General features: G+C 39.4%; 2 protein-coding genes across 2 annotated transcripts; one reads left to right on the top strand and one right to left on the bottom strand.

The window, feature by feature from the left end:
- Positions 1-41,334: 41,334 nt before the first annotated feature.
- On the bottom strand, positions 41,335-56,813 carry DDX24 (DEAD-box helicase 24). Its single transcript, XM_059819424.1, has 8 exons — positions 55,976-56,813; positions 52,522-52,899; positions 50,698-50,851; positions 49,794-50,309; positions 47,557-47,632; positions 46,777-46,965; positions 44,178-44,311; positions 41,335-42,422 (listed from the first exon to the last, which is right to left on the bottom strand). Exons 1-8 carry the CDS (start codon positions 56,700-56,702, stop codon positions 42,191-42,193), a joined length of 2,406 nt encoding a protein of 801 aa, XP_059675407.1. The 5' UTR covers positions 56,703-56,813; the 3' UTR covers positions 41,335-42,190.
- Positions 56,814-69,278: 12,465 nt separating this feature from the next.
- Positions 69,279-141,418, top strand: PPP4R4 (protein phosphatase 4 regulatory subunit 4). Its single transcript, XM_059819452.1, has 25 exons — positions 69,279-69,336; positions 69,833-69,906; positions 91,822-91,924; positions 101,244-101,391; positions 102,080-102,153; positions 104,045-104,151; positions 107,144-107,251; positions 111,708-111,829; positions 114,419-114,541; positions 117,243-117,412; positions 118,489-118,608; positions 120,452-120,529; positions 121,989-122,072; positions 123,383-123,565; positions 124,593-124,698; positions 125,494-125,641; positions 129,950-130,094; positions 131,004-131,045; positions 131,137-131,211; positions 134,004-134,079; positions 134,487-134,567; positions 134,909-135,002; positions 135,452-135,522; positions 136,319-136,454; positions 141,337-141,418. The coding sequence occupies exons 3-25, from the start codon at positions 91,874-91,876 to the stop codon at positions 141,359-141,361; spliced, it is 2,367 nt and encodes a 788-aa protein (XP_059675435.1). The 5' UTR covers positions 69,279-69,336; positions 69,833-69,906; positions 91,822-91,873; the 3' UTR covers positions 141,362-141,418.
- The last annotated feature ends 2,761 nt before the right edge of the window (positions 141,419-144,179 follow it).

Raw genomic sequence — 144,179 nt, 5'->3', positions numbered from 1 at the left:
TGAGACAAGTTGAGACATCTTAAGCTACTCACACTATGTATAAGTGTAGGTGGGGCTGTGCAAAGTGTCAAAGATATTTTTATTGAAATGCTGCAAAGACTGAGTCATTTCTTGGTTGGCATGTTCTATTTTTCATGAAAATGGTTTTGCTTTCTCTGCTGCAACTGTACATCATGTCTAACACATTAGTTGTGGTCACAGTTATATAACATGGATTAATCTCTGATTAATCTCTGATATTTTCTGTTGTTCAGTACCTAAAAATCAGTCAGGCTGGGGGTCAGTTTAAACAGACACCATAGGCTGACTCTGACAGTGGTGGTTCAGGAGCATTTGCAAGAAACTTGTGGCAGGATAAATTGTTCCCCTCAGAGACGCCCTGCCAGCTCATAAAGACTGGTTTAAAACTTCAAAACTTGGCACTTTGCAACCTTTCCAAATATTTTTCTGATTAGTTACTTCTCAACAGTCCCGTTTTCACGCAATGCTGAACCCAGATTTGAATCTTGCTGAATGCTTTATCTCCATGACATTTTGAAGTAATGAGTCCAAGAGCCCCAAATAGCACACTTCTGTGCTATTGCTGTCAAACTTCTGACAGTCGCTTGCTCTGTACAAGCAGAGACCCACATGTGGCTTTGAACACCCGGAGCAAGGACCTCCATCCCCAATGGATGCTGGTGCTGTGTGCCAGGAACTAGGGGAAAGCAAGGCTGGACTCACCAGCCTAGCTTTTGACACCTTGAGTCACATGGAAATGGCATCGGGGCATGCTGCGAACACTGAGTTAAGTTGCAGAGGAAACTGTGGCTAGCTTTAAAATGTAGTCAAAGAAAAAAAATCCCAAAGACCATCCACGCATCACAACTTCACTTTTGCAGGCAGCAGCTCTTGATGAACTTGCCAGCACACTCACCAGGGCAGCCTGTGCAGCACATGGCACCAACAGAGCTTTAGACACATTCGTGTCTGGCAAGACCCAAAACACTCCTATCTCAAAGAAGTGATTGATAGTGTAAATTTTCACCAGTGTTACGAAATGCCTCTGGCTGTTGGTTCACTGCTCAGGATGTGAATAGGAAAGGAGTGTTTCATAGTCATTTTATTAATAAATAAATCCTTTTTTAAAAGGGGAAAAAAAAGGAAAGATTTAACAGAAACCACTGGAATAATTGGAGGGTGCTGTCCTCATCACTGATCTTTGTAACCACAATCCATACCACATGTTTGGCCTCAGGATCAATTTGTTTCTGCTCTACATCACATCTGTATAACAAAGCATGGGAACCAATATTCGTTAGTGGTATGCTCAGTTATATTGGTTCAGTACCAGAGAAGCTGATGGAGTCACACTGGAGTAAGTGAGGACAAAGTGATCAGTCAAAACCCACTAAGGTCTCATAACATGCTGGAAATAACACACATAAACATGCAAAGAAAGAATAGATCAATCAGGCATTACCAAACTTTTCTTTCCCTAGAGTAATTATACTTTATTATTTATGACAAACTATTATCGTCTCTTCTGATCCTCCTGTCATGCAAAACACACACATGAATAAGCACTCACTCTCTCTTTGCATGTATATGTGCACAAGTACAGATATCTTACTGGAAATCTGCTGTACTTGGGTGAAGAAGGTGAAGTCCTTTACCTGACATATCCATTACAGGTACAAATTAGTGCAGCAAGAGAGTAGATGGGGAAAATATTGCAGATGGTGTGGGCTTTCTCCAGCTTTCTTCTGATAAAAAAAGTCCTTCATATAGCCAAAATTCTACTTCCAGTTGCTTTCCATCAGTCTTTAAGTTCTTCACTGTATGCTGCAAAATTGACAGACAAGGCCAGGGAATGCAGTCTTTTGCATTTATTTATGTAAAGAACAAGCAGACCTTTAGCTACTAGAAATCAATATATCCCTGTTTATTTTTGTGGAACTTTACTTACTTGTTTCCAAAGAAGGTGCAGCTCAGGCTGAGGAGCACAAGAAGCACTTCAGGAAGAGGCATGTACGTTCCATCAAGAGATTTTTAAAATTGTGTCCCAGGTCTGTGAAATAATGTGACATGCAAATGGCATACACTGACTTGCCATATGAAGTTCTCATGACACATTAACACTTTTCCTTTTTGAGATCCAGAGTGATATCCTCTGTCTGGTAAGAAACAAACAATAAGACTTCAGGCTGTTTGGAGATGAGTGAAAAGCTCTTTGCTGATCCCATATGGCTCAGGGTAATTTGCTGACAACCACAGTTGCAAATAGACCTGGAAAGGACCTGATGATGTATTTGTGCCCAGAGTCCACCACTCTGAGCACAGCATCAATGAAATATACAAAATAGGTGTACATTATGAAGATGGTTAGGCTGAATTGGAGCAAGCAGAAGAAAGAGCTTGTCTTAGGAAGTATATGTCTTTACCATCATGGGTGGACAGGTCAGAGTTCTGTACTGGATAAGCATCCTCAGAAAAAAATCATCATAAAGATTAGCAGCATAGTATGCATATTAGTAGAGAACCAAAAGAAATTACGTAAAAGTAAAGCTACAATTACATATAACTAAAATGACATAACCCAGATATAAGCATGGGACTCCGCACCTCTTTTGCTTATTTCATAGAGGAAAAACACACATTGCTGTGCAAATCAAACAAAATACTGCTGAGAGAACTGACGTTTGGAGGAAGATTAAAAAAAGATAAGATTTTTATATCTCTGCATACACTGCAGTAGATAGACACACATGCACACACAGATGCAAAGAGAGGGCTAGGAACTACGTGTAAAAAAGGACAGCAGCCAGCAAGTCGAGCAGCTTCTGAAAAATCAAAGAAATCTAACCCTAAAGAAACCTAAAGAAACCCTAAAGAAATCTTTGCAGCATTTGTATTTTGGAGGTATCCTGGGAACTGATTATATTGAATTTTTTGCAGTTGATTTTGAAGTTTCAGGCTGAAATTTTCCCTGAGGTGTTACATGTGGCAAGGGAGGGACATTTGCCCAGATAAGGGTGTTAACATGACTTGGCAGATCTCTGCATAGTGGCATGCAGAAGAAACATTTGCTAGGGCAAGCCTCGAGGCCCGTGATCACCTGCCGCACCATCTCTGCCTGGACACAGCCAAGGCTGCTAGGGGAACAGGGGCTGTGGCCGTGGCCGGGAACACAGCTCCCCACAGCTCCTCCCCTGCTCAGCGGAGATCGGCAGGAGATTTGCATCCATCTTGAAATTTATATTGCTCCACTTCATTGTTTGGTATAATTAAAACAAAGGAGGTTGGATTGTGTTGATGCAGGCAGAGGCTGTTAAACTTTTCTCCCCCAGTTCCGCTCCCTCCCTTTGCAGGAGAAGTCATCAAAACACATGTGGCTTAGTGCATGAAGCACTGTGTGTTGGAAAGACATCTACTGCACTCCCAACTCATCATGAGGGGCTGGGGGTTCCCACCAGTCTCACATGAGGTATTTGCTGCAGCAGAACAGCAAAAGAAATGTTTTGCTGACCCAGCTGGGTGAACACAGGCAGGTGACTTTATTTCAAACCCCACCATACCCTTGAATTTCAAAGAAGAAACCTTTATTGGGGCCATGCTGGTTGGAGATTTTCAAAAGCAGCAGTGTTTCTAAAGAATTTAGGACAAAAAGGTAGAATGACTGAGTAGTAACTTTTCTGTACATGTAAAATAGCTCTATCTGTAAACTTAGTGCTGTGCATTTAAGGGTGGCATCCCAGAAAATAAAAACAAACTGGATGATGTCAGTAGGCACTGATTGAATTTAAATCTGTCTTGCAACATAGGGAAGGGAGATTGTAGAAGGCAGTGGGATGATTCATCATTGCAAAATCAGGATTTATAGCAGCTAATATGGAGTCAATAAAAAGACAGAACAACACCATGCATAATATGACACATATGTGCACAACTGTGCACCAGTGCACAACTGGTTGACTGAGCCCCAGAAAAGCCTAGAACAGATCTGGGAAACTGAGTATGTGCAGCTGCTGCTCATGCGTGAGTCCATTTAATCCATCCCTCAACTGTAATGTGCCCACCACTGTGGTATCTATTTACGTGCCGCAGAGCTCTGTCTGACACATACCTGCATTGACCTGCTTTATCTAAATTGCTGCCCAAACTTACTTGCCTAGCTGCCTTGCCCATCGGCCTTCTCAAAATGGAGCAAAAGATCTGAGGGGCACAGTCCTTCCCACGTGTGTTGGCAGCATTTCTTTCCAATAGAGTATCCCTTCAAAAGAATCAGCAACATACCAGACATGCCCATTAGTTTTGCACATTTCAAGACCGTTCTCTTGCATCTTGCCCTCAAAGACCTCCACCCCCAGTAATAAAAGACTCTAGACTTGCAAAATTTATAACCATAAACAAATCAAATGCATAAGATCACTTAAGACACTTTGAACGGGACTAATCCTGGAACAGAAGCCTCATTTTTTATCCTGTATCTGCCAGGCTTATTCTGTGCCCAGTGGAAAATTAGTAGCTGGGACCATATCTCATTTTCCCATTTGCAAAATCTATGAGAGCAGGTACTTTCTCCAAGATTTATAAAATTTCAAATCTTTGGAGTTAAACATTTAACATTAAACATGTTAAACTTAAAAGAGAAGTGCAATATAAAGGCTGTCATGTTGGTAATTTCTGGGTTGAATCTTCTTGTTGGAAAACCCGCCTGCCTCTTGAATGCCTTTCTCCATTGTGCAGTATGACGCAATGTATTTGCTGCCTGGCCCCTGAATGCAGTACTGAAGTATAATCTTTGCACCAACTTGTCAAGAAGGTGGACAGGTCTGTTTTATGTTCCCTCAGTCTGTATTTAGTCCACTTTGTCCTCATAAGGAGCCCTGCCCATAGAGATATATATATTTATAAAAACACCCATTCATTTTGTACGCAGAACATTTCAAAGTACAGTCATCTCTGTAAACACTCAGACCAAAACCACTTTGGCATTGAAAGTGCTGATGCGAGAGCAATGAAAGAGGCGCTTTTCTTTGTCGCAAGACAACCCTTTGTCTCACCTTTGCTATCATGCACTACCGAGCAGAGCTGTGTGATTGTATGCCACGACAATGCATCACATACCATTACTATTATCAGGGTTAAGAAATGTATTTGGAAAAAAATCTCATCACTGCAAGCTGATATTTCTCATACAAGGTCTGATTCCAGAAGCAAATTCTTGATCTGTTTGTAAACATGCAGTGTAGTCTTTCTTCAAAAAGCAAAATCTAATAAAATACATCAGATTTCTTGTTACATTTCTATTTAATTTAATAATGAACCTAAAAGAAATGTTGGAATACCAAAAATTACTGAAATGAACTTGCTTCATAAAACAAAATTTTCCAAGTAGTCTTAATTGCTTTTGAAACCAATCAAGCTTTATAAAAATCAGAATATTAAACTTCCCCTGTCATCAATTCATAAATCTTTGAAGAACTTTTCAAACCATCACGGCATTCAGTATGCTGATGACAAATCTACTAGAGACAAGGCGATGCATCCTGCCCTCAGCTCTTCCAATCTACCTGATTATAACACCAATGAATACAACTGATCCCCTTTCAATTTACATCAGTATCATTGAGCTTATGACTTGGCCAAAGAATTAAATAATTGTGTCTCAACAGAAAATCAGTAACTAGAAATATTATCAAAAGAAACCTGATGAAAGTTGTTGCCAAACCAGTCTTTGCTGGCAAATAAGTAATGCTATTTTTTTAAAAAAATGTCAGTTAAGTAATTTCCTGGCTGATGCAAATACCTTGTCCCACATTGGTGGTCTTACCTGCCAGCAGAGAGAGTTTAAGTCTGGAATGAAGATAACCAAGGCGAACTACAATTGTGCCCTGCATGGCCTAGGTGATAGATAGCATCATCAGTACTAACATATGGTCAGTCCCTTCCTCTGGTCCCCAGGGGAAGGGAGGAGAAACAGTCACCTCCAACCCTCTCTGAGACATGAGAAATGGGTCTTGCTCTCCTTACTGTCATAGTGTGGGTATAAGGCCAGAAAGATTGGTGGTCCTGCATGACATTCAGCTTTTTCTGCATATCCTTGGGTGACTCTCTTCTTTAACAGCTTTACACAGAGAAGGTCAGCTATGAATTGTTTTCTAAGGGCAAAATGCTTGCTGAAACCAAAGACCATTTCACCATGTACAGGCAAGTGAACACGGACTAAGAAATTAATGATTTGGGTGATGCTTTCATTGATTTGATTGACTGTTGTGTATTTTCCCAGGGAAGAGGAAGACAAAGGTGTCACTCATGTCCCCATCATCTGTGAGGTCAGACAAATCTCTGCCTGTTCATGTGTATGTCAGAGAATCTCAGGGAACAGCATTCTCTCCTTAAATCAAAGCAAACTCTTAAATAAACTGCTGCCCTCTCAGTGCACAGTGTGTGTGTCAGCCAAGCTCACCCCAGATGTTTCCAGCTATTTATCTGTTGTCATTTGGATCCAAGTTTGGGCCTCAAGAGAAGTAAGTGCATGGCACTCTGTTCTTCAGGAAAATTACCTTAGTACGGTGTATCGACAGCTGAGGTGAGGCAGTGTCATGAGTGCAGGAAGCCAAGCATACAGTAGATTCAAAGTGTCTGTTTGAATTTGAGCTGAGCCACATTTTTATATGGGGACTTCCCGCAAAGATAATCATACATCAAAAAATTATGCATCTTTTTATACATACAGCAACCCAAAAGCAGTTATTCGTTCTGAGAAAAAGGTAATGAATCGGGAATGCAACCAAAGAACACAAGCATACTGTGTTAAGGAAATAAATCTTAGTTCCAAGTCTTCAACAATAGCATCTGTAGTTATGAACAACTCCTGTTTGGTTCATGACATGTTTCACACCCTACCTCAGGTACTCCCTCCTCTCTGCAGAAAGCAGAACGTGCCTCGGCACCGGCCCAGCTCCTTTGCCTGGATTCATCCCAGGTAACTGTAGGCACTGAGCAATGCTCCACAGTGTCATCACCTTACATCCCCCTGAATCATGAGAGAGAGGCGGTACCTCCCTGGGCACTGCAGAGTGTGGGTAGACTGCACTGACCTCTCAGGATGTTTATTTTTGTTTATCAGCTTCAGAGTTGATTAATCTTCCAACTTTGGCACCTCTTTGAAATGCCTAGAGATAATCAGGATGCCCTCAGTTAAAAACGCCACACAAGGTTAGGTCTTTCTGGAGGTTAGACCCGTATCTAGCAAGTTTGTCCCACACCAGCCAGTGTGTGACAACTTACTTTTCATTTAAATCAATGTGCACCGAAACCAGCATAAAGACAGCACTGAGTGAGGCTTGGCTACAGTCTGAGCATTTCCCAGCTTGATCCAGCCATCTCCATGGATGTCAGAGACTCCGAGGGCTGCTCAGACCCATATGGTAGTGTCCCACCAGCCTCACTGGTCATAATGGTGCAAGTACAGCCCAGCCCACCACTGTCCCCTTTGCTGCTGCTTAGCTGCACCCCTGGTTGAAGGGTCTCTTCCCACTTTATGCTTCCTGGGAGCTGTGGCGGGATGGGACCCTGGCTCATGATGGCTCCTAGCATGGCCTGAGGAAGTCTTATGGTTTATTTTGACAAAATGGGAACTTCTTAAAACTCTCACACTCCTATTCTGGTTTGGGGTCACCACATAAAGTGTATGCCTGTGCTGCAAGGGTGGAGGGGTGGAACTTGAGATTTTGGCCAGCTTTAGGACAAAGAGTTATTGTACTCCAACTTGGCTTTATGCAAGTGCAAAGGGATTTGCTGTGTGCCTTTACCGACTTGCAAAGCCAGTTCTGTTGGTGGGCCCCAGCAAGATGCTGGAAAGCAGTGCAAACACGCTCCAGAAGACTCCACTTCTAAAGAAAGAGGTCAAAGTCAATTGTGTCACAGCAGAGCTTATTGCCAAGAGGCAAGAAATTAAAGCGAGGATGGAAGCTGCGTCCCAGTGGAGAGCAGAGCTGGCCACCAAGCGCAACAAGATGTAAGCATCCTTCTCACTCTGTGCTAGGAGGGAGAGCCCTGGCGTCAGGAGCTGGGGGGAGCCCTCACCCCCCCCTCCTCTTTATCTAGTGAGGATATATCCAGCTGTAGCCCTATATGTAGTACCGAATTTCTGCTTCATCCCTCAGTGACCCTCTTCTGGCTGATCACGGGGAGTGTTTGCACATTCACACATGTTGCAATCAGGAGGAAATTTAAGGAGCAGGCATAGTCCATTGGAGCAAGGGGAGAGCTGCAAATGATAGTTTTTCTCCAAGGGAGAGCAGTGTGCTTGCTGTCTCTCTCCCTTTCTCACAAATGCACATCCTGCATGCAGTGGCAGGAATGACTTTTGTATGTTGCTGTGACCTGTGAGTCAGTGCTGCAGCCTGCATAGACTGAAGCCTAGGTCTTTGCTTGTGCTGTAAAATCCTTTGGGTTAGGTTCAGCAATGACACAGGGGCCAGTTATTACATGAGCGTCTTCCCCCATGCTCCATTCCCAGTGTGGACACTTCAATCATTTGAGACTTGATCTGCTGGAAGCTTATAAATCTACCCAGGACACTGGATAATCCGGCAGTTTACCAAGTCCCTGAGTGGGGTGCCTCATCCACCTATTAAATGCACCATTTAATTCCTTTTGTGCCAGAACAGGAATCAAGATCTTCAGTTTGATAAGTTTTTTTAAGACTAATGGTGTGAAGAGGAAACAAGCAATCCAAACTACCAAGCAGAAGTAGAGTTGAATGAAATTACAGAAGGAGAGAAAAATAAACTGGTAGCAGAGCTTGAAAAATTGTGAGTCAGGTAAGGGCTAAGCTATCCCTGCCACAATATCAGACTGTGTAACACAGGGCTGCCTCTGTCTGCACACGGTTTCATCCAACTTCATGTATCTCTGTTGTTCCAATTATTCACTCAATAAAACAAATCAGCACAACAGTACAGTATTGGTAATAGGAGCAAGGTACTAAAAGAGACCCATTGCATTTTTAAGTCTTGTCCCCTGCTGTTGTTAGTAAACATTATGTACCATCTTAATTCAGAATATAACAAGACCCATCAAAAATGAGCAAGGAAATCTGGGCTAAACACAGTAAGGGGCTGCAAGAACTGCTGAGCTGGGCAATGTAAATCCTAATTTATAGCCAAAGGGGACTCGAGATTTGGGACCTCAGGTTCCTTCTGCAGTCAGTGGGGATTAACCCCTGTTACCTAGCCTGGTTGTCAATAAAGAAGCTATGTAAAAATGTGGGTAGTGGAGCACTGCCTCCCCTCCTCTAGTCATGTTTAAAATACAGTGGCTCTTGATGAATATTGCTAGGGGCTTGGACCTGACAGCCTGCTGCAACCCCTCCGTGAGGACCCCTCCAGGTTTAACCCCCAGGACATCAGCTGGTGATTAGCCACTTCTGGTGGGACTCAGATGTGGGCAAAAGCATGAAGCTGCTCAGCCTGAGCATTGCTGGGTGCATGGGGACACAGAGTTTGCAGCTCCCAGGAGACTCTCAATGCCTATGGGACAGTGCTAAGAGATTTAGGCACCTCCAGCATTAGAGGGCTTTCAAGAGGCTGTAGCTTGCAATGATAGTATGCAAAGGGATGGTGTCCAATATGGCTCTAGCCCCAGGTCCCGTTACACCCAGTGATATATCGTTCAAGACCTCTCTCCTCTGATTACAAACTTTCTTCTAATTGACTCATGGGCCTTTATTTCTTTCGCTGCCAACTCTGTCCTTTAGCTTAACTGGCTCTTTGTTCTCCCTGGTGTTATGCCCTTGGTTTATTTATAGAAAGCACTCGTTTCCACTCTGGGATACTTTCTCGCTAGCATTAAGCCAGCCAAGTTCCCCTTGTCTCAGACAGGCTCTTGGTTCCCCTGCTCTGCTCAGATCTCCCTGCCTGCACCTGTCTGGTCTGTCTGCCTTTCGTGAACACTGCACACAGTATTTGGGAGTACATCTCATCAATGTCTAGTGCCACAGGACGTTAATACTTGCTATTATTAAGTACTACGATTATTACCATTCCTATTATTTCAGGAGGCCACTGGGAGGCTGAACTGTCAGAAGTGCCAGATTTCCCCCTTAAAGGATAGTTGTTTTTATATACTCCTCCAACCTAATTGAAATCCTCTTTGTGTGGCATAGCACAATTAAAAGCTCCTTTGACACCAAAGGATCCCTTTAACAGCATATTTCACTCCCACTCTTTGAACTAACTCTTCTAAAATAGTCATCTCGTGTACTTCTTCATTTTCTTTGCAGGCAGCAAAAGCTAGAGAGGCAGGTTGTTAAATACGAAGTATATGAAGATTTCCTACTGAAAACCAGTGACAAACTGCCTGACAGTAAGTGTTACTCTAAGGCACATGCTGGCTCTTTTACAGTAATAACAGCAACTGTTGTTGCGTCCCTTTGCTCTTGAGCTGTGGTCCAGTAAATGCAGTCACCAGCAATCAGCTGTGCAGAGAGGTGTGCTGGCGGTATAGCTGGCAGCTGATAGCAGGAACAGCAGGGAAGGAGTCAGACCCACTTTCCTGGGGCTGAGCCTGTGTGCCTGGTCAGCACTGTCAAGCTGCAGGTAGAGGACAAGGGAGCCAGCTTCCTTCTATAATAGCTGCAGCGCAGTTTGACCATGGTATCTGCATAGCCTTATGGCTGGAAACTAAGAGCACACATTTCTCCAGCTGATACCAGCACATGGGACAGAAATCTTCAAGTTACCAATACAACTGTGCTTGGGAAGAAGGCAAGTCAGGACTGCATATTGCAGCTTAGCAGCATCACAGCAATTAATTGATGATGTTGTCCGTTCAGGAATTGGGTTAGGCCTAGATGACATGAAGTTGCTGAAAGGATTCACAAAGCATGTTTCATTTCTGCCTTGCTGAGCTTGTCTGCTATTGAAAGTGGGGTCTAAAGGATGCCTCTTGCACAGGGAGCTCTTAGACCTGCAGACTCCAGCTGTGTACCGGAGTCAGAAGGGCTGCTGTGCCTGAGGAAGAGGGCAATGATGCTTCGATGGCTCCACCACACTATCACTGCAAGCACAGACTGGACTGAAAGTGGCTATAAGCACCCTGAGCCTCCTGACCCCCTTGCTTCCCATCTCCATCGTTGGCTGTTAGCTCTGTTGTGCTCTGGCTCCACACAAACTGTACGCTCGGGTAGACCCAACCTGAAGAAACCTACCTGGACAAATTGCAGCCTATTGGCCTTGCTTAGCACTTTTCTCAGACCACAGAGGCACATCCTCAGCCCCTAGGACTCAGGTTTTGACCATGGTTGGATTCTCTCCCTCCAGGTGACTATGGACCTTGCCCTAAAATGGCTCCAGAGCTCATGCTTGCATGGGAGCAGTGTGGATGGGAGACAGCTCTGAACTTCTGCTTCCACCCTTTTGTGAGTGACACAGTCTGTTTTTCTCCACTTATTTATTAAAGGATTAGAGTTGCAGCAGAAGAGGGTCCAGACTGTTTTATAGCTCAATGGTTTTCAGCAAATTGGTTGTGACCCCTGTAGCCCCATGCAAGGCAACCAAGAGGGTTGTGATATGTTGAAACATTTATTACACTATAAAATGAATACAGTCCTGCTCCCTGAACTCCCCCCCATGTCTAAGGTCAACTATACTCTGTCAGCTTCTCCAAACAAGCAAGTCAGTCCAACAAGCTTTGCTACTTTTTTCTCTTGCTTTTATAACAAATATACTGAGGTCAAGGGAATATTTGTGTTAGAATGAGGGGGCCACCACCCAGTGGAGGCTGTTAAACATAGCTCCAGCTTGCAGAAGGTTCATTTGGTGTAGATAAACCCATTTGTGTTTTAACACTGTATTTAAACACTTCGGTGATTTTTCTTTTAAGCAAATTCACTGATGTGTTGTTTACATACAGGTAAAGGACCTGTCTATCATTACCAAAGTCTCTAATCCTGCTGAGTTACACATACCTTACAGAAGATGCATTAAATGCACTTTCTTAAATGCATCTTAAATCCTACCTGAGTCCTTTCAAGCATTCCAGGTCTTTGGGTTTTCAGTCCAGTCTCAGTCTGAAGTGATAATTCTGCACCAAAAGGTTTATCAGCAAGAGATATTTAACACCTAGTCAGGTGTTAAGCCTATAAATAGTTTATCTCTTGGCAACATTTAGACCTTGAGCCATGAAAAGTCACTGGCTTGCTTTCACTATGAGGTCAAGTCTGTTTGAAGGAATAGCCTGTTTAAAGGACACAGAAGTCCCCATGCAGACTTCAAAAAAACCAAACTACCAAAACAAAACAAAAAAACCCCAAAAACCCACAAAACCCAACCCAAAACTCAAAACAAACAGGTTTTCTTAAAAACTCATTTCACTCATTGGTGTGAAGTCTCACACTGGATTAATTTCCTTGTTGGGTCACTACAGACTCTGACTGTATTAATTCTCTATTCACGGAGCAACACCTTATTTGGTGAAGAGTTTTCCTCCTTTCCATCCTCATCACTATGTTTTCCAGAAATTAGATTACCTGGGATTAGAAGTTTAAAGCCCTCAGTAGTAAAGGTATAAAGTCCAATACATTTCCCTGACAAAACCTTGAAATGAAATCACTTTGGTTGCCTTGTTTTCTTACCTTTCCATATTCTCTGTGTAAAACAGGGTTGTTTCCTTTTGTCAGGCATCCACCAGCACAGGCACTTTACATAATCTTCTCACACCTCAGACTAGCTGATGCTTTGGACTCAGCAGATTTAGCAGCGGTCTCCACTGTTCAGGCAAGGGTGGCAAAGGAGGCACAGTGTGTTTTTTTCCTAAGGAGTCTGTTTCAAGCCTCTTCAAAGTTGCAGTGAAAGAACCTGAAAATGTGGAACTCCCACATTTAAAAACTGGCAAGCACAAAGAACTCCCAATTTCAATTTCATTAATTCATGATTGTTGAGATGACCTCCAGATGCAGTAGAGGGGAGCAAGCTGAGTGCTGAGATATGAGTACTCCTAACTAGTCATCTTGAATCAATTCCCACTGCTAGACACACTCCCCAGCAACGAGATTAGGCTGTTATGCAGAGGTCCTGGTCCTTCATGGATTTTGTAAGGTGCAGGCACTTCCTCAGAGGTCCATGAGCAGTCAGAATAACATACCCTGCAGGAAGAAATCTGTACATCAGCAGGATTTGGCACCTATCATGCAAAGAAAGGACAATAAGGTGTATGTGATAGATGGTAGGTGGCACCTATATCCACTTTGTAGTCCATTTTGCTTGTGCCCTTCTACTGATTATTTGGAATACGGTGGGGACCCCATGGTGAGAGTTATCATCAGGAAGCAGGAGACTCTCTCAGCTACAAACCAGAACTTGATAAAGAATTTAGTCATCCTGTCAGAGGACTACAAAAAAGCCAGCATGACCTTGAAACCTTGCTATGGGAACATGATACCACAAAAATTGTAATGTTATTAGGCATGTTATTTATGGTTTATAGGGCGGTATTTAGGTCAACAGAGTCACACTACCTAAAAATGAAATTCTTTGTGGTGCTGAATGCCATCTTCTTGCAAGAAATCCTTAAGGCCCAGACTCACATATAACAGCTAAAGAGGGGAAGATTTCTCCAGTTATTGCTGACCATAAATATAAAATATATTCGTCTCATTTGAACAGGCTAGAAAAAAATCACTGTTGTCAAATGAGTGGTGTCAGTGGCCACCGCACAGCTTGGATTCCCTCCCTGTTGGAAGTCTCCCATGGATATCAAGTGGGTTCCTGGAGGGGACCCAAGTGCAATCCAGGCCACGGCGATACACAGACGTGGTGACTGAAGCCTAATTTTGAGCCATGTTTACGCAATGTTGCTACTGAAGCCGATTTCTATAGTTAAAAGATGACTTCTGATATTTTTGGTTAAATCAATCATCCTTATTCATTATTTTACTTGGGATAAATTGAGAAACCGTGCCTTTACTGGGAAGAGGAAGCAGTCCCACAAAAGCCTGTCTCCTCAGATAATTGCCCTGGATCTGATACTCCAGGCCAGGTCCCAAGGACGCTCAAGTGGCACCCACTGGGCTTTGGCTGTGCACCCGCAGCACTCCTCCTGGTGCCGACCTTTCAGCTCAGCAATGGCCGAGTGCTGACACCAGAGCTGCTCGAAGTTTACCTCGGCGTTGGCGGTAAGAGAAGAAGGTGGCCCTGCCAGCAAAGGAAGAGCTGCACAGCCCCTTGCAGAGTCTTGGTGCTTGTGGACCAGCCTAGCCCACAGTTGTCCCAGTCCAGCCCTAGAAGCAGGCTTGGTAAATTTGCAAAGACACTTGTAGTCACTTGGAAAGCCATTTGGTAACTGGAAGCCATCACACCTGGCCACCTCTCTGCAAGTGAGAAGCACAACAGAGGGTGAGCTTTCTGCTTTCTTCATCCAGATGCTGATGAGCGAGCTTTCCCCGCTTCAGATGATGGGCAACAGCTCATGGAAAAAACCAAAGAGCTGGAGCTACACATCACCCGGGACAAAGGTGAGTGGGTTGCACAGAGGCCAGCTGGAGTCACAGGGAGGAAATGCGGACATGGGACAAAAGCAGCAGCAGCATTGGGAAGCTCCCAAAAGAAAAAGAGCATCTCCCGGAGGGATTTGTACTGGGCTGGACCCCTGCTCTCTCACCGTGGGAGGAGTGGCCTTTTCTGGGAACTTGGCAATCCTAGACTGGCTACGGGGGGCAGAAACTCCCGCGGGGCTTTTGTGCCAGGGCAGAGCCAGGAACAAGGCAGGCTGCTGTCAGCCACCCCATCATATGCAGCTCTGGCAGGAGGCAGGATTGCTATCAAGCCTGGACACGAGGCAGGTAAGTAACAAACATGCTTTGAGTATGGCACATGTGTGGCACTCCTCCGTGAGAAGCACGCACATCCCCATGGTCAACTAAACTCCCAGTGACTCACCCTGCTCACCAAAGCACTCTGACAAATGCAGTAGCACCCAGACTAGCAGCATTACCAAGATCAGGAGTATTGCAGCAGCGGGCAGTGTCTTGCACAAACAGGGGGGAACAAGGAGATCCAAACTGCCCCTCAGCTCTCCCAGCGAGTTAGGAAGAGACTGAGAAAAAAAGTCACATAACGCCATGCTTCAGTTTCCCCACAAAGAACAATATTTCTCACCTCTCACATTTTCTCTGAACGTTAATAGATACATTAAACACCTGAAATACTGGCGGGAAAGGTGCTAAAAAGGGCTATATATCAGCAGCAGCATATGCACCTATGCATGTGTGATATGCACATTGCACAAAGCATTGCTAGTCTCATCTTGCTGCCAGTCTGTAACACTAACGGTGGTGGATTAAGCTCCTTTTAGGTGATCTGACAACAGATAGGCTATAAAGCCAGGACAGGGAGACTTGTACTTCTCGGCCGAGATATGTCACAACATGTTCTTCAAAGCTGATCTTTTCAGGATTCAGCCCCTGGGAATGTAAACCTGGGGAGCAGAGTATCGTTGGAGAAATCCACAGACCATGCAGTCTGCTAGGATAAATAAATCCACTTGGAGACTGCCTAAGTTTAGCTATATATGGACATTTCTAGAAAGTGAGAACTGCACTGTTTTTTCCATCAATATTTCAAGGGCTTTCTCCAGTCTCTCCCAAAGCCCTGTATTAAAGTGGTTTAGCAGAATAATCCTGTCTCAACAGAGAGACAACAGAGACACAGAGAAGTGCTTGGTCAGAGGACGAGCCAGGGAATGGGCCAAGAATAGCGTCCAAAGACAGTTCCCAAGCTGTTACAGCTTTGGGTCTAACTCTGAACCTTGCCTCAGCTCTCTCAAACTTCAGTTGAAATCCTGGCCCTATTGAGACACGACAAATTATTTTTTACCTTGCAAAAATAAAGAGGAAGGAGGAAATCAGTTCAATTTATGGTCTCAAAACCCAGATTGTGGACCTAGTCTGCATCTATACGCGTTTTATAGCAAGGGTAGGAAATCCTGAAGGTAGGATATGTTAATAACCATAAATAATCCCAGTACTGGCCAAGACTAGTTAATGGGGTACAGAAACAGACTCCTTTTTTCACTTTTTCTCATCCACTGTGCCTGTATTCCTGGCTACAGTGTGTGCCTGCAAGGGGCAGCACAGCCCCATGATGAGACTACAGTGAGGGCACAGGCTGAGAAGAGCGGAGTTGTAGACTCAAATCCTGTAGGTTAGGAGGGCCCTTGAGGCAATTAATGGTTTACTGCACTTCTGAAAAAATTTGTATCATACACTTAGTGACACAGCCTGATGAAAGTTGCAGTCTCGTTTTGGAGACCAGACTCAGTGCAAGATGCTACAAAAAAGGCACAAAACAAGCTACCGGTGGGCAGTAGTAGAACAATACAGTGTGGTGAGAAAAAGTGGCAAGGATCCACATGGCACTATTTTAGATTAATGTACTGCTGCTTCAACAGATTAAAATTGTGAACCTCAGCATCATACTAGCTGGTTTTCCTTAACTAATTCTTCTTCTAATGCTCTTTTTCATTTGTTTTCCCTGCATATCCAAGCTTGGTGTAAATAGATGTAGCTGCTGCAAAATGGAAACACACTGGTAATAAAAAACATTGACATTACACTGGTCATGCTGGAAATGAGCAGGATCGGTCTATATATTGGTGCACTCTGATTCAGGGCATCCACTTTGAAATTAGTGCAGAACCCCTCGTTTTAGTTCTTTCTTCTTTGGGACAAAGAAGGGGTTACAAAATGGACAGAGTATTGCATACCGGAGCACCGTGGGAACGGTGATGGGGGGTGCTACTGGAATGACTCCCAATGCCAAAATCATATCATGATACTTCAGAGCCTTTTTGGTGTGAGGCCAGTGGGGTTCAGAGGCGTTTGGCCTCTTGCTCTCCCTGCGCTAGCTCCTCACTCTATCCAGCTCACATTACCCATGGGGTTTACACTAGTCCCTCGAAATTACCCCTGAACCTGGAGTTGAACAAGGCTGTGCTGAATCCAGCCCTCACCCCCCTCCCCTCAGTGCACACAGCTCCCTCCTCAGTGCATTATTCAAGGGTTGAGACCACCCTGCAGCTCTGAGAGCACCAGTAGCCAAAAGAGCAGAGTGGGGTGAAATTCTCTTTCACTTATTCCCCTTCCTACACTCCCTCCCTGATGGCAATCCAGCCCTGGGGGGCTCCTCAGCTCTGGGGTGGAAGAGGTAGAGGAGGGCATCAGAAGTAGGGGCTCTCCAGGACCAGATGAAGTGAGCAGGAATGGAGGAGCAAGAAAGGGCAGGATGCGAACCCAGCATCGCAGATCCCATGATACCATGGCAGTACTTCGGTACCGGTCAGTAGCACACACGCAGCACTGTGTTATCACAGCATCCGTCACTCTGCATGAGAGGTGATTCATTACCTATAAAACACAGGGGCTCTACTGACTTATGCCTGGTGAACATCTTGCACAAGATTTCCAATGTCATAACAGCATGTTCCATTCACAGCTCTCCTGCAGGCTGCCAAGTCTTTATACTAGAGCAAGCCTGCTGGAAAACACTACCAAATCAGAAAGGAAGCATCTGACACTGCTTTGCACCAGGCTGCAGTGAAACAAGCTCTTGACTTCTTCCTCACACCAGTCTAAACAGGAGAGCTGGTTGCTAAAGTTTTGTTTCCTAAGAAACAAATCAGACTGGATTAGACACTCCTAAGTGACTCACCAGCTGATGAAGCTAGAGGCACTCATTGCATGCAGCATCAAATTCTCAAACTCCTTGTCTTTTGTCTCAGTCCACAGGTAGCATCAGTTTTAATAGCTCTGGCATCAAACCACTCCTTAAGACCAGCCCTCCTTGAGTCACCAGGAATTATCCAGCTAATAAAAGCCCTGTGGGACAGCAGCTGAGTGTTGTTCATGACCCGTGCTTATTGCCAAACTCAACAAGGAGTGGTACCAGAGACAAGGATGCTAACCTTTAGTACAGGTAGGCAAGTGGTGGTAAGAGCTAGCACTGGTGCCTCGGCTGGCAGGTGTGGAGCTGGGCCCAGAGCCCAGGAATGCAGATTCACACATGCTCTCCAAAATGTCCCACCACTGTGCTGCAGATCCTGCTCCCTTCTCGCCTTGTGAATCCCAAGCTCCATCCCGGGCAGCTGCCAAAGCAGGGCGTGGTGCTGCCTCCACCTTGCTCTTGCCCAGGTGCTGCCATGAGGTGTAATTTGGACCTCTCAACCTGAGGACAGAGAAAGAGCCTCAAATTCATTTCTAATCACCATGCCATTGAAAAGAGATGAACACTGTGTCCCTGTGCTGCAGCGCTTTAAAAAAAAACAGTGACTACTGCTCTGTTCTGGGGCAGGCTGCATGTAGGGATGGGTGCCAGTGGCCCTGGGTCCTCAGTGGAAACACCACCTCCCTTCTATCCCAAATCAGCTGCCCAAGCTATGGGAAGGTAAGGGAGATCACACGAACTCTTGCCTTAATGTCCCTAGCAGCAATCTTTAGGTAATGCTTTACAGTGAGCGTGGGGGTTTTGAGCAAGGGAACTAAGTAGCCAGCTCTGGGATTGGGTCCCACTTCACAGGCCTGGTTTTTTTGGCTAAATAGTGCTAAATAGCTGACCTGGGACACTGGGGACTTCAACCTGCATTTCTCAGTTCCCAGTGGTGCATTCCTCTCACAGGAGGCACCATATTGTCACATGCATTTGAAAACTCCTCTCAACCTGAAAAGCTGCTAGCAGGGAGCGGCATAATACCATTGCCCAAAACAGCATAATCCCACCTTCATATCAATGTGACTGTCCCTGAAAGTCACATGGATATGGGGACCCATTGTGCCAAGCACCTGGGTAGGCACTTGCTGATGAAAGGCTTGTCTCTGGTCCCCCCATACTCTCCAGTGAGAGCGCGATAGTGATGGCTTTTCATCCAAAGCACAGGATACTGGGCTGGATAGGACTGGGCTGCTCACTGGACTGCCCTGGGTGACATTTTGTATGAAAATTGCCTTCTGATCACAAGGAGGATAAGTGAAATACCTTTTTTCCAGCTGGTACCACAGCCCCATGTCCAGTCAGTCCCTTGGAAAACAAATAGTAAATGCTTCTTCTTTCAGAGAAGTGTGATATAGCAGTTCACTGACTAAGTCCCCCCAGATTTTGCTAAGTTCCACATTTCAGATTTTTTAATGACTTTCTGATAGTATAGTTACTACTTATAGTGCTGCTGTATAGTTAATGACCCGGAATGAACCAGTACCCCTGTGGGTTGTAGAGATATACAAAAAATCCAAAACAAAACCACCAAAACCACCCCACCTGCGCTCATTTGGTGAAGGATATGGATTTTCCTTTGGTGTTGAAGGCTCAATTCAATAGTATTTGGAAGCTGATATTGTTTGGTAAACAGGAATTATCAAAGCTCAGTTCACAGCTTAGAAACCTTTAAAAGACATCCCCTTTATAACAAACTACTCTACAACCAAACCAGGACAAGGTCAGAACAACAACCGACAGCAAACTAAGTTGTACAGTAAGATAAAGAAGAAAATAAGAATGTGTTTAAAGACCTGAGGAAGGCAAGTGTATTTGTTGCTGATGTGTTAAGAGAAATGATTGAAGAACAGTTTATGCCTGTGAAAACATGACCCAGTAACTCCGTCCAGGTCAGTCAGCTGAGGAGCAGCGTGCTCTGCCGACAGAAGGGACAACCAGCACCCCAGAGCTCTGCAAGGTTTCATTTATCATGGGTAGTATCATGGGTAGCTTATGGGATCAGCTTCACTGGGACTTAAAAAGCAGGATTTAGAGGTGACTGGGTACACCCTACTCATTCTGGCTGCCTCTGCCCATCTTCTGGCGCCCTTTCTTTTCTCCGAGCATCAGGGCCCAAGACTGCTGCAGGGGTCTCACCTCCCATGTTTATCACTGTGGGTAAAACCAGCTTTGTGCAGATGAAAGGATAAAGCATCCGTCACATGGAGAAGGCTGTCATGCACCAGTTCTGGAGTGAATCTCGTTAACGGAACCACTGCTAATAGGCACTGCTAACGCTGAAACTGCTTCAGAATGAAAACAAGACTTCCCAAAACCGTGGGTTTTGATAGAAAATGTAACTGCCCTTTGAGATACTACAACAGATATGTAAATACCTGAAAAATGAAAGTCACAGGGTCTTTAGACTAGAGTTGCACGTTGCTCCCTGTATACTTCAGCTTTCCTCGAGGCCAGGATCGCCCCCTCTCCCCCCAGGGAGCGAGGCCAGGGCCTCCCAGGGCGAGGAAGCTGAGGGGTCATCTCGGGATCCCAACCTTAAGACAAGATTGACAGCTGCAAATGTAAAATGCGACTTTTAAGAGGCATTACAGCTCCTGTTTTGACTGCAGTCTTTCACGGTTTTGGAAATTATGTCAGAATTTTCCACTGAATGAAACATTTCCATTTCAGCAACAATTTCTCTCGCTTCCCCTCTCCTACCAAAATGTTTCAAAGGTTTTCAACTAAAACTGTAAACTGCTGCATTTTTGTTTCCTTATTCTTTTCTTTAGGCTTTTCTTATTAGTTTTCTATAAGAAAACCAAAAGTTTGGAGTTGCTGTGGTCTTTGTTTCCATGACAGGGCTAGGAGAGAAGAATGGTGTCCACACTGGACTTGATTGCTCTGGCATAAATCAAAAGCCCTGACAATTACATGGACAAAACTCAGAAACGTCTCATTCTTCCTCTTTGTGCCTTTGTTTAGCCTGTGCAGAGTGCAAAATGCAATCAAATTGCACTGGCTCCAAGCAAGGCAGCAGCAACCAAGCACTGCTATTCCTCACCTGCAGTTCCCCACCATCTTCTAGTTCCCATGGAGATTTCTGCCTTCAGCTCCTCGTCGTTGCCCGCTGCATGGACATGCCATTGATCCTAGCCCAGCTCATCTGCATTGAAGAGGGATGACCAGACTTTGCTCCCCTTCCCCACCAGGCATCCCCCAGCGGGAGAGGTGGTTCTGCAGCTATACCCACCATGGAAAACCCCTCCCAGAAAGGACATACAGCAGGTGCATTTGCCACTGGAGCAATTCAAAGGAGATTCAGCACAACTGAAAAGAAGACTCACTACCCGATTTATCATTGGCCACAGTCAGTTTAGAGCCACAGTTTTTCTCCAGCAGCCAGCCATAATCTGTAGAGAGAAAGCAAATGTGACCCTACTGAGGCTTTTGGTTGTTTACTGGGCAAGAGGAAGGGAGGAAAGAGGAAAGAGAGATGGGGAGAGCAGGACCATCCGGATCCTGAACTTATAACTGGCCTCTCTACAGGGAACAAACAGCTTTGCTGGGAACTCATAAAAGACCTTGCTCAGCATCAAAATTTCACATCTCAGGCAATAGAAGAAAGCAGTAACCAAACCTTGGGCAGCTCAGTTTAGCTGACTGATTATGCCACCTTTTGATCTTCTTTCCCCAAAACACCATTGTGCAAGCAACCGCTCATTTTCTACTTTCTACACGAAGGGGCTGTTTCTCTTTTAATGGATTATTGGCAGAAGCTGGTAGACCTGAAATCTCCAGACTGCTTTATGATGTGGAAAGACAAAAGTTAAAAGAAGAATCGGACTTTTCCAGGCTCTGGCAAAGCTGTTTGTTTTCAGTGTGGGCCTCAGGAGAGTGGCAAAGTTATTTGTAGAAAGCTTGGTGCCATTGCTACTGAGCCTATTTCCAGAATTACCCACATTTTACAATGAACAGTAGCTATGTTCCAAGTCGATACACAGGAATCAATACACTTCTGAATTGGAGAAGTGTTTAACAATGCTATTAAGAAACCACTGTTTGAATGCTGGCTTTACCAGTTCAGTGAAATGGGGATTTAATTGGGCATCAATACCATTCCGGCTGGGTTACATCTGGATGTATGCTTTGAACTGTCTCTTTCCCCAAAAAGTCAAGAGGACTGTCATAGCCGAAGATGTGGTCTTCCCTAAGAACACTAGCTTGCCTGGTTCAGTTTAGGATATATTGGTGACTTGTAATACATTGGGATAAAAATGCATGATGCAGAAACACAAAGCAGGCATGTTACTTATAAAGTGCTTCTTAAATCACATAGGTATCCATCTTTCAACAGAATGTGCTTATCGCCTTATACAGTGGAAGTAATGCTGAATTAAATCTGCTGATTTAGAGAACTAATTGACTCTGGTCATATTTAAACTCTATTGCATAAACTGAATAACAACTGCAAGTTAAAAAAATCTTATCTTCCAAAATATTAAGTGGTCACAGCCTTTGGCAGCAACGAAGCAACAGCACAAAAGAAAGAAGTGTAAAAGGCTATTAACGGTACTAAAGCTAATCCACCCTTCTGAAAATCTGCAGAAGCTTCGCAGTTGAGACACTTGCAGTAACCAGACTGCTAGTAACAGTAAGTTTACACCACTGCCTCGAAAGCCTGCCTTCCTTAGTAAAACTGGCCGCAGGAAGAGGACTCCTCCATACAGGTGATGGCATTGCCAGCTTCCAAGGTGCCCAGAATAGCTAGGTGGAGATGTGCCTTTCGGATACCCTAGAGAAGAGCAGTGAGATGATGAGAACAGCAAATACCATGGTTCTAAGGACTATTCCTAAAGGACTAGAAAGCCTGGATAGGAACATCAGTTAACCTCAGATCAGCCAAATTCAGGTAGAACAAAATAATGCATTTACTGGCAATAGAGGCAATGTTCTAATCGGTAAATCTTTACTGAAGCTGAGGCAGTTTGACAGGTCGCAGCTGCAGCACAGGATCTCTTGACACCCGTGCTGGTACTGATGGACCCCGATGTGCCAGCGGATCTGCCGCAGTGTGGGGATTTCGGGAGCCTCCTGCAGCTGCTTGGAGCACCAACAGATGCTCTTAGCAGTGGAAATACAAGTGTATCAGTTCCAGCCAGCCACGCCACAGACTGCAGAGGTTTCAGTTTGCTGGAAATTCAGAAAAATGTTGGTTTCCACCCAATTTGGATCAAACCCAGGTTTTTTTTTAAAATGAAAAATTTCCCATGACCTTTCACTTTTTGGTTGGCTCTGCTTACTACCTGCACTCATAGTGCTTCATGCAGGGACCCTATCCTGGAGAGAGGTCAAAGGCATACAGTAATATATAGAATACCAAGCCCAAGAGGGGCTCCAAGACAGAGACAAATACAGATTTGCCTCAAACCAAGCAATTCAAATCTTGTTTTATACTGTTGAAACTTAATCTGAAGCTCATTCAGTATTAGAGCAATGGGGTCAAACACTTGAAGTTTTATATTCTTTAAGCAAGACTGATTTTGTTAAATGAATATAAAAAGCCATCAAGAATATTAAAATCCTAAACAAGATTTTGAATAGCGTCTATCAATTTAATTACTTAATGGAAAAGGCAGCAAGAAGACTGAGTTTTATTTTTACACTAATAAAAAGGCATCAACTGGTAGGATAGCAATCTGATGAAGCTGTATCTATTTCCAAAACTATCTGCTTAAAAAAAAGTTTGTATTGATGAAGCAAGACCATCATGCTCAAGAGAGATTTTTCCCATCACATACCGTGTTCTGCATAGAACAGCCATATCCCTTCCACCCGAAACATTCTTCAGGGACAAGGGAAAGAGAAGGAAAGGAAAGGAATGGGAAGAGAATAGGATAAAAATCAATCTCTCACAAAGTACACCAGATGCTGAGAACTTTGTGTTTCAAAGATTATTCCAATCTCTAATTTCTGGGATCAGTATGAGACCTCTGTGGAGGACCGATTAACTCACATCTGCCTGTGGCCAGTTGTTGGGTTTTTTTGCGATATTCCTTCTCAACAGCTGCTTCTGACTTCTGTCAGAGATGGAAGCTGGTCTACTGCTGCAATCCTCAATGGCAATTCCTATATTTCACACATCAGCCTATTGCCAAACAGCTGTATGCCCTCAGCAGCTACAGAATTGGTACGTGTGTATCTCATTAAAACAGGATACTTATCTCATCAACATTATAGGATTAAACACGCGCAGTCGTAGTTCAGTTCAGTTTCCTAGTTGAAGAAGCGTCTTTGTGTTACTTGACTGTCACTCAGTGAATGTCTTGCTCTCAGTGTTAGAGAGAATGAATTCTGGATAGTGTTTGTTGTTACGGATTGAATTAAATCCAGCCTACTTTTGAGTCACACTCTTACTCCTTCACAGGAACCTGAGGAGGAATTGTAAACTTTAAGCAGGGCTTCTGCCCTATGAACTGGGAAAATTACTGAAAACATTGACCACTGACAGCAAAAAAGTACTGACTGACTTACTCTCAGGCAACAGAAGTACATAAAACTGAGTGTATAAAAGCACTGACTGTATAAAAGCTTATGAAGCTCAAGAGTGAAAATTAAGACCAAGTCTCTGGTAGATTCCTCTTAAATTTAATATCCCCCATATTTGTAACAGTCAGGACTTGAATCTAGCAGATTCACATATTTCTGCAACCTTGCTGCGTCTCAGTCATCCCACAAAAGGGTTCTTGCAACTCATGAACAGGCTGTCAAGGACTGTGGTGTGAGACTAAGTGAAGAAGTGGGAATCCCTAAATCATTGTTTGCTGAAAAATGGGAGGATTTATCAGGTGCAAGCAGATGCTGTACTTGCTCTATTTGTTTCATGTTTTTTATAGCCTGGCTTCCGGATTGGGTTTCTTTTACCATCAGTGTTTTGAGCAAGAGCAAGAAACTAAAGCCAAGAGAGGGCAGCAGCTGTGGGCAGCATCCCCTGCTGTCTTTCATGGCAGTGCCCAAAGCCCCAGAGGGACATGGGGACTTGGCTGGAAAGCCCATCCTTATGGCTTTTTCTTGGTTTGTACTTTTGCAGATATCCACCCCCAAGATGTGCTTGGCAAACAGCTCCATTGCATGCGCCCAATCTCTCATGGCCTTACTGCTGCCCCATGCAAGATCTGCATGCAGCTAACCAGCGTAAATGGAGATCTGGTCTCAGCCTGTGTGACCACCGCAATTAGGAGTCCACAGAGTGTGAGTACCAATGAGTGAAGCATCTGAGTGAGATTTCCCTAAAAGAGAAACCCACAAGAGGTGTCTGCTGAGCCTATTAACCAACAAAAGTCTGGAGAGTTAAAATATCCTTGTTTCAGGAAGGAGGCACATGGGGAAAACAATCCAGAGCTGCTGTGTCTGGACAGCTTTGGAACAGTAACAGGGGTTTGTTCATCTGATTACAAAACACCAGTCCTCGCTCACAAGACTCCCATCTGTCCTTTTGCTTCACACCACCGTTTCGGCTAGAAGTTTTCCAGCTTTCTTTGCTCTGCCTCACTAGGGTAGACTTAAAGGACAACGGTGGTCATCTTCATCTCTGGGACTGAACACACATATATCAACATAAGTGCACAAGAACAAAATGGATGCAAAATGTTGAGGATTTAGGTGAGGCTAAACTCTAGTCTGCTTCATGTTCTTTCTTGCTGAGATAAATGAGTTACCAAAAAAGAGTAAGTTTGGGCAAGTAAAAGGAGCACTGCAAATACCCAACGCTCGTAATTTCACCCACGAAACACAAAGAGGAATGTTTACAGCTATATAAGCTTGGCCTGTGACACCTCTTGCCGAGGCTCACAACGCAGAGCGCATTACCCTGACGGCTCACAGTTACTCTGGTCACAGTCTCCTCTGTTTCCCACCCGGGTGCTTTCACAGAATCACAGAATCACAGAATCACAGAATCACAGAATCACTAAGGTTGGAAAAGACCTGTAAGATCATCAAGTCCAACCAAAAAAAAAACAAACAAAAAACAAACAAACAAACAAAAACAAAACAAAACAAAAAAAAAACACCCAAAAAACCCAAACAAACCACACCACACAACAACAACAAACCACACCACACGAAAAACCAACCCACCCAACACCACACAGCTCCATGCCCATTAAGCTACATCCCACAATGCCACATCCACACGCTCCTTGAATACCTCCAGGGAGGGTGACTCTACCACCTCCCTGGGCAGCCTATTCCAATGTTTCACTACTCTCTCAGTAAAGAACTTTTTCCTAATATCCAGTCTGAACCTCCCCTGGCGCAACTTGAGGCCATTTCCTCTAGTCCTGTCACTAGTCACTTGGGAGAAGAGACCAACACCCACCTCTCTGCAACCCCCTTTCAGGTAGTTATAGAGAGCGATAAGGTCTCCCCTCAGCCTCCTCTTCTCCAGACTGAACAACCCCAGTTCCCTCAGCTGCTCCTCACAGGACTTGTGCTCCAGACCCCTCACCAGCTTTGTCACCCTTCTCTGGACACGCTCCAGCACCTCAATGTCCTTCTTGTAGTGAGGGGCCCAAAACTGAACACAGTATTCGAGGTGCGGCCTCACCAGTGCCGAGTACAGAGGCACGATCACCTCCCTGCTCCTGCTGGCCACACCATTTCTGATACAGGCCAGGATGCCGTTGGCCTTCTTGGCAGCTTTCGCTGCAGAGGCCCCGGTGGGGCCGCCGGGGGCGGGGGGGGCGCCCCCGGCTCAGCCTTCCTCCTGCTTGGCAAATGCGTCGGTGCCATCTAGCGACCGTTCTGCCTCACTACCAAAACGTCCCACTTGGAGCAGCCCACTGGTGTCATAAAGACATTCTGGAAAGTAATTAGTTGGCTAATTGCTAATAACCTTAGCTGGGTAAAGATGGACCTGAGATGGAAGACGCACAAACTCTATCGCATCCACAGGCACACAGTCATCGAGTCATTAAACACCAGGGAAAGATGAACACAGGTAAGTTATTCTTTCTGCCCGCCTCTTTTCCTGTTACCTGTGAAAAAGAAAGTACTGCAGTTTTCTCCTCTGGGAACTACGCAATGAAATTCAACTCAGAAGGCGTTCAAAACTCCCTCAATGTCTTTTTAAGTGCTTCAAAGCACTTGGATGTTTCCCTCTGGAGAGAAAACACAAAGATGTGTTAAAATGGAGTTGTTACTCCAGAGGTAAATCAAGCATGAAGTGCCTTAACATTGTGTTTGCCTTCTGTCTAATTAATAAGCCCCTACTTAATCACAGCTTTTGTAAGCCTCTATTCAGAGAGGTCTGCAAGAGCAAGATGGTCTCTGCTTATCAGAGACCACAAAACCCTTACTCTCATATTTGCAGCAAACTTAAGATCTTCAGTACAAGACACCAATGTGATCAGAAGAGAGAGAAGAAAAAAAGGCATCTTTGTTGTTGTTGATTCCTGCTGTAGCAGAGGATGTTGTAAGGGTCATCTAGATGTTTTCACCTAGAAAGTCACTGTACTCCACAACACAGAGGAAGGCAAAAAACCCCCATCAAATAACACACCAATTCCAGTTAGCCTGAATTTTACTGTATTTAAGAAACACACCAGATTCTTGAAATTTTTTTCCAAGCCAGTGCAAATAATAGAGTGTTTTATCTGACATTGCATCTGTACGGCTTCAGGAGACACAAAAAGCATTAAAGATTACATATCTTCAAGAGAAAAGTCCTTCCCCGATGTTTGCAGAAGATTAGTACATGCTCAAATACGGGGCCTGCTGTCTCCTGGAGGAGACAGGATACTGACCTAGGCGGGCCTTCCATCTGGCCAGACAAGCTGTCCTTGAGCTCTGCCTAACGTATGCAGAACATGAGAGTCACTTGCTAAGTAAAACTCCTGGAAACAGCACTGACATTTTGATGGGAACCTAAAAAGCGTATCAAAGCCACTACATGCAACAGCCTGAAACAACTTTAATGCCACGTGATGCTTTTACTATGGCTGAAAAAGCCACCAGACAGCACAGCGAGGCTGCTGTGTTTAAGGACAGAGCAGCTGAACACGTCTTTGAGGCGGAGAGTAACATGCAACAGAGGAGCTGAAGATGAGTGTCCTGATGCGCCTCCAGGCGATGCTGCAGCTGTTTTAGGTGCAGAAATCAGCAAGACTCCAGGAAACCTTCGTACTACAACTGTGGCCAGTGGAGCGCGATACAGAGCTGAAACAAACGTGACTGTCCCAGAAAAGCCCCTCCTCTCTCTGCTGTCAATGTTTTGGTCTGCCCCATGTATCAGAAATAGTGTGGCCAGCAGGACTAGGAAAGTGATTGTACTTTTGTACTCGGCACTGGTGAGGCCGCACCTCGAATACTGTGTTCAGTTTTGGGCCCCTCACTACAAGAAGGACATTGAGGTGCTGGAGTGTGTCCAGAGAAGGGCGACGAAGCTGGTGAGGGGTCTGGAGCACAAGTCTGATGGGGAGCAGCTGAGAGAACTGGGGTTGTTTAGCCTGGAGAAGAGGAGGCTGAGGAGAGACCGTATCGCTCTCTACAATTACCTGAAAGGGGGTTGCAGAGAGGTGGGTGTTGGTCTCTTCTCCCAAGTGACGAATGACAGGACAAAAGGAAATTGCTGCAAGTTGCGCCAGGGGAGGTTTAGATTGGATATTAGGAAAAACACCTTCACTGAAAGGGTTGTCAGACATTGGAACAGGCTGCCCAGGGAAGTGGTTGAGTCACCATTCCTGGAGGTATTTAAAAGAGGTGTAGATGCGGTGCTTATGGACATGGTTTAGTGGTGAAGTTGGCAGGGTTAGGTTAATGGTTGAACTTGATGATATTAAAGGTCTTTTCCAACCTAAACGATTCTATGATTCTATGATTCTAAGTCTTGCTCCAGTTCTGATCCTCTTCCCCACAGGTTAGGTGGAGGTGGGTGCTGACAGAGGCCAGCAGCAGCCGGCGCTGAGGCCAGCTCAGACACACAGCTATCGCCAGTGCAAGGGTGACGGGAACAGCAGTCAGCATCTTGCTCCTCTCAGCAACAAGGTGTGCTGGCTGAACAGGGGAGGAAATATGGCAGGTTTCAGCAATATAAACAGCTATCGCATTAATGCTGGATTAACAGGAAGAAAGGCCAAGCTTAGGGCCTCTCTTATCTCCCCTTCACGTGCTCCTATGTGCTTGGGAAAAGGTCCATTGAAGAGGCTCTTTCCAGAGATGAGCTGACAGGCAGGTACAGAGGATTCTGCTTGGAAGAGGAAGACACTGAAGGGAAATGCATCACCCGGACTAGGAATCCCATAGCTTTAATGGCTTAAATTCAAATAGCACTGTCCTATTGTGAATCTTTTTTAAAAAATCATATTAACAACAGGCATTTTAACAGCTTAGATGTTTGCTCCATTATTCACAATGTAAATCATCAGGAATGTAGTTACTATGCGTATTTATCATCTTTTAGGAGCCCTCCTTGTCTTCTTGATCACTGCAATGCAATTACACCTGGCAAGAGTTGGTTTTAGTGCAATAGCTGAATAAATAAATATGGGGAAAGCTGCAAATGTAAAAAGAAGAGAGTGATTGATAGGGATTTTTATTCAGCCATGGTAAGAATCAACAAGAGAGAGAGTAACAACTCATGCTCTATTATTGTAATAATGCCTAGAGAAGTGGGGCAGAAAGGTGGCGTGGTAACTACAGCCAGTGGTGAACGACTTTTAGGTGTAAGATGCTGAAGCAGAACTGAGAAGAGAGCAAGGCCCTTCCTTTCATCTTACTGTATTTCATTTCCCTCTTGCAAGGAGCAGGTAGGATTCCACAAGGAGAATAACCACTGCTTGTGCAGCAGCATCACTCTGGTTAAGTTTTGTACATGGGACAAAAGAGCATCTCCATAAGAGACCTCTGCGTGAAACTAATACTGGAGTTAATTGCTGCACCAGCTTATCCCTCAATGTATCCACTGCTGCAATGTGCCGTGCACTTTATAATCCAACAGCGAAGTGAATTTGTTTACTTAAAATTCAGTGCTGGCAAGGGAAAAAGGTACTATCAGATTTGCTAGGATGGATAAAGCCAATGGCTAAAGCAGAGAGAAGACCTGTTTACTTCTCACAACAGCAGAAGCCTTTTGAATTTGAAGGTTTTCTTCCAGAACCTGAGCAAAGTCTTTGAATAATCGTGACATTTTTGTGCAAGGGGCACACAAACACAATGCCTGGTACTCACCATTCACCAGATAAAGCCAGAATCTTTTAATGTTTTAATTGGGAAAGATGCCTGTCTATCCCCCAAACACAATGCAGCCTGCCGAACTCCCAGGGTTTTAAAATGACAAATGATTTGACACCCAAATGGGCTCAGGCTTACGGGACTTGGACAATCTTTCGCTCGGTGCTTGTTAAGCAACCAGCACAGAGAAGCCCAGTCTGCACCTGGCAGTTCTGGCTGTGTTAATAGTATTGGATCAGTAAGTAATGAGAGCTGTCAGGAATTGGCAAGCACCACTTGTAAAGCTGTCACTCAACTTCAGTTCCCTCTCCCCCCCACCCCGGCAACACTCTAAGGTATTTAATCGATTTTTCTAAATGAGTGTTTACTTTTCACATTAACTTATCTGAAAAGTTATGCTGATAGCTTGAAAACAAAGCAGAGAGGGAGAACATGTAGTTGTAGCAATTGCAAGGTCACAGAAAATTTTTTTCTTGGACTCCCTCCTCCCTAACTCCACTCCTCTGCTTTGGCTGTTTGGTAGGGAAAAGCACATTTAACAGCCCTGCGTGTACCTGTGCATTAGTCCTCTGTTGGGGAAATGACGCCATATATTCAAGAGTCTGACTTCCTTTTCAGAGCATACAAAATGGTCATAAATATAAGTACGCTAAAGAGCAGGAATGTTTATTTATGGCATTGCTTGCCCAGCAATGGAACCAGTGCCTCACGGCTGTTTGTTCTTGCACCGTAACCCAGCTGTGGGAAGCTGTAATTCATTGTGAACTGAATTCTGGTTTCACCCTCTGTATATGAGGAACAGTTTAATTAAAATGCAACAAAGACAGCTTCCATTGACATACAGTAGATAAACCTTCCTCAATCAGACCAATGCTTTACAAGAGGTGGTTTTCCCAGTCTAGGTTTTTGGTTTGTTGTTTGGGTTTTTTTAAAATAATAAGGCATTGCAGTATAATGAAGAATAACGGAAAATGCAAACATTTTCTTCATTGCAGGCAGAAAGCTGCTCCTGGCTATTGGTAACACCCAGACTTCTGTGCACAGAAAAGTGCTGGGATAAATGATGGTACCCTTTTCTAACAAAACAATTCCTGATAAATGTTTCTCAATGTTTATTTTTGTGCTGTCATCGATCGTATTTTAAATAGGAGAAAACAATATGGAAAGACGAAAAGCACACAATTCTTGATGTGAACTGTCGCTGGGCAGAACAAGGGGGCGATGCAGCTTCCCAGGTAGCCTGGCTGGCTGTGGATCCCGGGTGGAATTAGCGTGTGGATGCAGACTGCAGACAATTACAATTAGCCAGACAAGGCTTTGAAGAGGGTCTAGGTTTGGCAGGACAAAAAACTGCAAATTGGTCTAAAATAAGGGAGTGTCAACAGAAGCCTGAGGAACACCCCTCAGCTCTTCTCTCTAGATTATTTAAACAAGTCAGAATGTTTGGAGGAGGAATAGGCCCAGAAGCACAAGCTAATAGACCTCTACCGGTCTCCACTTTTGCGGATCAAACAGCTCTGTATATTAAAAAATCCTTTTCTAAACATGTCGCTGACTGGCCAGGGAAGTCAATGGATGAGGTAGTGCATTTGGCTATGCTTGTATACAATGGTCGAGATGAGGAAAGGGTTAAAGAAAAGAGACCTCAGAGGAAAGAGAACATAAGTGTGTTTGTAAGTGTGCTGAGGGAACGTTTGGAGGAAGTAGAGGGAGAGGCCAGGGAAGAACCAGAGGAGGTAGGTGGAATCAAAGTGAATGTGATTTCCATCTGGGAGCTAATGACAGTTGCCTTTACTGGGGGGAATGGGGGCACTGGAAACGGGAATGTGCCATGAGGCCGAGAGGGCCCCGGGGACCTGGCTTTGGGAGAAATCAGATGAGTATTGCAGAAGAGCAACGATGGGAGGAGGGAGACTCAGACAAATCTCAGGGCATGTATGGGTTTTGGAGTACTAAACTGAATAATAAGGGTCAAATTGTAGGAATAGAAAACAAGGAAATACCACTCCCAGTGGACACAGGAGCCACTATATCACTTTAGAATTTCAAGCCTAAGGGGCAACTCTCAACCAATACAGTATTGGCTCAAGGAGTCGCGAGAAAAAAGGAACAATTGCTTAGCCAGCCAATGTTGCTACGGATAGGTGGCCAGGGGGTGTGGGGAAGATTTGTGATCGAAGAAGAATCACCTATGTGTTTGTTGGGATGAGACCTATTACAATGCCTAAATGCCCAGATCTGCCTGTCCCCAGAAAGGATAGAACTTATAGTAGCAAGGGTCTGTCTCACTGCCAAAAACTTGCTCAAAATTCCTGGTGTTCCATCTGAACTTATTAAAGTATCTTCAAAATTGTGGAGCTCCTCCGGAATGGATGTGAGTTTATTGAAATCAGCGTGATCTGTCTCCATAAAAACAAAGGGAGGAAAGCCCATAGCAATCAAGTGGTATCAAATTCTCAGGGAAGCAGAAAAAAGTGTTCAGAAACAAATCAATCAGTATCCGAAAAAAGGGGGTTTATGATAATGCAGTTCCCCGTATAACACCCCTATTTTACTTGTAAGCAAAAATAGGTTAGACAAAGAAGGAGAGCCAGAAAATCAGTTTGTACAGGATCTCAGAGCAATAAATCAACATGTGATCGTACCTCATCTGGTGGTTCCGGACCCGTCAACAATATTATTACAAATTCCACCACCTTGGGCAAAATACTTCACTGTTATCGATTTAACAGCTGCATTTTTTAGTATTCCTGTAGCAGAAGACAGCCAGCATCTGTTTGCATTTATGTGGAAAGGCCAACAACTAACGCAGACCTGCTTGCCCCAAGGGTTCACTGGATCTCCTACGATACTCTCCCATTTGCTTAAAGATGACTTGGAAGATACTATATTACCTGGAGATTCTATACTTGTACAATATGTAGATGATTTGTTACTTGCCAGTAAGACATAGGAAGATTGCTTGAAAGATACTCTTTGTCTACGTACTGCTTTAGCAGAAAAAGGTCATTCTGCATCTCTTTCTAAGCTTCAGCTGTGTCAGCAGAAAGTAAAATATTTAGTATTTATATTAAAAGGACAGAGATTAGTAGACCCAGAACAGGTCCAGGCTATTATAGAAATACCTCGACTGGTAACAAAGAAACAATTGTGAAGATTTTTAGGCACAGTAGGATACTGCAGACCCTGGGTATTGGGGCTAGGTGAGTTAAGTAAGCCATTGACAGAAGCTACCAAGGCAGAGGAAGTGGAGCCTACACGTTGGGGTCCAGAGAGAGAAAAGGCTTTCTAAGCTATAAAAGAAGCTTTAGCTTCTGCTCCGGCACTGGGATTGATGGATTACTCCAAGCGCTTTGAACTACTTGTGCACGAGAACAAAGGAGTAGCCAGCAGAGTCCTTACTCAACAGCTGGGTCCACACCAAAGCCCCGTGGCTTGTTACTCAACTCAGCTGGATCCTGTAGTAGCAGGGAGTAATTCTCATGTTAAAGCCACAGCAGCAACAGCGACTATCATAGAAAGAAGACGACCATTAGTCCTGGGTCACCCAACAACCGTGTATGTCCCACATGAAGTAGAACTGATTCTTAAGCAACATGCTACACAAGCATTGTTCCCATAAAGAGTACATTGCTATGAACTAATGATTTTAAATGCAGATAATATTACTTTAAACAGATGTAATATTTTGAATACAGCAACTTTACTGCCTATTCCCTCCGATGGTGAGCCGTATCATGATTGTGCTAAGGTAGTGGTTCACTCCAGCTGCCTATGGGAAGATCTGCAGGATCAGCCTCTAGAGAACTTGGATCTAACCTTTTTCACTGATGGATCTCCATACTATGTCAATGGAAAATTACACACAAGCTATGCAGTGGTGAGAAACTTAGAGGTACTTGAAGTAGAACTTCTACAACCCTCAGTGAGTGCCCAAGGGGCTGAATTAACTGCATTAGCAAGAGCAGCCTGGTGGGGATGTAATCAGTGGGTAACTATTTATACTGATTATAAATACACTTTTGGAGCGTGTCATGCAATGGGTATGCTATGGGAAGAACACGGGTGCCTTACCTTGGTGGGAAAGAATATTTCTAATGGAACTGAAATCTGAATGCTGTTGGAAGCTATTAAGCTTCCAAGGGAAATCGCTTAGTACACTGTCCAGCTCATACCAAAGGATCCAGCAAAACTGAAAGAAATAATGAATTGGCAGATAAAGCAGCTAAAGCTGCTGCCTGCCAACCTATACATGAGTGTACTGCCATAACAGCTCCCTCTGCTGATGATTGGCCAGAGATCAATAATCCTGCCAAAATATATGCAGAGGGTACTCGCGAAGAACGAGCTTGATGGGAAAGTTGGGAGGCTGTGAAAGAAGAAACTGGAATTTGGACTATTGCAGGAAAACCCATTTTACCAAGAAAATATTTAATTACTTTGTCTAGGTGGTTTCATGATAAAATACATGGAGGGATGACAGCAATTCCAGAATACATATGGCAGTAAAAGGATTCTGAGTTCTTGCGCCACAGGTTGGAAGTTTTCCAAAGCAAAATGCAAATAGGAGGTTGGAGGATGACCACGAGCATGCTTCCGATTCCGAAGACTGCGAATTGATTATGCTGACATGCCTCCTGTGAGTGGATTTGAGCACCTGCTGGTAATGGTGGATCAACTCAGGATGGGTAGAAGCTTTTCCCACCAGGAAAGCTGATACTGTGGGAGTGGTCAAAGCACTCTTGTGGGAAATCATTCCCAGATATGAAATATCTGAAATCACAGACTCTGATAGGGGTTCTCATTTTTCAGTGGGAATACTAAACAATATCTGTAAAAGTTTAGGAATGCAGCAACAACTACATGTTCCACATCATCTGCAGTCATCAGGACAGGTGGAAAGAACGAACAGGACTCCCAAAAATAAAACTGCTTGAACTTGTAGTCAAGTAGGTTTGAAATGGCCTGAAGTTTTAGGAATAGTGCTATGGGATATTAGAAATACCCCTCGCCAACCTCTAGATTGGTCACCAGCAGAAATAGTGTTTGGCAGACACTTAGCTATACCTGGAACCTTTGTCCCCGCTAGGACCAGCCTCTTAGATGGAGATGAACAAGCTACTAAATTTGTATTGGGGATACAAAAACATCTACAAGAAAATAGGGCACAAGCCAGATGGCTTCAACCGGTACCAGCTGGAATGTAAGTACTTGATAGCCAGTCTGGAGATGCAGTAATAATAGAAGTTCACTCTTGCAAAACAAAGTTAGTCCCTAAATGGGAGGAGCCGTATACTGTGTTATTAACTTCTTACTTTGCTGTAAAGGTTGCAGAAAAGAATAACTGGATTCACCACTCTCATGTTAAATGACTGCCCAGAGAATATCAGTTAGATGGACCACCATCAATCCCTCAGGACTCCGTCAATCCTACCTTGGAGACTTGAAACTGGGACCATTCAAGCTTACAAAGGCTGAATGAAATCCCAGAACCATGTCGTTTTTGTTTTCCTTCTAGAACAACCTGGACCAGGGAGTCACCTGCTGCTTGACCAAGTGGACCATCAGAGACCATAAGTCAAGGCCAGTGTCCCGTTTGGTGTATCCACCATCCTTATAAATTGGCAATCACTCCATGCTCAGTTCCAAGAGGGAAAGGTTTGAGATTGCATCAGCATGGTTGGCTTTGGTTACCCTGCAATAATTGTGGCCCACGTCATCCTGGGTGGTGTATTAATAACTGTTGTAAAGGTCATTGGGAAAACCATCATCGAGGTTGGAGCTGGGGGAATATAACCAGGAGAGGTACAGCTGGACGCATAAACTGGTATGCAGGTGGCACCAACCACCCAGTGAAGAAGAGTTAGCCACAAGACTCAATGTTTTATTATTAGATTCTCTTCTATACCTCTTAAGATATTAGTAGAGTGGTTACCCGAGTTCTGGTATTAACCCTTCTTTGTATAGATGTTTTGGTTTTTTCTTTTGTACATTTGATTGAAAACAACAGGCAAACCATTGCCAAAACGGGCTCAACCATGCACTGACAACCCCATTCTGTGAGAGTTATTCCCAAATCTGTGTTAGTACAATACCTTTCTTTATTGCTTTTACTAACACCCCCCACTCTTAGTTATAAGGAACACAATTCCTTTGTGTTGTTGGCCCGTCATGTGGCCAACCTAACTCACCAGATTGCTGGGTATGCACCTATACCCCATTAACTCCCAGAACAGGTATGCAGCTTACCATGATTCCTTTGACCTAAGTTGAATTGGAAGCAACAGAGAACTATACTTATAATAACCCCTCCAATTCGCCTATCTGGAATAAGACTCTCTTAACTCAGACCAAACATCAGGATAGGCAATATACAACTGCCATACTAACATAAGGAACTTTCTGTTTTACTTGTAACCAATCTAACCAAGATGCCTACCCAGCAGGAAACAGCTCATGCCTCATAACCCAGTGGAGAGATGGTTACTGGTCTAAGAACACCCACACTTTCTGTAAAGGTCAAACCCCATTTTTTGAAACTGTAAGCTTCGGGCCACGGAGGAATAATTGTAGTAACATCTCAACGTATGACACCAGAATGATCTACAGGTGGTGGAAAGGTAAAGGACAAGGTAGTCTAAACGGAACTCGGGTATCTGAGGACAAAGACAGTATCGACCTTCCGTTGGGAAGATGTGGGATTTTAATCTTACATACCAGTGTACTCACATGTAGACATTATGCCTCATTTTGGGCCCTACAAGGCCATTATTTTGTCTGTGACCAAAAAGCTTATAAAATACTACCGGCCAATTGGGCCAATTGGGCAGGCAGTTGTTACATAGCCTGTGAGGTGTCCAATTTACACATTACTTCTAAATGACCTCAGGGAACAATTAGGAACATCAGAGAAACTTTCCTCATTGAAACTCGAGAACAAACTCTTCAAAGACTAGAAAAGGCACTAGATAGCACATGGAGAAATCTACTAACAGAGGGAAAACTAATAGGATGTTCCATTCGAGGAATAATTCTGTTAGTGACTGGCCTGGCCATTGCTTGTGTAGACCGATATACCATCAGACTACAAATGGTCTCAGAAAAGGTTGTTTCAGTGATCTAGGAACAGCCATTGAATCCCTCAGCGAAGAGATGCAGCAAGTAAGAATCTTTTCCCTGCAAAATAGGTTAGTCTTAGATTATCTCCTGGCATTTCAAGAAGGTGTGTTGCATTAATTGGATCTCAGTGTTGTATCTGTGTAAATGACAGTTCCCATGACGTATGTCAAAAGGTGACTGAGGCAGAAACACGTGCCTGCAAAGGAGCCCAAAGTGCATACAACCCCCCCTGAAAGTGACTGGTTACAAAACTTGTTCTCTGGATGGGGATTATCACCATGGTTCAGTAGTTTATTTAGTTAATTGCTAAGAAGTCTTTTACCCGTGGTTATTATGCTTCTGACAGCCTGCTGTGTTTTTCCTTGTGTTTGGAATTGTTTACAGAATATACTTACGAAATCTATACAATGGTATCGAAGAGTCCTCATACAAGACCAACTATAGATGGGCAGGGATGCCTGAAAAAAACCAAAGGGAGGACTGTTATAGAAGAAATCTGATTAACTATATTCTTCTCCCTGAATGGCCTTGTTTAGCATTAGTAGCTTAGCACTAGTAGCTAAAGTAGTTGAAGTCTTAGGCTGCAAGAGCTGACTGAGAGTAAAATTTTGATAAAACTAATGCTGCTAACACAGAACTAGCTGAATCCAGCAGATGTGAGCGGAATGAAGAAGACAAAGACCAAGGAAACAATTCCAAGAGAATGAAGTAACTTCATAAGGCCAGCCCAGTAACAGTGAAAACCAGTAAGAAATCAAGAGACCACCAACCAGAATTAAGTGATTGGACTTGGGGACCAGATGATGGGTGGTATGGGTGTAATTGAGGGGCGTGATATGAGGTACGGGTCCCTCTCAGGGACAGCTGGAGCTGTAACCTGAGAACTAATAAAAGAGGAATTGGAAACCTTCACTCGGACTTTACATTAATCAGCGGGTTCCTACGGTTGGACCCTGTTATGGTGGCTGGAGTGCATAAATCCGTAACACCTGTCAGTACTAAAATTGCTTTTACTGGTGTAGGTATTCCCATGAGGAAAGGAAAATAAACTCTACTCCTATGAAAGCATCCACACTACTGCTTAGACTGGTATAATTAAATCAATAATTAAAGAACATCAGACCTCTAATTAGTCCAGTGGTACCAAAGCCTGTGTACTTTGCAATGCCCTTTCTCCTTTTCCAACCCAGGATTTGGGTCTGTCTTCTGTAACTGCAGCCCTCACCTACAGAAACGTGGCAATTTGTGCCTTCTAAAGTTGGTTGCTCTGGAAACAGGCTACAATTTCTTCCAGCTTCACAGCAAGAGCTGCTGAACTCCAAGACAAACAAGCGTAGCAGGTCTGTTCAATTGCTTCCCCAGGCCAATGAACTTGCCTCAGGAGTCACAGATTATTTTCCTCTTTCTTATCCACTCTGTGAGGCCAACCTCATGAGGAGCTTTTGATTGACTTGAGAAAACACTGAAGCCCTGAAGTACCTTTCACAAAAGGAAGCTGGAATAGGAAATCTCACATGGGCCAGAAAAATACCAGACATCTGCCTGAGTATCAGAAGGGGGGCTGGAAGCGATCTATAGAGGGTTACAGAATCAGGACCATTTCCTAAAAGACAGCCCTTCTGTCTGGTGCCTCCCATCTTCTCCCCAATCCTATGACTTCTGACAACATCCTACTTTTCTGCAAGGACTACTGGATATTACTTACATACTGTTGCTTGATACATTATCAGTCTGTTACTAGTCACTCAACTCATGACCTTCTGAGCTCCTTCCTTCACCAAGCCATTCGTCAAACAATCTGGAATCACTCAGGCACCTAAAACGCACCCTGCTAGCATAGGACAAAGCAGTGGGTGTTTTAGCACTCAAGAAAGTACAGTGTTTCTTACCAGATTTTTGCCCTGGGATCAGGCAGTATGAGGTGAGATCATCAGAAAGTGTCCTTTTCCTTCCTTCTTTCCCCCTTATGGACCTGTACACACAGACTGACTGTGGTAAGCGTGCAGTACCCGGCCCTTTCTCAGGTGCAAATTATCTCCCCTATGCCACATAGCCAGCCGGATGCCGGGGCTGCTGGCATATGGCAAGGCAGCACTCCAGCTTCTGCTTTGCTAACTTGCTGTTTTATTAACATACAGGGGAGGAGAGAAAGTAAAGGCTAGGGGAATGTCAGGAAACTTTGCTGTCCAACATGAGAGAACCTGTCCAAACTATCTCCTCCGCAGATGTCTTAAACTACAGGGATGACTCCTTCTCTTGATAGGCGTATGACAGTTCAGGAACTCTGTGGCAAGGATGAGGTCAATTGGCCCCACACATTCACAAAATAAAAATGAAGGCTCAGAAGCTATTAGGATTTCAGTTTTCTGTTATGGAGTACTGGTTGCTCTGTATCAGCTTGGCCCCTACCAACACTGCTGAACTCATGCTTTTATTAATCTACTTGGAAGTTGCTGTTACAGCCAAAATAGACTTAATTAGTCCTTTAATTAATGGGTATTTTAGCAGACATAAGCTGCCACAAAATATAAGATTACTTGTTTGAGGCCTTAGTGTAACTGCTGTGCCAGTAGAGCATTACAGAAACCGCTCGTACTACATATTTCATTAAATACTAAAATTAAATTGCCCATACGCACTTGATGTAAAACTGTTCAAGTCTAATTTGCACAAGTGATACACATGCAAATAATCAGAGCTGGAGAAAACATCCTTTGCCTTCCTCTCTTCCTGCAGTAACCTAGTTCACATTGGAGGAAGGCAGCTAAGTGGTAATATTTTCCAGTTAGTTTAATAATTTGTTTAAATTAGCTAAAGCAAGTACAAGGTTTTTCCTCCAGGTAGAAGGCTCGGGGTATCCTGGTAAGATAAGGACAAGGCAAAGCAGGCAATCACAACAGACCTTTCAGAGTGCTAGACAGGTATTCTTTTTAAGATACTGAGATATTTTTAGGGTCCAGGTTCAGCTTGAGCTCCTGTGGGGGTGCAGCATCAGTAGATTAAGCATTGAGAGCTCATGCTGAGCACATCAGAGGCTGCAGGAGAACAACAGCAGCAGAGCATGCCACAGGCAAGCAGGAAGAAGGCAAGGAGGAGGGAAGAAGTGTCATGCTCCATCTTGGGGACACTTAGCAAGACAGTGGGGTGGGAGTGTGAGAACTAGGTTGTTAAACACAGGGAAACAGAAGCAGCTGAAAAACCTCACAGCAATGATGGAAAGGAAATAACAATACTCTCAGTCCCCCAATTCAGTTCTCCTCATGATCATGTGGAATTAGAAATTGCCAACTGTCCTACCTCATGCAGATTTTCAGACGAGGAGATGCAGAGCTCTAGTGTCAGGATCCAGCCTTGATTTTGCTGATGAATTGCAAGCAGAAATATATCACAAGATGCAGAAAAGGCCCACCTAGTCTTCAATCCTTTCAGGGATGCAAAACCAATGCAAGTTTCCTGTCCATAACGCAAGACCGTGATTAAAAAGGCACAGAAAAGGAGTGAGGCCATGCTTGCCTTTGCTCAGTTCCTTTTTTCAGCTTTCCTTACAAGGAATTTTCTTTAAATTCTTATTTTTCAGTTGACACATTAACTCCAAAGATGTGTCATCTTCTCACATAGGTGAGGAAACAGAATCTTACCATCTCTTCCTCCCCAAAACATCCCCCCTCTGCTCCAAAGGGCATGAGACAAACAGTGCGTTGCAAAGAAAGCTTCATAGATAATTGATAAGCTCTGTATGCTTATGATTAAATTGTCACAGCTCTTCTTCAGTAATGCAATGAAGCAAGCGAAAAGCCCTCCAGAGATGGGGGAGTAGGGGGGGCCTTCAATTATTTACACATAGATGAAAGAGTAAAGAGTTTGCTATTCTCACACAACCTGTAAGTGGTTGGAGGGAGCACTCAACTCCATAGGCAAATTTCTCTTTGACTATCTGAGTAAACTGATACCTCCTATCACAGCAGTGACACTGGTTCTATACTGTATGAGACACAAAACGTCAGCCCAATCTAGAGCTGGCAGGTGAAGGTTCCCTGTGCTCCCACCAATACAGATCCCACTGCTACGTCTTACCTTTTAGGTGCTTTTCCCCTCTCCTTGCATTTTAAGTGCAAAGGGCATCAGCTATTAAGGAATTTAGAAATCTCAAGTGACTGAAAACAGACACAGGCTTTGGGTTTTATAGAGATATAATTTAACAAAAATTCAAAATATATTTTTCTGATATATTTTAAAAATAGTTTTAAAAATTATTTACCCAGGTCAGGTTAAAATGATTTAAAAGTGTAATTATCAGGAAGAACTCTTCAAAAGTGACATTTCACAACATCATCATCTTTTCCATTAAAGCATAGGTCATGGTTCTAACATGTTTTCAACACAGAATTAACTCCAAATATTAATTAAGAAAACATTGAGTAGCAACACTTATTCCTCAAAACTCTACACATCTCTGAAGGTCAGTCCTGGCCCATTGTCACCTTGAATTTTTTTACACATTCTAAAACATATTAATACTGGACTAAAGGAATTAGACCCAGTGGAGAATAGAACAGAGAAATATTATCAGAGGAGAAAGAAAATTGGGAGAGATTTCCATAACCAGACTTGTAAACCTGCTGGTAACACTACCTATATTTGCTGCCTTTCTCACTGAACTGGCTGCAGTAAAAGCCAAACCACCCGTTACCACCAACTCAGATTCTATACAGCCTACCTTCCCCTGTCCTTTGAGGACATTAAAATTCAAACCAAGTTTTGTCATTAGAGTATGCCTACAGTGAATTTTACCCAGTAACTTTTACCCGTCTCACAAAAGGAATAATAAACAGAACTATTTTGAAACTAATAAACTTCTATTAATACGGAGAGTAAGAAAAAATAAGTAAGAAGGTAAGGAAACAAGATCCAAGACAAGATCCAACAGTAACTAACAGCATGTTAGCAGAGCCCTTTAAATCAACATTTTGCTTTGTGACTGCACAACCAAGACACAGGCAACGTCCTCTGATACTACGTGTCTTCTAGCTGAGTTCCCCCTTAAGCACTGACAGCCTTGATAAGGATTGTCCTTGCTTCCGTCGCACTGAGTGATCTTGCTCAGTTATCTAATTTAATTTCATTGATTTCTTCTTCTTAGCTTGTTGTTTGGACACGGTACCCAGAGCAGATTCTGAAATACCCACTGATGTCTGAGGCAGGAGTAGTTTTCCAGACTGCGTTGGGTACTTGGTTTTCATAAGGACTTTAAACAGTGGCTGGGACAACATATGTTTTAGTTGTTTTTTCATCCCCTTCAGCATCTTTTGCTTCTGGCTTTCTTCTTGCTCACTAGATTTTCTTCCTTGGGGCAGAAATCAAAGATACAGAATGTTACAACACGAGAAGAACTTGCATTGGCCTCTTTCACCAGGCTTTTGTAGTGCTAGGGGCAGATGCTAATCTCATCTTTCTCTCTCTAACAAGGTCACTCACCTCCCATACAGTCTTCCAGTCATCTGTGACACTTTCAGATCATCCAGGCTGTCCACAAGATAACAAGATCAAGAAGAATCCTGACTACTGAGTAACTATACCCCAGGGATCATTCTGCTAAATCATTCAGTTAGCTCTCAACCCAGAACAGACTTGGGAACAAAAGGAAAGGGAGCCCAGAAAATAAGGTATTAACCCAGGGCTTCTAGCTCAGGCAGAAGCTTCTTTTGTGTATTTCATTACTTTCTACATGCTGCAGGAAGCCCTCTCCGCCTTACACAAAAAAAACATGTGAGGTGCTCAGATTTAATAACATAGGAGAAAGAAGGGCATAGAAAAGATGGGAGATGGTCAATATGGTCAGAGGCCTGAACCGCAGAGAATAAATGAAATCAAGGTTGCTGTAATGCAAATTGAAAGGACATTACTAAATCCTCTGTAACAGTGGAAGAGGCATTTCTTTTATGGGAGGAATGACTGAGATTTTAACTGGTCTCCAACAAGCTACAGAAGACTCGGAGACTGAATACATTTTAAAGCATGAATCTGGCAAGATTCTGGGTGGCAATTACAAAGCACTTCACTTGAGAGCCACAACTTACTTGGACTGGATGTGCTGTTTTGAAACTCATTTCAAAGCACAGCATACTCAGATTATGTCAAAACAAGACAGCACAGTGCTAATTATTTGAGAGCGCTCCTGAATAGTTTGGACAGAGACAATTAGTGCTTGCTTACAAAGTGGTTAAGAACAAGCTAGTCCAGCCATGAATAAAGGAAAGAAAAAAATTAATCTGAACATGCTTCAAAATTAAGACATCTGCACATTTAGCAGCTAACAGGTTAGAGACAGCTTAAGCTGAAGTGACCCAGGCAGCACCCCTATTCAGCAAGCCTTCAAAGAACTGGTATGAAATCATACCTTCGGCTCCTAAAATTTGAACACAATGCGGCATTTTACAGTGCATCTAAGCTGTGCAAAGCTTCATGGCATTGAACTAATAGGCACCTGTAGTTGCACAGCCCTACACATTCTCTCAGTAACAGCCTACAGAACATTTAATTTTAAAAATATAAGAAACTGTTTACTTCTAACACACCACCAAAAACCTCAGCAACTTGAATGTAAGTATTGGCCATTTAACCCACACAACTCAACCTACATAAGGCTCACAAAATTTTTGATGTTTGCTAGTATTTCCTGGGTGTTCCCCCGCAGAACTGTCAGGCTCCTGTCCTGCTGCCTGTCTACAGCAGGGTGGGAGAGATAAGCAGAAGTGGAGCTTTTTCTTTGACACAGAGGGGGCAAGACTCAAGTAGGGTAATCTAACAGCCCAGTACGTCCTAAAATGTTTGCCAGAAGCTAAACAGTTCTTGTCCTATGACATGTGGACTTGTCTGCGACTTGCCAGAATTGTCACACCTCACTCCCTCAGCTCCAGCACTATCTACCGCACGATCATCCTGAAAACACCAGCAACACCATGTACTAAGTAATGACAATCCTTTCCTTTCCCTTCTGCCCTGCAGGTTTTAAGAGTTCCTCTGCCATGGTGGGGCTTCTTCTGGACACCAGTGCTATGGGACCAACTGAGCATATTCATAAACAAGTATTTCTACTTGCCCATAAACATGTCATCATCAGGATCAATCTCAAGAGCCTCTGCAGCTTGCTGGAGCCAGGAGTTGTGCTGCTTTGCCCGACTGTTGAAAAATTCTGTCTTCTCAATCTGCCGTGCCAAATTCATCCGCTCCTGCAACAGAAGTACATTTCAGACATTACGATCAGTTTTAAATGCGGGGCACTTTAGCAGAATCAGTGTTTGAGAGCATACATTACAATGCAATGGAGGCGCAGAGACACTTTTGTTCCCTATTGCTGTCCCAGCAGATGCTGCACGTAATAAAGACATGTCATCACTTCCTAAAGTGTTTTCGTTCTTCAGATCCATGATAGCATCTGACTTCTGAAACATCTCAACTATTAAACATGCCTGAATGTTAACTCCTCATTCTTTAAACGAATCATGACAAACACATCAGAGACATCAAGGACAAATCATGATTCAGATACCAATCATTTCCAAGTTACATATTTACATAGTACAGCTGGATCTTAAAGTTACCAGTTTCAGCAATAAGGGACAGCTGTTAGCTTCATCCCACTCTGAAGAAGTAAGCTCCTGCATACGATATGGAAGAAGCTACTCATGTTTTCAGAAATGCACCTGATCTTGTTTAGGCACAGGACAAAATGTGCTGTCCTTCTTCCCAGCTGCACACAGGTGGAACAAAGGTGTCTAGCAAACCTAACCTGACCTGCAGTCTTCCAGCTGGGTCAAGCTGTCTTAAATAATTCATTAAAGAAAGAAAATCTGCACCCACAGTAAATAATAATCAAGTCAACAGCAAGTTCTGCTGTTTGTCATGTGCCTGCGGTTGCACAAAACAAACCCTGTGCAGGACACCCTGGCCACCCCAACAGAACAGTCTGGTGCTACACAGTAACAGCACCAGCCAGAACTGCCAGGATAATTAAAACGCAGAGAAAGAGAGGAAATTAAATTACAGCTGACTAATAACACAAGTCAGACACTTCTCCTTAGATCATTACAAGAAATTTTAAATAGTTTTTCCATCTTTGTAAAACTTGAGTCCTCTTTTGGTCTCTCCTCTACCCTGGTTCACCAATTCTATTCCTCTCAATAGGCTCTTCCTGAACTTGAATGAAGGCATGCAGAACCAGGGAAGGAGGTGCCAAAGGGACAGACATAAAGAACCAGCAGCAGTATTAGTCCCAACTACAATGGCTTTGTGATTAAGCCTAGGGTAAAGCGTAGATGAGACCTGACCATGTGAAGGGCCTAGGAGGCTGGAGTCCTGTAATTACAATTACAAAGATGACTTCTTCTGGGAGAGGAGTCCTATTATGGATAGGAGAGATCGTGAGATGGTGGCAGGAAAATTTAAGTGAGGAAACAATATTTATTTGCCCATTAATTGATAGAGGATTGTAAGAGCCAAGAGCTACTTATCAAGAAACACAGAAGGGACCTCTGAAGAAACACTCTAAAAACAACAGATTTCTTTTAGTAACCAGAAACATTTGGCAGGTGGAGAAGGGCGGAGGGGAAAGATGGAAAAAAAGAATTAAAAAAATAAAATTCTCTTTGTTACCACCAAGAACAGAAAACTGATTCTGTGCAAGCATTTATTTGATTTTCTTCCTCTTTCAGAAGGCTCCATCTGCTAAAAGATTCATGCTAAATACCCCCTTTGCAGCAAGCCTGGGCTTTGAAACTTGCTGACATTACTCGCAAAGCGAGGATACCGCTGTCGCCACAGGGGTAGACCCTGGGCTCAGTCCGGGCCAACTGGATAAGCATGAACCACAATACTTTAAGGAAGATATCTGTTGCATTATCTGAGTGCTTGCATTTTTCTCCCATTCTCAGTGACTGTGCAATATTCAGACACTCCAACCCCAGGTGGATTCCTTTCAAATGCAGTATTTAAATACGTCCCATTTTACATGGCTGATGTCACCCAAACTGTTAAGAGAATGCTGAGACATGAAATGGCCCTTTATTCGAGAAGTCAAAAATCTGCCTAGATGCTTTCTAAAATACACTGTTTGGGAAATCCTAACCATTGGCTATCTTCTGAGTTAGTGAATGACTGAATTCTCCTTAAAACAGGCAATAACCTAGAAAAAGTAAACATACCTGGTTTGACAGGGTTCAGTGGCAGTTGTGGCCTCACAGTATAGGGAACTTTCAGAAAAGCAGAGAACTCATTACTTCAACTGAGAAGAGGCAGATGAAGACCACTGAAGATCCCTGGACCTGCTACTGTTCTCTAGACTGTTCTTAACACAAGAGGCTTTAACCAACGTACTTAACAGAGCCATCCCAGCGCCCCAGCCACAAAATATACTCACTTCCCTAAACCGTTTTTGGAATCTAGTCATGAAAAGCTCTACATAACAAAGTGCAAGAAAAGTGTAAGTGATGTTTTTATTTGAACACCCTTCTTGGGCCAGTTATTGAGGAGAAATCACAAATATTGCTTAAAAAAAGATAGTGTGATTAACTCAATTTTCAAATCCACGTCCTGAAGAGTAAATTTCATCTGAAATGTGGAAAGAATGTGATGGGTAATGCAGTAATATAAGTAAGCAAGCAACTACTCAGGCTGCAAAGAGATTGTGTTTCTTTACCTTGATAGAAGTCATGTACTTGGTTTCAACTGGGAAAAATGGCAGCTCTTCACTCTTCTCCAACGTTTTATAAATTTTTCTAAAATTGATCAAGTCATCAGGGCCAATCAGCAATAGGCTAAGGCCTTCGTTGGCAGCTCGGGCTGTTCTGCCACTTCTGTGTACATACAACTCAGAAGTACGAGGGACCTGCAAATATTCAGAAAAACCATGAAGCTGGCCATGGAAAGCTAGCAGCCACCTGTCATGCTTTAGCCAAGAGGTTGCCAGAAAATATTTTTTTAAATACACATGGTACAGCTGTAACACAGCTGAAGATAAAAGTAAAAGATGGATGTCTGGAGACACTTTTTGTTCTCTGGTCCAGTATTCTTCCTTGCATAATCTTTTCTGAGTCTCTCCTAACTTCTGAACCTCTGTCATTTCATTTGCAAAGCAGGAAAAAGAGAAGCAGAGAAGAGTTATAGGGCTGAGTCATGTGACAACTTTGGATATTAAAGTTAAGCAACAAGTAAGGATAATTGTATCTGTTATGTCATTTCTCGTCTATAATCACACATTCATGAAGTGCTACCTACCACAGTCAGTCACTACAGCAATGAGATCCTTAAGTACAAAGCACTACAGGACAGTTAAATCAATAATGATTAAATCTCTGTACTCGGGACTATATTACACACAGGACCAAGAATCACAGCTTTATTGCGTTCAGGGTTTGGATCAGCAAAAGCTTATTTCAAAACCAGAACAGTAAAAGCAAAAACATTAAAAATATTTAACCTGGTAGTGGATGACATGCTGCACGTTGGGAATATCAAGACCACGAGCTGCAACATCTGTTGTCAGGAGGACACAGCTGAGAAAATGGTAATATTTAATGAACATGAAATTGAAGAGTAAACCATCTGCCAAGGAACATAAAATACAGTGACCTAGAACTCTACCACAGCAATTTAAGGAACAGATTTGTACTATATCATCTGCTGGAAATATGCTATTTGTTTGCCCTTACAGAAAACGATAGCCAAGAGGCAGTCTTGAAACTTGACTGCCAGAGGCAGTCTTGAAACAGCAATTCTTAAAGAAAAAAATGCAAATGTTACCTTCAGCAGGTCTATTCTGTTTCCAATAAAGAAACTCACTACCTTGCTGGATCCTGTTTTCCTATGCTTTTGTTCTCTCCCAGTTCACAGGAACCTTAGTGCAAATCACTATTCAATGACCTAATCCAACCACCTGGCAGGGGGGTATGCTCCCCTTCATTACATTTCTCAGTGCTCTGCTCAGGCTGGGTTTAAAAATATCTTTAGCTTGATATGACCATACCATTAACAACACAGTTGATCTTTTGGCAGGACAGAAAGGTTATTACAAGTTTCACCAGTTGACAAAAATACATTATTAACAGTATAGATTTAATTAACAGCTTTTTGAGGCTGAAATATCTTCTACCAAGTTGCACTCAAATGAGTTCTCTCAGTAAACTGAAAGCTAGAAATATAAAAGGGAGGGATTCTGTTCTGACAAATAGTATTTCTCCTTACCCCTAGAAATGATGAACTACTCAAAAAAGTAATTCTTTTATATAAACAGTCTATTACAGAGACAAAAGACTCCATAGGGTATGGAACAATTCTTTTTAAATAAATCTCCCAGCAACTGAAATTATTTACTTGTAGGTAACAGGAATTTTTAAAAATTTTATGGCATCTGACTGCATACACAGTTCAAAGGAGAAACAAACAGAAAGTTCTATGGTTTGCAATCTGCAGAAGGCTGTGACAGATCTCCTAGATTTCCTTTGGCCTTGAAAATCTGCAGTCTCTGAAAATGCCCCTTCTGGCCTAGGCCAATGCTATCGATACTACATTTTGCCAAGAGATACTGCAGATCTATCACGGCAATTCAACCTCTGTTCTCCCTGCCTGAGTCTTATTATCAAGGTAAAAATTCCCACGCAGTCAGACAGCATGCAGCACTTCACAGCAGGACTAAAACGTGAGGCTTCTGGAGTACACAAGTACTGAGATCACCAACCCCTCCCAAAGGCCATCCCAAAGCCAGCAGGAAACAGTAATTCTTACAATGGCAGGACAGGCCTAGCTGGGTAAATCTGACTGCCCACTGCTGCTGAAGGTCACAACTGCCCCTTCTCTTGCATTGCTCTAGGATACCTTGACCTTCAGGAAGCTAATTCATCTAACTAAACCAACAAAACCCTAACCCAGCAAAAAGTGGTTAGTTTTCTGATGGCTTAGTGAGATGAACCAATTTACAGAAGGATCAAATGAGCTGCAGAGCCAGGGCACAGGGGCAGAGAGGTGTGCAGGATGGTTATAAAAGCATATGGCTGAAAACAAGGCAAGTGACACCTCCTTCAGCAGCAATGAGCTGCCAGACCACAGAATAATTCAGCTTCCAAGGGACCTCAGGAGGTCTCTAGTCCAACCTCCTCCTCAAAGCAGGATTAGCTATAAGGTTGGACCAGGTCACTCAGGGCTTTATCCAACTGAGCCACGAAAAGCTCCAAGAACGAGCAGCCTGTTCCAATGCCTGACTGTCCTCACAGAGGAAAAAGCTCTTTCTCACACCCGGCCTGAATCTCTCGTTTCAACTTCCACCTCTTACACTTCATCCCCCTACCACGCACCACTGTGAACAGCCTGGCTCCATCTTCTTGGTTAACCTTCTTTTAAGACATCGGAAGGCTCCCATTAGGTCCCCACAAAGTCTTTTTCCCAGGTGGTGTCAACCCAGTGGGCTCAGCCTCTCCCCTTGCAGGGAAGTGCTGCTTGACCATCTTGGTGGCCTTCCACTGAACTTGCTCCAGTTTGTGACCTCAACCATCCTGTGAAACCTCATCCTTAATCATTAATAACCTGGACTCGTGAACAGGGAACTTGCATCCCCAGCTAACTCCCCCAACCTGCTCCTACTCTAACAGAGCTGTTTCCTGTCCCCACTACCCTTTACACAATTTCTTTTCCTCTCTACTAGGAAGTAGAAAATCAACTCACCTCTCTCGCGCAGCAAACCTTTCCAGGTTTTTCAGCCTTTGCTTTTGGTGCATGTTGGCATGCAAAGGAAGAGGATCACAATTTAAGATTGTGAGGAGAGAACTGAGGCGTTTTACACAGTCTATGCTGTTTGCAAAGACCATGGTTCTTCCTGGATACTGGAGAAGGAAGTAATAGAGATAATAGTCCTTCTCATTTGTATTACAGTGGATTCTGGTTTCTGTGAGAGTCTCAACAGTAGCCTCTTTCCTTGTTAAGTCTATCACTTTGGGTTTGCCCTTTATTCCTACTTTTTCCATTAACAATTCTAGTTTCGTCTTCTTGTCCATCTTTTTAGCATTCTTTTTCTGTAAAACTCTTGTGGGAGTCTGATGGACTAAAGTCAAAGTGGCAGAAAAAACAAAAGTCTGTCGTTGAGGGTTATACTGTGAATCATTTAAGATTTCCAGCAACTGAGACAGCTCTAAGAAGTGACCTTTCTCAACCATTCGGTCTGCTTCATCAATCACAAGGCACCTGTCAAATAGGAAACACACAGTAAAAATACACTTGTACAGATAAATACAAATCTGATACACTTCAAAAGAACTTTTCCTGCTGAACACATAAGGGAAGTTCTGCATGTAAACCGCAAATGAACACCAGGTATGCTGGGGTAGCTACAGCAGCCTTCCACATTTCTTTTTGAAAAATCAGGTTTCTAAAGGAAAAATAAGGTTTTTGCTACTGGCTTTACTTGACATTTCATTCCATCAATATAACCACTGTGCATTTCAATAAAACACTCTTGAAAAGAAATAAGTGATCTTACACAGTCTAAATTATTTAATCAGTTAGTAAACACAATCAGTATGCAATGTTGCCCAGTTCAGCATCCAGCAGTTAGTCTAAAAGGCACCTTTACCTGAGCTGCCGAAGATTTGAAAGATGTGGGTGTCTCTCTTTAACTAACTCCCACAGACGGCCTGGGGTTGCAATTACAATTTCTGGCTTTCGATTCAGCACACGTTCTTGCTTCTGTGAAGCCATGCCTCCAACTAGAATTGCAGTCTTAATGCCTAAAACATATAAATAATTGTTTTTATCTCACTAATTTATCAGTGAATGTCTTTACATACATCCACTCAAAGAAGTATTTTCAAAAGTCTATACTGCAACTTTCAGCAAACATTTTGGTCAGGGAACTTCAGGGGTTTTATACAACATTGAACATGCAGCAATGCCCTCAATTTTACAGAAAAATCCTCATTACAGTTAGATGCCAAAAATAAAGTAGTCTTTCTTTTAGTCTTCCAATAGCAGGAAGAATCACGTAGGTCCTCCATAGTTGTTAGCTTTGTTTACCTGTACTTCAGAATCTCATGTTTTGTCAATTACATCTGCATGAACATGAATAACCACCAGGCCCCTCCAAGAATAAGACTGAGAAATGCTTGTCTTGCTAATAACTGCCTATTTGCTATGAGCAATCCTAACAAGAATACTCCCAATTAATGATTCTTTGGACTGCACAGTAGTGCAGAGACCCTAAGTTAGCTTTAAGCAATTTGCTCAGGTATTAAAAGGAGTTTACCTTTGGAAGCACAGACTCCACACACGGCTTATTTCACCCTACTTCTTCAAAGAATATGCTGGCCCATGACAAACTCAATGCTACTGTGCAAGATTCCTCTAGTATCCAAGCTATCACAGATCTCTCTTCCCTACTACTTGTGGAACCCCATGATTCCAGGTGGGGATTTTTTTCAAAGTGAGTTTGAGACAATAAAGCAAGCCCACATCAAAACATATTTTATTTCCTGCTGCAGCAACTATACATCACTTGGGCATCAGATTTTCACACACAAATAGCACTACTCCTATCAGAACTGTAGTGACATAAATTGATTATTTCAGGCTAGGAGTTAAAACTAGCCTTGTAATCAGCTGTAGGCTGATGAGCACAGCAGGATGTATAGACACCAAAGGAAGATGTGCTTAAAAGCAGTTCACTGCGCTACACATCCTCTTCAATAAATAAACAATTACTACTATTGGAGAAGTGGGGAGTTGTTTCCCAACTCTCCCCATCTTGAACAGTTTCACATCCTCAATCATTCACTTAATAGATGTCCTGACCTCTGGTTTGGAAGAGAAAGGAACAGGATGGAATTGCTTTCATCAGGCATGTTACCCAGTAATATGCTGTGGCCTGACTGCTGTAAGAAGTCAGACAATCCAGCAATGCCTTCTACCCTTAAAATTTATGGCCGTAATTTGTTTTTTTGATAGATAGAGCAAAATGATATACATAGGTATATCTATATCTATGTTATCTATATAGATTGATATATCTGTCAAAAAAGGAAATTATGAAATATACATATATAAAAATATATATAATTAAATGATTTTTTATATATAACCTACATCATCCAAACCCAGGACAAAGTTAGCTGTGGCTGCATATCTAGTACTGATTCAGTGTTGCTAAAGCACAAGACAATAGCTATTTGAAGGAAGAAACATTTTAAAACAAAATATCCCACATTAACTGTTTACTTCCACATGCATCTCACTGAAGAATCTTAATGCATTTCTCAAGTATTAGTGACTATGAACCCTAACCCTTCAAAAGCCATCCCAATTTTATGATGCAGAAGAAACCGTGGCACACATTCTGGTTCAACACTAATGTCAAGATCCAAACCCAGCGTAATCTGGGACATGGCCCGTGGGACCGACGTACCTGTAAACTTTGCAACTGCGTCAATGTGGTGTTTTACTTGTACAGCTAATTCTCTTGTGGGCGTAAGGACCAGTCCTAAAAGAGGTCTCTTTTTATGGGAGCCAACAGTATGTGTCTCTTCACCGGAATCAAATTCAAAATTTTCCAGCACCTTCACACAGCCTGTTGTGAAAGATGCATCATCTTCATCTCCACTATCTTCAAACTGCTGATGGGTTAGTTTTTCTGCTTCATCCTCATTTTCCCATCTTGTTTCATCATGATGCTGATGGGACTCTTTAGAAACACTGTCATTTCCGACTGTTGAGCTATTTGATTTTTGCCATTGCAGCACAGAGTGAATCATTGGAATTGCAAATGCAAGCGTTTTGCCACTTCCTAAAAAAACAAACAAGAATAATAATACAGACGGACAAGTAATTTATTTGAAAAGATGAGAAAAGCAACAGCCAATCACACACTGTTCTTAAAACATACAGTTGTAACAGACACAAACTCTTTATCTTTAGAGGACCAGAAACTTGCAGCAATAGCATCTTTTCTCCTGTTTCCTTTATACATCTCCTTGAAGTCACTAATAGCATACTTTCTGGGGAACAGGTATTTTTCCAATCTCTAGCAGGTCAGGCAGATTCATTTGTTCTGAAAGTGGTTTTTAAAAGCTGCAGCCAAGATATTTTTAAAGAACTGCATGCCCGTAAGGAGAATACCATGCCCTAATTGACAGTTCTGATCAATGTTCTCCAAATAAAGGAATAGCAAACGAGGCCAAGGACAAACTCGAATATACTTGAAGGATTCGCTTCCATCTTCAATTTACAGTACTGTGTTTACAACTTTCTAAGAAACTGTATTTTGAAATACTCCACTGTCTAATTTCCTGGTCTATCACCAGCTCACATTTTTATAATCAAAACACAGAAATCTGGTTTAAAACAGATAATCCGCTTTGGAGAGAAGGGGGTTGTCAAATACAAAAATGCTCCCCTAACTTTAATTTCAGTGGTTCACTGTACCAAACTGCAAGTCACATCCCTGCCACATATTCCCTTCTGAACTATCCGTCACTAATAAAGATGTTAGGAGAAGCCTGGTAGCACATCCACCCCAGTTAAGGTTCTTATAAATATCAGTTAATTGATCACAAAAGCAGCATCCAGAGCACAAGACACTATTACACCATTCCTGTAATAGGCCACTGCTGGGAAGCAGTCCTCTGGAAATCTCATCTCAATCCCTTGAGCACCGTTTGTCCATATCACAAACCCATAATGGTTTGCCAAATTCAGCAACACAGAATTTTCTCTGTTTAGGGGAGAACCTTAATATTAGTTAATAAACAGCTAAGCCCAGTATCCTGACCACTAGTGCTGTAAAGTCTCCTATCCACTTTGCCACCTTTCTGCATATCTGGGAGGTCTCTTCTGACTTCTGCACTTGAAGCAGAAAATGTTTATAATCTGCATTTGCAGAGCACTTATACAATAAGATTCTGTATTACCAGAACATCTGTTTTTAAGGTGAAGAACACTGCTGATCTTGAATTAAATGTAATGCAATTTGTCTGGTGCAAACGTCAGTACTACACACAGCTAGATTATGGCTGTGATAATCAGGACTATTCTGCAGGCTTTAGGTTCACCCACAAAGTAAAATAATCACCTCACAGGGCATGTTATGTTCACAACACACAGACCACATACCATAGCCAGGCCTGCAAAACCAGGAGAAAAGTGTATCTTGGTACCCCCAGATACTACAGCTCAAGCTAATTCATGCTCTTTTGAATGGTTTTAGATTGTAAGATTTTACAGACATAAAATTTGGTTCCTTAACCAAAAATTTCACTAGTTCTACGTGGTAATGAACAGGACTGGTTAGATCCACTGCGAAACAACAAGCCCTGACACTCCCTGCATCTGATCTCCACAGGGATCTACCGCCGTTTCAAAATCTTGCCATTCTCCCCTATGTTGCTACCAAAAAGGGATGATGAATAGTTGTTTCACCCGTCACCTGCCTCCCTCAGGCCCAATGCTAAGGGAAGCTGCAGGATGTAGAAAAAAGAACTGGAGAATTTCAGCCTCTCCCAGCTGCAGCACTTCCTAACAGAGAGTTGTCCACATCATCTCTTAAGTTTCTACGGGAATATCGACGACCCACTGAGCTCTCTGGAGAGAACATGGCTTTCTTTCACGAAAGAAGAAAATAAATGAGCAAAACACAGCCCTGCTACCTCAGGGTTATGTAAAATTAGACAGCAACAACACAACCTGCCACCAACGGTACTTTCCATTCTGCAGCTAGAGAGGGATTTGCTTTCCAGCACTGCCAAAATGGCACTTTTTTTCAGCACAAAAACACCATTAAAATTTTCAGTTCCATTTTCGAAAACACTCCCTGCGGGGTTTTCTAATCTTATTAAAGCTAATAGCACCAGCCTAGCTTCTAATTAAAATAAAAATGCAAATGACTGTGTATCTTATTAGTTACTATACCTTCAAGCTCAAGAGCAGTAAATGGCTTTACAAGACAAGCAGTGAGATAAGGCAACTGGAACAGATTAAAAGAATGCAAAAGATGGCTTTAAACCAACCAGCTTCCAATTGTGCTTCCTATTTTTAGTTTTTATGTGGAAAAAATGTTGCACAGCTAACAAAGACAAAACTCCAAAGGTATGAGCAGCAAAAAAAGTTAGAGGGAAAGTAATGCTCTGAGACTTTACAGCAGTGTTTAAGCAAAAAAAAAAAGCTGTAACAAATTTCACAAAGGCTAGCAATGCCCAAAGACAAAGGCATGAGCTGATCACAAGCTGAACAAGAGACAGTACCTCTCCAGTTAATGGATCAATGTAATACTTCAAGCACAAGCAGTGAGAAGGGCTGGTGACAATGTACAGGCCAACCCCAGAGACAGGGCACAGGGTGGGCCTGTTTTGCTATGATAAAGGCTTAGGCCATATTCACAATGCCTAACGCTGTGCCTCGTATTTATCAACCACTCCAAGATAGAACTGAATAATCTTCAGAGGAACCTAGTTCTCTGCTTTGCCTTGGCACAGGAACATCCACAGAAGTTAGGCTGTTGGAACATGACTCTGTTTCAGTAATTCTGCCCTTTGCAGTGTATATCACCTTACAGTTCCAAAAATAGGAAACAATTTGAGAAAAAACAGAAAAAGACACTTCTGTCAAAAGCACAAAAACTCGTTGAGACTTCAAAGCTTTGCACACTGTACTTTGTAAAGATGTAATATCCTGTGTTTATAAGTTACAAAGTTTTAATATTTCACAATGAATCATCACTAATGTATTGGACATGGAGAAGATACAAGCTCTTCTCCTACATATAAATGCTTCTTCTGCTACATATAAAAACTTGTAACAATAAACTGCATTTAAAGAGGGGAGATGGGAAGCTCCCAGCATATACAACCAGTTTAACAGATTTGTACCTGTTTCTGCAGCACCAAGAACATCCATATTATCCCGGATGGCAGAAGGCAAGGCTAAGGCTTGAATAGGAGTTGGAGCACTAAACCCCAGGTAGCTCAAGGCCTGCAACACTGGTTCAGGTACAAACAGGTCTTTCCATGCAGACACATCAGCTTTGTGATCGGTTGAGGCAGATAAAACTTCTGTTGTCCAGTTTTTAACTTTTTTAGTACTTACTGATGGAAGAGCTTCTTGAGCTTGAGAAGCCTTATTTTTAGCTACCTTTTTTTTCTTTTTCTTTGGATCATCTTTTGTGCTTGAAGTGCTCTCAGGCACATGTCCATGGTCCTCACAATTTGCCGCTTCGATTATTTCATTACACTCTGTCTCTTTATCAACTGGCACATCAACTTCTGATGCATTAGGATCACTGGTTTTATCTGGTTTGCTTCTCAAATCTTTGTTTTTCTTTTTCTTTTTGGGAGGGACGACAGGTTCTTCCTCCTCCTCGTTGCCTTCTTCAGAAACACTCTCAGCCTTTCTCTTCTTCTCTTTTACTTTCCCCACTTCGGAAGAACTTACTAGTTTGTACTCTGTAAGTTCCTCCAAGCACACTAGATCTCGAAACTCCTCATCAGAAAATAGATTGGGGTCGATCTGCACAGTTTTCCATTTTCCTGTTACTTCAATGCCTTTTCGTTTCAATTTAAAGGAAGATTTAAATCTCCCTCCTTTTCTGGGCTTCATTTTTACCTAAAAACAAAATAGGGGATAGAAAAGCAAGGTATCAGATCAAAAGAACGAGGATTTCACCGATGATATTCAAACACACAGGAACGCACGGCACAATTCTTTTCCTTTGGGGAATAATATGAACGGCCTTAAATGTAACTACAGCAGGCCAGGCCTACAGCCTCGCTCCTGGAACAGCTCCGGGGATAAAACGAAAATCGTCGGAATAAATCCCCGCAGGCCGCGAAGCGCTCCCGCCCCCGCCGACTCCGGGTACCACCCGCCAAAGGCCCGGCATGGCCCGGCACGTCCTCCGCTGCCACACGCGGGAGCTCCGGGCACCTGCCGGGACCCGCGAGAGGCCCGAGCGGCCCCACCGGCCTTCAGCCCCGGGGCGAGGGGCTCCCCCCGCCCCCCCGGCGCTTACCGCGCTCTGCAGCCCCAGGACAGAGAGGAACAGAAAGCGACCGCGAAGCTGCGACCGCGAAGCTGCGACCGCGAAGCTGCGACCGCGAAGCCCCGCCCGCCCCCGGCCGCCGCCACCGCTAACACCGCCACCCGCCTCGTGCGCTTGCGGGCGCCGCCATTACCATGTGACGTCACTGCACAGCGCCCGCGACGGCGTTCACAGGGGGCGGTGCCGGGCCGGGGGGAGGAGGTGACGTCCGCATGCGCCCCGACCGTGGCGCGGATGCGGGGCGGAGCGCTGCCCGCCTGAGGCTGGCGGCGGCCTGGCGTGGCCCGGCCCGGCCCGGCAGAGGGGCTACCTCGGTCGTCGTTCCCACTTGTGCGCCCCCCGGGAGCTGGCCCTGCGGAATGGTCCCGGGGGGGCCTTTCTTCATGGGTCGTGTGGGGTGGGCAGCCGGCCCTGCGGAGCGAAGGGCTCGAGGGCAAGCGCCTGTGGTAACGGCCGGGTTTCCGGGCCGCCCGTCAGGTGCGCCTCGGCTGTGAGGGGAGGTGGTGCCGCCGGGGGAACGGGCCGCCCAGGCAGCTTGGTGGCTCGGGTTGTCCCTCACCGAGAGGGCTGGCTGGGGACTTGCGGGGCGGGGGGGGAGTGTTGCTGGCTGGGCCGTGCTGAGCGGTGCTGTGTAGCCGCCGGTGTCAGCTCTTTATCCCAAAGGTAAAGCCTGTGTGCTGGTCAAGGGTGGGGGTGCTGGTCAAGGGTGAGGGTTGTTCTCAGCAAGGCCTTAATTTGGGTGCTCTAACGTGGCCCCTGAGAGTGCTTTAGACTCCCTCTACATTTGGCTTTGTGATGAGCCTAAGGAGACACGCTTTCTAATGTGTAAGCAACTAACGTGAAGGAATGAGGATACTCCCTCTTCTTTCCAGTTTTTGGGTTAGTGGAGAGTAACATCTGCTTGTTAGTGTTACTAGCAACTTAACTTGTCACTGCAGCCTACGTTTTAAACAAAGCACACAAGAGGCTAGCTGTGGCTTGCAATTCCCTTGGACTGACAGTGCTGATCATGACAGCTACTTCCCCAGCATGGAAGAGGACATACCTTTTTTCTAATAAGGTGCTACCTTTATCTTTCACAAGTACATTAGTAGCTATGGTGCTGTTTGTGTAAATAATACTGAAGTGTAGTTTAGACATACTGCTGCAGCCCTGGCAAAGGAGGAATAGAATTTAATTACCTTCCTGCAACTGAAAATTTTCTTTCAAAATATAATCAACATCTCTATAGATCATTTGTGCATTATTGTGTGCATAATACATCTCATTCAAGAAAATGGGTAAAGGGCCTCTTAAATTCAACACTAAAATTAGCAGCTAAGGTTGAATGTCATCAGCATTGCTCATTCAATAAAAAAACCCTGTTATTCATGCTTGCTCATGTGTTAATGTGTTCTTTATTATTCCCTGTTTAGAAGAGTATTGTGGGTAAAGTAATGCAATTTGGAGAAAATTTGCAAATAGGTATAGAAGCAAGCATACTACCGAGGTCACAGCGTGATTTTTTTCTCCTGTTGTGTGATCAAGTGATCTTTGCAGCTTGATCTTGGTGTAGGAAGAGAACATCATAAATTATATACTATGATAATGGAAGATTTTTATTTCTGCTCAAAGATTGGCAGATGCTCTAAACAGCTTCTTTTGCTATGAGACATGGGGAAGAGAGCCAAACCCAGGAGGTTTCTAGGGGATAGAGGCCAGGACAGTAGATTAAAGTGCAATTAGAGTAACAATTACAATTATTTATTCTCTGTGGTATCTGTAGGTGCTTCTTGGTTCTGTGAGAAGATGGGAAAATGGAGGGTTGGTTGGTTGGTTTGGTTTGGTTTGTTGTTTTTTTTTTTTAATGTGTTCAGGCCAAGGGCAGAAATAAGCATATTAAATGTTTTCAAGGACAGTTTCTGTTCCAGGTAATCATCGTTAATGATCTGCCAATGTGCAACATGAGGAGGTGCTTCCAATTCATATCTTCATGTGAGTAAGGCTAAAGAGCATTTGATGCTTTGTGCTCATGTTCTGTAAGAAATGAGTTGAAATCAGTGAGAGTCCTGAAGTGAGTTCATGGAGCAGGTTTTGATACGGTAGCTTTAACACTTCAAACAGCAAACCTTATTTATGTAGTACTGAACTGGAGATAGTGATGACTGATGATAGTGCTAGCTCGCTGATAGGAGCTGTGACTGCATCTTCACGGTCAAGTTTAATGAGGGGTCTCAGCAGTCTATGCATTACTTCATTAAAAGTATCTTTCCTTCCAGGTTGTGTAGATTCAAATTTATAAGTGACAATTTTGCTAATTTACAATTTTTCCAGTTTATGTCTTTTTATTTTACTGGATATTAGCAAAAGCAAATTTGCAGAAGCAAAACCAACTGATTACTTTCAAATTCTTGTGTGGCTGATCCCGAATGAAGAGTAAAAAAAAAAATGTGGACAGGAGAGTTCTTAGCTGTTCATCTGTCCCTACATAGTTTCAGAGTTTGCAGCTCTGTCCTGAAAGATTTAACAGGGAAATGACTTGCCAAATTATGTTGAATTATGCTTTTTAATGTAATTACGGACATATTTTTACAGGGCATAGGAGTATTCTGATTTTTTCCTCAAGAACCCATTTGTGGATTCAGCTGACTTCTTGATCAGTATTGAGCTCTATCTACTAATTATAGACTAAAGGACGTAATTACAGGCCCTAAATCTTAATTTGAAAGAAAGCACATGCCTATTTGTAATGAGCGTGGAGGTTCAGAACAGTCTTACCTACATAGAGGTGGCAACTCTTCTTACTGTCACGGTATGAACTGGTTGTTCAAGAGGCATAAATTTTCTGAGTTCCTTTGAAAGGGGATAACCAAGGGAACTAAACATTTGCTTAGTTTTAGAGTAACATTAATCTTCCTGAGCCTTTGTAACCCAAAAGTGACACAGCTTTGGTACGTTGTGACAAGGCTTTGTCAACAAGAAGTACGCATTGGTGTCCTACCAGAGAGCTGGCACTCTTGGTAAGTACAATTCCATCATGGACAGTGCAAAGCAAGCTCTTAGTTAAAATGCCAAAGACAAACAAAGCAGAAGTCTGCTTTCCCCACCCAAGACTTCTTTAGATCAACAGTTATTTAAATACCAGTAAATGGTGAACTGAAAATGTATTAATAATAGTTAAGGAGTCGTGCCATTTGTATGCTTACATAACTCACATCAGTACATACATATTTGATTATTTTATCAATAACTACAAACAATTTAAGCTAATATGTCTGAGGGCCCAAGAGAAATTGAGGGGTTTGATGTCTTTATTACAAAAATTCAGTTGACAACCAATCCTTCTGTCCTTCCCAGCTGTAAACTTACGGTCCTGCAGATCAGTAGCCCAGAGATTACGGTTCGGTCCCTACTGTGCAGTATTAGATACTACATGTTTTGTCAATGAGTATCTTAATGTTTTGTAAAATATAAAAGACTTCTCCTAAGGTAGGTCAAACCACAGATCTTTTTGACCAATATGTTTAATTTTGGGATTCAGGTAGCTGTATTCAGCGCCAGGAACGGTTGAATCTGCATGTGAGCAACTGATGTAGACTTTCAATTAGTAATCAAATTCTTTGGTTTCTCTCTTGTTTTTTCTTTGTCTCTTGCAGGAAGATCAGTATCTGCTGAACTACTGATTTTAATAGCCATTATTGCTAATAAAAGAATATTACCATATCATGATTTATATTGATACTCATGGTATGTTTTGCACATGAAAAACATGCTGCCACAGGCCTGTGGGGTACTTGAAGCCTCCTGTGCTTTCTAGGCTGTAGAATTTGCTCTTCTGTCTTTTCTGGCATGCCAGATAAGGCCTGTCGTCCTGGTCCTGAAGTGGGAAGGTAAAATCTTGGTTCTCTCAGGCTCAAGGCCTTTGTTCTTATAATTCAGAAGTTCTGGAATATCACAGAATCACAGTTGGAAAAGACCTGTAAGATCATCAAGTCCAAATATCAACCCAACAGCACCATGCCCACTAAACCATGTCCCACAATGCCACGTCTACACGTTCCTTGAACACCTCCAGTGATGGTGACTCCACGACTTCCCTGGGCAGCCTGTTCCAGTGTTTCACCACTCTCTCAGTAAAGAAATTTTTCCTAATATCCAGCCTGAACCTCCCCTGGTGCAACTTGAGGCCATTTCCTCTTGTCCTGTGGCTAGTCACTTGGGAGAAGAGACCAACACCCACCTCCCTACAACCCCCTTTCAGGTAATTGTAGAGAGCGATGAGGTCTCCCCTCAGCTTCCTCTTCTCCAGACTGAACAACCCGAGTTCCCTCAGCCGCTCCTCATAAGACTTGTGCTCCAGACCCCTCACCAGCTTTGTCACCCTTCTCTGGACACGCTCCAGCACCTCAATGTCCTTCTTGTAGTGAGGGGCCCAAAACTGAACACAGTATTCGAGGTGCGGCCTCACCAGTGCCGAGTACAGAGGTATGATCACCTCCCTACTCCTGCTGGCCACACTGTTTCGGATACAGGCCAGGATGCCGTTGGCCTTCTTGGCCACCTGGGCACACTGCTGGCTCATATTCAGCCAGCTGTCAATCAACACCCCCAGGCCATTTTCTGCCAGGCAGCTTTCCAGCCACTCTTCCCCAAGCCTGTAGCGTTGCATGGGGTTGTTGTGACCCAAGTGCAGGACCCGGCACTTGGCCTTGTTGAACCTCATACGATTGGCCTGGGCCCATCGATCCAGCCTGCCCAGATCCCTCTGTGGAGCCTTCCTACCCTTGAGCAGATCAACACTCCCACCCAACTAGGACTGACAAGATCTTAAGACATAGCACCATAAAAATAATAACTCTGGGAGATGGGTTGTTAACTGGAGGAGAGTTTTAGGTTGGATTCTTCTCTGTCTTCTGCAGCATCCTGGAACATTTTTCCTATGTTTCTCCAGTTTATTAGTTCTCTATTGTTAAACCTCATTTGAAAATATATACCCCTTTGCCTGTGCTGCTTTTTTTTTTTACTTTTTCTCTCTTTGTTCTTTCTTCTAACTTCGCAGATGAGTTGCTTGCTTATCTCTGTGAAGCATTTTTGGTATATAGTATGCTTTGTCAGAGACATAGTGCTGCTTCTTCAGTTAGTGTGTTCACAAAGCCAGGAGAACAAGGTAGTCTCCAGGCATGAGATTTAAGAGTACCAGCACATTTAACTCTAGTTACAATAGCGAAGACTTTTTCATGTACAGATGTATCAAGGTGAAGATTTTTCTGTGTGATTGAAGAATAGCAAAGACACCTTCATTTAAGACAAGGGAAACATTTTCAGTGGTTGCAAAAGCAGTCAGATGCAATAGATACTTCAGAATGTATTTTGAAGGGGAAGAATGATGAAGTTGTGAAGATAACAGGAAATGAAATAAAAGGCTGTATTGGTTAACCAAGGGGAAATGGGAAATCAGGCCATGTCACTTGATAGGGTAACTGGTTTTCTGGGCAGAAAAATAAAGTTCGTCTCATCTATCTGGACATCCTTAAAATATTTTTTCTGAGAAATGATTAATAACAAGGAATAGGAGAGAACTTTGAGTGACAGGACTTGGGTAAAGAGGAAGGGAAATGCGTGTTTCATTTGGGGGAGCTCATTGGTGTGTATATCGATAGATTTAACTTACCAGGTATATGGAGTTTACTCAAGGAGTTTCTTAAAGTCTTGTGGACTAATCTTATTTCATTAGTTACTGTGATACAGTATTAAATTTGCTGATGACACAGTTATTAATACAGAGGGGAATTATGGTGTCAGGCAGATTGAAAGGACCTTGAGGACCAGAATAATTGGATGAATTTACTTATACAAAGTGCAGCACCATTCAGCTAAGGCTTATAGTGAGAATTTATACTATTAAGATGGGAGTTAATTAGTTTTAGATCACTGTGGATGGGAATGACCTCATGTATTAATTGATCACAAGATAACTGTGAGCTGCCAATGTAGTATATTTGATAAACTAATTCCTGTACAGACATTCATTCTTCTCAGGAGGCATTACTTCCCTGAAATTTTTATTTGAAATACTATATTCTGATCACCTTAATTCAAGGGAGGTGAAGTCAAACCGTAGCAGATGCCAAGGGGACTGCTGGGGTGATCAGGGGAATGAAGAGCCTATTTCAGGAGTGAAGACTAAATGCTGAGCTTAGCTTGCTTAACCCAGGATAAGAGCAGATATGACTGCAGTCTTTAAACACCAGGAAAAGAAGAACAATTTAAAGTAAAGGACAACATTGGCACAAGAAGAAACTCGGTAAACTGGCCAACAGTAATTTTAGGTAGGAAATCTGAAGTTTCTATGGCAACCAATGAGTAAAGAATACTTGAAGGCAAAAAGTTGTTAGTTTTAATATGAAGTTTGACATGCATATGACAAATAGTGCTCATGGTTGTCATAGCAAGGAACTGGACTCATCGGCTGCCTCTGTGTTACGAATATAGCAGTGTCAGCCTTTGGCTCTGAGGCAGACTGCTGTGGCTTGACCATCTCTGTACTGGTAAACTCTCGTAACCTCCCGAGTTAGGGTGCTTGCATCCTTACTGCCTACAGGGAAGTGCCTGGGCTGGTGCTAACCCGGGGAACTGTCTAGGAGAGGGCAGGCTGGCCCTGGGAACCGCACTGGCAATTTCACTGTGTGAAAGAGCGACTTCCACTCCCTGTACCATGCCCAGTATCATTTAATCTGATACTGGTTCCAGAGATGTTTTCCCTGCCCTGCTCATTGTAAAGGGTTGAGAAAATTCCTGGTAGAATATGGTATAGACCTCCCTACTGCAATACTGATGGCACTGAGATTTTTGCCATTATTGTTCCTGTTTCTAAAATGTAAATAAATTCTGCTTTATGCAGATAATTGAAAAAATAGTAAACCTGAGCAAAAAAATTTGTTCTTTTTTTACAATAGAAAATAATTGACTTAAACTTCATGAAGTAGTTTGCTATTAGATCCTACTCTCAGGTCAAAAATCCTACAAATAGCTGGAAGATATGAGGAAAAATGGCACTTTCTATTTGCTCTGTTGTTATTCTGTCTTTGTGCATGTGCTGTTAACTACTTTTGGAGAGAGGGTAGCAGATCAGACACTGTAGGAGGAGAACATTACTAGTTCTTACAGAAAGACATGAAGAATGCAGTGATTGCAATCTTACACATTCTATATATTACATAAAAACAACAACAAATTTAAGGATCTTTTCTGTGTTCTTGTAAAATAATCTCTCTGTTTTTTTTTACATCTTATTGGAGGCTACTAAGTTACAGGAGAGAGTATGGAAGACCAGTTTACAGACGATGAAAGCATGAGTACATTCCAGTGTTTTCTCCTTTATACTCCTTTTAATTAGGTAGGTGTTAGAACAAGATGACCGAAATGGCAAAAGAACAATCAGAAAATTTCTGCAAGTGACAACAGGAAAATGAAGCAACAGTTTCTTAGCAACAAAATGGAAAATATGCTAAATAATATTTTTTCCTACTGAGGTTTGTGTATGCTACATTCCAAGCATTGTTCTGAAGTAGACCCAGATTTTTGTGTGTGTTTCTTTTAGATTAATGTTCTTACAGGTTTGCCTTGACATGGAGCTTTTCTGAAGAACCACTGTTCGTGAAGACATTTTTACTTGGAGTACGAATGGAATATAAAATGTTTTGTTAAGGCTAAGGCATTAGATAGAACGTTAAAACTGCATTTTTTAAGGGTTTGGTGAACTGTAAAAAAAAAAAGCAAACCATTCCAGTCAGAGGTTGCTGATTTGGAAATGGTGTGAAACAGTTGATACAGCTCTGGCCATCTCTCAGTGGTGATGAACAGGCTGAATTGAACTTCTGCACAGTTTAGGTGTTGAGTCCTGAGCAGAACTGTGATTACACAGTGCATAATCTACATAGTGTACATTATGAAAGGGTATTTATTTTTGTGGAATATTAAATTAACAGAAAAAAGGGGCAATGAAGAATGAAATGTTTAATTTAATTTTGACCTTTATAGAAATTCTTCAGTAGTCTAAATTAAAAAAAAAAAAACAAACCCAAATAACCACCCTGGAAAGAAAGCATTGTTGACCCAAAATGTATTGCCTTCCCCCCCACCCCACCCCAACATAATCCAAAAATAGAAAAATATTCTGCTGAATTTTTCCTCCTTTTTTGGTTTCGCCATTGTGTAAGAAATTCTGGCTTTTAATCTGGAGTGCATACATTTTGTCTGAAAGCATTTCTTGGCATGTGCTTCCATATCCCCCAAACCAGTTCCTTCATATTCCAGCTGATTCAGGCATTGCAATACATGTTGAGACTTCCTAAATTTTCAACTTTTCTATGAATAATTTGATTTAGAGGTTAATTCTTTGGGAATGTGTAACAGGTAAAGTAAGAATCTCAACCTTTTCAGAGCAATTTCCAGAAGGCAGACACCTAATGGCTGGGTAGCAAAGGAGAACTGTGCATCTGTGCAACATGACAAATCCCTTCAACCAAGAGTCGTTAGGTCAAGTCAGTGTACCTGAAGAATCCTTCAGGTACAAATTCCTCCCATCTATTTTGTCTTTTTTTGATCTTCGTCTGTATTGCATTTAGAGTTTATTGCTTTAGAAGGCATGAATGACACTATTTCTCTTCTTGCACTAGGTATGAGTACCATTTTCCCAGGTGCTCTGCAGCTGTGTCCATCAATGAAGGATTATTTAAAATCAGCCTGTTTTGGCTTTGCAAGCTTACACAAGCTCCTGTTAGAACGGAGGTTCCAATTCACTCTGGATTTCACAAAAACAGTATAAAATAGCTCTTCATTCTATTACAATAGCTATGACAAGGTTAGAATGAAGTTGAAAGTAAAGCTTTATTTGGGAGAAGAGAGTAGTGGAAAAGGGAGGAGCTGAAAGCAGCAGCAGTGGAAGGGAAATCATGCGTGACTTTCATCACAGATGAGAATGACAGTCCACTTAGGGAGCATATGCCTACAGATTTACTATCAGAGGTGATTAATTTTTATAGATGTGGTTTTGGAATGAAATACGCAAGTTTTGGGGTTTTTTTTTTTCTGTCTGTCAAATATGTGGGTCAGAAGGAGATATGTCTATATTGAATCTGGGCAAGCTAATTCCTTCTGTGATCTTTATTTTGGTCCAGTAATCAATTTACAGAAAAAAAAATCTTATTTTTATTCTGCTTTTCCACATTTCCAGGATATTTGTAGATCTCTTTGACATATCTACTGATTTTTGGAATTAATGGGAGTCATTCCTGCACAGTGTTTCCTGGACTGAGTTATAAGGACAGATTTTTTAAAGGCATTAAGGGAGCTGTTTACATGTTTATAAAAAACCCTCTTCTTTAGTGGCTTACAAAATTTATATAAAACACAATATGATAAATCAGCATAGTTGTATAGCTAAACTCCACATTCTTCAGTCTTTAAAACTGAGTTATGAAATACCTGATTTGAAAACTGCAATGAGTTCCTAATTCAAGGCACATAAAAGAAAATGTCTTTGGTCTCACAAGATCTTTAAGATTCATGAGAACTATTTGCAAGGTGAAATAACCACAAATTGGCTGTGAAAGAACTTGCAAAAGGGTTTTCCTAACTAATTGAGATTGGGTTTTCAGTATGTTTTCCTAATACTTATCATAGGCAGAAGCCTGCATGTCAGGATTCTGAATTTGAGAACCATTTATAAAACTCCACACCCCCCCCGGACCTAATTTGTTAACTACTGAGAGGACTTAGGTTCAGTTATATTTGCTGTCTGATCATGTTCCCTGGTTAAAAGGATAATGCAAAGAAGATGTTCAAAATAGCATTTCTCATTTTAATTTGTCATCATGCCTTGAAAACTCCAAATGGTTTGGTTTCCTATTACATAACAGTTTAATTATTTATATGTACTTTGGATTAGGTTTCTCTCCTAGTAATTCTGTTGTACATTTGAAATTAACGGGGATGCTTTAATTTTTTACTGTTCTACTGGTTTAACTGAGCACAGAATTTGGCCTAATTTGTTCACAGAGAAGTAACACACAAAGGACCATGTTTATTTTTTGCTAAATAAAAGCTGAGGTACTTACCAATCATAAAATAAAAGTCAATCAAATTCTGGGCAGTATACTACTTAGTATTATCTAATCCTTAACAATTTCTGAAATTATTTTTATACTTTATCAATAAAACTTACTGGGTCATGTGGGCATTTCACAGTAATAGCGAAATGTTGCACCCACTCAAATAAGCCTTCGTACAATATTTACAGGGGTTGTTAACTCCTGGTGTGAGTGTGTTTGTTTAGTTGTGTTCTATATAATCATTGCAAAGGCCACTGTCTTGAGGCCTGGAGAATTACTTAGGTCAGTAAACGCTAAGCGCAACTGTGTGTGGTGATTCTTGTCCTGCGTGTGTTTTGCATCACTAACCTACCCCAAAAGACACGGTCTTACTAAATTTTTAAAAAAGATAGAATTTTCCATGCTTATTTGTCCATCAATCAGGGGTAAAAATGGCATACCTTTATTTTGAAATAAATACTCTCCCTTCTACCCCCAATGTACTCTGTGAGCCAGAACGAGAAATCCTACAGTATTGAAGGCCTATCAGGAAGAATATCCATGTTGAAGTCTGCTCTATTGTAAGTATGAGCAGTGTGTAACCTGACTCAGAGAAAAGGACTGTAAAGGTAACGAATAAGAAATTATCAAGAGTGGAAGTGGTGCCTTCAGTGTAGACTCACAACTCACTGCCAAGGAGGTCAAAGGTTTTTGTTTTTTTTTTTTTTAGATTAATATAAAAGCATTCATTGGGGGAGCAACCTGCTTTGGACTTTTCATTAAAATCAGCACGTTTATAGGTTTCTTCCGTGTAATTCTGCTACGAAATAGTTGTGATAGTGGGGCGGGACACTGGTAAGGTGTCCTAGCACAGCTGGAAAGGGACGCTACCCGAGCTGAGGGGACAGTAGCAGCGGACGAGGAGACCCCTGAGGGAGGCCGCAGCGGTGGAAGAGGAGCTTCAGGGAGGCTGTGGCTGTGGGAGGGGACGCCCATGGAGGCCACAGCTGTGGAAGAGGAGCCCCGCGGGCGGCCGCAGCAGGCCAGGGGGAGGCCGGCGGGGCAGGCTGGCATGCGTGAGGCGGCGGGCGGTGGGGTCAGGCCCGCCGGGGAGGGGCGGCCGGGGACGAGCCCTCGCGCGCAGGTAACGGCCGCTGAGGGGGCGGTGGCGCCCCTCGCGCGTTCGGATATTGCCGCGCTCGGGAGCTGTTTTGCCCCGCGGAGGCCGCTGTAGCGCCGCGTTGCCCCGGCGACCGGCTCGGCGGTGCTGGGGCGGCCCTACCGCGGGGGCCGGCGCCGTACGGGCCGCGGCGCTGCCTCGACGCGGCCCGGGTGCCGCGGCGCTCGCCCCCGCGCTGCCGGGGAGGGCGCCTGGGGGACTGCGCCGCGGGAGCGGGACGGGGGCGGGGAGCGTCACTGCACCACAGCGGCCGTCCCTCCTCCCGGGGCGGGGGGGGGGGGGGGCAGAGGCAGCACCCGGGCAGCGCGGCGGGGGGGCTGCTCCGCTCCGCGCCTTGCCCCGTCGGTGAGGAGCAAGCCCCGCAGCCCGGGCACTGCGCGGAGAGGCTCCGCCGTCCCCTCCCCGCGCCCGGAGGCATCCTGGCCCCCTCGCCTCCCCTGGGGACAGGGGCGGCCCGCGACGAGGGCAAACTTGGCTCGACACGGCCCCCCGCCGAGGTACCAGCGGCTGCACCGGGCTCCCGGCGCCGGGGGCTGCAGGCGCCGGCCCCGCTCCCTGCCCGCCCGGGCCGAGCGGAGCAGAGCGGAGCGGTGCGGTGCGGCTGGAGAAAGTTTCCCGGCAGGAGGCTCGGCGGGGGCGAGCGGCGGCGGGCGGCCGCTGCCGCAGTGTACGCTCTGAGGCGAGGCTGCTGGCGGCGGCCTCCCGGCGGCGGGAGGCAGGCGGCTGGCGCGCTCGGAGGGGGTGTTGCGCGGTGTCGGTCCTGCCTCCTTCAGTGCGATGTGAGACTCGGGGAGAGCGTCGGTTGCCAAAGGCTTTAGTTGTTACATGCATCCAATAATCTTCTTCTCCAAAATGGATTTTAGTCAGAGCAATTTATTTGGATACATAGAAGACCTGCAGGAACTAACTATTATAGAGAGGCCAGTACGCAGGAGCCTGAAGGTATATACTTCGAAATAGAACGGTGCTTTAAAATCCGTTTGAAATTGTGTCTGTTTTATTTATGCACAGCTAACTGAATAGGCAGTTTATTCTTCACAGCACCAGGCTACTAAAAATTGTTTTCAGTCATTTTGGAATAAACAATCTTGATTTCTATATAGCAGGGACTTAGTATTTTCAGTATAAGAATATTAAGCTGGAAAAAAACAGATTAATTTAGGTCTTTAGATTAATTTATATGTGACTTGTTTATATTTTAAGTGATTAATAGTGATAGTGTCTGACATGGAACTGTACTTCTATTACATCCCATCTTTACCTGGTGAAAGATTTATTTGATTGAATTTGAAATGTTGCCTAGAGATTTCAAGGATTAAATTCAAATTACTCATGGAACTATCCCTGGATGTGGGGAGGAAGGGTTTGTTTTAAGAAGATTAAAATGAGGAAATAGTAAGGCATTGTAAACTCATAATCTCTATTTCATGCTTGACAGACACCAGAAGAAATAGAAAGATTGACAGTTGATGAAGAACTCAGTGATATTGAAAGGGCTGTTTATCTACTCAGGTATTTCCTAAAATATTACTGTGAAACATTGCTGACCATCCTGCTTATATACAGCTTTTTTAGTGCTTTACTCTTCGCTCCTTTTATTTTTGTCTTTCAGTAGTAGTTTTTTATTTTCTGCTACGTCAAACGTATAGACAAGATAAAAATAGGTACTGTAATTTTTTTTAATGCATAGAATAGGATGCCTGTGTACACATATAAACATTTCGTTTCTGAGTTTCTAATATGGCCCTCACCAACACTGAGTTGTACTTCATCTTCTTTACCCCTGCAGTTGATTTTGCAAGATTCCCTGAGTGTTAACGTTAATAACACCAATCATTCAGTGACTTCATATTCACTCTAAGGCATGAGCAGTTACCACAGACTGGTAACTGAGCTGTTTGAGAATACTGTATATATCTGGGCTTTCAGAAGAGAAAACTTGGGATTAGTTTTATAGTCTTTGGGAAGTACTGTAGAAGATACTATATTAATACTTCCCTGTGTTCTGGTTTTTCATTTTTACCTCCTTCTTGTTGTTTAAAGAATTTATTTGCAGCTACTTGAATAATTTAAATTTTGATAGTTTAAAATACAGATCTTTCAACTACTGTGTAAGTCATCTTTGAAAGTACAAATGTTTTGAGGGATTTTGATTTGAATATGCATTTTTAAACAATACCTAGTAATTGGAGAACCAGCTGCAGCTCCCTCTCAGTTTGCTTATTCTGCTATTTTACGTGCTCTTCTAGTCTATGCGTGTCCTCAATGTTTAGCGTACATATTTTCAGTGCCTTAATTTTCTCTTTTTGGGGTGCATGGCATTATTTTTAGGTACACATTTTTGTCCACTGATACTACTTTTAATACTGAATGTTGTTTATTGTTTTTTAATGCTGAACTTTATTAAATAATGAATTTTAAAACTTGCTTTGCTGATAGTTCCTGTAATCAGAGCAGTCTGTTGACTCTAGGGAAATTCAGAGGAAACAGTTTGCATGTGGTACATATCATTTGAAAGGGTGCATATCAATTTTGGTTTTTACTTCACAGCAATCAGCATAGCTGACTTTGGTTTTTTTCCTGTGTGGCAGCAAATTTCTTTGCTCTTTTCCCAATTAAGGATCATGTTTCCAGCAATGTCTTTACTGGATCATTGCCTTGTTAACATGTAAAAGGTTCCACTTTGTATCTTTCATCTTACTAATTGCTTTTCAACCTGGCCTTGAACTTCTCCTGACATCTTCATCTGCTTTCTCTCTACTTGAGCAGCTGTTCTGGGGACATAGTATTCTTTTCCTTGTGATGAAGTTTTCATTTTTGCCTCTGCATTGTCCTCATTGCTGAAAGGTAGCTTCACCTCTGCTTGATAATCTTTTTGTAAGGCAATCACTTGCTGTGATTGTCCAGTATGTTAATACAATAATCCAGTGGAAGCTTTTGCTGTTCAATGGTATACTGCCTTCTCTGTACTGAGTGGAGTATAAGCAAACAAAGTTGAAAAGCTGCCTGTAACACAGGTAGTATCCTTTATATAATGTACAAAGATATGTATTTTTGGCTTGTCTGGCGTTTTTTAATCTATTATAATACAATACTCCTGCCTGTTCCTGTTTGACAATAATGTCAGTCTGGTTTTTTCATGCCTCTTTTTCTCACACAGATGCATTATTTGCTGTCCCTCAGGTTGTCCCTTATGTGGGACTCTGTTGTTTTCGAAAAAGACACTGCCTTTTCTGAAAATCACACTATAAAAATTGCTTTGGTGAGATTGAAATGAACTGTTAATGAGGTCTGTGTTGTGCTTCATTTGGAAAGGATGATGCTATCTCCATATACATTAAAATATGCAAGAAAAATAATAGAAAAGGAAATCTCTTCCCTTAGATATCAACAAATAGTATCAAAATACTTAATGTTGTGTCACATTGTCTTTTATATAGTCACTTATTTATGTAACCTTAATCTGCAAGTTGGAGATAAAAATCTCCAAAAAATTTACTGAGGAGGATATCTTTAGTGTTGCTTGTACAGTACAATGGAGCTGACTAATACTGAGTGAAACCTTTGTATGATATGGCAAAGCTAACGTTTATTAATTACTTTCTGTGAATGTCCAAAAAGAGACCTCATATTTTAATGGCTTTCATTCTGAGCAAAAAAGCCCAACCATGTTCTTCTCATTTGTGTTCTCCTTTCCCTCCAAAACCTGCTCTGACCTTCTTCTCCCCACCCTTGAGCTTGGATACTCTGGTCTGCTTATATGCAGAGTTGTTGTATGTTTAGTAGATACTGGCTTTTTCTAAATTTCTGCTTCTGAAGTCTTTTACTATTGTAGTCTTAAAACAGGTGCATTGACATCCTAGTTGGAGAGAATAGTATAGCCTTTTACTGTCTGAGGTTTTTGGTGTCTGAATACTGTTTTTTGTTTTGGGTTTTTTTGTTGTTGTTGTTTTTTTTTAATTTGTTTTTTTTTTTCCTGTGACTGATTCTTGCCATACTGTGTAGAAGAGGAGGTATTAATTTTCCAACTCTCATCAGTTTCATCAGTTCATTCTTCTTTTTTCACCTCTTGTATTACTTCTCATTTGCCAGTAATACTATGGAGTTTCTGGCATGCTCTTTTACTTGATATTGTGAAGTTACTTGTTTTGCTTATCTAGTATCTATTCGTATCCATCTAATGATTATTTTGCATTTCCACAATGTCTTGTCTTGTCTGTCTGTATCTAGCCATGATGTATTATCATAGATTTTGTAGATTTCTGTTTGTTGTCTTCTTGTATGACATACATACATGTCTACAAATGTTGTTAGCACATAGTGAGTACATTGACACATTAATCCTGTTTGAAACCTCACTTTCACAGGAATGTGGCTTCATTTTAATGGGTTTTCTATTGTTACCTATCATAGTTTGGTTTTACATTCTAAGTGCTAGTAGTAATTTTTATAATCCTAACACATTTTTTTATATATATATTTTTAATTATTATTTTTAGGGGATGACTTTGCTTTCAGTCTCCCCTTTTCTGCCAGTACTATTCTTCAGATAACTATGTAATGAGGTAGATTGACAAGATGATCTAGCTAAAGGTGATAATTTTTAGTCAGATTAGTTTTCAGCTTAATCAACTCCTTGATTTGGCTCATCATGTGGATATAGAAACAGTTGTGCAAGCAAAAGGAAAGGACTCAGTAGCTCTCCTGGTGGCCAGAGTCACTTTAATATGACATAAACATGGGTGAACTTCAGCTTTAGATCATTGTTGCCCAGAGTACTCAGTTCTAATTAGGTAACATTCTGCAATTAGACTGAGCAAGTTCTAATTTAATAAGAATGCAGTAGCAAATTGCACTGTCATTTGCTGTAATCTCAATTAACCTTGATTCTGGTTGAGGAACTGGGCTTCCTTAGACCAGGTTGTCAGGGATGTTTATGAACTTGCCATGGAAATCAATTGGATTTAGGTACCTAAAGAGGGAGAGGCATCTGAGAGTCTAGGAGCTATATTTTAGAGCTTCAGCCTGTGTGCTTGGGGGTTTCTGGAGGGTCTAACTGGAATCACTGAAGCATTGTATTATGACTGTATTTTGGATATTGCTGGCCCAACAGAAGAACAACAAGAGCAAAATAGCTATGTGCATCTCAACCATGTCGGTGTCAAGATTGATGGCTTATCGTAAAACCATCAGCAGGTTAAGACAAGCTGCCAGACCGCACCAAAGCAACTGAATAGTTCACATTCCACTTCAGGGCATCGTGACCTCTACCAGGACAGCGGCAATAAGCAGCTCAGCGACAATGATTTTTATTCCTGCTATGAACTTTGCCTGTAGTCTTAGTTTCCATGTTTGCTGATGTTTGATTGATGTTATTACTTTTTTATTTGTCTTACTGTAGCTTACCCTTTTATGGCATACAGCCAATAGCAAAATATGTATTCTTTGCCTGATGTGAATCTGGTTTGGATACAAGGATGCTTACTGGCATGCACACTGTAGCGTGGTTTGTTTTCTGAGGACTTTTCTGATAGATTTCCCTAGGGGTTTTACATTGTGTGTGGTGTATTATTTTGTATTCAGCTACTTTTTGTTTATATGTGCCTGCTTAGTGTTAAAGCTTCCAGGCCTTGACATTTCTGTCATCCTCAAAATAACAGGGTAATAATGAGGTGGAAAAATTATCAAGGTGGAAGATTGAATTATTCACCCTTTTGGGAACATACTGTGCTTCGGTTTTGGAATGATCCTATCTCTCAGTTTAGCAAACAACACAACCCCCCTCCAAAACATTTAACACAATTTTTAAAGACACAGTAGATACTTTATCTAGATTGGAAAAAATTCCATGCCTGTAATCTTAGCATGTCTTAAAACACATATTGTACTTTGTTGTAGCCATCTTTGATTAGCTAGAGTATTCTCAAATTCTAAACATCTTTTTATACAGTGTATGTTGTTAATTGTGAGTGTCAAAGCCACTACTATTTAAAAGATTTTTTGATTTTATTTTCCTTTTAGTTTTTAGTCTTCATCATATTAGTTTTGGAGATTTTCTTTTCTCTGTAGGTGCAGGCAACTCACCTGTGAATTTAAATGAAAGCTTTCATTTAAATGTAACTTTAGGAGCTGATTTTCTAATATAAACATTGTGTCAATTTTTTTTTGTTACATAATCGTGAAAACTGGCTACTTTACAGTTATACATCTTCTGAATTTATGATTTGGATGCATACATAGTATACTGAAAGATCCAGCTGTCATGCTAAGCATGTTGGAAAATAATTCTCCAACGAAACTGGCAAGCTGTAAATACTAATATAAAAAGTATTTCTTCAATAGTGTCTTTTATTTTGTAAATTACTTAAATCTTATAAAAGTTTAATTCCTGATTCACTTAGTTGGACGGATAAATTAGTTGCTTGACCTTGACTCTGTTATGCAAATAAATTAATGTATATGGAATTGATTCTTTCACCTTAAAGTGAAAGTTGTACCTGTAGTCTTCTGAAATGATGCTGTCACATACTTTTATTAAAATTTAGATTTGTGCAAATACTTCTGTTGATCGTATTTGCCGAGTTGAAACTACAGCTGAAGAACGAGCTGCAAATACACAGAGCAGAGTTAATCTAGTGCTCTAGGAAACATCAAAAAAAAAAAAAAAAAAAAAAAAGAGAGAAAATTCTTCGTTTCAGTTTTCTTTCTCAGGCCACAGTCAGTGTAGGAAGATGGTAGTGCCAGTCCTCTCCCTATTCTAGTGTTTGTGCTACATTTGCCCTTGTGCCTGCACAACGCATTGGGGAATTTATCTGACGCAAACCATGAAAATAATGGTTAGTTTTAAAACAGATCAATGATGTGATCCAGGACTTTGTGCACCTGAAAAAAGCCCTGTGCCAGCACAAGAGAAGTGTGCAGCAGCATGGGAGGAGGGCTTGGGAGTGGGTCAAATGGCTTTGAGACTTAGCATGATGTTTGGCTGGCTTATGGTATTCATAAAGCTAAGGTTTCCTGGTATACAGTTTCACAGTCAAATTAAGTTGAATGAAGCTATTCCTATATTAGAAAGAGTAGCTCTTCTCTCCTTTCCTTACATGACTGCGTGTTTCTGATACCTTTTGTACAACAGCACTGATGCTATTGCAGCCATGCAGTCTTGGTCAGATTAGGGAACTGATACTAATTCTAACATTTTTCAGGTACTTGCTTCTAACAAAATGTGCAACTACATGACTGCTTGTGCTACTATAAGCGGGAGCATGAGCAGAGAAGATGTCACAGCTGGTAGATCACTCTCCCATTAATAGCAGAACAGATTTAGTTCAGTTTATGCTAATCTTGAATCTATACTTTGAATCTGTGAAGTCAAGTATGAGAGTATGATGAGAGAGTATGACGTATCAGCTGTAGTGTATTTAATGAGCCCTTTGACATTAAATGGACTTCTGGAAGTCTAGATGAGAGCTGCGGTGAGTGAGATCAGTGGTAGCTCTTCCTTATGCATTGTCAAATTCTCCCCTAGAGACGTCAATTATGTTTATGTTTCAGAGCATCTTTGTGCATGACATAGCAAGGAGAAACTAGGTAGCTGTGTGGATGCCTTTTTTAATAGTAAACACAGCTGAAAGAACTGTGGGTTTTCTTAACTTCTAAAAATTGTTCTGTTGCCCTGGCAAACCTTATCTTGCTCTCCTAGATAAGATCTGCATAGGAATATCCAACTAAATATTTACAATGTTTCTTTCTTTCTACATGACAAATCCTATACAGGAATAGCATGTTGCCCAGCAGGAGACTGAGTTTGTTTTGTTTTTGTTTAGATGAGCACTGGCATTTAAGAAATGAGTTTGGTTTGTTTTTGTTTAGATGAGCACTGGCATTTAAGAAATAACTTTAACAGCTGCACAGTTCATTTTGAGATGGCATATAATTAATGTGTAAGTATAATAATTCTCCTTTATATCACCTTCCTTAGAAAGCTCCGAATGTTTATAACAACAGCTTGTGCTTGTAAGGAGCTTTTATCCTCATGCTTGCTCAATATTACTAATTTATATTTGTATCCTTTGCCTGATTTGGCAAGAGATAATAGCATTGCACTAGTTTATGTCAGGACCTGGAGATGCATCCAACAGAAACTGCTTGAAGTTGTAGATAGGAAAATGTAATGTTTTGTGTTAGAATGTATCAAAGGTACAAACTCCTCAAAGAGTAGGTCAAGCTGTCCATTTATGGCAAGTCTTCTCGAGAACACTTTCACACGATGATGCCCTGTGATATGACTGTCATATGCTAGTGACTGAAACAAGTATCTAGCTGATTTTCTTGCAAACTCCTGGTGTTTGGAGGACTGCTTTGTTGTAGGCATAGGGAGCCCTTCACATGTCATGGTGTGATGCTTCCATGGCCCTGCACGCTGACTCTACTTCACTTGTTGCTGACAGAGAGAAGCAGCAGCAGTTAGTACTGGTCCAGCTACTCTTCCCCTAAAAGCAGTAGTAGACATTTCAGTTTTGTGAGTATCAGGATAGTAGCATGCACCGTTACCTGTCTGAAAAATCTGAGTACTCTGAGATTCTTCAGAATAATGATTCTTAGTGCTGATATGCCACGTATTTTTATGTTCAGAGCTCTTTCAGATACTCCTCTGAATCTCCACAAAGCAAGGCAGGTAACACTCTATTATGTGTTGGTTCACATTGCTGCACTTTGTAAACTTTGTGTGAAGGGAAGTTGTTTTACTGAGGTGAAATTCTGATTAAAATTTAAGGACTTCAGGAACTAGGACTGCAGGCTTGGTCCTGTGTCTGTGCCTCAGCTGATATGCTATGATAGGAATAATTTGGAATGAGACAAGAAATAGCTTCATTGAGATTTAATATTAATCCTGTTCTCTGGGGTATACTTGTAGAACTGTTTTATTTAGCTATTTTTAGAGTTAACTTTAGTAATATTAAAGTTTTTGTCTTTGTTCCACCAGCTGGTAGTCTAAATGTCAACACTGTGGTAAAGTTACACTGGATCTTTGTCAAGTCTCAGAGCTCAAAGCTTATTGTTGCAGGAAAGAAACAAGGATTATTTCATCACTTAAACAGAAATTCTTACACTGGGAAAACAGGTTGGGAATATAGACAGTTCTTGAGACTAAGCAATTCAAGGAGGTCTCCATTATTCATTGAGAAGTTCCCCTACTTTGGTAAGGGTGTCTTATTTAATCTTTCAGCGGCAGCTTTTTGTGTAAGAAAATTTCTCTTTAGGTCTTGAAGGCAAACTAAAAAGGAAATTGGAAGTGATTTCTATAGTGAGGATTTCTATTGCTGTAGTCTGGCAAAACCCGTATTACAGCTAAAAAACCAACTGTTTAAATTATACACAATTATAGGATTCTGTAGCTGAAAAAGAATGTCGCTTCAGATTCCAAAACTGATGCCACAAGTGGCATCTCTAGCCAAAGACAGAGTTATGTCCTCAGAGGAAGATTTTTAAAGATAGGCTAGTGATGCAAAAGTAGCAAGAATCTTTTAATTTGAATGTGATAGTGATGGGAGTGCTACGTAACTGAGTTCTCAAAACTCACACGTTGAGAATTAACATGTCACTGGTATTCTTATATCTTGATTCCTGCCTCTTCCCTGCCCCGTGATGTATAATTACCTTCCTAGATTAGATTGTGTATTGGTCTTTCCAGTCTGAACAATAATAATATCCTTTGCAGGCTTTGAAAATAAGGGTTCTCTAACTCTCATGTCTCAGCCTGTTAAAACTAGTTTTATATGGCTATCTTAATTCCCTGTAGCCTATCAGATGAACACCCCTGTCTATGGAAGAAAAATGTCTTTCTGCTTTATGAGTCATAATAAAACAGAATGAGAAAAAAGACAAAGAACCACTTGGAAACTTCTGCTAGATCTCTTAGCTACGTCTGTTAGAGGCATGCTTTATTGCCTCTGGCTGATACTTTTATACAAGCAGGAAAATGTACCAGGTGTTTCATATCCATGCTATTATTTGAATGGACTCTTGATGATGCAGGTATTGTTACTTAAACCCTACCTTTTAGCTTCTTTTGCATTCAAATAAATGTTTTTCCATGTTTCTTTTTGCAAAGCATTACCCTATGAGGGGTTAATGTTAAGGAATAAAAATATCAGGTTCTGGATATATTCCTCAGTATCATGGTAGTGGTTGTTTCAGAAGCAGTTTTCTTTATTTCATGTTGTTGCGTGGCTGTGGCTTCTGAGAATGTGTACAACTCTGATGTTCAGATTAGCTGAGTCATTCCTTGTCAGTCGTATCAATTCACAGCAGGACCAAGGGGAATTGCTATGCTTTCTTGAACTTGTTAACTATTGTTGGAAACATCTTGCCCATCTACCTCTTACATACTAATGGATTAGTATTTAGATACCTACACCTTTCTATGGATAGACAATACTTCTTAGTCACTGTATAATTCCAAAATTACACACTCTTTGTTTACAGAAACATGCTTCAGTGTGATTTTAGTCCCAGTGTTTCTCTGAAATTCCTACTTTCCTGTTCTTAAATTCACTATAGCATAAGAAAGTCAGATTCAGGCTGTGTGTGAGCAGGATAGATGAACTGATATGAATGGAATTGCATCATTTTAAGTGTGTATGAACCCAAGCTGAATATAATAACTAGCAGTCTTGTTCTATTGACTTTATCTACTTACAGTAGCCAGGAAGATATTTGTAGGTCTTCAGACTTTTTTTTTAAACTTACATTTTCTGTAAGATTATCTAAATAAAGGTAACCAACATCACCAAATAATGTATAACGATGAAGAAAGACTGAAGCCTCAAAGAGCGTAGTCTTACATTCTTTCTAAAGGGGAAAGAAAAAGAGTCATCTATCCATTCTTCTTGTCCTTATCTATTTTTCAATACTCATACAGTTTTAAGAGAATTCGCCTGGCTTTGCAAAGAAATCAATAGAGACATTTTTTCCTAAGGCATTTTCTCATAGGTTTTTAAAGTTAAATATTCCACTTGATTGTGGAAAAAAAACCCATAGGATTTTTTTTTTTCTTTCCCCAGTGTATCTTAAATCAGAATGATATAATTTGTTTTTATTTTTTTTAAACAGCAATGCACTGTAACTTTGAATAAAATTGCAAAAGTTGCCACAGGGTTTTCTGTGGCAGTCCAGGAGCATGGGGAAGGGTATAAGCAGAAAATCTTGGAATCCCTGTTTTTTTGCTTATGAGAATAGTTTTGTGTACAAATTGTCAGTTATGCCCCTAGTAAAAAGCTTTGAGTTCACATTTCTTGAAGTAAAAACAGTGAATTAATCTGGGTAGGTATCAGTTAGCTTTTCCCCTTCATGACTATTGTTGAACACCAAAGAACAACATTAAGCACTGGAGCCATCAGTTTATACTACGTTTAAATAGAAGTTGTTCAAAGCTGCCTGTATAACTCCAACACGCTTCTTTTTACTAGTTGGAGAAGAGCAAGAAAGTTGGATTCAAGCTGGGTCAAAGTATTGATAACTCGATTGATATAAACAGAGCGGCACAGTAGGAGATGCGCTGTTGCACTTGGTAATAATACTAATACATTTTGCTTGCAAGGGGTTATGTCTGCAAAATGGGATGATTTACTGTTTGCCTGTGCTGCATGAGAAGTGCAGCTGACCAGCTTGTGATCTGACTTTCCAAAGTAGTGTATCCTCTCTTTTTTATTTCTTTTCTTTTTTTTTTTCTTTTTTTCCCACCTACTGGAATTGCTTGGTAACTTCTGTCACCAAGAGTATATTGAGAAGGCTAGACTAGGGACAGTAAAGAAATGCTTTAAAAATGCTATCTATGTTTTGGTTGTGAATATGAATTGATTGTATTTTCTCTGACAGAATAAACATACGTAAATGTAAAAGAGAAATGTGAAGGGCATCTGCTTTAATATACATATTTACATGGTAATATTACATTGTTGTGCAGGCCTAGAGAGAAAAATGCTGGCTTTAAAGGAAGAAACAGAAAAGATGCCATTTTCACTGCTGAAATCGTAACTGAGCATTTTGAGGAGGAGGATTTATGTCCATATTAAATAGCAAAACATGAGTCACAGCCTGATGGCTGCTTGCACCAAAATTCTTCTGTTATAAACAGTTAATATCCTTTATGTAGTTTCATTTAAAAGCTCAGGATTAGGGTACATATTTTTCTGCCATTTTGGGAGCTAGAAGTTATTTAGGGTATAGTCTTCAGGGCAAGATTTATTTTTATTTTTGGTTTTTACAGCTGCATCAAGTGCTAACAACTAAATCAATGGAGAAAAGGATGACAACTACTTAAAATTAACCTGCTTCTTTAGTACAGGTTTTAACCCAAGAGTATGTCTATTTCCTCTTATTCATATCACCATGTAAGGCCAACTGTAAGTGCATTTTAAGGGTTACTTGTAACTTCTTTTGAACCTTGCATGCCTGTTGTATTTCACACGAAGAAAATACTTGCACCATGAGTTTGTAATAAATTATCAGGTGCATACTGGTATGGAAAAATCAGCTCTTAAGGGCAGATGAATACACTTGTGCTTTGATCACTTAAACCATCCCATCTATTTCAAAGCAATGTGTTGGAGAGTAGATAGATCAATAAAATTAATATCCAGATCTTTGTATCTTACTTATTTATTGCCAATTCTGAAGGCTTTGAGTACTTACCTTTCCAGTGCCTCATCTTCCTGATTAAATGAAGAGGATTATTATTTTTTTTTAAATGAATGATTGGAAAGTGACAGCTTTGGGATCTATTGTGTATAATGCCTCACAGCTGTAAGACCCATGAGTTGAAGAAGATTCTAAGTAGATTTTAGTACTTGTGAGTCATGAACACCTCAAATGACCTAACTTTACGTGCTTTTTGGTGAAGGATGCAAGTACTAGGTATTTTTTTTATTCTGTTGCTCCCCCTTTTTGAGTCCAACATATGGAAGACTGATTTTGTTTTTCCCCAAATGCTATTCCTTCCCTTGCAAGTGCATAAATCTTATTTTCTTTTTCTTTGCCATCATCCCTATGACTGAGGGTTTGCCTTAAGCTTATTATCTTCAGGAGAGTGCACACTGAATACCAGTTGAGATGGTTTGTGTGACACCTGTAAAGACTATGTTGGCCCTGTGATGCTCGTACAGAACTTTGGAGTTCTGGATGCACTGAAATAACATTGATATTTTAAGCATTGTGTGCTGTTTTTAAGGTAAATTCTACCTGTAGATATCCATTTGCATGCATGCCATATCAGATACCTAATAAAAGTATTATTCATGAAAATAATACATTGTGTTAATATTGCACAATGAGTTTAGACTAAAAATTTACTGTTGCACACCTTTTAGTGATCAGTTAATTCTGTTCATTTTCAGTAATAAACAAACCAAAGGGCGGGACGGCAAAGCAGTGTGCAGATGGTATTGTATCAATGGTTGCCTATTACTGTAATTTTTCTTTTTCCATGTTACTTTTGCTTCCATAGAAGGATATTGATACTAACATAGTAAATAGATAAGTGATATTCTGGTGGTTAACATTAGTATGCTGTGAAGGATCTATCGCAGTTGAGCATATTTGACACGCATTCAAAGGAAAGAGCTATTCTTTTCTTCCATAGATGACTCTGAACTAATTTTAGTAAATGTGGGTGGAATTACTGGTAAATGCTTTATTTATTCTTTCCATTGCAGAATGTCAAACTCTTTTTGGGATAATTGTACCATTAGAAATAAGTTAAAATATGAGTATGTGAGGAAAAAATAGTCTAACAAAAGGCTGTTTAAGATCATTGTAGTGATTTTGAAGGTAGGGAACGTCATGTGGATTATAATTACCTAAACCTGATTGGGTAGGCAGGAGGATTCTGATGGTATCCTCATAATGATTTTAACAGGAATGTAAATACGGATGAATTATCTGTATATATAATACTCATTTTTATCTACTGTTTGATATTACTCTGCTAGAGAGCTGGAAATTTGCAAGACTTACGTCATCACTTCAATTCGTTTATTATGTTATTGTATTATCTGTTTTGATTATCTGTCCATTTCAAGATATATGCTACCAATGGAACTAATCTCATAGATTTCTGCGAGACATGACTCTGACTCTTTCCTCATTTAAGTGCTGAATTTCATCCTACTTTCCAAAGTGAACATGAATCAAGTAAAGCACTTTTTTGTTTGACAGAACGTGAATAAGCAACAGCTTGGAATTGAAGTAATTTTTAGTTATTTGCATGTTTACTTCAGAAAGCTGCCTTTGATCTATGGTTGCTTCTGATGGATGAGAAAACAACACTAGAGTTAGATGTTTGACATTGTATTGCTGATGCATGTAACCGCATCAGTCTGAAGTAGATGTCCAATACTACTTGAAAATATTTGAATAATGAACAGAAGGCGAACAAACAAGGCTTCCCACTTCTGAGCTGTCCAAAAGCTAGATTATATGAGGAAGTTCACAGTTTTGTGTTCATTTTCTAATTATTTTTTTTCTTTTGAGTCATCAAGCCCTTTGAGTATGACAGCAATAATTTGGTAGAAATTTATTGTTAACTGTTTGAAGTCATTCTGAGGTCACAGTCAGATTTTCTTGGTTGGGAAAAAAGAACTGTTTCTACAGCTAAAGCTTCAAAAGAGTTTCTAAAATTTCAGATATAGTTTTCAGTGCTCACAATTTTACTCCCATATTTTTCAAATTCAAACATTAGCACAGCTTATATTGTCATCTATGATATCTATCTACTTACGATATCTCTATAGATATGGGGCAAAATGCTGTAAGCAATAGCTTCAAATCCTTGGGCTCACTCTCTTTACCCTTTTTTGTTTTTCTTTTCCGTGTAGCTTTTAATTCATTCACTGTACTCATACACTGTACTTTCATTCATTCTGTACTCAGCATTCTTTACAATGTCTCTACTGGTCTTTTACATTTCCATTTTCTTTTGATGTAGTTTGTGTGATTTGGAAAATGGATGGTCAACTCATGTACAAAGTATGTTTTATGTACCATTTGTCTATTTTACGGTGGTTGATGCAGCAACTTAGATTTATTGTTCTGGATCTTATAGGCCTATTCTAAAAAGTTTTAATTTTTTGGAAAATGTCTTAAAAGTCCTACTTGTACTTTAAGTCTTAGAAGGTTGTGGTTATTTCAGGCTTTTACCATCATCTTCAATACAGAACAAACTCTTGCTTATACAGAAAAGGCTTTTTTATGAAGCAATGCAGATATAGACAAATAGACCAGTAACAGTTGCTTTCCTAACCTTTGATGTGCTTTTCCTAATGTTATGCAGAGGAATTCCTAATGGAATTAGTATAGCATAGTTCGGTTTTAAATGATTGAAGAGACTCATAGTAAGGGTTGAGGTGAAGGGAAGTGATATCTTCTGTTACAGCAGTGAATAAATCTTGAAAAATTAGATAATTTTTTTAGATCTGCGAGTCCATTTTCTAAAGGAGAGGTTGAAACATACAGATACTGCTTTCTGGATCAAGAACTTTTAAATATTTCTGAGAAGATTCTCAACAACTTCCACAACTATTAGATTAGAGTTGCTATGAAAAAAAATATGGAATTGATACAAGATGAAATATGTTATGGTCAGAAAGGACGAGAATGCATGATAGAAAGACACAGATAAGTAATAAATTGGGAGCTTTTGGATCTGTTGTGTATAATGCCCCACACTTATAAGACCCTTGAGTTGAAGAAGACTCTAAGTAGATTTTAGTATTTGTTAGGTCTTTTGAAGTGTTCATCTCTTTCATGCCACAAATAGTGGGTGTTGGTCTCTTCTCCCAAGTGACAAGTGATAGGACAAGAGGAAATGGCTGCAAGTTGCGCCAGGGGAGTTTTAGACTGGATATTAGGAAAAATTTCTTTCAAGTATTGGAACAGGCTGCCCAGGAAGGTGCTGGAGTCACTATCACTGGGTGTTCAAAATACGTGTAGACGTGGTACTTTGGGACATGGTTTAGTGGGCATGGTGGTGTTGGCTTGATGGTTGGACTTGATGATCTTACAGGTCTTTTCCAACCTTAATGATTCTGTGATTCTGTGATTAGTTAACTCTGTGGAGGAAATATAGTGATACAAAAAATAAGACTGGAGAATGAAAAGAGATCCTGCATCTAAATTAAACTATAAGATAAATTTAGGTCAGCAGAAGTAATTTACCCTTCTAGAACTTTGTTAGCATCTGGGATTTTTTTTTTTTTCACTTTCTGTGTAGAAAAATTACAGACCTTGTCCTTTTCAGAAGACTTCTTATGTTATATAATGCATGCTGTAAAATGACAAATCTTGTTGAAAGTGAAAATCATAAATTCTGTGTCAGTGAATGAGGACTGGGCAGAGGGAAAAATAGTATCAGCTACTAGCTTGTTTTTGTTACATTACCTAGGAATTGGTGATTGTGTTATCTTGATCTTGGAGTGAAAAGACTGGTTTTACTTTTCAAATTTAGACTGAAAATAAAAAGCACCAAGATGAACTGTACCCAGAGACCATACAAAATGCAATATGTCTTATAAGTCATCTAAGAAAGAGGAAACATCTTCTAAGTGATAGTAATGTTGATACTAGGGCAATATTTTAGAGGAAAAATGTGTTCCTTTGAGGCACTTTTTATATTCTTGAAACTTTTCTCTAAAATTCAAGGGAGAAAAGCTTAATGTTTCCTCATAGTAATTAGTGTCTAAACTCACAGAAACTGATGGTATTAGGAAGAATGAAGTTATTGTGTCATTATAGTAAATATGTTTTGGCTCAGGAACAGGAAGGAGTATTTGTATGAATTAAAAATCCTTTCTCTCTTTGACAGTTGTTCAGCAAGCAAACAGAAATAAGACACTTCAGTTGACCAAACTGATGCTGGTAAACAAGGTTACTATGAATACAAAACTACTGTGCAGCTAAATCTGGGTTTTCCATTCTTACTTTAACTGCACTAGAAGTTTCATGTGTAGTGGTGTATGTTCACATATGTGCTAAGTTCAGATTCATTTCTTCTTTTTTAATATATAGATCATGTAGATTTTATTCAGATGTGCTGTAAAATAACCACGGGCACATACATCTGAAGTAGAAGATCAGAATGAGAAAGTGCAGCCATCCATCAGAACTTCTAGCTTTGTAAAACTAAGTTATGCAAAGCACAGACTTCAGTGGTTGATTGAACAATGGCTATTTACAAATCCTTTTTTCTGAACTGATACAGCTAGCCACAGTGTTAAAGAAAAGTCAGTTCATAAACACAGTGCTTTAGTTACAGCTTGGGTAAACACTGCACCTCGGTCTTCTTTACAATGCTGTATTCTGCTCCTGTCATCATGTTTTGCATGCTAGTGCAAATGAAGGAGAGAGATGTAAACATCTATCTTCTCTTTTTCAAAATCCTTTGTGGTAACATTCTCTTGGACAGCATTCAGTGACTAATCTTCTTTCTTCATGCTGTAGAAGGAGCTGTAGTCCTTCATTCCCTTTCCAGATACAAATGTTCCTAACTGAGTATCCAGGGACTTTTTAAAGTTTTTTGTTCTTATTTTGCAGAATCTGTTTTTAAAAAAGCTTTAAAAATTAAACTCAAATTGAATTTTTAAGCATCCATTTTAAGTAGTTAGTTATTTTAAATATAAGAAATCTTACTGTCTGCCCTGAGCTTGCTGAAAGTTTGCAAACCTGGAAACACCTATCCTGAATATAATCATAAAATCATAGTATAGTTGTGGTGGGAAGGGACCTCTGGAGATCATCTAGTTGTCCTCCCTGCTCAAAGCAGTGTCAATTAGAACAATATATTCAAGGTCTTGTCCTGAACTCAGGATTTTGAATCCTAAGGATGGAGACCCTACCACCTGTCTGGGCAACTCGTTCCAATGTTTGAGCACTCTGACATAGAAGAACTTTCTTTTAATGTTTAAGTGCAATTTCCTGTGTATTGAATTTGTCCCCATTGCCTCTCGTCCTGTCACTGGGCACCACTGGGAAGAATCTGCCTCAGTCTTCTTTACTGCATCACATCAGATTTTATACATATTAAATAAGGACCCCAAGCCTTCTTTTCCTGAGACTAAAAATCCCTGTTGTTTAAGCTTCTGTTCAAATATTAGATGCTGCAATCCTTTAATCATTTTAGTGGCTCTTCGAAGGACTCACTGCTGTCTGTCCATGAGTTTCTTGTGCTGAATAGAGAAGAATAATTGCCTCCCTTGAGCTGCTGGTGATGCTTTTCCTAGTGCAGCCCAGGATGCTGTCAGCCGCCTTTGCCACAAAGACGCATTGCTGGCTTCTGGTCAGCTTGGTGTCCATTGGACCCTCCAGGTCCTTTCCTGCCAAGCTGCTTTGCAGTAGGCTGGCCCCCAGCCTGTACTGGTGCATGGGGTTATTCCTCCACATCTGCAGGACTTGCATTTCCTGTTGTTGAACTTCCTAAGATCCCTGTTGGTTTGTTTCTCCAGCTTGTTGAGGCAACACAACCATCTGGTCTACCAACCCCTCCTCCCAGTTTTGTGTCATCTGCACACTAGCTGAGGGTGCACTCTGTCCCATCGTTCAGGTCATTAATGAAGACGTTAAACAGTATTGCCCCCAGTGTAGACCCCTGAGGTAAACCACTCCTGGCTGGCTTCCAGCTGGCTGCCTTGCCACTGATCACAACCCTTTAAGCTCGATAGTTCAGCCAGTTTTCAGTCCGCATCACTTTCCATTTATCTAGCTTGTACTTCATCAATTTATCTATGAGGATATTGATGTCAAAAGCCTTGCTAAAATAAGATAAACAACTTCCACCATCCAAGCCAGTTGTCTCACTGTAGAAGGCTGTCAAGTTGGTTGGTCAGGTATGATTTCCCCCTCACAAATCCAGGCTGACTACTCCCAGTCATTGTCACTTTTTTTGTCCTTTGTATGTTTATAAATGGTTTCTAGGAGGATTTGCTCCAGACTCAAGGCAGTCCCAAATATAATGTAGACTTCATTTTATGAGGACAGAAAAAACAAGTAAAAAAATGCAGGGGCTAGAGGGAGAGGCTTAGTGCTACGCTTACACTTGAGAAGCACCAGCTCTTCAATGAGCCTTGTGGCTAGACCAGCTCTGGTACTGCTGGCTGACACAGAACAACTGGTGTTGCAGAGGCAGTGAGTATTAGGACAGAAGCGTTCAGGCATGAGAGCTTTCCCCCCTGGCTGAGGATTCCCAGCGTTTTAAAGTCACTGGGATTTCCTGTAGGATGAACTCAGAAGATAAGTCCTGAAGTTTTACATGTAAATGATATTATCTATGTGGATTTTGCTAGAACAAAAGAGGTTGAGCTAAATTGCTTCTAAGTATAGGGCTCTGTTGAGGTTCTTTTACAGTTCGCACTGTTAATAAAGGAATAGCACCTTCATTACCTTAAGCTTACTGTGACTCTGAAGAAAAGACTTAGCATTTAATATATTTATTAGTACAAAAATGTCTAAATCTGAGCATTTAGCAATAATTCACTATAATCCTGAAGTATTTAATATTTAAAGAAAATCTATGGTGCAGCTTCTTTGGTAGAAATAGAAGAAAAATCTTCCGCAGTTGGAAAATTACAGGCTGTGTAGGTGTTGAAATGCCTCCTGCTTCACATTCTTAATTGGCAGCAAGCCAGATACTAAGCATTTCTGGTTTAAAGGGAAATACTCCCCTTTTCTTTAAAAATTATGATGGATAAAGGTTGCATTTTGGTTGCAATTTTTAGCAGTTAGGATTTCTTCCATCTTGATACAACATTAATAAAATTTTCAGTTAAATAGCTTCTCCAAGTTACCTTGATCTTTTGCATTATTGCTGGATAATACAAAGGTATGCATCTTTTCCTCGCAAGTTGTATTGTAAGAAGTTGTGGGCCTCATCTACCCTGTGACCCTTTTCCACTCTGGGAGCTCTAGATTTCTCAGTTCTGCTTTGAAGCTTTGTTGGAATTAGTGTGTGATACTCAGAGAAATCTGCGATAAACATGAAAGGCTTTAATATGGCTTTAAATTAGATAATAAAATGGTTTTGAATAATGCAAAAATATTGCAAGCTGTAAATAGGTCAGTTATTAATCATTAATTTAAGTCCATTTTCAGTAGTTGACAGAATACTGTCCTTTCTCTGAGTTTAGATGTTACTGGGAGATGTGTTTTTATTGAGAGAGCTCATAGATGTTTACCAAATAAGATTGCAGGGATGCTGATATTAAAATCAGTCTGGAAATCTGTACTCTCATTCATCCTTGCTGGTTTTGAATGGCATTAAAAAGGGCCTTGGTGTAGCTTTGCCCTGTCAAAACTTGTCAACATTCTTGTGTATACAGACAATAGTTAAAAATAGAGAGTGGTGTATATGGTAACTAGCCAGAAAATTGATTCCTAATACTTTTTAAGGAAATGACATTAGCTTCATTTTACATCAGTAGTAGTCTTAACAGAGGATTAAAACACTGCAAAAATACTGATACATTTTCTCAGTTGGAATACACACTGTATTTAAAAAAATGCAATATTTAAAAAAAATGCAGTATTGGATTAGTAATTTCCTGTATTCCTAAAGTAAGGTAGATACCCAGAGAAAAAGATAACCTATATTAAAAAATATAGGAAATGGTGATTGTTTTTATGCTCTGTCTTCTTGCCTTTTGTTCTTGACCTTAAAATGATGTGTCTTAAATTTGAACTGTTTTCAGCCTGTTAAACATTGTTTAAAAATATTTTTGTTATTACACTCTGATATTGTGAATTTCAGTGTATTTTTTTTTTTCATCTGTGTTGACCTCCATACCCAGCTGTGATTTTTATTCACTGTTTTTTGTTGTAAATGTATAGGTGCAATAAAGGTGAAGTCTCTGCTCTGGGAATGATTCACAAATTTTGCTCAGCGGGTCAGAATGTTGCAGCCCTGATGGCAGCATGTGTGATAACCTTAGCACAGTGCTCACAGCTTTCTGCTCACTTGTTACTCATCTTAGAATTTATGATAACTCTTTTATTTGGGTTCTTACCTTTGTAATATTTAAGGTGTATATGGTCCATTAAAAAAAAGACAAAAATACAGGTTCCTGGCATTCATGGTGTGTAGCACCCATTTAGAACAGTTATTGCCATGACTAAGTTTGCAATGGATCCTTCTTGATTGCTCTGGAACTCAGGGAAGTAGGAATGTTTTATTTTGTCCCAAATTAGTTATATTAGTTAGGTGCTATAATCACACAAGCATTTCTAAATATGTTAATTTACTACTAGGGGAGAAATCAATGGGACTACTTGCAATGGTGAAGTTATGGATAAATGTGAATGCCTGTAGGACTAAGGCTTGTAATGTGTTTCTGTGGCAGAAGCCATCATTTAATTACAGTACAGGTACATGCAGGAGAGCTAGTCTTTGTATCTGCCTTTATAGGTGGTAGAGGGAAACAGGCAATTCAATGACACTGTCCATCTCATCTATATAGGCTGAGATAAATTGCTCTTTATTGAGGCCAATTTCTCTCCATTGATTTTAAAGGGAAATTATCTTAGAGGCAGACACACACAATCTAAGATTAGGTTAATTCCATCATATATGCTTTAGACACATGCTTTGAAATTACAGGCACTTTGTGTTATGCTGTACAAAAAATGAGACATATATGCCATAGCAAGATTTACTCTTTCTGGAAGGGGAAGGTTTTGCTGGGGCAGAGGTTTTCCCATGTTTAAGACCCTTATATAGAGTGATAGTCTGTAGTTGGTGAGTTAGGTAATTACACCCATCTGCATAATGGAAACCTAACACAGAAGTGAACTAGGGTGTGTGTGACTCTCCACCTTGCAAAGAGGATTTGAATTCCTGAATTCCTGCCTTCCAGCCTGTACTTAAACTTCCAGAACGTACTGCCTTCTATCATGGAAAATTATCTTTGCAATGATAGTGAAGAATACTTTTTTCCAAAAATACACTGAAATTGCAGTTTGCTAAACATGATTAAATTAATGTTGGTGATACCTAACTGTTGTTTGAATATTTTCACTGGGAAATTATAAAGTGCAAAGAAAAAAAAAATCTTAACAGTAGGATATTACAATATTTCTGTTGGTGTATTTTAGTCTCTGTTGATCTTAGCCAAAGCTTTTACTTTTGCTTCTTGCTAACTGTACAAACATATCCTCATTTTTAAAAGCACATTTATATGCATTTAGCAAAATAGATCTAAATGGCCTGCTTGACTGTACCTGTAATTTCATTTGCTCTTCTGAAAGACATGAATGTTGAGGATGATGTAGAGCATTAATGGCATGTGTAAAGATCTTTTCAGTGATTTCTGTTCAGAGGCAGAAAAAAAATGGAATGTGGTTGTGCAAATATACTGTCCTGTGACCAGTTTATGTACCTTGTCCCCTTCCTGAGCTCGTGTGTTTCACTAAGAAAATTTGGAATGATGACAGGATGGGGAGTGGTATATGGAATTGTTTAGAAGTCGTTTTACTATGAATTTCTTTTAAAATTATGGGTATAATAATACTGTACATTTAATTGTATGGTCACACTAAGACAAATGCTTAGATGTGTACAGCTGACCTTTGTGTGCTTATTTAAAAATGGGCTGCTTAGCTGTTGGAACAAATATGAATTTGTTTAGCAAAATTTATTTTATTGCATTTAAGCAGGAAAAAGGATGTGTTGATAGTTTTATTTTGGCATCCAGACCCTTTCTCTTTCTGATTCTGTTCTAGGATTTTATCCACTTGGGTAGTTTTTGTTTTCATCTCATACCTTTTCTTCATTGCTGCCTACCCTTTCCCTCCCATCCTGCTTTTTTTTTTCCTTTTTCAATCGTGGGATACCATTGAGAGAAACAGGATGAAGAGAAGGGTACAAGATCTGTAATCTAACCAAGTTTTTGCATCCTTCTTTAATAATGTTTGTCAACATACATCTGATTATACATCTGAATGTTTTCCCTACAAAAAGGAAAAAACGGTAGATTTCTGTTAAAATGTTGTATGTTGAGTGTATTTTTCATTTATATCTTCTATTTATCCCCTTTCTGTGCTTTATCACTTGTGTTATTATAATATAAAAGCTTCCACAAAACCACTACTTGATCATCTAGTTTGAAAAGATCTTCAAACATTTTATATTTTTTTCCAAAGCTACACTAAAAATTAGAACATTCCATATTAGAAATGATACATAACAGATTTTATGGTTGATATTGTTGTAATGTTGTTTTCTACTACATATTATACAAAAGAAGTAATGCCTCTCGACTTATTATAGGAAGAACCTAGGTAGTTTGGGTTTGTTTTTTTGTTTTTTTTTTTTTTTTTTTTTTTAAATGAAAGCTGTGAGCTTATAACCATTGTAGATAGTAATGTACTGTATGTATATATTTTTGTAAGCTCTGGCCAGGATATCCAAGGAACAAGTGTGGTGGCAAACCTTCCAGTTCTGATGCGACAGAATCCTGCAGAAACACTTCGTCGGGTTTTACCAAAAATCAGAGTAAGTTGTGTGTTATGAGGTTTGAATGTATCTTTTTCTGCCAGTTTAAGTATATTAACAAAGGCAAAAAAATCCCACTTTTATTGCAAACTCACTCTTTAGGAGAGGTATGTCCAGTAGATCTTCTACACTAATTCACTGACTTTACGAAGTATTGCAGGTATTGTATTTTTTGAAAAATGTTGCAACAGGAAAAGAAAGCAGAATTAATACTATTTACATAGTCTGAAGATTTACCATTGTTTTGACATCTCTTTGAGAACTCTTTTTGAGGACCAGCCAGTCATAATGGTTCATTTTGATATTCTCAATCTCCTTCCATGTTTGTATAAAGGATATTTGGGTGGTTTAACCTGGAGAAGAGAAGGCTCCAGCGAGACCTTATTGTGGCTTTTAAGTACTTAAAGGGGGCTTATAAGAAAGATGGGGACAGACTTTTTAGTAGGGCCTGTAGTGATAGGACAAGGGGTAATGGTTTTAAACTAAAAGAGGGTAGATTTAGGCTACATATAAAGAAGAAATTTTTTATGATGAGGGTGGTGAAACACTGGAACAGGTTGCCCAGAGAGGTGGTAGATGCCCCATCCCTGGAAACATTCAAGTCAGGTTGGATGGGTCTCTGAGCAATCTGATCTAGTTGAAGATGTCCCTGCTCATTGCAGGGGGGTTGGACTAGATGACCTTTAAAGGGCCCTTCCAACCCAAACCGTTCTATGAGTCTATGATTTTAAGTAACATAAGTATCTCCGTATTTCCACTCTGCTCAGGTATGACCCCTTGCCTAGAAGAAATGAAAAAGTTAATTTAAGGTGTGGTTTAAGGAGCAGCTTCAGCCAAATAAGAACAAACTGCATCACAAACACAAATGCAAAGCTTAATAACTCTAAATAACTCTAACAGCTCTGTGTAAGACTGCCACAGGAATTAACTTTGATTGTATTAGCCTGCCTGTTAGAGTGGTTTTCAGTGATTTTTAAGGCTACCAGCTGAGTGGAAAAATACATTGGTTTTGTCTATCAGAATATCTGAAAGTTTATTTTGGTAACAGCAAATTTCTGAGGGTTTTTTTCATTGGATCAGTGTATTGTCAGTCTTCTACTGATACCATTGACAATTTTTATGTGATTAAATCAAAGTTTTGATTTAGAACAGTCTCTGGCCTGGTCTTATGCAATTGATCACTTTGATATAAACCTGGTTCTAATTTATACAAATTGTCAGCTAAAAGAACATTGTGTTTGTTAGTAGCTGTTTTGCTGTAGAAGCTGTTTGAATGTATGCGCTCTCTACGGGAGAAGAGGTAAAAATCACAGGGGTTTCTTGTAGAAATTTTATTTTCAAAGCATTGACTGTGTTCATAATTTTATGGACACACCCAGTTTCCCCATACATTTTTAGGGAGATGTTTGACATTCTCAGTAGTGTGATTCAGTCATGATTTTACCAGGATACTTTCTAGAATTTAGGGTTTTTTTCCCTGTATAAATTAAAATTCTTTCCCTTTTTAACACAGTTTGCCAACAGGAATATTATTTTCTTGTTGCAAACAACTAATGCTTAAGGAGAGTATTTAGATCACTTACTTCAGAAAGGCGGCAAGAGTTTAACTAGTTACTGATTCAAGCTAAATATGAATTTGACGGTCTAAAATACATTGAACTGAAAGTTTCAGTTATGTTAAGAATCTCCTCAGCTACCTTGTCCTCTCTATCTCAAGCACTTTAGGGATGAGAGGAAAAAGTCTTCTGTAGTAGCTGCTGTGAGTTTTCTTGCTATATCTGTATCAGAATCTCATTGCCAGATGTAAGGAAGTAATAATTATATTAGTAACAAAGGTGAGATGGCCGAGTCACATGCTTATGTTATACAGTTTTCTATCTACCAAGGAGATGATTACTAAATAGCAAATTTAGTAATGTGAAAATTATACATGTTTGTTCCACTAAATTCTCATTTATTTTTCATTGTTTTCTTTGCTGAAGTTTTGAAGAAGAAATTAATTACTTCTTTTATTGAAAAGCTATGTGGATATATATCTCTCAGCTTTTTTTTTTTTCCCACTTTTAAGGCAGCTACCCTAAGATTATATTAATAAAAGAATTCCAGAAAAGATATCACATTAAGAAAAAATACTTGGTGTATTTATTACTGCCTATGGAATTGGTCTTAGACTGAATCCTCCCTCTGTCTCCTAATCTTAAGAAGGAGGCTGCTCAGGGGACAATTCAGTATCTGTGAAAAACTAATTTAATGAGTTATTTTCTCCTCATTTGTTATGAATTGATTGACTGAAAGATGAGGAACAAATATGTATGTAGTCTTAACATGATTATGTAGTCTTAACATGATTACTTAGCAAATACTCTTCTGTACGATATTTAAATGCAAGCCCTGCTGCAGAGGAGTCTTAAGTTCCATGTGGTAGATGTACTCAGTAATATTCCATGCACCAATATATGCCGGGGGCCACCCAGCTGCAGAGCAACTTTGCAGAAAAGGACGTGGGTGTCCTGGTGGACACCAAGTGGAACATGAGCCAGCAATGTGCCCCTGCTGCAAAGCACCCAGGGCTGCATTAGACAAAACATTGCCAGCAGTTCAAGGAAGGTGATCCTTCCCCTCCACTCCACTTTCTACTCTACTACACCTGGAGCACTGTGTCCAGTTCTGGGCTCCCCAGTACAAGAGAGACATGGACATACTGGAGAGAGTACAATGAAGGGCCATGAAGAGGATTAAGGGACTGGAGCATCTCTCCTATGAGGAAAGGCTGAGAGGGCTGAGACTGTTCTCCCTGCAGAAGAGAAGGCTTGGAGGGGGATCTTATCAGTGTATATAAATACCTGAAGGGAGGATGCAAAGAGGACAGAGCTAGGCTGTTTTCAGTGGTACCCAGTGACAGGGCAAGAGGCAGTAGGCACAAACTGAAACACAGGAGGTTCCCTCTGAACATCAGGAATCACTTTTTCACTGTGAGGGTGACCAAGCACTGGTACAGGTTGCCCAGAGAGGTTGTGGTCTCCCTCCTTGGAGGTGTTCAAAAGCTGCCTGGACATGTTCTGGCTTGAGGTGGCCCTGCTCGAGCAGGTGGATTGGACAAAATGACCTCCAGAGGATCACAGAATCACTAAGGTTGGAAAAGACCTGTAAGATCATCAAGTCCAACCATAAAAAAACCCAAAAAACAAAAAAACAAAAAACCAAAAACAAAAAAAAACACCAAAAAAACCCAAACCACCCACAAACCACAAAACACACCACAACCCACACCAAAACAACCCACCCACACCACACAGCTCCATGCCCATCAAGCCACATCCCACAATGCCACATGCACACGCTCCTTGAATACCTCCAGGGAGGGTGACTCCACTACCTCCCTGGGCAGCCTGTTCCAGTGTTTCACCACTCTCTCAGTAAAGAACTTTCTCCTAATATCCATCCTGAATCTCCCCTGGCGCAACTTGAGGCCATTTCCTGTAGTCCTGTCACTAGTCACTTGGGAGAAGAGACCAACACCCACCTCTCTGCAACCCCCTTTCAGGTAATTGTAGAGAGCAATAAGGTCTCCCCTCAGCCTCCTCTTCTCCAGACTGAACAACCCGAGTTCCCTCAGCTGCTCCTCATCAGACTTGTGCTCCAGACCCCTCACCAGCTTTGTCACCCTTCTCTGGACACGCTCCAGCACCTCAATGTCCTTCTTGTAGTGAGGGGCTCAAAACTGGACACAGTATTCGAGGTGCGGCCTCACCAGCACCGAGTACCGAGGCATGATCACCTCTCTACTCCTGCTGGCCACACTATTTCTGATACAGGCCAGGATGCCGTTGGCCTTCTTGGCCACCTGGGCACACTGCTGGCTCATATTCAGCCGGCTGTCAATCAACACCCCCAGGTCCTTTTCTGCGGGGCAGCTTTCCAGCCACTCGTCCCCAAGCCTGTAGCGTTGCCTCAACCATTCTGTGATTCTTTGAATATCAGACATCACCTTTCAACTTCATATTATCTCCTGAGACTTCTGTGGTTCCAGGAGACTCATATTTCTTAGGAGCTGTTCGAACTTTTGTCTGATTATTTAAATCCAGCAAATGGCCAAGAATGTCCTCAGAACTGTGGACTAGTATAGACTGACAGACTGTTCAGAAAACATTAAAGTACTTCTAGTTATCATGTTCTGTGCTGGAAGATGCAGGTCAACAGACATTTTGTTTAAATGTGTATATATATGTGTATAAAAAATACTTTGAGAAAAAGAATGACCTGAAGTTGCAAATTGAAAACCTTTTAACTGACACCAAATTTCTGCAGTTACTACCACATGTTATTCTGACATTCATAATGCATTTTTTCCTGAACAAACCTACTGGCTTCAAGAAAAGTGTTGGGTTTTTTTTTATTATTTTCTGTTTAACATGCTGAATCCATTTTTGCCTCTGGTGTTTCTGCTTTGAGAGCAGAGTTCTTCCTGTAATGAAGGAGTAATAAGGAACGCTGGGTTTTTTTTACCCTTATTTGTCAGGGGGTGGATAAGTGGTAGTTTTTGCCTCCCTGTCTTTAATAAAAAGTCTAATATAGAATAGAGTTTTTGATTCTCGTCTCGTTAGCATGATCAGGGCCTAGGGCCTGGAAACTCTATGGTGGGAGTTGGAGCTCAGTGTGTTTAGATCAGGCGGTATTCAATTACTTTGTGAAAGTATCTTCCTGCATAATATTAAAGGACATTCAACTGAAAACAGTATATGAAGAAAGAGGATTTAGGAATTGAAGACAGAAATATTAGAAATGAAGCAGACAATTTTAATAAATCTGATCAATCTTTGAGCAATTAACTGAGAAAAGTAGTGTATTTTTCATCTTGCAGTGTCATTTAAATCCAAACTGAATGCCTTCCTAGATGTTAAATTAAATGAAACTTAAGTTAATGGGCTCAAGGCAGAGGTAAAAGAGTGAAATATAATGAGATCAGTGTCATGGTTTAACCCCAGCCAGCAACTAAGCACCACATAGCCACTCGCTCACTCCTCATCCCATCCCCCCCCAGTGGGATGGGGGAGAGAACTGGAAGAGTGAAAGTGAGAAAGCTCGTGGGTTGAGATAAGAACAGTTTACTAAAGGAAATTAATATAATAATAATAATAATAGTAATGAAAAGGAAAATAACAACAACAACAACAAAAGAAATAAAACCCAAGAAAGACAAGTGATGCAAATGTAAACAATTGCTCACTACCCTCCGATTGATGCCCAGCCTGTCCCTGAGCAGCGTCTCCTGGCTAGCTGTCCCCCTAGTTTATACGCTGAGCATGACATCATACGGTATGGAATATCGCTTTGGTCGGTTGGGGTCAGCTGTCCCTTGCAAGTAGGTCAGCCTACTCGCTGGTGGGGTGGTGTGAGGAGCAGAAAAGGCCTTGACTCTGTGTAAGCACTGCTCAGCAAGAACTAAACTACCCCTGTGTTACCAACACTGTTTCCAGCACAAATCCAAAACGCAGCCCCATACTGGCTACTGTGAAGAAAATTAACTCTATCCCGGCCAAAACCAGCACAGTCAGTCTAAATCTAAGTGTTCCTTTCAGGTTTAAGCTTTATAAAATAAAAATTTCTGGAATGTATGAGAGTTGAATTTCTTCCTGTGGCTATACTCTTATAAAGCAGGTTCTTCAATGATGCTCTGTTATCTAATATTAATTTAATCTGTAATAGAACAGTTCTGTTGTACCCATGTTCACTGCACTTTAAAACTACAAAACAGTATTTGGCATCATTAACCACTTGACCTCTTTTTTTTTTCTTGTCCTTTTTTTTATTGGAGGAATAGTCCTAACCATTGAATGGAAACTGCGATAGTCTATAAAGGCATAATCGAACTCAACTGTGATTAGAGTCTTGCAAATGTAATCTGGTGTTGCAGGGAAATAATCTGATTTAAATTACTGCACTTGATTTCATTTCTGTAGATTGGGAAAAATAATACGTGAATTCAAATTTGCACATGAGTTACTATAGTATTTTCTATAGTATTCTCAGGGTGCTATTTATCTGAAAGTATTGTCATCATGTAACTGGGTAGGGAAAACAGTGTACTTATTTAGCATACTTGCAGAAACCCAAAAGCAAAAATAAATATCTTTTTTATTAGAGCTGAGGATAAAACAGATACAGGAAGAAATAAATGCAAGGAATGTTCTGGCTGCATACATTACAAATTTTTATTTCACTTGTGAGGAATTAATAAACCTGGTTACTTTTATAAATAAATATAGAAATGGATATATGCAAATTGCTTATCATTCCTTAAAAACTAATTAAATTAAAATTATATCAAAGACCCTTTATATATTTAACATAAGTGTTTTAGGTCTGAGATGAGCAAAATCAAACATACAATATGTCAATAAATATGCCAGATCTAAATAATGATTAAGTGTCAGTATTTTGGTTATGCTAATAAAACAGATATGTTGTGTATTATTTAGATATTAACATAGAAATGAGATTATGAAATATTTTTTTAAATTCTACAGTTAAAATTAAGTGGCATCCTTGTATGGATTCTTTTGCATAGAGATCCCCACTCTCTGGATTTCTGCATGCACCTCCTCATGAACCTTGGAAGTCATTGAAATGCAGATTAGGGAAGGCTGAGACATTCTTCTCAGCATTTCTTGTTGTGCACCAAATGGCTCCTTTCAAATGATGTTAGTAGTATTTTCCCTGTTTTCCATCCTTGGGCAGTGCCACCAGAAGCAGTGGAGGGAGATTGCAGGTATCTATCTGATTGACTAAGAGATTTTTCCAAATGCTGTAATTGCAGAAAAATATGGCTACTCTTGTTGAAGTGTATGCATCAAGCCTTATTCGGTGCTGTCTGATTAGTTCCAAACTCATTTTCACAGTTACTTATTTTCCTAATATATCAGTCTCCCCTTGAAAGCTTTTCTTTTTTCCTAGATTTTATAGTTTAAGAAGAGGTGGGGTGATTTTCACCCTGTCTTATACCTAACATTGATTTTAAGGTTCATCCTCATTGTACCTTTGAGTTTCTGTAATCTCCATTATTCCTGTGTCTTTCTAGTCCTAAATGAAAATTTCTGTCATATCAACGCAGTTACTAAAATGATTGACTATGTTTCTGCTTGCAGCATTCTTTCAAGAGAATTCAGTTGCTGCAGGACATAAAATGTATTAAACTAGAGGCAAATTTTCTGTTTTCCAATTAGTGGAATAAGCCAGGCTTTATAAATTTTGCAAGTTTTGATGCCTGAGTTTAACTTGTAGACATTAGGATAGTTCAAGAACATGCTACTACCCTTAAATTCATTAAATACGCTTGTCTGATTAAGATAGACAGGAAAAGCTTTTTTCCTCCAAAGTGAGAATCTGTGGAGGATCCATGTGTAGAAAAATACATTACTTTCTAAATAAACAAACTTATATTAAGTAAGTTTAAGTCTCTCAACTTGAGTTCAGTGAAATTGGAATGACAAGGGGAGACCCATACATTTTCATATGTGGAACTGTACAGTTCTGAGTGCAAACATCAATGCAGGCAGGTGTGTAAGCAATCTAGAAATTTACATTTCAATGTCTCCCGAGGTCCATGAGGAGGCACATCCAGAGAATGTGTTCACACACATGATTATCCAGAGTTATGTGGATCTGTGGAGGAGACTATTTGGAAACTTTATTTGATGGTAAGTAACCTTGTTTGCATTGTGTACAGAGTGAATATCAACATAAAATTGAATTCACCTCCATTATGTTCTGGTCTGCAGTGGTATCTTAGCATCTATAGTGTGTATATAGTTCTTTTGATTATTTTGGGGATGTTTTTTTGAACAAGTGTAAGCCAAAATCCCATAACTATGCACAGGTATTCTGATCTCAGAAACGTTCAGATTAGAGAATTAGTAGGTATCCTTATTCTTAGATGTGGTTGTTGTAATAACAATGGAGGAACAAGGACAGAGATAGGCTGTGGAGTTAACAAGAGGGCGGTTTTCATGGCTATCAAATGCAAATATTTTTGTCACACTTGGATTGGTAAGCTGTGCAATGCTGTTTCTTTTTTTCATTTGGGGGAGCAGGGGCACAGAGAATGCTGTTACAAGTATACAAGGCTGTGAACTGAGACAGCTGTTGAGAGATAAGTAATGATTCTCTTTGAAATCAGATAATCTAAAAGTTATACATTTGCACACACAAACTGGTTGACATTTGTGTGATGAAAACTTGTTTTACTTTGAAGTAAATAAAGTCTACTAAATAATTTCTCAGCTGTTCTCTGCAAATTGTATTTTCTCAGCAAAATTCCTCTGCTATATAATATTTAGGTGTATAATGAATAGTTTCTTAATCTGGTCTAGGCTGATTTTTTTAAAAAAATTAAAATATCAACTTGTTGATTTTTGACATTTGTTCTGAGAAAACACCTTTCATCTCAAGCACTTTAAAAAAAGGAACAAAACCACATATATAAAGTGTTAAATAGGAAGCATGGGCTTTAAGCTTTTACTGAGTTTGGAATAAGTAGAATAATGCACTTTATTTTCTTATGAGATAGATATGTTTAGAGAAGTAAACAAATGGAATGTTCACCTAGCTGATAGATATGTACATACTTACAGTGAATGCTATGTCATAGATTGCATCCTGCAAGCTCTGTGGCATGTTCCTAAATCTGAAATTTAAATTTCCTTTTTGTTTCATTCAAAAAATTCAGTAATAGTTCATTCCTGTATTATCTTTGTTTAACTTTTGAATTGATGCTTTTAAAGACATCCTAATTAATTATATTCTTATGATAAAGCTAAGTACTAGTAAATGCTGAGTTAGATAAATATTCTAGTATATCTTGCTTTATCCTTAAGACTATATATATATACACACACATATTTTCATTTGTGTCCCATGTCAGTTGGCAAGGGACGAAATTTAAATTGCCTTCTGCTATTTTAGTATCTCTCACTGGATGAATGAAATATTTCTTTTTAATTCATGTGCGTAAACAACAGAAGTGCAATTGTTGACTGGTCTGTTTTTACCTCTCATTTTGTAAATTCGAAAAACCCACACATATGCATTGATGAAACTGAAAGTACAAAAAAAATTAACTTGATTTTTCTTAAAAGGTTCATGCTATAATATAAGAGGTTTGAATATCTCCAAGTAATTCTATTAAGAGAAAATAATTTTATAGCCAATTTTGTAGTTTACCTAGGTTGATGCATATTCACTCTTTAAAGTAGAAATTTGGATGTTATTTCAGTTTATTTCTGCCTCATGTTCTAAATTGATGTAATTTGTAATTATACAGGAGGTGCTGCATGTTGCAGGAGTGGAAATGCAGTTAACAGCTGCTGTTTCATTTTTGACTGTTCTGCAAGAGGAGTCGGTGTCCATTCATACATACTCGCACTCCTTCCTACACATCATTCTCCAGAACCTGGAACACAGAGATGCAGGTCAGGGCTGTACAACCATGCTGATGATTGATTACTTCTGTATGTTTTGTTTCCTTAGTGACCATACAATACTGTGTAAAGCAGTGAGTGCAATCCCTGTGACTTTGTATCTAGACTTGCATGAATGAAAAGATTTTTTCATGCTGACCACTTACATACTGATATTTAAATGTAATTCTGTTGGAAGCATACAAAACCACTTTGTCTGAAGGACTAAGTCCTGAAGTTGTTACTGAGTCCGAGCTTCTACTGAAGTACCAGAATTTTGTGACGGAGAAAATGGCGGGAGGATGGTTGACATTTCTTCTGCAATGATTAGTTTTTCGTAACTTCTTTGACATCATTTTTAGGATACAAAGAAAAAAAAAATGGCCTCTTGTAAAGCTAGGAAGTTTCAGTGGGCATAAGAAAAGGATGTGCTTCTAAATGAGGGACATTATCTTTTCAAAACAAAAAGGAACGTTATTATTTTTTGTACAGGAATTGAAAAGGTAAAACAAATGGGGACAGAATTTGCTTCTCACCTATCCTACTTCTTAGTTTGAAGTCTTGATGTTAATTTAGTGGCTTTTAAATACATAGCTCTTTGAAGAGGTGCGTGTAAAAAGTGAGAACTGTTTGTAAAACTGATGTGTGTTTTGTTATACTCGTTATATGTACAACATAACATATAACCCATTTCTAACAGGTGTCAGCAATGCATGGCTAGAAACTCTTCTTGCTGTAATAGAAGCTTTACCAAAAGAGACTATCAGACATGAGGTAATAATATTCTCCCATTTATGCTAACAAAAAATTAATAATATTTTGTAAGATTGTAGTTCCCTGCAAGTCTCATTCACTTCAGTAAGATGTGTGGCAGTTCCATGCCTGTGAAAACAGTAATGCTTGTGGAACATCCTGTTAAGAGAGAAATGTGCTAAAAGACGAGACAGGAAGGTCACCTTAAAAAATTTTAGTATTCTTCAGCAAATAAAGACTATTTACTGTAATACTTCCACTGCACTTAGTATTCTCAGTAACATGTTTTCATGTAGCCTGTTTTGGTTTACAGGGTAGTATCTCATTCTGTGTCTTCATGAAGAAACTACATTTTGTTTGCTACTGGACTAAAATTCTGATTTCTGCTAAATGGGACTGAATGCTAGAGAGCCATTTCATTGTGTATTTCTGTTGATCTTGATGTACCAAAAACCTAATGCCCTGCAAACACTCTTAATTTTTCACTGTGTAGCTCAGTTTTGTTTAGAGTATTCATATTTCATTGTTAAGTTTAAAAGCGTTGCAACAGGCATGTTTTACTGTGTTTATAATTTAAACCAATATGGAGATTTAAATATATGATAGTTTTTGTAGTATAAAAATATTCATTAAAATTAGGGGGTGATTGAAATCTAGCACTGTTTAAAAAATAATTAAAAGTTAGGTTGGAAAAAAAAGAGAAATTATGCAAGTCACCTCCAAAATCTAATTGTAATGTAATTTTAAAGATGCCATTTAAACAAGATGGAGCTTCTCCCCTGATTTGTCTCTAGTAACACATTTGTAAGTTTCCACAAAAATTTGCTTTGGGAAGATCATAACTGATAAAGTAGCATTGATTCAGCAGCTATAAAGAAACCTGACATGGTGTTTTTGTTGTCATAGTTCAAAGACTAAATAAGTAATACACAGTTTTGTAGGTAACTAATGATACGTTTCTTTATGCAGTGTTATAGTTAGAAGCATACTTTATGTACTAATTCTTGTCTGGGTGATCTATTTATCCTTACAGTGGTAAGATTCTCTGACCTCACAATTTCAGCTGGTAGGAGGAGGAGAAAAATGCTTTTAGAATATTGTTGGACTTTTCTGCCCTGTATATTATCCTTTTGTGGAGCTCTGTGAAAAGAGATTGAGTGAGGAACTGCAGCAGACTACAGGAGATACCTCTCTGTATTGTTTCTCTTGGCCTGGCACCTGGATTTCTGTGATTATTTCTGGACAAAAAACAATATATCTAAATATGGTGTTCTGCAGGCCTTTCTTAGTTTGTTTTTTAGTTTGTTTCTGGCACCATAGAGGTGATCCAGCAAATGATAGCAGAGGTCCAATAAAGATGCAGGTTTTCTGTGTCTATATGGAAATGAAACCTCTTCTCTACAGATCCCTAAGGTATGCATAATCGAGAGGGATTTTTGCCTCAAAACTTTACATCAAAAGTGGTGTTTCCTGGGAAAACTTATGAGAAAGAACCTCGGAGAGGCTTCCTTTTCCTTTCTCTGCATATTTTTTTTTCTCGTGTGGGAACACATTTAACAACTTTTGTGAAAATTACCAGCTAATAGCTATAAATATTCATATACATCTTAGTCTCAAAATAAAGACACAAGTAGACAGATGTAAAACTGTGACTGCAATGTGAATCATAAAGTGCTGTTTGGGCCAAGATACAGATTTAATATGCTATAATTAACACTGAATATTAAATACGGGTTTCCTATAAACTATTCATGTACATAGGCATTATTATTGTTAGTACTGATGAATTTCATGAAAGGTGTAGATGACATTTGGGATATGTTTTTCTAGTTTGTTTTTTTTTTTAAGAAGGGAAATACCTGATTTACTGCTCACATTTCTTCTGCTCATATTTCTCTTTTCTTTCATCCAGATCCTGAATCCACTTGTTTCCAAAGCACAGCTTTCTCAAACGCTTCAATCCCGCTTAATTCGTTGTAAAATCATGGGAAAATTAGCTACTAAATTTGAAGCTTATATGTAAGTACTTTGTACATATATTTTCATTCCACAGTATATACCAGTATGTCTTTGTTAGTGGGCATAAATTACTACAAGAAAAGTAGACTTTATTGCAAAAATTAAATGCTTTCTTTCTACAGATCCCTTTGGATATTATTTAATTATAAAAAAATGTTAATTATGTTAATGTAATGTTAATTATGTTCATCAGTTTATAACTTCAGTTTGTATGTTCTTCCACAGTTCAATTGGGTACCATTTTCATGCCATTCTTCCATATTGGTTTTTTTACTAAGAAATAAGCCTAACAGTGAATTTTTCTGCAATTTACAGAGACAAAACATAACTTAATCACCTTAGAGTTTTTGTAATAAAGAGAAGAATCCTGTTCATAACTTTTTATTTGTCTAACCAAATTTAACATGTAGATTTTTTTTTCCTATCCCTAATAATATGGAGCTGTATCAGGAGCCACTGTTGTTGCCTGATATTATCCAGCTGTTAGATTCAGTGTCTGTGGGTTTGGACAGTGGTGCAGAACAGGGAAGCAATGATGAAGGTAAATCTGACTAACTTACCTGCCCAAAGCAGTTGGTATGGTGCATTCTTTGGACAGTTTATCTAGTCTTATGATAGTAGGGCCATTTCACCAAATGTGTTTCCTATCCAGGCAATTGGCCACATGTGATTTTGCATTACAAAAGAAATCCACTGAGGGCTACTGAATGCACAGAAAGCATGCCTAACTTAGGAAGTCCACTCTAATAATGATTTTGATTTGCCTCAAAATGCAAGAATTCAGCATAACAGAAAACATGAACAACAGAACCATATAGCAAGACATTTAGGAATAAATTTCTTTAAATTTTGATTTTTTTCCTTCAATAAAAAAGAACTAGAAGCAACCAAAAGGAGCCTATCTACACCTTCATTTGCTATGTAGACTACACTTGTTGGACATGCAAAAGTTAATGAGCATGGTAAAGTAGTATTTTTTTAGAATGTTACAAAGCCTTCGTGTCCAAAGAAGAGCAACGAAGCTGGTGAAGGGTTTAGAGAACACGTCCTATAAGGAGCAGCTGAGGTAACTAGGGTTGTTTAGTCTGGAGAAGGGGAGGCTCAGAGGAGACCTTATTGCTCTCTACAGCTATCTGAAAGGAGGTTGTAGCGAGGTGGGTGTTGGTCTCTTCTCCCAAGTAACAAGTGATAGGATGAGAGGAGATGGCCTCAAGTTGTGCCAGGGGAGGTTTAGATTGGATATTAGGAAAAATTTCTTCAAGGAAAAGGTTGTCAAGCACTGGAACAGGCTGCCCAGGGAAGTGGTTGAGTCACCATCCCTGGAGGTATTTAAAAGACATGTGGATGAGGTGCTTAGGGACATGTTTAGTGGTGGACTTGGCAGTGCTAGGTTAACGATTGGACTTGATGGTATTATGTGTCTTTTCCAACCTAAATGATTCTATGATTCTATGAAATCTTTATCTTCAAAATGTGTAGAATTCTGGAAGAATCACAATTGCTTTTATGTATTTGGTGTTACATTCTCATGAAAATAAAGTGAATTTCCAGGTCAGTTAGAATCTTATGAGAAATTATAATAGTGTTATCCATAATAAGTTCAAATAATCATACCTTACTTTGTTGGGTTTCTTTAATACGATTCTTTGCTCTTCAGAAATAGAAAACCCCTCATTTCAGTGGACTGATAGTAGCACCATTTCTCTACAGAAGCTACATGTTAATATAGCTGAGAATTTTCTGGGACATATTGATCCTCTGGTAGAGGGCTCTGAGTGCAGTTCAGGGTCTGAAAAGAGACTTGGATCCACAGGTTTAGAATGTGGCAGGCTGAGTAAGATTCATGACACACTCTCATTCCCCTTGCAGGGAGGGGTCTTGGTATAGGCTCAGGAGATTTATCTGGCCTCAGGAGTAGGCAGTATTTAAGCATATGTTCACATTCTTCTTCAGAATAGCACCATTTTTCCTCATAAAATTTAAACTATAATTAAAAAATTTTCTTTTGTATTTCACATGACTCCCAGGTTATTTTACAGAGTATTGGAAAAAGTCCCGACCTTGGAATAGAATGTTAGTTTTTCTACCCTCTGTTCCAACAGCTAGTTAAAACCTAGCCTTTTTTGGAAGTAGTCCCTACTTCAGAATATTCTAAAATGTCAAATTCCCAAGGCTGTACAATTTTTGAAACTTGAGGCCAAATTTTGCTGTAAGAAGTAAATTAATTTTCACTGGGATGAGTGGAGGCTGTGCAAGCTGGCTTGAAAATTTGCTTGTCTGTGGCTTCATATTATTTCTCTTGAGTTTTGCAACAACATAAGGCTTTGGATAGAGATATTTTATGAATACTCATAACAGCATCTTGGGCAGTGAAAGGAGACACAATGGCTGATTCTGCCAAGTTGTAGTATGTGTTTTTACTTAAATAGAATTCAAAATAGTTATTTTGTATCTGCCATTGATTTAACATGAATACTTGGGTCTACTTGCATAAAGGCATTGCAGTACTGAAGCTTTTAATCTTAAATTCTTTTTCTACTTTCTTCCAAAATATATCTCTTTGGTGATACATGCGTACCAAAGATGAGATATTAGAGACAATTAATTGGGATTTGCACTTCCATTTCTATAATAATTTGTATTCTTACTGTGGCTGTTCAAAAATTGTACTGAAAGTGGTTATTAAATGAGGACAGCATCTCTAAGACTACCTACTATTTTTGTAGTTTAAAAAAAATAACAGATGAAATATGAGCAAATTATAGTGACTGTAAATAATCCTTTTTCTGTTTCTTTATAGCACATATTTGTGTCTGATGTACAGTATTCTTTTATAATTGCAAATTCTCAGAAAAATCATTTACCAAGTGTGATAAATTAGTTTTTAAAAAAATTGCCATTGGGAGTAATATATGGCTAAAATTTGAGTACGACACAGTGGATTTTATATATTCTTGTTCTGTATATTAATAAAGAATATTTACATTTTTAGTATTAAAAGAGAGATTCTTCCATTGGTAAAATCACTGTGCCAGGATGTGGAATATGAAGTTAGAACTTGCATGTGTCGGCAACTGGAACATATAGCTCAAGGAATAGGGTGAGTGCAAGTTGTGTAACTGCTTCTAAACGCAAAGTATTTCTCTAAAATAATTGATGGTAACCTAAAAACTCCTTTTAAGATTTCTAACTTAATTCAAGTGTACTCAGTAATGAATTTGGAATGTACAGATGTGTTCTTAGGAGCTGACTGTTGGCATTTGGCTGTCTTCCATTTTCAGTTTTTTGTTTCTCTCTGATAGTAAAATTGCTGAACCATACAAGCAACAGTTTTTTGTAAATACTGAGTTCATCTGTAGCTTCTTGAAATCATCTTAATTATCCATTGATGTCACTGGGCTTATTTAAAAATGGAAGAGGATTATTGCAAGTATTAGCAGTTTCTAATAATTACTGTGCAGTTTTTTGTGAAAGGATGCTAAATGTGTTTTGTAAGCAAATTTCAGTTCAATATTGCCTTTTACTCTAAGCTTGAAGACCTTCAATATTGCACATATAGGAATAGAAGAAGTCCGGAACTTTTATTTTAATAAATAAAACATGTTAACTACCTACACAGGATTGGTCTCTGATTGAACAAATATTTTAAAATTCCAGGTCTGTCCACCTGTTATTGTGTCAGGAAGAAAAAAAAAAGCAGTAACTTCTCTTACAGACTTGAAGACATTATCAAGGTTCCCTGCCCTGTGTTACACAGCGGGGATAGATTAGATCTTAAGAGTCCCTCTGGCTTTTAAAATTGTGAATTTATGAGCAAATTCAAGGATGAGGCTGAAACTGAAATGTAATTTAAAAGGTACGGTAAATATGCACTTCAGTTTGTTAGTACTGGTATTTGTGGAAAAGATGCCTTCCTGTGGCTGTGGAATGATAATTTTTTTTTTAAAATGGAGAATTATGTTGTGGTTTAGATTCAGAGTATTTTAAAAAAACAAAAATAAAATACCAGAAATTCCTGAAGCTACTTCTCAGCCATGGCATACTGGAAAAGTGTATGTTCCGGCAGTTTTAGCTTACTCAGGTAGAGGGAATGAATATTCACAGCAAGAACTAAGCATTACTGCCATGTACTTAATTTAACATTATTTTGGTGAGGTCATGCAGGATAGTAATTTCGAGATTCCTAGATAAACTTGTCTTTATTGCATACAAAATAATTTTATATATGCGCTTTAGGCACCTCTTCTGTAAGATCCTTGTCCTGCAAACATTCAGAGGATGTGAATAATACGAAAACACAGTATTACTCATCTCAGTACTCATTTGTTTTTGTACTTATTTTCTTTTATAACAAAACATAGACGCATGGTAAATCATTTTAACATTTTCCATATTGAATGGCTTTGAATTTAAAAGAACTTGTGATTACAGAAAAGAAAGGTAGTATGTGTCAATATTGTTGATATTTGTTAAACTGGAAATTTAACACACATTTTACTAAACTGAATTACTGACTAATTTGAGCTTGCATTTATTTTTACTGTATGCATGTATCTCATGTATCTTTATGTATCTTAAAATTGAATTCTGTTTAACGGGAGATTAAAGATGAGTGAAAGAGAGGCTTCTGTTTATTTTCAGGGAGTGACCAGGGTTTTTTTTTCCCCGTAACTACCAAGTTTTGAAGGGAGGGATGTCATATTAGTTGAAAGATTTTTGATGCCACCAAAATGGAAATCCACAGAAACATATTTGCAAAGCATTTTTTTTTTCTTCCTGATTTCTGGGTCTTGATTTAGTCCTACCCTTCTCTCCCCTGACCCTTCCTAGGCCATGTGTTCTTGTCTATCTCAATCACCTTCCTTCCTCTTTTCTCATTTGTTATTGCTCAATCCCATGAGATTTTTTTGGTGTCTTATTTGAGATACTGTCAGCATTTCCATGGATTCCTCTAACCTTTTCAGTTAACCTCTGCTATAGTCAAGAGCTGAGAAGTAATCATAAGAATTTGGCTTTGAAAATGATTTGTGACACATAATACAGCAAAATACATATTTTTTTAAAATAATGTAAGTATATTATTCTGAGTAAAATAACTTCTCTAGGGTATGCATATAGTTAGAGAGTATTCCTTTCAGATATTACTGAAACATTTTTTATGTTTTAAAAATGTACAGCTGCACAGATTTCCTCGCCTTGTGGCTCAGTCTATTGAGAAGCAGAAAATTATTTTGGTGGTAGCCTTTAGGTAGCACTCACAGTTTGTGTGAATCTGTGTGAATTTGCTTTCAGCAAATTCAGTTTTATTTTACAGTTAAGATAGGTATACGTACAGCCAGGTGTTAAAATAAGAGCTAAATGTATGCATTTGTGTCATTTTCCTCACTCCTCCTCCAAATGCTTTTTAAGTTCAACGTATGCTAAGCAGTGTGAGAGAAGATGCAAAAAAGTTGTTTTAATTTGTAACAAGGTGGCTATATCTTATACTAGTAAGTGACCATTTTGGAAAGGAAATAAAATTTTCTTCATTGTGTTTAGTGTCTTTAAAATGAACTAAATTACATTTATTATACCAAGGAGCTGAAAGTCTTAAAACAAGATAGGTGTTATGCAGTGGCAAATGACAGTGTTACTGGCCATTTACCCAGCCTTATAACAGTGCTTTGCTAGGGCTAAATGCATAGTTATCAATTAGTGGTCTGTTCTGTATATTTTTCTTTAATTCTTTCCTCCCCAGCTTTTATTTTTAGCATTAATGTATCAATATACAGTGTTCTCTCTCTGAGGTTTTTGCCTAGTCCCTTCTCAATGATTTAGATGCTTTAACCTTTAATCTCATAAGAAATGGCAAACTGTCGTTATTTTCTGTATGTAAACTATTGTAGTGTTTCATGTCAAGGATGAATAGATAGTAGGAAAATAAAGACAATTAAATAAACAGAAATAAGCACATTTTTAGGTAAATGTTGAAGGCATAATGTGACAACAGTCCCAATGCTTATTTTTACTATTTAGTGATGATACCACTAAATGATATAATGTAATTTTCTCATAATTTTATATGAATGATTAATGATCTGTTTGGAAGAATACTGTTAAGCTAGATCTTCATTTGCTGGTAACAATAATAAACTCTATAAGGTGCAAATAATTTTGATGCTGATTATAAACTTCTGAAAGTATTATTGTTCATTTACAAAAGGGACAGCTGTTACTTGTTTAGTTGAATTGGAAGAGGTATTTTGGGCATTTTTATTTCAGTAAAAATCTGGCATCCTGGAGGTTGTGATTAGTTCTGTATTAAAAACTGTGATTAAAATACCAGAGTCTAAACTCTTCGTACACAGTTGCTCTAAGTGTCAAACGTAGTTTTGATTTTGTCATCTTGTTTAATGCTCATGTAGTGTAGTGTTATCAGTTTTATGTTATGGGCAGTATAAACGTTGCAGGCCAGATCCCTGGCTATTATAAATTGCTGCGGTCCCATTCTTGAGATGTGGTGCTTACAACAGCTTTCACTAATTGACAAGCAGACCAAGAGCTCTTACATGAGAACAGGACAAAGTGGGCTTCTTAACTCAAAAGCAGACAAATTCAAACACTAGAAATCTTGACTACTCTAAAAAAAAAAAATGAGCATGACAGAAAAGGAAAAGTGGAAATTCTGGGTATGTCTTCCCAGTTCTTGTTGATAGTAGGGCTGCAGAAAAGATCTTTCTAATCTCTTAAAGCAATGTAGAATCTGTTATACACTGGGACATGGGACATTATGCTGCTTGGTAGCTTCTGAAGAAGCTATGCTTTTGGTCCAAGAAGCGAATCTCTTTTTATCTTACTTATGCCATCACCTTACTGTGCAAATGTTTCTGTGTCAAGAGTATTTCACTCCTCCTTAGTCACCTCTCTGATTAAATTATGATTTCTGTGTCAGTCTCTAATACAGCAATCTGCTGCCAATGTATAGATTCAAGTTGTCAGGACCATCACACATGCAGACAGTGCTAGTAATTACCAAGGCAAAAAGGGACAAGCAGAACCCTTTCCTTACTACTGTAAAACAAGCCTAAAAGCTAGTGTTTGGACTAGTTGGGAAACTGCATTTTCTCTGAGCAGTAGTTGCTTACCCTCTGTAAAGAAGGCTTACCTTTGATGCATAAGATTTCCAGACACTTCAATCCAACATGACTCATAGTTAATAATTTTTGGCTTTGGACCATCGCATTGAGCAGTTTCTGCGTATTTGATGAAAAGAGTTTTCTTAGTGACACAGTGAAGTAGCTGCATTTTCTCTGATTTATTTTGAGCTAATTTGAATGCTTTTTTAGTGATGAAGTTTCACATTTTAAATTTGCATGTTTCTTTGACTGACAAAGAAAAAAGTCCTGAGATTGACTGGAGGTTTTTATTTAATTTTCATTTCCTTACAACTTTGTCAGTTTTTCCTTCTTGACTACCCAAAAAGTATCTAAATGAGTATTTCAAGGAAGAATTCTGTTTTGCTGTGGCAATATTGTTTCATTATATGTTTTCTCTCGACTGCTTGCCTCACTTTGCAGGACAGAACTAACAAAAACTGTGGTGCTTCCTGAGTTAGTAGAACTGGCAAGAGATGAGGGCAGCAGTGTACGTCTTGCAGCTTTTGAGACGTTAGTGAATCTGCTCGATATGTTTGATGCAGGTAAGACTTCAATTTAGGCTTACTAGCCCAGTTCCTAATGCTTTAATGCATCTTATAAATGTATTTAAATGCTTTTTGTTCTGTCTGCATTCTTCAGACATTTCTGATTTTATTTTGTTTGTTGTTTTATCCTTTATGTATTTCATGTCTTGCAATGCTTTATACATGATGAGTTTTAAGGAAGGTGAACCAGTTGTCCACAAAATCAGTTATCTTATTCCAAGTTTCTAATGTAATATGGCTAAATGGGATAAGTAAAATTACTGTATAAATGATAGGAATATTGGGTTGTTAGTATTTATGTAATGCCATCAATACACTGGATACAAAATGTTAGCTCAACAGATGCCATTGCTTGTGCCTTCTTTGCTGTTCAGTATTTTTTGCCTCTTAACTGAAGTAAACCTAGTCCTAGCTACAGACTGCAGCCTGCTTTCTGAGCTGAAGAACCCAGACAAGGGGCAATGATATGATATTTGTGTCTGTATCAGTAAACCTTGCAGTTTTTAACATCCAGTGTTATATGTCAAATACATTTGTAAATATAGGAACAGAAAATATTTCTTCATGTCCCATAAACTGCAGTATGCAAAAATGATCGGTTTTAGAGGTACTAAGCATCAGCAATTACTACTTAAATCCCTTTAAACTTATGGCTATGTAGCACTGAAAGCTTTCTTCTTTGCAATGAGAAAGTGTGTGTATTTCATAAAGCTTTTCTGTATTTAAAACAGAAAATATAAATGCTTGTATTTTTCTCAGTGCTCTGTATCTTTCCTCTGATCTACATGCATATTTCAGCCTTCTCCAGGTGTAGCGGTGAGTGTCTGTGTCTTCGTGTAAGGAAGGAGAAATTCTCTGTTGTACCTGGTTCTTTTGGCATAGTGGTGGTGGGTTACCTACACGCATGGCTTTTGGGTTCTCATCTCAAATTCAGTTTGACATTGATTGGGGCAAACTTTAAGGAGGGCTACTGTGACTGCTCCAGTATAGGGGAACATTCTGGGTAACTGCTGTGCCTTGCCCTCCAATCAACTGCTCTGTCTTGATTTTTTTCAGGGGGATGTAGAAGACAATAACAGCCAGCTTTTCTGGCTCTGTATCAGTTGTGCTTTCTTCTGGTTTGTGTTTTTTTTACAAATGTACAAAGCAGCAAATTACATGATAGATCATTGCTATAGTATATATGAAAAAAAAATTATATATTGTTGATCGCTGCTCATTATTTCCCACATTGCTCTTTATACTGTCTTTTTCCAAACTCTTCAGTTGTTTATCTTCATTAGCAACTCTGTATTTTGCACCACATTTCCCACTCCCACTCCCATCTTACTGACTCTACTACTCCTTCCTGATACATAAGTGAGGAGCAAATATTTACTGTACGGGATCTTGGTGCTGAATTACTAAAATATATGATTGCATATACGCCATATGGAGGAGTACATAAAGAAATAAGATAGTTTTGGGAGAATACCATAAATGGACTTTTTAGCAGTTAGTGCTTATATCAGTATGATAGTAGGTTAATTTTCAAATTATTGAGCCTTTGCATTGATGCTATCAAGTTTGTGCTTCTCTTTGCACCTCCCAGTCTTCACTCCTCCCACCCCCACCCCCCCAATTGCTGTAACTACTGCTTTTAGCTATTGAAAAAAAGCTTAGAGAAAGCAATCAGGGATGATTTACAGGTTTGTAAGGAATGTGTTTCTAGAAACTTGGTTTGTGTAGTTTTCAGTTTCGCTGCTGAACTAGAATATGAACATTTTGAAGGTAGATGACCCAAAATTATATCCTAGGGTTTCTTTCCCACAATAACAAAATATTTCTTCAGGTCAACCTTAGTATTTTGTTCAGCCATAATTATTTGCTGAATTTTGGTGTTGATCTACCATTAAAAAATCCTAATCCCTTTAAAACTTGAATATTTTAAAATACAATGGTTTTATCTTAAAACAAGTCAAAACACATACATTTCTTTGGACATTTACTTCTTTATTTTATAAGGAGGCAGACTGCTTGGATTTGACTTTAATTTCTAAATGACTGAATTTCTTTTGTCTGCCCTTAATTATTTTGTTTCTCTGTGAATTTATTGTTTACCAAAAGATTTTCAACCTCTTCTCCTCAGTAGGTTGAAAAAATTAGCTTCCAGCGTATCCAGATTTTTCTTTTTACTGTCATGGTCATGTTCAGTCTTGATCTCCCTGTATTCCTACTATTGTAGGAAATTTTATTGTAGGAGCACTGCAGTATTCTTTCTCTCCCTGTATTCTTGGTGAATGGAGAAGTTAGTGACTGTTAATTTATTGTCTGTCTCGTCCTTTACTTGGGGATGCCTTTTCTCTAAAAACAAACAAACAAAACCAAAACCCCAAACAAAACAGGTAAGGTATTAAAATTTAGGACCTGTATTATGGTAGTATATTCATCATTCTCTATACCTCTTGTTTTCTACCTCCAGTGAGTGCCTGCCAAAAATATTCCTGAGCACGTTAAGTGATATTTTTCGTAACTTATTATGGAAGTCCACTCTCTTTTTCAGATGTTGACAAATGTCTAACTTTAAAAATTTCTTTTCTTTTTCAGATGATAGGAGTCAAACTGTGCTCCCCTTAGTGAAATCATTCTGTGAAAAATCCTTCAAAGCAGATGAATCTATCCTAGTTTCTTTATCTTTCCATTTAGGGAAACTATGTAATGGATTATATGGTATGATTTAATGTTCTTTTAAAAAAAATCTTAAAAATGAGGGAAGATTGGAGAATTTGAAGGCCTTGGAAAATATCCAGATCTGAATGCATCAAATGAAATGATAGTTAGGAAAGGAAATATGGAAGTAAAAGTCTGAAATCATCTAGTGCATAAATACTTGATTTTGTGAATTTCCTCTTTGGGTGTCCTTCTGTTTATTGGGGTTTTTTATGTTTAGACAGGGACAGAGTTTTTGTTTGTCAGAGATGGAAACATGGTGGTTTGTGTTTATTGGTTTGACTGGTTTGTTTTGATTTCTACTGGGCTATTCTGGAGCCTGTGAGTTGGATGACTGAATTTTTGAAACTAGAAACTTTGAAAACACAGTATGATGTTAACTGTGTATGTTCATTTCTGTGCTTGATATCCTTTTTGAGGTACAGTACAGAGTGTGGCCCATAAGGAACTTCAAGGGAGAAAGAAGACCTAATAGCATGTGGATTCCCAGCTGCAGCTTAGGCCAAATCTGTACCCATAATTTTTGTGGTTTTCTGTACCTTAGCACTTGAGCACAGCAGATCTTTCCTTGATCATTCTGCCCACCATATACCCTCTACGCAGAGCTTACCTGGGGAGGGGCAGCACAGAATCATGGTTTTACATTATGGAAAATTTCCCCCTAGATTCTTAAACCCTTTGATCTTTCTTACAGATCTTTAAAATGATCCTTTATGATCACTTTAGAGACTATCAAAGTGACCGTTGCTTCACTACAAACAACTCAAATAGGCTGTTCCACAGTGTCAAACTGTTAGTTACAGAAACACAGAGCTACAACAGTCCGTCCTGGTTTTGTCATGTCTTCCCAGTCTTCTTTTCTCTAGGTTGAATGACTTTAATTGGCTGATTTCTCTTCACCTCCGAACTCTGTATGGCAAGTTTACATTTTTCTTGAAGTGTTATGCCTTAGGAGAGGAACAAAGTGAAAGGGTTACTTCGTGTGTCTTGCAAGCTATATAGCTGTTTACATTTTTCAGTATGAAAAATTGCCTTTTTTTTTTCTCCCAACCGTTTGACATTATTTGTTCAAGTGCAACCTATGAACAGAAATAGCTCAAAAATCTGCTCAAAAGTCTGGTTTTTTGGGGGTGTTTTGTTTTGTTTTTATTTTGATAAAGCTGTCACCTAGTTAGTCTTTCTCTTGCCTGGCCTTGTGCAGGCAGTGTGTATCTGGCTAAGCATGGTACCTTACCTCTGTCCTAATGGAATAATAGTTTAAAGTTTTAAGACCATACGTCCAGTATCTGAAGAGCATTTTAAACTCTATCTTCTGAAGAACTAACAGTGTCCCTCTTAGGTTGATGTTATCACAATATTTAATAGGTGTATTCTCTAATCCAACATCCAAAAAACCAATGAGAACACTAAATAGTACCAGAACTAGGATAGACCTTTCTTTATACATTTACCTATCTTGTCAGTGAACCATGGGTAACTTACTTTTAAGTGCTATTCCAAGCAGTTTTGCAGCAACTTTATAGTTTTTCATCTCTCTTTCCTGATCCCTTATTTTGCTTATGAAAAACATGACCTTTACTGACTCTTTTGTATTCAGTCAGGATCTCTGTCAGGTTCTGTTATCCAGTACTAGAAGGAAATGGAATCAGTTTGACAAATTTTGCTTTTTCCATGTTGGCTGCTACTCATTTTCTTGTTTCCTTTTTGGTATTTATGAGTAGATTTTTTTAGTTTTGTTCCAAATTTTTAAAAAACTTGAATGTAATCTGACTGATCTGTAATTATATGGCTTATTCTTCCCCACTGCTACTACTAAATATCTGTACCACTTCAGCCCTTTTCCATTTTGATATCTCACTTATTTAAGATTTCAGCAGCTAGTACTTCAAATACTTTTGAATACTTGGAATGAAGCACATCTGACCCTGCACATTTTGAAAACCTCGTCACTGGCCTGTTCCTTCTCTGCTTAAACCTTGAATCTTTGTCACTGTTATTAATTGTACCGAGTCTGATGATACTAGTAGAGTTTGAGAAAGAAAATAAAAGCATCAAGCATTTCAGCCTTCTTGGTACCAATCACTGATAGCTTTTCTCTCTCTTGAGTGAAAAACTGAGCCTTTCCTTGATTGTTCTCATATTAGTAATGTACTTACAAAATGACTTATAAAATTATATATAAATATTATATATATTTATATAATTATTATATATAATTATATGACTTATAAAATTACTATAAAAGTAATTTTGCCAGTTGACTTCCAGTTTGTTCTGAGTTTTCTAATTTTGTTCTTACACGTCTTTATTATCTGTAGCAACATAGCCTAATTTTTCAAATTGCTGCAGACATACATTCTTCATGTGACTGAGCTCCATAAAGATCTAAAAATTTAGTCAAGAAGAAACCAGTATCAGTGGAACGAACAAATATATTCACAAACCTGCAGCTAAAATCCTGAGTATTTCAAGAATTATGTAAACAGAAATTAGGATTCACTCTATTATAGTTAGCTGTCATTTTTCTTTAATCACTTTTTCTGTATAAAGTGTACTGATGATACTCCACTAGACTCACTGTATGGGAGGGGAGGGAGAATAAAAATTGGTGTATTTGATAGATTTGTAAATGAGATTTTGGGTTTGGACGTTATTATTTGCATTTGTAATGAGAAAAGTAAACTTTTTTTTTTCCCCCCAGGCATTTTTACTCCTGAACAGCACTTACGGTTTTTGGAATTTTATAAGAAGCTTTCCATGCTGGGTTTACAGCAGGAAAATGGGCACAATGATAATCAACTACAACTTCAAACTCTGGAACAGGAAAAGAAGTATATTTCAGTGAGGAAGAACTGTGCTTACAATTTTCCAGTAAGTAACTTTAATTAAAGGTTAAATAATTTGTGTCATGCATATAGTTCATTAAATAGGACTGCGTGAATGATAGAGAAGTTATTGCCAAGTTGTGCATTGTTAGTTAGATTTTAGCTCTCTCCTGGAAAGTTCAAGTTAATGGCTTAAACTAGAGGTTGACCAAAAGAATTACCAGGAAGGATTCCTCCTTGCAGAGCCTCAGAAAATTATTGGCAGGTTTTGACTGAAAGAGTGCTGGTCTTAAGAGGTCACTGGTCTCATTCTTTCCTACACATTTTCTCCAAACCCTTAGCACAAAGGCACTGAGAAAACAGCTGTGAAAATTTATGCAGAGTCCCCATTTTCAAACGACTCAAAGCTAGGTTTTCACATTTGCTGTGTTGTGGCATTACAGGGAGTTGAAGATTGAATCTGAATGGTTAGATTCATGTTTTAGTCATGCTCCTGCCTGAATACAATGTATTTTCAAGTTTATGTGAGGTCTTCAAACTTTCCACTCCTGTTTCTGTAAATCTACTTTGTATTTTGACATTCTGCATTTATATTTAAAGAAAATATGTTTGTACCAAGAGCCAGTAGACAGTTATTTTTATTCTGCCTTTTAAAGACAAGCACCATGTATATAGGTAGACATCTGTTGGTTTATTTGAGCAAAACCGAGGTATGTATACACACAATTATGTTGAAATTCAGCTGCTTGCTTTGCTGCTTGCTAAAAGATACTTTGTTTTTGAAGTCTCCGGTTGCAGTTTCCACTAGTGTATGGAAACATTAACAATATTTATAAAACTAAAGTTTTATATCTTCTGTTTTTAATCTATGTCTTCAGAAAAAAAGCCTGCAGCATGTCTGGAAGATATGTAAATTCAGTTTAGTTCTCAACTCTAGAACTTGTCTGATGCCTGTGTTTTTACACAGCCATCAAAAATGCCACACTTCCTATTTAAAATCACAACCTGTTATCTCCCAAGTGTCTTGCTGGTTGTAGCTCAATGTTTTCATCTGATAATCTCTGATAGTGTGGTCCTTTAGCTATACAGTTAATAATAGACTTCATTTTTATTTTTCCACAGGCCATGATTGTTTATGTGGATCCAAAGAACTTCCATTTAGAACTATATTCTATATTCTTCTGCCTTTGTCATGACCCTGAAGTTCCCGTCAGATATACTATGGCCATAAGCTTCTATGAAGTAAGTCTACAAAGGTACTTTGTTAGTACTTACATGTTTTTGTTTTATGTTGCTTTCTTCTTTAAGCTTACATTTGTGACTCTTCAACCAAAGGAAAAAGACTTGATAAAACTTATTGAAATTTAGTTTGTCACAGGTGTTCAATCCCTTCTAATATGTAAATACAGCCCATATACACACATTAGTATTTAAGTTGTGTGACATTCAGCTACAGTAGCCTATTGCTAGGTGAGCTCTTAAGGAGCAAAAGCTTGAAGAAGCTTAAAATGGTCTAGTAGCACAAACATAAGCAATTGTACTAATTACAATATTTTAAGGTTTTGAAGGCTATTAGACAATAATGAGACAAACAGGAGAAAACAACCTGCCACATCTGGTCCTGAAAACCTTCTTTAGAACTGTACGGTTTGCTACTATGCTGGTGTTCTGTGGAGAATATTTATACGTATCAAATCTAAGTTAAATGCTCAAATTTAGTATGAAACTATTTGGAAATTTATGCAGATATAAAAGCATACATATTCTTATTATTCCATTCAGTTTACCTAAGTTCCATTGTATTATTTTCATAAAAGTTCAAAAATGTACAGCTGCATAGATATTATTAGCTATATGGGGGTGAATTCCAGAAATGAATATACACTCTCTCCTGATGGTTATAACCCATATAAGGAGATTTTCAAGGTTTTCATAGTGTTTTACTGAGAATCCTTGTGTTTCAGTCGTTGAGCTAGCTTTTTATCCCATTTTGTTGCTGAGGAAATTGGTAAGTCAAGCAGCTTGCTGAAAGTGTTTAAATCACTAGTAGAGGCATAAATAAAGCCAAGGTGGCTTTATTTCCACCATCTTAAGGAAGATGGATGGATTTCCAGTTCTCTTTACCTGTTGATGCCTTGTCTTAATGAATGATAATCCAAGGTAATTGTTGAAATTATAAAATTAGCATATAATTCTACATAATGTTTTGTCAGATGTGTAACACTTTTAAGGTACTGCCTGAATAGAAGTATTTTATCTCAGTTAAAAAATACCATGGTCTGAATATATATTTAGTGCTGGTTGATTTATTTTTAACACCATAATTTGCAAACACGTGACAGCCAGAAATGAGTGATTTATGGCATACATTGTAGGTGGATTATTTTTTTAAAAAAGAAACTCTCTGTAGCCATTTCTCTAAAGCTTCATCTTGATTGGAAGTAAGCTCGGCTTATGAACACAAAAAAAACCATTAAAAAGCATCATCTAAATACTCCGCATGGCAAAAATCTCATTGCTCATTTTTTTCTCATATTTGCTATAAAACCTTTTTTACAATGTGGAGATGGGCTTTTGGTGGCTTTTAGAAATTTATACGTGACTTGTGAATCACAGTACAAAAACACCAAAGTAGTAAGGAGTTAAAACTTTGTATGGAAAGGTTGAGGAAATTTAAAATCCAGAACAGACTAAGACAATCTTTATATTTTGTATTTTGTAAATTATATAGCTGACTGACTGTTAACTCTTCTAAGGAGCATGAAGTACCACTTCTGAATATTCCAGAAGGAATTTTTCTAGCCTTGCAGTGCAGTCTTAAAAAATTTTGGTAAATATGAAATAAAGTTAATTCTAAAACCATGTTTCATGGTTAAGGAATAGGCCAGTTTCTTGACTCATATTCCTTATATAAATATATTTTTAATGTGATCAGTGGGAAAGTACACAACTTTAGAAGGCTGATATTAAATAATTATTCTGCTTTTCTTCTTTATGCTTGCTGTAAAATAAGCACGTGTGGTATAGTTGTAGTGCCATGGAACTAAAGGATGTTTCACCTTGCTATCTTACTGTCATTTTTTAGGTTGCTAAGCTTTTAAATTCTGGTGTGTATACAATACATAAAGAACTGGTTACATTATTACAGGATGAGTCACTGGAGGTAATATACTTTTATTGGAACTTTCTTTTGCTTGTTACCTTGAGGCAAATTATCTTGATGTTTAATAACTCTGTAATAAGACAGCACACTAACTGTTTGAAATGATCAACAGCTGTTACTTCTGTTTCACAGATGCTTCATAAAGATGCCAGCCTTATGTGAATAAAAAGGAGGGAAGTAGGAAGGTGTTTGAATTTAGTAAACCCACAATATATTTATTAGCTTTGAGAAATATTAATTCTAAATTGTTTTAATTGCTATATTATTTATTACCTTACAAATTCTGTGGAAATATTTGGTTTTGATACTATATTAAAATAATCATTGATAGTGTTCAAGGGTTTTGCTTTGTTTTATTTTCATTTCTCCAATTGAAGAGGAGATGAAGAAGTTGTGTATGGTTCAAAGATCAAGACTTGTAGAAAGAGTTTCAGTCCAAGATCTGGTACAGAATCTGTAAGTGTTTATGAGACAGTTAAGTTTAGTGTACCTCGGTTTTAACCTGCATAAAAGATTAATTGCTTAGCTTTATTACAGACAATATAGTGAGAATTTTTTGGATTGAAAAAGAGAAATATTTACATTTGAGACAAAATCAGCATTTCTGCTAATCCTGGTTATTCCAATAGTTGATCTTTTTTGTTTTCTATGGCTTGGAATAATGAGTTTTGCTTTCAGGTGCTCCTTTTTATTTTGGTACCCTTTGTTAGACATTTTCAAGGGAATTAAAAGTGTTCATAGAACATCTGCTTACAGTTTATGAAATTCTGACCCATTTTAAAAGATTTCTCAAATTGAACACCTGAAACTTGAGACTCAGAAGCAGCTGGTCATTTTGAAAATTTCCTTAGTTTGATCCTTATACAGTTAGCTAAATAATAAAAAATATTTGGTGCTTTATCTTATATACCACCTCAGTGAGAATTGGTGCCAAAAAATATTTAATTATGTACTCTTCTAGTCTAGTTTCAAGTATTACAACATTTGAAAGTAAGGTTATTCTATTAATACAGGCTATATATTCTATTTCAATTAATCAACTGCAGTTTTTCTTAAAGCAGGAAAAAATGCTTTTAAGACTTAGCTAACAAATATAGAAAAACCTGTTTCTTTGTGTTTGTCAAGGCTCTTAACTGTCTATGAAATACAGATCTTTCTTAAGAATGAATGTTCATTTTAAAATATTATATGCTGTGAATAGTTTAGAAAGCATTGACTGTGGTATTCACTTAAATCAAAACTATAGTTTGTTTTCCTAAACTGAAGCTTATCATTTTATATTACTTACTACATTAAAACATCTGTTTTAAATCCCAGTCCCCATCAATGCAAATACGTTGCACCTCTGGATGTGGGATTACAGTAACATAAGAGATGTCAGCAGGGATATGTTGGTGAGAGATAAAAATTGAGTCAAGTTAATTTACAGACCTCATTCATGCTGTCTTTCTTTAAATAGGTGTTAGATGCCCTAGTAGGTCACCTTCCTGAAATCCTTGAACTAATGACCAATGGAGGAGAAAGCAGTGGATCAGAAAGCAAGGTGGGTGTTCTCATGCTTTTTTAATTTGCTTTCTAAATGAAGGTAGTAGCAAAGTTGTTCAGACGTATATTGTCTGCAAAGGCTTTCATGATTAGTTTCTGCTTTGGAGAGATACAAGTTTCTGTGGTTTTTTTGATTGTTTGTTGACTTTATAAACTTTAAAATAAAAAAACCGGTTTTGAACAATTAGACTTAATATGAAAATGAACACTTTATCCATGTTATTTTTCTAATTAACCACAGATTTGCTGAAATAGATCAAATTTTGAAATACAGTCACTAAGTTAAAACAGAACTTGGTTTCATGCTAAAGGAGTGATAGTTAATACCTAACTTTTTTTTTTATGTTGATGTGGCAACTGCCCATGGTTGCTGTTTTCAGACACAGTTTCTGCTAGAAGGAAGCCTATTTCCTGAAGTAAAGGCACTGAATTAAGATTTAGGAGATCTGTATTCAGCTCCCAACTTTGGTAATTTGCTTGTATGGGGCTCTGGATGATGGTTTATTCAGTGACTCCTCACTTGTAAAATGGAACATAAACGATCACTCCTGCTTCAAGATGCTGTTTTGAGCATGTTTCCTAAATGTATAGAGCAGTTGAGATATTCGAACAATATAAGAACTGAATAAATTTATTTTCTTGTGTGGACAATAGTTGAGAGTGTAATTTAAAATATGAATTTGTCAGATGTTTACAGCTGTAGATGTATATAACATATAACAAGTGTCATGTCAAGTGTGGCAGCCTGTTTCATTTTGCTTAGTGCTAAAGAGAATTTAGCTTGGCTACTATAAAGTCTTTGCCTTCTACTGAGAAAAGGTGTATAAAGCCTACTAAAATTAGTTAGGGAGCGGAGAAGAATAACTGCAAAGTTTAAGAGTCTAGAAGAAAAATGGGATTTATTTGGTATGAGAAAGAGAAGACTGAGGAGGGTTGTCATGATGATCTTCAGATCTGTAAAAGGGTATTACAAAGAGAACATGATTAGTTTTTCTTTGTCAGGAAGAGGGGTTGGAAACGAAAGTGTATTTAGTTAGGTACTGGAATAGCTTTTTGACTAGTTAAGTGGAATTCACTGCTTAGGGGAGATTGTTTAATCCCGATCATTAAATTTTTTTAAGAACAAGTTAGACTAATACCTACTGGAAGTGGTCACAGTGTAGCAGATCCTGTCTGAGGAGAGGAATTAATTGACCCCTTAAAATCTCTTTCCTTCTTACACTGTTGTGATGTGGCTTTTAAGCATAGTATCATGACTTTCAGCTAGAAGATGTAAAATTATTTTAATGTTTATATTTTTATTTCTAGTTATTGTCTATTCCTGACTTGATTCCTGCATTAACAACAGCAGAACAGAGGGCAGCAGCTTCTTTAAAATGGAGAACTCATGAGAAGTTACTACAAAAATATGCATGTCTCCCTCATATCATATCAAGTGATCAGATTTATTACCGTTTTCTTCACAGAATGTTGACAATCATTTTGACAAATGTGAGCCTGTCTGTCTCTTTCCTATTGTTTTTCATTTTTTTACTGTATTTAGAACAATTAGCACTAGATATTTGTGATGTGTAGCACTTTATCTATTATACTAATCTTAATGTACTATTTCTCATTGAATTGTATATCAGGCTGTGGGTTTTTATATAAGACTGAGAAATTACTCTGAGAACTCCCCCCTGGTTTGAGGACCAAAATTTAGGTGGGCAGATTGTCATGTTTTTCCTCCCACCCCAGACTTCTTTCCTTTCCTTGTGCTTATTATCAGTTTGTTTCTAGGTAAATCAAAACTTTTTCCTCTGAGATATGCCTTCTTTTTCCTGATTCCATAGATTACATTGCATTGTGTTCCATTTTTTATAAAAGAATACTTAATTCTGAAGATGAACGATCTGAATGATACTAGTTTGAAATTTTATTGAATTAATTCAAGAGTAAAACTGTCTGTTGTAAAAGATGTTGTAAGTTTTATTTTCTAACACCCACAATATAGAAGGTGCCTTCCAAACACGGAATACTGTAAGGCGTTTATGAAATAGTTGAATAAACAAGTTAGGCAGAAGGTGTAAAGAAGTAGGTGGCTCATAAATTGGCCAAACTTAATTATTTTCCATTACATTATGCTGATTATTTCAAAATTTCACAGAATCCTAGAGTCATGGAATATCTCAAGTTGGAAGGGACCCATAAGGATCAAGTCCTACTCCTTGCTCCTCGCAGGACTACCTAACACTAAACCATATGACTAAGAGTGTCCTCCAGACGCTCCGTGAATTCCAAGAGGCTTGGTGCTGGGACCACTTCCCTGCAGACCCTGTTCCAGTGACTGACCACCCTCTCAGTAAAGAACGTTTTCCTAATGTCCAATTTGAACTTCCCCTAAGCTTCATTCCATTCATTCCAGAATTTATCAAATTAGGCTAATTTTTAGCTATTTTTTCTACTTCTAGAATTTTTATACTTTTTTAGTCATATTCCTTCAGGTATGTTTAATTTTGTTTCCTTTATTTCTTTCAAGAATGTCCTGCCCGTCCAAAAAGCAGCTGCTCGAACTCTCTGCGTTTATTTACGTTATAATCGTAAGCAAGAACAGAGGCATGAGGTTATTCAGAAACTGATTGAACGTAAGATAATTTTTCCTTGATTACTTAGTTTTGACTGAAGATCTATTTATGATTATATTTATTCAGTGTAACTTCCTACCATCATTGGTGGGATTACACTTAGAAGACATTCAGTTGCTCACATTATCACCAGGCAAAACATATTGTGCATATGTGAAGAATCTATCTGAAACTTACGCAAAGGAAATGGGAAAGGGGCAATATGGGAAATTGATAACATGCCAAGACCCCTCCAACCCTACTTGTTGAATCCAAAACTACTTAGCTGTAGGTGTTGCAATATACAAAGCAGAGTTCCGCTATAGAAGCAAAATTCTCTAGAGATTTCAGCAGTGCTGAATAAATCTTCTCAAAAATTAATTTATGAATGAATTAGTCACCTAAGTTGGCTTTCTAGTCTATGCTATGTGTTTTAAAATAGGTTAGAAGGTTGACTAGTTCCCATTAGCAATCCTTAATGTTTACACAGTAATTTTGCTACACTTGTGACATGGTTTGAATGGCATACAGGGCTTTGTTCAACACAGTAGCGTAGCTAGTTCACTTGCTATTTTTGCTTTTTCAGATGGTTAAAGGGACAGGTTGAATTTCTGAAAAAAATTGCTCACTGACAGAAATGGTCATTGGAATTCAGAAGGTTAGACTTTCACTGAAAGAAAGAATTGAGATAGGCTGAGAAGGTGTGCCTTGTGATGAGTGTGATGATCATCTTTAAGTCAAAGGTTAACCTTTGAAATGTTTTCTAGGTGACATTGAAAGCTTAATAGATAATATCTGTGGATTGTTATTTTTCAGAACTGGGCCAAGGAAAAAGTTATTGGAACAGACTACGGTTTTTAGATACTTGTGAATTCATTATGGAACTGTTTTCAAAATCATTCTTCTGTAAATATTTCTTTCTACCTGTGCTTGAACTTACACATGATCCAGTGGCAAATGTGAGGTACTGTACGAAGAGTATGAAGCAGTGTACAGGAAAAAAGCTTTAAATAATGTATTAAGAAATATTGTTACAGGTTTTATGTTTTGTTTAAATAATGGGACTTGAGTAAAAAGGTACAGAGCCTTCAGAGTGACCAGTATTAAAGGTGTAGGGGACTATGGGAATAGTGTTAGAAAACCACAGAAGCAGGTCAGTCTGAGTGTTTGGTGGACTGAAAGTGTCAGGTTTTGGAAATGAGAAAGGAACACTGAGGCAGAGGAGCCAGCAATATATGAGAAGAAAGTAATACACTGTTTCATGGGTGTAGAGAGAGAAACATAACTTCACAGTCTTCATTAATTTCCATCCATTTCAACATCGCAATATGTAAACTAAAACACACAAGTAATTCTTTCAGTGGTCTGAGCTTAGCAAGTTAGTATAGGTTTTACCTTATGTAAAAGTTTTCTACATTGTTGAAGTAAATTGACAAAGAATAGAAAATTATAAGGGAATTTGGTATGTTATTCACTTTTATACAGTGTTTTCTGCATTATTTTTGTAGTCAATTTTTTTTCTTCACTAAACAGATAGGGACTGGGAAGTTATTACCTGTAAGAAAATAGTTCCTTTTTTTGGTCATCTATTTTGTGTGATTTTATGCTTTTAATCTTATTTCTGATGTAATTCATGTTTTCATCATTAACATGTCTTAACATCTAATACTAATGCTGCATACGGATTTACATAAGCATAATTTGCACATACATATGTGCATACAGTAAGCCTCACTAAGTACAGTTTATTACCAAGTGAAACTGTTTAAATAAACCTTGTGTTTGGTATAAATACCACATCGCAACTCAGCAGGATCCCAAACCTAAAAACTGAGCCATTTTGTGCATATAGGTTAACATTCATGTCTCATGTCCTTAAGGTAAGAGGATTTTATTAAAACAATAAACTAAATTTATATATAATCTGAAGTAGCTTATTGCTTTTAACAGATATTTTCATTAAAATCTGTATTTATACAATATTAAAATTTAATGGAAACTTGAAATAACTTGCAATCTCTTAACTGACATTAAAATCAATTTTGTCATAACTCTTTTCTGGATTGTTCCCTAACACTTTTTAAAAAAGGAACGCACTATCTGTAATGCACTGAAGTTTAGAAGTCAGACATAGTTGTTAGCTCATGATTTTAAAACAAACTTAGAGAGGTATTATTCTAGCTTTCTACAGAGTGATGTAACTCTTTGCAATGGGAAGTTGTGAAGATTAAAATGTTTTGAAAGTATAAAAACAGTAATATGATTTGTAAAAGAAAATTTTTTTGAGTGTTATTAATCATCACGTTACCATCTCTGGCACAGGATTGTCTCTGATCACAAGCCAGTAGAATCTGAGAACAGCAGAGAATATAACGATATATTGTTCTTGAGGTTTTTTTATCTATTCCTATAGATTAAAACTTTTCACTATTATATGCTATTACAGTCTGATCAAATGCAATTATTTTTATTTTCTTAAATGTGTGAAATAATTTTTATTTAATTTGCAGAGCATTTTGGTTTTAATGATATAAAAAGCAATGAACACATTATTTATATAACTGGTTTATAAACAACATCTAGCAATCAAGGCAATTCAATTATCATAGAATCATAGAATCATTTAGGTTGGAAAAGACACATAATACCATCGAGTCCAACTGTTAACCTAGCACTGCCAAGTCCACCACTAAACCATGTCCCTAAGCACCTCATCCACATGTCTTTTAAATACCTCCAGGGACGGTGACTCAAACACTTCCCTGGGCAGCTTGTTCCAATGTCTGACAACGCTTTCCGTGAAGAAGTTTTTCCTAATATCCAATCTAAAACTCCTCTGGTGCAACTTGAGGCCATTTCCTCTCATCCTATCACTTGTTACTTGGGAGAAGAGACCAGCACCCACCTCTCTGCAACCCCCTTTCAGGTAATTGTAGAGAGCAATAAGGTCTCCCCTCAGCCTCCTCTTCTCCAGACTGAACAACCCCAATTCCCTCAGCTGCTCCTCATAAGACTTGTTCTCTAGACCCTTCACCACCTTCGTCGCCCTTCTCTGGACACGCTCCAGCACCTCAATGTCTTTCTTGTAGTGAGGGGCTCAAAACTGGACACAGTATTCGAGGTGCGGCCTCACCAGCACCGAGTACAATCACTTTCCTACTCCTGCTGGCCACACTATTTCTGATACAGGCCAGGATGCCGTTGGCCTTCTTGGCCACCTGGGCACACTGCTGGCTCATATTCAGCCAGCTGTTGACCTACACCCCCAGGTCCTTTTTCAATGGGCAGCTTTCCAGCCACTCTTCCCCAAGCCTGTAGCATTGCATGGGGTTGTTGTGGCCCAAGTGCAGGACCTGGCACTTGGCCTTCTTGCATGTCATACAATTGGCCTCGGCCCATCGATCCAGCCTGCCCAGGACCCTCTGTAGAGCCTTCCTATTGAGCCTCCCTCAAGCAGATCAACACTCCCGCCCAACTTGGTGTCGTCTGCAAACTTGCTGAGGGTACACTCAATCCCCTCATCCAGATCATTGATAAAGATATTAAACAGAGCTGGCCCCATTTCTGAGCCCTGGAGAATACCACTTGTGACCAGCTGCCAACTGGGTTTAACTCCATTCACCACAACCCTTTGGGCCCGGCCATCCACCCAGTTTTTTAGCCAGCAAAGAGTGCACCCATCCAAGCCATGAGCAGCCGGTTTCTCCCAGAGAATGCTGTGGGAAACTGTGTCGAAGGCTTTACTAAAGTCTAGGTAGACAACATCCACAGCCTTTCCCTCATCTACTAAGCGGGTCACCTTGTCATAGAAGGAGATCAGGTTAGTCAAGCAGGACCTGCCTTTCATAAACCCATGCTGACTGGGCCGGATCCCCTAGTTGTCCTGTACGTGCTGCGTGATGGCACTCACGATGATCTGCTCCATAACCTTCCCTGGCACTGAGGTCAGACTGACAGGCCTTTAGTTCCCTGGATCCCCTCTCTGGCCCTTCTTGTAGGTGGGTGTCACATTTGCTAACCTCCAGTGCACTGGGACCTCCCTGGTTAGCCAGGACTGCTGGTAGATGATGGGAAGTGTCTTGGTGAGCACTTCCGGCAGCTCCCTCAGTACCCTTGGGTGGATCCCATCCAGCCCCATAGACCTGTGTGTCTAAGTGGTGTACAGGTCGCTAACCATTTCCCCTTGGATTGTGGGGACTTTATTCTGCTCCCCATCCCTGTCTTCTAGGTCAGGGGGCAGGGTACCCCAAGAACAATTTCAATCCTTAGTACAGAAAAGACATGGTTAAGATCACCTAAGTATTTTATGTCAATCAGTTTGCAAGCAGGCAAAGTTGAGCTTCACAGGGGCACTCTAGTAGCAAAAATATATCCACACAGTGTCAGAGCAGAAAGGTATGAAGTTTGAAGTGTCTGTTCTTGGTTATTTTATATGAATAATTTTTCTCCCTGAATTTACTGCATTTAAAATCACATCCTCAGTCGATAGAGCAGCTTACAGCTTCTGAAAGCATCATAGCCTGTTACTAATTTTCTTTCATCCTGATTCCTAACCACACTGTCCACCCCTTCCACTGCCTTGAGGAGTGCTTATTGGACCTTTGGCTAGGCTGATTAAACTCACTAAGCCACCAGAAAACTGCCCACTTTTTTCTGCTCTCCCCCTCTCAAGTAAGTTGGTTTTCTGCTATATTAGTCAGTTGAGGGTTGGGCTGACTGAGCTGATGAAAGGTCCAGCCAGTAGCAGAGACAGCACAAGCAGGGGCATCCTCCATACCGAAGCAGGGATATAGTGTAGGGGGAAGAAGCGCTTTTTTTCTTTTAGGAGCCAGTAAATAGTTAAATCCTTTTAGTCTATCTGATACACCTTCATCCTTGCCATTGGAACTGCAGTCTCATGATTTTTGATGAGACTTAGGCTCCTTTGTGCTGATGGACCAGATTTCCAGGGTATTTAGGTACCTGATAGAGTTAGGTCTGTAGATAATTTTGAAAATCTAGAGGTCTGCTTATTTTTCTAGGTTAAAAAACTGAAACCAAAACCAAAGAAATCTTTATTGACTTTCAGATACAGGACTGTAGTCCTGATCTATGGAGAAGTTTTTGACAATATTACAGTATGTCTGGAAACAACACATAAACAACAATAATTTCTGAAAAATAAGATAGACTAACTTAATTATTTTATGTCAAATGCTAGCATGCAATACAAAAATTAATAATGTTTATTAAACATCTGCATTAAAAGGTGAATATTTACTTTTTTTTGTAGAATGAAGCTATGCTATTTGTTGCCAAAAGTTAAATCTACTCTGAAGATTCCCACTGATAAACATTTACTTCAGCAGTTGGAATTATGTATAAGGAAACTTTTGTGTCAAGAGAAAGACAAAGATGTCCTGACTATTGTAAAAAGAGTAAGCATTTTTCTTTTCCAGCAGCATTTTGTCTTTGGGGTTCTCATTAAAAGTTAAGATGATCAATGTTACGCTTTCTGTTGATTCTCTATTGTAAGAACAGAAGGCTAAAGAATTATATTGTCTATTATGTAATTTTGAACAATTAAGAGAAGATGTAGTATAGTGCATTCTGTCAAATTTAAGAAAGTTGGTGTTTCCTTGGTTACTATTGCAGTTATTTTCTAGTGACTGCAATTCAGGATTTTGGCTCGATGACCATTTGTGAAAAAATAGCAGATGACTAAAGATAGGATTAAAGGCTGAACCTAGTAAAAATGATCAAGTCTTGGAGGTAGAGATATCTTGTTTACTTATTTACTTTACAATATACAGATAAAGGATTTGCAGCATTTTGAAATGTTGCAATTGTCTTTGTAATGTGAATATTCACAAAAAAGTTCATCTTTAAGGGTTGCCCATGCTTAGTCCCAAAGAAGCCATGAATTGAAGTAGCTAAAGTAGGTGGCTTCCTTATAGAGCCAGTCTGCAGGAGAGATTGGATGAACACCTGCCTGGAGCATCCTGCCTTATTCACAGATTCCTGAGTTGTTTTTTCAGTCTTGGTTCCTAGGTCCATGCTCCAGCCATTCATGCTTCTGTGCTTTCCTTGAGTGTGTTTTGAGTTCCATACAGATAAGCTATTAGTCCTTCATTGTGAGTATCAGCAGGGTTCTGAGAATATCCTCTGACAGTTTTAAACTGCATTTGTAGCACAAAAATACAAGCATAGCCTTCAAATGTTTAGGAAGAAAAGGCATGTTTAATTCTGAATACCACTATTCTAAGCTTCTTATCTGGATAGTTTTTTAGTTAAAAGTGTGGAATGCTATTGAGTAAGGGTAAATAATGTTTTGATTTCCTTTATAGACAGTGTTAGAACTGGACAGAATGGAGATCTCGGTAGATGCTGTAAGTACTTACTAACTTTAATGCTTACCAAGTACTTTTAATTCCCATTCCCATGTAGTGATTTTTTATTTTTATTGATTTTATTTTGAAGTTTCAGAAAAGATTTTACGAAAATGATTTATTGGATCAAGAAAAAGAGAGACAAGAACATCTCCTTTTGGAAATGGTATACTTTATCAGTACAATCTGTCCTTTTTTTAATAGTTTGTAGCTAAATATTAATGAGGCAATGATTTTAGGATAGGGAAAGTGCATATTATGGAGAGACCTGGTAGGTTCATAATCTGTGTGTGGTTCATTTTACACTTTACAATAGGGTTAAGTCCTTCGAAGTAACATAACTTCCTTTTCTTTACTACCTAAATTTTGCTGTATCAATTAGAAAGGCAAACTGGAATTTCTTGAGAAATACTTGTCCTTGATGCCTCTGTAGTTCTAAAAACCCAAGCCCTTCAGTACACCTTTATGAAATCTTTTTGAGGGAGCTTAGCAATTTGTCAGGTGTGTATAACATAATAAATTGAATAATGGAACACCTCAGAATTCGCATACAGCTTCCATAGGCTAAGAAATTAATGTCATAACTTATACTGTGCCAAGGAAGCCAAAGGAGGCTCTGTGTATTATGGGTTTCCTGTTAGCCAGAAAAAAGGGAAGAAAGAAAGGCCATTGACATCAGCAGCCTGGCAGGAGGGAGACTTAGTGCAGGTTGTATAGAACAAAAGGAGCTACAAGATACTTAGGATTTGGAAGAGAGGTCTGCAGACTGCTTTTCCAACTTATAAAACTATTTATCTTCAGTCATGGCTGTAAGCAAAAGCTGCAAGCAGGCGCTTCACCACATAGCCTACTACATCTTCACAAAGCCTAGGTTAGATTACTGCAGTCCTTCGTTCTGCTACCTCTTCTTCAGCCTGAGGTGGGAGAAGCTAAGAAGCTGATAGGGTTTAGAAGAGGCCAAATTTCATTAGCATGGTTCCTCTGACTTGTAGGAATCGAACTCCTCTGTAAAGAACCAGAAAAGGTTCAAGACTGTCCAAAAATTGTTGATTTTTCCTCTTTAGGATTGCTACAGAGCCTATGTTTGTGGCCCACTTTGATGTCAATAGGTACTGCAGGGCTTCTCTTGGGCAGTTGATTTTCTCAGATCACAGAATCACAGAACCACTAAGGTTGGAAAAGACCTGTAAGATCATCAAGTCCAACCATCAACCCAACACCACCATGCCCACTAAACCATGTCCCGCAATGCCACGTCCACAAGTTCCTTGAATACCTCCAGTGAGGGTGACTCCAGCACCTGCCTGGGCAGCCTGTTCCAGTGTTTCACCCCTCTCTCAGTAAAGAAGTTTTTTCTAATATCCAGCCTAAACCTCCCCTTGTGCAACTTGAGGCCATTTCTTCTTGTCCTGTGGCTAGTGTCCTGTCACTTCCCCGGTCCTGCTGGCCACACTATTTCTGATACAGGCCAGGATGCTATCAGCCTTCTTGGCCACTTGGGCACACTGCCGGCTCATATTCAGCCGTCTGTCAGTCAACACCCCCAGGTCCTTTTCTGTGGGGCAGCTTTCCAGCCACTCATCCCCAAGCCTGTAGCATTCATGATACCTATTTCATGTACTTCCTGCCACCTCCCATTAGCTCGAGCCAAAGGTTCAAACTTTGTTCTCAGGACCTGCATACACATATTCAAAGACTTAAAAATTGCTAAAGCTCAGTTCAGGTAGATACAATTCATGTTTTTATTCTGAAAGCATTTGGGGCTGTGGTAAAGTAGCCTCCAGTGTGTTCTGTGTTATTCTGTATTGTATGATAACATTAACTTTTACCCTGTTTCTACATCTAGACTTTAGAAGAGCACCTGCATTTTTATGATATATCCCATTGATATGGGCATACCTTTGGTATCACAAAGGTCTCATTAAGCATTGTGTGTGAGAGGCGTGCTTTTGAGGAACTGGAGATGTACACAGTAAATTGTGACTTGTTGCAGTTCCAAATAGACGAGGAGCCATTGAACCCAGTTAAATGTATCTGACTGCTACAGATTTTAATACTGAATATATTAAGAAGTTTCCTTAATTTTAGTAACTGGCTTAGTAGAAACTATATTCCAGCAACCTTGACTTGAATTAATTACCACTTTCTTTTTTTTTTTAAACTTGGGTAGTAATTAGAGTGAAATGAAAAAATAGAGTAGAACAATTACAGTTCACTTGGCACTTTTTATTGTGAATGTAGTACAGAAAATAAGCTAATGTTATATAGCTTTTTGAAGTTGGTGTGGTATCTATTCACCAAGAATCTTGAAGCAAGTATTGACTTTTGAAATTATTGATGTAGCTGTGTTAACACTGTCTTCTGTCTATGGATGTGATCTCAAAAGGTATTCTAAGGCTAGCTAATATTACAGAAAGGCAAGTACATTCTTTAAACTTGAAGAATTGTAATACTTGGTTTTGTTTTGCATTAAGGCTTATCAACTGTAGATGTTAATTTTAGACCTTTAAAAAGTTTGAGCATATGTGACACACCTTACCATTTGAGAAAAACATTTTCATTGAATTTTATGTTTGAATTACAAATATTATCAGTTCAGTTATCAGAGTATCTGTGTAGCACAAAAATTTTACATTGTCAGATGCCAATTTTTTTATCTTTTTAACTAAAAAAAAAGGGGCAGGCATAATTTTAATAAGTTATAAATGCGAACCTCAACTCTGAGGTTCCTTCATAATTAAAGTCAACATCTTTTGGTGTGATTTTTGTATAGGATATTACCCTGATTTCATTCTGTACTATTTAATTGGTTCCCTGGATATTAACTAGGGGTTGTACTAATAGTCAGAGAGAGTAGAAATTAACTGTTATTTTGGTGATTTGGAAGCAATCCCTAATAGAAACATGATTTATTTATTTTTTTCTGAGTAGTACCTAAGAAAATTATTTATTTTTTAGGAACAATTAGAAAAAGAAAAGCAGCAAAATGAAGGAAGATCTACAAATGTTAATGATAAAATGTTTGAAAAGAAGCGTAAGTTTGTTTATTTTTGTACATATTATTTGTGCATGCATTACTTTTCTACAAAGGTAGAAGAGAAGGGAGCAGAAAAGAAACAGTTTATACAGTAAATAGCAGATTTTTAGAAAGTGGCAATAAAACTTTTTTTCTATAGATTTCTAAAGATATGAAAACTGGCCTTATTGTATTAGAAGGAAAACTTTTGGCTCTATTAATAAAATACATGACAGTTTTAGTTCTCTGGTTATTTTTCATTTTTGGATGTACTGTAAGTACTTGTCCGTGGTATTTCCGAAGTGTTAGTAGCACTGGATTAGATATTATTACTGTTTACCCCAGGACTGTGATATGTTATGTCCTCTTTCTTTATTTAAAGTTAAGCTTTAAGAGCCAAGTATTTATACTAGACTTTTTTTTAGGAAGAGACAGTAAAACATCATCAGTGTTGGCAAAAAGTATCTCTCACTCTGTTTCTGGAAGCTCTTCTGGTACATCAGCAGGTAAGAACTCTTTAAGAACTCCTCTAGAAAGCTTTGATCTCACATCAGTAGGTCAAAACCTAGCAAAGCTGCTGTTGGCATTTGTGGGCCAGAGTTTCACCTACTGCATATAGGAAAAGATTCCACTCCTAGAACTGAATGTGTTTCCTATGGTTTTTAGTTTTATTTTATTCTTTAGTATATAAATAGGTGACGTAAGGTTTATTTATTGTTATTGAATTATTTAAATCAGTTCCTTCAGCTAGCATAAGTTGACAGAAAATTATATTAAAAAGTGTTCCTAATTCCTGAGGAAATGCAATGATATCCATGTTAAAATTATTTGCTACTTATAATTTTAGGCAAAGAAGCCAAGAAATCCAAGTTGGTTCGAAGCCAGTCTTTCAGTACTCAAGCACTGCATCCAAAATACAGCAACATAGACAAGTGTCCTAAGTATCTTTATTATCTTCATTGCTTACCTCATAGGCAACTGTTTACCTAATAGGCAACTGTTATGAAATTATATGCATGTGAATCTATGAAATTAGTGATGTGCTCACTGAATTGTGACCTAAATTTTCAGCTTTCTGTTTAATTGATTAAGGTAGTCTGTTTTGAACTGAGTGAAGAAATATCGTTTTAAGGCATGCTAAGGCCTACAAATTCTTGTGAATTCCTTTTAATGTATGTCACCATTTATCATATATTAAAATATCTTTCAATATGAACTGCTAAATCTAAATTTGTACATCTCTTAAAGAAATTTCAGCATAACTTACTCATTTATTTTTTTCACATAAACTCAGAAATAACCTCAAATATTACTAAACAGCAGGATGATACAACTGAGAAGAACACTTTTCTGTAATAAGCAATTTGGTTTTGTTTTGTTTGTTTTTAAGTAAAAGCTCTGCTACAGGATATTCATCTTCAGTATCAGGAATGGGAAAGAGTTGTATGTTATCCTTCAGTGGTAAGTAAGTTATTATATTTTACATTAATTTTTTATGCGGGTACTGAATATGTGGGCCCCATTAAACAGGCATACTGTAAGATACTGTACTCCTAAAGAATGTGGAATAATACATATCCAATATGTTTGAGCACTTACGTGCTAGTCTAGTTGGTCTATTTTTCGGATTCTTCTTTTTGTTGTTGATACATGTTCATTTAAAGTTATATGTAAAATTAGTAAAAGTAAAATGAGTTTGGCATTTCTTGATTGGCATTTTGGATGTCATAAAATGGTTGGCTTTGCAATTTGCCTCCACCCATTTTACATGAGGAAAGGGATATTATGTATAACTTCTACTGAATTAGGGAGAGAAACTGCTCTCTGGAAATGCCCCTGTCTCCATTTGCTGTTGAAGAGTTTGGATGATTAAAGATTAGAATGAGGTGAATTGCTTCCTAGAGTAACCTGTCTTTTTCCATTCACTACCAACACACATTAGACAATTAGCTTAGATGCAATAACTAAATTTTAAGCAGCTAAAGATTGGCCAATTAAATCCCACTATTTTCATATATTAAATGTATTAATCTTCTGTTCCAAAATGTGTCGTCCAATTATTTTCATTTAGCGTTTTTTCATAAAAATACTTGAAGAAATGTTAAGTTGAAACCATTCCCTTACAGAAAGTTAAACTTTTGGATTATTGCCATAGGAAATACGTCACTGTTGCCACAGGAAAACCAGCTCATTCTGTTTACTCTCTGTATTTTTTTCAGACAAAATTCTTTGTCTAAACTGCAACTCTTTATTTCAGATGATTCATTCCGAACTCATTCTACTGGTAACAGTGGGAACGCTGCTTTCCCTTCCAGTTCTTCTCGCAACTTATTTAACTCGGCTGACCAAAAGAACAATGGAAATAAGGAGAGTCAGTCCCGAAAGATGAACATGTAAGTGGTTGACAAGAGGTTAAATCAAGCTTATGGGTAACATTTTCAAAGGGGACTCAAAAAAGCCATGTATAATTAAACCTATATTTATGATACTTCTGCGCCCAGATTTTAAAATACTAAAACAACAGGGTAGAAATGTGATGTGTGCAATTACAAGTGTTTTTAAGATGGCATTGTGTTCCTTTTTAATTAGTCTTTCACATTGGTTTTCCTGCACTTGTTTGCATTCAGCTGGTATATGATGGGGAGGGTGGAATGGGACAAAGTGAAGGTTAATGTGTTTGATATATAATAACTACAGTCACTGTGATTTAACTGCCTGTAGTTTGAGATACAGGATGTATGTATTGTTAGATGACTCAATTTTTCCTTTTCCCTATTTTTATGTGCTTATATATGTTTATGTATTACTATGTAACAATTTCATGATGAATTTTGAGTTATGACAAATTGGTACTGCTACTTGTTATTAAGGCTGCCTTCTTTGCCTTACAGTAACCATATAGATAAAAAAAATTCAATGCTAGGAATCTCTCTCAGGCTCCTTTTCTTTAAACATCAGCATAAACAATTCAATGTTTTGCAAGTACAAAATGAAAGATGAATTTGTTTGCTTCTGTGATAAAAGTGTAACAGTCTTAGAAAATCACTGTGATGTGTATTTACTCAGTCAAATCTTTGCAGGCTCTAGCAGCTAATTCCCTGCAGATTCCTTTTACACTGTAACTTGTAGTTCTAAATTACTATTATTGGACTAGCTGTAATTTTGGGTGCTCAAACTGAGATTTTTTTCTTTGCTATCAGAGAGTTGCTTTCTTAGCCAAGGCAGAATGGAGAAAGGAAAGGAGCCAGCTATAGCAAGAAAAGGAGGGTGTTTGGGAAAGTAGATTTCACTGTGATAGAAACTAGAACTAGAAGCTGAAAAGGATGGGAAAATGCAAACTGTGCCTTGGAAGACTGAATAAATATGAGAGACCAAGAATGAAAAGAGAGTTCAGAATTTGAGGCATGCATTCAGCTACTTGTATACATTGTATTATGATACAGTTTGTTGCTGTGTGATCACACAGGTTTTTTTTCTACTGGAATTTTACCACCTTCGCTGTACAAGATAAATTTGTTACGGAATGAAATCAAGCTTGCATAGTGACCTATTGTTTTTAAAACTGCATTTTCTTTGTAGAAAAGTTTGGAAGATAAGTAGTGAGTGAAGGTAGACTGTGTTGTGTCAGTGGTTTCACAGCAGAAGTAGCTTAGGTGCCAAGTCAAATTGCACCCTATCCCTGCCTTTGCCAGTGTCTAATTTCTTCTTTTAAATACTACCCACAGTACTTACTTCAGACTTTTTATAGGTGATCATTAGGTGATCGCTTATTTCAAAGTGCATTATTTCAAACTCAACAATTAGATTAGTAGAGATGCTGACATTTTCAGCTATCTATAAAGTAAATGGCACATGTATCTTGAGTACATAAAATGACATACAGTGCTACATACTTTCAAAAATTAGGTGTATTCAAAAATCCATGTGCTTTCACCCTAATCACCGTATACCTCTGTTCCCTCTCTTTAAAACCAGAAAAATAGTTCAAATGTTGCAACTTTTTTTTAGCAACCATTGTAGAAATTCCATTTACTCATCCATCTCACAATGATTTTTGGAAAATAAATGGATTAAAATTCACAAAGCAATTAGATGCAAAGAATAGTTAGACATATTTTTTGCATCACATAAAATTTTTCCAAATTTCAAAGGTTTTTCTATCTGTCACTTAAAATAAAACTGCTATCTTTTATTTGAACAGGGACAGAAAAAGACCTACACAGAGCAGTTTGTACCTTTGTCTTCAGGCAGGAAAGTGGAATGTAGGAGACTCAGCTACAAGTCTCAGTTTATCATTCCCAAGCGAATACCTTAACAGCAGACTGTTTGAAAGCAGGCATCTGATCAAAGACAATGATCTGAATGCTCTCCCCGGTTCAGAAAGTCCCTAAACTGCATAATGTCAGAAGCCAAGAGGATATACTAGGGGAAGAAAAACATTTTTTGAGAAACAAGAGCAGGCTTACATTTAGTTCTGAATAAGAGTTTCAATGTTCTATGTTCTTACAGGAAAACACATCTTTCAAGTTGGTATAATGTCTGCTGCACTATAGATTCAATTTCTCTTTTGTAATCTGGCCCAATACTTAATGGTTTTCATAAGAAAATGGAGCAGCTCTGTAAGGAGGTATTAAGAGGTACAGATACAGGAATGGTTGGTGGTAAATGCGTTCATCTGCATAACCTTGTTGACCACAGATATGTTTAGGTGTACATCTTTTATCTTTTGTTCAGAAAGTCAGTCCTAGTGCTAACTATACACATACTAAAATACAAAAAAAAAAGTCAGTTTCAAGGAAACATTATTTTCTAAGTTGAATGATGGAAAAAAATGATATCCAAATATATAATCAGTTGATAGAAATTACTCTTACTGAGAGAAGAATTTGAAAATTGTACAATGAGAGGTGCAATTGAATAGATGCTTGTGAATGAGTGTCACCATCTATGGACTCACTAAGGCAGAAAACATGAGAAAATAATAATTGGGTATATATTTAGACTATATCATCATGTAAATTTACATGTGTGCTGGTTAAACGTTGCATTGACCATCTTAATTCTGGCAAGTCCTAGCTTTTAGTTTAATGGCTCTGCAACATGAATAAGGTAACTTCTAATATGTTTCTTTTTCTGAGTAATTATGTGTGTTTGTGAAGAACGGAAGATTGGGCAGTAATATGTTGTTTAATAACTAAAATATCAACAGATATAACTAACGATTCTTAGTTCAAAGCGATGTATGTTTGGACAAAATATTATTTAATTGCTTAAGTGTAATCTTTTCCATAAAACTCTACTGAATATTGGCAAATGTTCACATTTGACACTATAGTACAGTTTGCAGGGAGGAAGAATTTCTGATTGCATATATTCATGTTGTTCCAGGAATTTTTCAAAACCCAAAGTTACTTTGGTGGAGAACTAAGGTCTTTACTTACCACACTCATGAGTTCAGACATTTTGTTTGTGCCATTTCAGAGATGTGTGTGCCAATTAAAATATTCTTTCTTTTTGAAAATAATGTAGGTGCAAGAAAAAAAAATATCTCAGTAAATCCTGATCCAGTGCTCACAAACAGGTGACAAGAAAATGACCATTAGCTTCAGTGTCATTTGCTAGACCTTAGGTAATACTCAGGCAATAGAAAATGCAATAATTATGCTAAAGATGCACCCGTATTAACTTAATGGTGGAATCACAAAAGAGATGAGTACCTGCTTTAAGCACCTTATGGAATAGGAAAGAATCACAAAGAGCACTGGTTGAGTATTTAATCCAACAAGAGACCTGACTTAAGTCAATTTGCAGAGCAAACATGCTTTTCTGACTTTCTGTTGAAGAGTTGCCAGTTAGATCATGAATCATCCTAGTGCAGAAATTGGCATGATTCATAAACACTGCATTCCATCAAGTAGTCCAATTTTGTATTATTATGCTATGTAACTTTATTATCTTCTTTTAAATGTTTTCATTTTTATGAGATTAAGATCTTTTCTTTTAGGATAGGAATTGCTGTTTTGCTTGAGTTTACATTGCTGTAAGATGACTTATTTCAATATGCACTTGGTTAAAAAGATTTTCCAGAACTTTATAGATTCATCAATAAAAATATCCAGCTTTATAGACACCATTTAAGAATTTTGCATCTTGCCTATAGACATACAGATAGTGCCTGATTTTCTTTCACTTTCAATTAAAACTTACTTCAAGAATGAGAGGTACAGGTTTTCCATCCTGTAAAAAGTGGGAGATTTATTGTTGCATAGAAATAAATTTCTTAATAATAAATTGATATCAGTATTTTATAAGATGTCCACAACTGACCTTTAAGACATCCACATTGCTGTGTGACCATGTTGTAACAATTATATGCATAAGTATCTTTAAGTAGTGTCTTTCATCCAGTCATTTATTGCTTAGGAAGTTGAGCACAATATGAAATAGTTCTGGTCTACTACACTGTGAGTTGATTACTTACGGCTTCTAATCATGTTTTCATCCTGCTGTTTAAGATGCTGATTGTTCTGAGGTCCAGTGGGACTGGCATGTGATTTGGGTCCCATTTCTAAGATGAAGCTAGTAGGTATCCTGACACTGATATATTATCATGATAGGTTCAATCAGCAATTTTAAAAGGGTGAAACAGTACCATATATTGTGTTGTTTGTAAATGATACTGTAAAATATTGATGCAAATTAATATTTCCACAGAGTTCTAAAAGTTAAGCCCTGTTCTTCAAAATATTTCTGACATTACAAATAGTTGTTAATTGACATAGCTACAACTCTGTGAAGTTGAAGAACGGTATATTTGAAGATTAAAAAATTAAGGCTATGAAAAATGCAGAAATTGCCCAGGTGACATTGTGGTCAACAGAAGACCTAAAAATAACACTGTAAAGAGCTCTAAGTTTCTCTCTCTTCCCCATCTCCAGTTTCCCCAGATTTTATCATGGGTTAAGCTGGAGACCTCTGGTATTGTTTGTAGCCATGAGTAGACTGCTTGTACTACCTTAACCATCTCACTTAGAGGGATCTCTACATGACCTTCTGTAGAAAACTTAATGGAGAATTACACCCTTCTTTGTGAAAAATGCCCTTAGAGTGTGTCCATTTGGCTTTTTCACTGGGTGCAGTAGAGCAGATAGCAATTTTTAAAGTACAGCAGCTAAGAGTTATATTAAAATGTTGCACGCAATAGCAGTTTATCATGTTACGTTATTTAATAATATAGCAACAACACATTATGTGTATTTCTTCTTTTGTATGAAGAAAAAACAGAAAATCAAACTCTTAGATCTTCTGACAGAAAAAGAAGGGAACCAGAGACTGATGGAAGCAACGTTCCGGTGTGACAAGGTGGGAGCAGCAGATGGGACTCTCTAATGCTTGAAATGAATAAAATGCATCTTGCAATGTTAAAACTTTTTATCTTTTAAATAAAATCCCAAGCTGTAAAATATGTTCTGATAAGTAATGTAATGGTTGCAGAATTCTAATGTTGTAGTGAAATGTTATGAAATACAACTTCAGCTATGTGCTCTTAACTGCTGCAGCTAAAGAGAGGATTTTGTTTTCTTCAATAATGCCTTTGTAGTTCAAATTCTTGGATTTAGAATGCACATATCCATTACTTAATTGGCTTATTTACAATTTTAGCAATTCTTAGCACCCATGTTTTATGCAAGAAATAGAAGGAATTGTTACGAATATGAAAAAGTAGTCCCACATTTTAAAGAATCTTCAAACCTAATTTAAGACCAAAGTCCAGAACCATTGATCAGTCTATAAAAACCATAAACTTTAGTAGCATTGTGCTGTGAATTTCGAGGTAACGTTTTTACAAGTGCTAAGTAAAGTTCATAAAAATCCTGTGTAAGTTTTAAAGCAGCCTAAAAACAGATGTCTCCAGATGATATATATAAAAAAAATTTATTTCGTAAGTTTTGTTGTATAAATACTTGTTTTAATTTTTAGTATTTCAGATTGTATTTTCACTCGAATAATTTATAATGATGAATCTAGTTTTTAATTAGCTGCTATTGCAAGCTATCAGGCTTCAGTGATGTCATCTGCGTTTGTTTGTATTAATGCTAATGTTTCTATCAAAATTTGTCTGTGGGAAAACATGCAACTCTATTTTAAAAAGTTCTATTTATGCCAATACTTGAGAAATAGCCTATGAAGCTATTGTCAGCTTCTCTATTTCAAAATAGAAACAACATAAATATATTGATATCAGAAATATGTGGTTTTTAAAATTTATTGATGTATGATAAAGATGATCTGATCTGTGAATGCACATGCGTGTGTGGTTACTTTTTATAATATAAAAATATGAATGATGATTTGCTCAAAATAAAACCTAGGACAATGCTGTATGTGCATGTTCTTGAAAAAAAAATTTCTCAGGGCATCTTTTATAATTAAAATAAATAAAAGCTTTTACCTATAGAAGGTATTTATTTTAAATAGTAATAATGCTGGATGAATGCTGTCTTGTGTGAAGTACAAAATGCATCTTTGGATTTAGTAGTGTTTTACTGCCTGAATTCTTAAGCTTCTTACCACTGCACTTGGATTTAGGTGTATTCTCTGTCTTCAGTCGCAGACATTGTTTGGATTCTGTGGAAACACTCAAGTTTTCAGTTTGTTCTGCAGCCTGGCACAGGATCTTGTAAATCACAGATTTCTTTAAAAGCTTCTTCAAGCGTTATGATGTTTAACATACAATATTGCTACAGCTATACAGATGGCCTATACTGGCTCCTCCTAGGTTCTGCTTTTGTCTCACTGATGAAAACAGATACTCCCAGTTCCCCAGGGACAACTAACTCAACGTGCCAGCTACAGCTGCTCACACATGACCCCCAGGCGACTGCTCAATGTGTTCTCAGTCTGACTTCTGCCAGGGACCAAACTCAGATCAGCAGTACCCAGCTGCAGAACAGGACTCAAAACTGTGTTTGACCCTCTGATGCCTTTACTAGAGCAATGCAGAACAGCCAGTAAGTTCAGAAACTTGAATCCAAGCTATTTCTCCCCTTAATAAGTATGTAATGAGTTCTGTATACAGTCTGTCTTTTGTTTCTTATTGGCTGTCATTTGTCTGTCATTTTTAACTGATTAATTTATTTAATGCTGATAACGTGCTCCATTCAATAACCCTACTATGTATTAAATTCCTGCTATGTAATCTTCAAATGCTCTATTTAGACATTTTTTGGTCTGTACATCTTCCTTGTACAATAGTCCTGGTGTCTTGTGTATACTTTTATCAGTCCTTCACACTACAGACCTCCATCCCAGCAACCTTTTTGGGGGCTGCTTACTTCTGGGTTACTTCTGTTGGACAGGACCAATACTTTTGAACACTTCATAGCATTGTTTTTACTTGCAACTCAGAATAACAGCTGGAGGTCAACTTTACAATAATAACTGAGTGGTTCTCTATAGCAACATTCCTCCTATTAATCATTCGGAGGCAGGAAGGATTGATTCTCTTTCTTCATGGGTGCATTCATACTGCAATGTGGAGTTAGGTTAGATTCACCTTCACAGTCTAGTCAGATACCAGAGTCTGCCTGCTAAATCCTTTTGTGAGTGGCTTACACCAGTGTCTGGGCTGCTGTTGGTAGACATCTAATAGTAACTGAGGTGATTTTTAGAGGTGTTTACTAGCTTTACCCTGTAATGTATCTTTTGTATCTTCTCTTGCGGATGCATCTGTCTATGTGCATTTACTGATAGACACCTTTGAAGCTTCAAGCGACTAGCAATAGGACAAGAGGAAATGGCCTCAAGTTGCACCAGGGGAGGTTTAGGCTGGATATTAGGAAAAATTTCTTTACTGAGAGAGTGGTGAAGCATTGGAACAGGCTGCCCAGGGAGGTGGTGGAGTCACCATCACTGGAGGCATTCAAGCAACGTGTGGACGCGGCATTGCGGGACATGGTTTAGTGGGCATGGTGGTGTTGGGTTGATGGTTGGACTTGATGATCTTACAGGTCTTTTCCAACCTTAATGATTCTGTGATTGCATGCTTCCATGCCAAATTATTTTGAAAACTCTTCTGCCCCCTTTTGGGCAGCTATTTTGTGAAGGCTATATGAGCA

The sequence above is a fragment of the Gavia stellata genome, chromosome 7, assembly GCF_030936135.1.
Source record: "Gavia stellata isolate bGavSte3 chromosome 7, bGavSte3.hap2, whole genome shotgun sequence".
Classification (NCBI taxonomy): Eukaryota; Metazoa; Chordata; class Aves; order Gaviiformes; family Gaviidae; genus Gavia; species Gavia stellata.
Note: the sequence above shows the minus strand (reverse complement) of the source record. Positions and strands in the feature narration are given on the sequence as shown.

What these genes read in the sequence shown, in the direction of transcription:
- DDX24 (XM_059819424.1), bottom strand. Translation starts at nt 56,702, where the DNA reads ATGAAGCCCAGAAAAGGAGGGAGATTTAAATCTTCCTTTAAATTGAAA. An exon ending in TCTTGGTGCTGCAGAAACAG is followed by an intron (nt 52,900 to 55,975) that starts GTACAAATCTGT and finishes TTGTTTTTTTAG; the next exon opens with GAAGTGGCAAAACGCTTGCA. An exon ending in CGCAGTTGCAAAGTTTACAG is followed by an intron (nt 50,852 to 52,521) that starts GTACGTCGGTCC and finishes TATATGTTTTAG; the next exon opens with GCATTAAGACTGCAATTCTA.
- PPP4R4 (XM_059819452.1), top strand. Translation starts at nt 91,874, where the DNA reads ATGCGACAGAATCCTGCAGAAACACTTCGTCGGGTTTTACCAAAAATC. An exon ending in ACTGTGCTTACAATTTTCCA is followed by an intron (nt 117,413 to 118,488) that starts GTAAGTAACTTT and finishes ATTTTTCCACAG; the next exon opens with GCCATGATTGTTTATGTGGA. An exon ending in TGACAATCATTTTGACAAAT is followed by an intron (nt 123,566 to 124,592) that starts GTGAGCCTGTCT and finishes ATTTCTTTCAAG; the next exon opens with AATGTCCTGCCCGTCCAAAA.